The sequence below is a fragment of the Pelodiscus sinensis genome, chromosome 6 (assembly GCF_052426305.1).
Source record: "Pelodiscus sinensis isolate ZL-2025 chromosome 6, ASM5242630v1, whole genome shotgun sequence".
Classification (NCBI taxonomy): domain Eukaryota; kingdom Metazoa; phylum Chordata; order Testudines; family Trionychidae; genus Pelodiscus; species Pelodiscus sinensis.
Window position 1 is genome coordinate 69,131,360 of NC_143057.1, and position 144,179 is coordinate 69,275,538.

General features: G+C 42.1%; 1 protein-coding gene across 3 annotated transcripts; it reads left to right on the plus strand.

The window, feature by feature from the left end:
• The first annotated feature begins 4,390 nt into the window (after positions 1–4,390).
• Positions 4,391–106,211, plus strand: ST8SIA4 (ST8 alpha-N-acetyl-neuraminide alpha-2,8-sialyltransferase 4). Of its 3 annotated transcripts, none has more exons than XM_089779307.1 (5): positions 4,391–4,901; positions 12,589–12,720; positions 30,048–30,305; positions 57,460–57,753; positions 63,701–64,101. In XM_089779307.1, exons 1-5 carry the CDS (start codon positions 4,789–4,791, stop codon positions 63,780–63,782), a joined length of 879 nt encoding a protein of 292 aa, XP_089635433.1. In that variant the 5' UTR covers positions 4,391–4,788; the 3' UTR covers positions 63,783–64,101. The 3 variants fall into 3 exon arrangements, with proteins under 3 accessions (XP_089635433.1, XP_006128847.1, XP_089635432.1); XM_006128785.5 differs by lacking the exon at positions 63,701–64,101 and adding an exon at positions 101,530–106,210 and having other exon boundaries at positions 4,409–4,901; XM_089779306.1 differs by lacking the exons at positions 4,391–4,901; positions 63,701–64,101 and adding exons at positions 4,910–5,182; positions 101,530–106,211.
• Positions 106,212–144,179: the final 37,968 nt, after the last annotated feature.

Below are 144,179 nucleotides of genomic sequence, written 5' to 3' on the forward strand. Positions count from 1 at the left end.
TTATTGGAGCATAAGCTTTCGTGAGCAAAGACCTACTTTGTCAGATGTATCTGACATGCATCTGACGAAGTGGGTCTTTGCTCACGAAAGCTTATGATCCAATAAATTGTTAGTGTATAAGGTGCCACAGAACTTCTCGTTTATAACAGGCAAGTGTGTTAAAAAGAGCATGGGAAAGAAAGCATGTGGGCAGGAATGGCAGGAGAGAAGGTAAGGGAGAGCCTGGCAAAAGGAGTTCTGTGATGCAAGATCCTTTACCTCCTACTCCTCCACCACACACATGTTGTAAGGTCTCAGAGTGGTCTGTGTTCATGGGAGGGGCAGGGATCAGGCTATCCAATTGCCCAGGGGCCCCCAGCTGCTGCCAGCAACACATCGGTTCTAAAGTAGGCTTCTTGCCTGCCCTTGCTCTGCACTGCCCCTGGAAGTGGTTGGCACCATCTCTGTGGCTGCAGGAGTCAGGGGGTGTTTTGCCTTCACCCTGAGGCTACGTCTACACTGGCGTGATCTTGCGCAAAGACTTTAGCACAAGAGTTCTTACATTAAAGTAGTTGTGCAAGACAGCGTCTACACTGGCATGTGCTTTTGCACAAGAGATATGATTTTGCGCAAGAGCATCCTTGCCAGTGTAGATGCTCTCTTGCGCAAGAAAGCTCTGAAGGACATTTTAACCATAGGGATTTCTTGCGCAAGAAATTCATGTTGCCCGTCTACACTGGCCTCTTGTGCAAGAACCGTTGCGCAAAAGGGCTTATTCCTGAGCTGGAGCATCAAAGTTCTGGCGCAAGAAGCCCTGATTTCATACATTAGAATGTCAGTTTACTTGCGCAAGAACACACAGCCAGTGTAGACAGGCAACAAGTTTTTGCGCAAGAGCGGCCTCTTTTGCTCAAGATCGCACCAGTGCAGACACAGCCTGGCTACATCTACATTGGCCCCTTTTCCGAAGGGGCATGGTAATTTTTGAAATCGCAATAGGGAAATGCGCGGGGGATTTAAATATCCCCCGCGGCATTTAAATAAAAATGTCCACCGCTTTTTTCCGGCTTTTAGAAAAGCCGGAAAAAAGCGGTGGACATTTTTATTTAAATACCGCGGGGGATATTTAAATCCCCCGCGCATTTCCCTATTGCGATTTCAAAAATTACCATGCCCCTTCCGGAAAAGGGGCCAATGTAGACGAGCCCTCTGAGTGTTTATTCTGAAGCTCCCATTGGCTATGAACTGCAGCCAATGGGAGCTGTGGGAGTAGTACCTTCTGGCAACAGTGTATGAAGATCCCCTTGCCTCCATGCCTAGCAGCTGCTGCCAGAGAGGTTTGTGTGGGTAGCTTTCAGGAGCTGCCCAAGGTAAACACTGCCCTCTCCTGCACCTAAGTCCCACCTTAACCCAGAGCCCACACTACGCAAATCTCAGGAAAGCCATGTCTACACAGGTGTGAGTTGTGCATGAGTACGGGCCCACTGACTTGCCCTGGGGCCTGGAATTGCTGTGGACTGGCAGAACAATTTACTAATGGTTGTAGTGGATTCTATCACTGACAACTTTTAAAGCAACATTTAATGTTCTAAAACACATGTTCTAGGAATTACTTTGGGATAATGATCACAGTGTTCCCTTCTGGCCTGAGAATCTATAAACATTTTATGTTAAGTCTGTAAACTTTTTGGGGCAGGAACCATGTGTTTTTCCATGTTTTGCACAACACGAAACCCACTATTACTGTGTAATATTAGACTGTATATAACCATCATTGAATAGAAGATCAGAGCACTTAAATTCAAAACCTGAGTAAATTCATGAAAAGATTAATATATTGTACATTTCTTGATAACAATGAAATCAACCTTGTTATGGGTGAGAGAGTGAGGAATGTATGAGATATAAGTGTGAAGGTCACTGGACCAAATGTTCTAGGAAGAAGCCGAGAACAGACGTAAAGAAGCCAAAGATTGCTGTATATTCCCACTGAGATGAAAGCGGTGGACAAATAGATGGCTCTGAAAGAAGGCAAGCATTTATCAATTGGACAAAATATTTGTGATAGAAACCAGCTTAGGATGGCAGAACAAAGAAGATAAGGAGCAAGAGGAACAAATGGAAATAAACATCCGTCAGAAAAACAGCATGATGATGCAAAACCCTGCTGATCTTGATGGAGAGAACTATTATAAAAGGAGAACTATTTTGCCTTAAGAACGGGGACGTTCTGCCATGTCTGGAGCATTGATCCAGATTGATAGACCCCAGCTCCTCCACCCATGATGAATCCACAGACCATGGACTGGTAAATATAACATTGATTCGGGGGGGGAAGGGGCTCTCTATGTAAGCATATGCTAACTTCACCATCGTATTCTCAATAAATGTGGCATATTGCCTATTCCCCCCATAAAGATCCCATGTGCTTCTTATAAGCATAACAAAGTCACTGAGCTCTGGGTTGAAGAAGAACAAATTGTAACACTTTAAAAGGTGTGATCTAGGGAATTACAGATCAGCAAGCCTTATATCTGTACTTGGTCAATTGGACACGCTAAATAAATTGGTTGAAGTATTTAAAAAGCCCTGCGAGATCCATACATGATAGGGTCTAATATGGTTTCTACAAAGGAAAAATTTCACTAATCTCTTAAATCTTTGAATGTGTCAGAATAATGGCTAAAGAACTGCTTGATGTAGCTTAGATTTTAAAAGGCTTTTTTCAAGATTCTTCACAAAAGAAGCTAACTAGTCAGAGCCTGTGTCTCATCTGTCAAGTATAGGACTATATAGCCAATTTCAATCACAGCTAGAAGTTAAAAGTGGGATGCCTCAGTATTCTTCTCTAGATCTGGAAAAGGGGGTGACTATGAATGTTACAATTTACAGATGACTAAAATGAATGTGTCAACCTAGAAACAATTCTGAGGAACTTTGAAGAAATCTAAACAATGATTAGTGGGAAATGTGCCAAATGAAGAACATTGTTGATTAAAGCAAATAAATGCAGTTCACTTTATAGGCTTGTAAAAAGGACCTCATGGCTCAGTCCAATCCCATGAATGTAAATTTATCAAGTTCTATCTTAAACCTAGTTGTTTGCCATCATAATTCCCAGAGGGAGACTGTTTGCAGAACTTCATTCTTTTGAGGGTTAGAAACTTTAAGTTCCACCCTAAATATATTCATAGCCAGTTTATACCTGTTTGTACTTGTGCCAATATTAAGCTAAGAGCCAGCTATTCTGCTTGCCTAGTGTGGATCCATTCTCCTGACCCCTGACCCTCATTCACCAATCATACAGTTGACATGTTAACTTTACTGAAGGTGAGAGTGTAGAAGGGCTCTAGAAGTGTAGATACGTGCCCAAATAAACCAGGGTTTGATTGACTTTTCATTGTCAGGCTTTACGGTTTTCTCCAGCCCCTGTTTTTTTTGTTTTGTCTCTCTCTCTCTGCCTCCTCAGTTTTAATGTGCATTAAAGGACCATTATCAATTTAATACAAATTGTCTCTAGCAGTCTGATAGTAATTGCCTGTTGAATGCTAATCCAATTGATTAGTATAAGCCCACATTTCTAAAATTGTGGGTCCCGACCCCCCCATGGGGTTGCAAGCCACTTAGGGGGTCATGCTATCACAAACTTTGAGAACCCCTGGTACAAGCAATAAAATTGCACGGAGTGGGTTAGGATTTGACTATGCCCAGCTAACATTGCAGCAGCTGCTGTGCAGCAAATCCCAGTTCTGCAAAGACTTATACACAATTCATTTTATTCATGCCAGTAGTCGTACTGATTTTGATGGGACTATGCATATGCATAAATCTTTGCAGGATCAGGGCCTAAGCATGGTAAGTGAAATGAGTTTTTCCCCCAATAAGCCAACTCCAGCATGCCAAAGTACAAACTCCAACAATTTGTGCTATAGTCCTTTTAAAAAGTCAGCCCCATCTTTAAAAGGCGTGTGTTTTCCTACTATCCATTGCTGTAGGATAGCTGTCACTGAAAAGCCCTCCACTTTTTCCTCCTCCCCCCTCCGAAAAGCAATTCTTCAAGCCAGCCCATCTAGTGGCTGGCTCGTGACGAATGGTGCATTTGGAAAAATATTACACAGGGCATGGTTTTGCAACGCTTTCCAGCTGTAATGCCCCCGCCCCTCCGCTGCTTTTACTGGTATCTAAGAAATTGCTAGTATGACACGGGATTTGTGCAGCGTGGTAACTTTACTAGGGCTTGCACAATGCGCAGCTGCAGTCAGAAACGGGAAAGGGGGAGAGTCTGTCCTAAGGAGTCTTCTCCCGGGCTCGAAGCCCGCGTGGCGCGAGACAGTGACTCCAGAGCAGCTCGCGGCTCCGGGAAAGCCTTTTAAAGTTGGAGCTGCAGCCGTCCCGCCCCCCGCGGCCACTTATTGGCCGCGCTGTGCTCATCATTTTCCCCGCTAGCGAGAGGGAGGGACTAGCGACGGCGCGGAGTCTGGCGCTGGCTGCTGCCGCTTGGTTTCTACACGGGGAAGAAACGTGAGGGTGGCTGCTGAGGCAGAGGGAGTCGCGGCGCGTCTATGCGCACACGGAGTCCGGGCAGCGCCAGGGGAGAGGAGGAGGACTTAGTCCCCCAACGGAGGAGCAGCAATTGCAGCAGCAGCAGCAGCAGCCGCCGCCGCCACCGCCTGTGATTTCTGCCCATACTAGCGGCAGCTCTTTTTTCTTCACCCCCACCCCAATTTGCGTAGAGTCTTTGTGTCTTGTGTGTGTGTTTTGCACACTCCTGCCAAACAAAGGGGGGTGGGGGGGAGGCTGGGAGAAGACATGCGTTCCGTCAGGAAGAGGTGGACTATCTGCACGATAAGTATCCTCCTGATCTTTTATAAGACAAAAGAAATAGCGAGGACTGAGGAGCACCAGGAAGCGCAACTCACGGGGTAAATGCAAAGCCTTGACTTGTAAGGATTGGACAAAGGGAAAGCCGCGTGTGACATTTAAATGACTCAGATTCTTTCTTGCTTCTCTCTGTCTCTCTCTCTCTTTCTGGGCAGATCTCTTCCCTCCCCCCATTTCCTTGTTTTTACAATGCTAGCATCAGTTCCAACTTTGCGTGTATACGCGTGGTGATTGCTTCAGTGTTCAGCGGGCAAGGGCAACAGACACGGCAGAATTGTCTCGCAATGAAGAGTTGGGAGATGTAGAGAAGCAAACGTGTAATGTGAGGCTTATTCAATACAGCACGCCCCGCGAATGGTTGCTTTTGGGTGTGCTGAAAGAGGCTGAAAGCAGACCACTTGTAAATAGGGAAGGGTGTTGTGTAGTTCTGAAACTAGCGGCATATCAGATTTGTGGTTTGTTTGTGATATAGACAATAACACCGGGAAAGGGCTTTTTACTGCGGGCTTGGGACACCTGTGTGGTAGTTATATTGGCCATAATAACACAATCAAGGTTTTTTCGTTTCCTGGCTTGATATTTCTTCCCAACGTGAATGTTCGATAACAAGGAGCTGTCTCTTTCTGTCTTTGTTGCTTTGAAGTTTGTATAGGAGATTGTTTTAACTTTGGTGATGGTTGTTACTGCCTGTACTCGGATCCCCAGGAAGCAGCAAGCAGATTATAAAATCCCCTTCATTCTTCAAACGTTTCCTCTTGGAAACCTTTTCTTGCACGGGCCAGCCGCCTGTTTCTTTTGTCTTAACCATAGATGGAGAGAAGAAAGACTAAAAGCTGCTTGCTGTCTTCCTCCTCGCTTAATTTTTTTCTCTTTAGTCATTCACTTCTTATGTTAATCTGGAAACTAACGTGAAGAAGCTGGTTTCTTAGCCAAGTCTTTGTTTCCGTCCCCTAGAGATGACTGTAGAATTTTTATTCTTTCATCTCCTCTTAAAGAAAGCCAAGTACTGCAGAAATGCGATAACACAGGGGAATTTTGTAATATTTGTATTTTTGCCACCAGCGTAAAAATCGATTTTTTTGGGGGGAGGGGAAGCATTCACAGCAGGTTTTTATTCATTAATGTTTGCAAACGCTCAGAGCTCATTGGATTAGAGGCACGAGATAAATGCAAAGCAGCGTAACTTATTGTCAGGGTTCATTGAGAATGGGCGTGTGAGGAAGAACAGGGGATCCCCGGTTAATCATTTACAGGAAGGAGAGATGGGTACACCTTTGTCCCCTTCCACGTGCACCCACCAAGGTGTGAGTGCGATGGGGTTGAGAAGCTGTACTTAGATGGGGGCATGGCCCTTTCTCTGTCGGTGAATTTGTATTCATGCGTGCAATATGATTCGCTCTCCATGTGCGGCTGGCGTGCCTGGGAAGGCGGTGTGTGCATGTGCGCACCCCGAAGCATGGAGAGCCGGCCACAGGCTGGTGTCTGTGCATCCTTCTGCCTTTCACTGCCAGCCTGACAATGCCTCGGAGAGGCTTGGTCCGGCTGCTGACGCACGCAGCTGGGCTGGTGTGCGAAGGATGCAAGCGCATCTCTCCACCTCCCTCCTTTCTATGCTAGTGGGAGGCGAGTGCGAAGCCCCTTCCCCACCCTCCCCGCTAGCATCCCGTCTCCAAGTTCCTTGACAGGCAGCTATGCTGGAATGAAGCCAGGGCAGCGCTGCTCCTTCATCCCAACAAGGGTCTCTGGCAAGCAGCTGTGCTGCTGGAGGGAGGGGCGGACGCGGCGCGGCTGGAGCGCCTGCTCCCCGGATGCTTGGTTGCCGAGACCGAGACAAGCAGCTGTGCGCAGCTGGCGGAAAGGTTGTAGCCGAGAGGCTGGAGCATCTGCAGCAGCTCCGGATAGGCACTGTGGTTGCCTCGTAGCATGTCCGGGTAACTCGCTTTGCGAGCGTTTGTCTGCAAGTCAACAGGAAAAGAGCTGCCTCGCCTCAGAAAGAGCCTTTGTTTGAGCGGACAGGTTGCCCCAATCCCCGAAAGAAGCACCTAACAGTTCATATAGCAGGGCTCCTCCTCCCTCGTTAACTCCGCTAATTACAGAGCTGCGGTGGGGCCGGGCAGATTGTTCCACTTCTGCCAGGCTGCAGCAAGCTTGTTTGTGCCTTCTACCCTGCCTTTTTCCAGCCCAGAGTTAAGCTTGAGAGCCCCCTTGTATTTTACATGGTTAATCATGTATTTTTTTTGTATCACCCTTAATAAAGGAGAACGCACCTGGGCTATGACTTTCTGTCCTGCTAAAATCTCTGAGTTAAGTAGTTTCTTTACAAATGTATGTATTCTAGAGAGTCAATTCATTCTCCACTCCTTTTCCCATTTACAGGGTGCCCACGATTCCTCCCCTTTGGGGCTATGGCACAGCTGTTGGGTCTTGGAATTCCTTCCTTATCTAACTTTTCTAGTGTGTGCAGTACAGGCAGTCCCCGGGTTACATACAAGATAGGGACTGTAGGTTTGTTCTTAAGTTGAATCTGTATGTAAGTCGGAACTGGCGTCCAGATTCAGCCGCTGCTGAAACTGATCAGCGGCTGATTCCAGGAAGCCGCTTTGCTCTGCGTTGCTCCCCGTCCCCCGGTCTGCAGACGCGTCTGGGCTGTCAGCTGCCCGTGTGCTCCGCGGCTTTGCTCTGCTTTGCTCCCCGTCCCTCTGGTCTGCAGACGCATCTGGGCTGTCCGCTGCCCGCGTGTTCCGCCGCTTTGCTTCCTCTCCCTGGTCTCCAGCAGACCAGGGAGAGGGAGGACCCCGTTCGTAAGTGCGGACCGACATAAGTCGGATCCGCGTAACTCGGGGACTGCCTGTATATAATGCTAATATTTTAGTTGCATGCCCAAAAAGATGTTTTAAAACTTGTTAGCTTTTCTGTCTACAGTTAAACATGTATCCTAATATATGTGCTTCTGGGGGTATGTATAACATAAATTTTAAATATTTTTAAAAGTAGTCCCTAATTGTTGTTGTTGTTGTTGTTATGATACATAAACAGTCTCTCTCAATCAATTTTTAATGTCTAGAAAAGTTCAGTTTAAGCTTCCAGGCTTGTCTCTGAAGGTGGTTTGCAGGTTTCCTTTGATTAAGGCCTCAGAAGTGTGGTGTGGAGTGACCGTTTTGTGAGAAGCATTTGCCTGTGGCTCATATGGTGTCTTTGTGTTTTATCGTTTCAGTGTGGGAGTTCATTTGAGAATGTAGCGATAGCTATTGGAGCATGTGATGTTTGTGTTCCTTAGCCAGGGCATCTTATGGTAGAAAGATATATAACCCATGGAACTTGAAAGGTGTGGTGTTGAGCATCAAGCAGTGGAAATGTGTCTTCAGGTTTTGCATCTGTTGTTCTGGCAGGGTCAGGTGCTGCTTTGGTGTATCCTGGTTTGTGTGAAGCTTGCTTCTGGTGAGTTTGAGGCATTGCTTGAAGGCCAGAAAAGATAGGTCAGGAAATCCAGCTGGGCCATATTCTACCCAACATTGCTCAGTTAATGGATATTTGTATGTGAACAGAATATAATGCATCTTCAAAGTCAGGAGATTCAGCATCAAGGTTGACGCTTTCAGTTCTAAATAGCCCTTGATCCTTAGGTGCACTTCCCACTAATATCAGTTGTAGTTCCAAATAAATATGGAGAGTAGATTGTAGCCCAAATTTATTGTTACACTTGTCAGACTATTTACACAAAGAAGAACTAGATGGTCGTGGCACATGCTTAGCTTTATATAAATGTAGCTTTTTTTGTTGGTGGTGGCGGCGTATCTACTGATATATTAAATCAGATGTAAAGAAGGGATAAGGAGAGCACTATAGTGAGCGAAACTCTGCTCCAAATGCAATAGAATATTTGAGACTTCCAGCTCCTGAAAACATGGTTTTTGAAGATGTTTTATTGTATCATGTCTGTAGTTCATGTATCTGTAGACTCAAATCATCTTGTAGACTCAAATCAACTACATTCATGGTGGTCTACAGGAACACCAGGCCCCAGGTGCGGGGCCTCAGTGGTCCCAGAAGGGCCAGGGCCTTGACCGGAAAGGAACAGAGATGTGGTAGCCAGCCCATAGTGCCACCCAGTTATAATGATGCGAGCCTTCAGAGATGGAAGGCTTTGGAGCATGCTGCACAGCACTCCAGTGGTGATTCTAAAAGGCCTAAGCCTCCTGGATGCTGCTGCTACTGTGACAGCAACTCAGAACCCCGGATCCTTTACTGTCTCTGGGTCCTGGGGCAATTGCCCCCTTTGCCCACTTCCCCACTCCCCTCATCAGCAGGCCTGACCACGTTTCAAATGGTAGAGTACTTTTTAGATACAAGTAATGTAATTGCTCATTTGGTCTTGCATGCCACTGTGTAAAAGTGCTTAATGGGTTACTTTTATCTCTGATAAACCAGAGTCCTCTCCAATATACCGTTGTATGGTATGCTTCACTTGATTTATTTTAATTTTCCTTTAGATGCATGTATAGTATCCTGTTGTAGGGCAAATATATGCAGTAAATATGTTCACTGTTTTTGTACAGAATTACTGCCTGCGGAATTGCCACAGAATGGTTAAATGAATTCTGATCGAGATCATTCCCATAGAATGTATTTAGATAACTTTCGTTGACACTAGTGGGAATATCGCACATGAGCATTTAGACTTTTTCCAACATCCTCTTACCCTCTTAAAGGATAACTTGCATAAAGGTCTGAGATCTTTAAAATTATACAGTTGATTTTCAGAAAGTGGTATCTTGCCTCGAATTAGTACTACATCAGAGCCGCAGCATGATAGAAATGGACCACAGGGTTGCTAGTAGTGCTGTCTTTCGGATGAGCTGTGAAACCGTGTTCGACCACTTTATGCAGGCCAACTAAAATTCTGCTGCAGTTTAAATGGGATTGGATTAATCATTTTAGACTGTACTACTTATTTACTGCCAAATATAATCTTTTGTAACGTCTAGGAGCTCCCATCATCAATCAGGATCTCATTTTTGGGGGTTCTGCCCAATCACAACAAAAACAGATTCTGACCCAAAGAACTTGGTGTGTAACAGCTGGTGCATTCCATTTACTTTCTTTGAGGTTGTCAAGGCTGTTCCTCACTCCAGCACTCTGAATGCAGAAGGTGGGGGCCCACCAGAGAGCTTCAATATCTTGTCTCTATAGGCACTGGTTACAAAAACTTCCCCCCAGAATCCTAATACACATATTTTGGGGAATTTGCTGCCATCATCAAGTGCTTTTTGATCCCTTAAAAACCAAGGGTGAACACGAAACCAGCCCCAGGGTACCCCAAGCTCTTTTGCCTCAAAAAAGCTTGAAAAAGAAAAGAGAAAAACAAACTGCAGTCTCTGGTCTCTGACCCCTCAGTCAGAGGCATGCGGATACACAGACAGACCTTCCAGGACACAAGAATCAAACACCTTAAGAAGTTATTTTTATTACAAAACAAAAGATAAACTTGATAAAGCATGCTTGGTTGCTAGATGTTACAGAGCAACTGAGGAAAACAAATTCAAAACCGAGGAAAAAAACCTCTGGTTCAATACTTAGATGGTAGTAAATGGGGAGAAGAGGCATAGATTCACACCAAGCCGTTCAAACCAAACCACAAAATAAAGAAAAATTACCCTGAACACAACCGAACCCACATTTCCCTGGTACTCATTTCCAGGGCTCGCCAAGCAGTGGTGAGCCCCACTCGCCAGCTGCGCGGTTCTGCACTCTGCGCATGCACAGATCGCTCTGCGCCAGCTCTTCCGGATTGTAACCTACTTGCCACAGGCGAGAAGATTACATTATTTGTCAAGCCCTGCTCATTTCTAATTTTCTCTTTGTTCAGTCCACTCCTGCGCTGAAATCCGTGTGTGTGTGGGGAAGGAGGAGGCATGGTAGTTCTGCCTGGGTTTAAATCATTCTATGTGTCTCAACTCCGGGTTTAATTCTCCTACACAAAGAAAGCAGGCAGGCAACCTATATCCAATTCAAATTTCAACTCTCTATCTTGACTAGTTGTCCTGGCCCCCTTGCCGACACCTTTGCTAGGTACGGGAAGTTAACCCCTTCGTCACCGGGTGCTGGTCAGCACACCTCCTGCTCATGATAAGAGGTCTATTAATGAAAAGCTCTATACAAGAGCCAAGTTTTTGGTCTGTCTGTCTTAGGTTGCTTACTTTGTAGTTAAAGAGAGTGATACATCCAGTTGGTCAAATAATTTGACATACTATTGGATGAAAGGCATTCTAACTGTAATGATATTATCCAATGTCGGGTAAAGCAACTCTTTTGAGCTCAGGGTCCATTTGTATGTCTTTATGGCCTGTCATGGTCAGTAAATAGCTTTAGCACAACAAATCTGACTTACTAAGTATTTCTTACTCACAATATATAGTATACACTTTAATACTTAATACACTAACTGTGTACACCATGTGTACGATAGCAGCTGCTCCTGTCTGTGGGGCTGGCTGTGTTTGGCATCCTGCTCTGGGTGTTGTGACTTCTGGGGTTTCAATGCTGCTCATGTTTGTCCTGCCTTCCTGATTGAAGGGGTGGAGGACATTTGGAAAGGGGCACATTTCTGCAAGTGGGATTGTGAACTGGCACATGGAGTTGCAGTGCCAATCAAATTTGCAATTGAGTTGACCCCTTGCCATAATGATGGAAGAGCAGTTTGGCCAAATGTAAGTGGGGGCCATGATCCTGTGCACCAGGATTTGACAGAACCTTGATGCATTCTGCTGACCCACAGATTAAGAAACTCTGGATTAAAGAGCCTAAAGTTTGAACTCGGGGAGTCACATTTTGCCTTTTTTATCTCTGCTGGAGTTAATGAGATTGAATGGTACTCTTGATATTTTTATTTGTAACTTTTTAGGTGTCCTATTAGATTTGTGGTTCTTTGGCCATTATGATAATTATTATTGCCTGATTTTAATTACAATCGCTCCATACATATTCCACCCCTTGCCCCAGTACACACAGTTTTTCCACCTAAAATATGTCCAGGTCTGACTCAGTTTAGTATGTAACCTCTGACAAGTTCATTCTTGGACTCTTATGGTTGTGTAAAGCATATGCGTGTGCAGAAGTTCCTAAAAATCAAGCTTAAGTTACTGTGGACATATTCTCCCTTTGCTCCATGTGTGAACTTGTAGAGAAATTCCATGAGCAGATCAAGGAAGAATATGCCTGAGTAACCTGAAATGCCACATGTGGGAGCCTTGTAGTATTAAGTCATGATAACTGAGAAATTGAGTGTGTGTATGTGGAGAGGGGAATTGACAGAGTTCAGAGCTTAATAATGGGAGTACATGATGTTTCAGGAATGTAGGTTTTGGCCCAAATCTGTGCTGTTTGGGCCCATAGTCACAATTAAAAGCTTATATTATATTTTGTTTTCTCTGCATTCAAGGTATATGATTATAAAATAACTTAAGCAGTTCAACTACCTTGCCTTTATGTATCTTTCTGATTAAGCATTTCTGTGTATCTAAAATACCATTTTCTTGTTATGGTCGTCTTGGAATTGTTTTATTGAACATGTAAAATGAGTGGGGATATGGGGAGAAATTCTTTCTGCTTTTCCTCATGTATATAAATAAAACACCACTTTTTTGTGATTTGTTATGTAGAAAAAGCATCCCAGCAGTTTCAACCTTACCTTAATGGTGTCTTTTTTTTTTTCTCTCTATTGCATTTCAGAGATGGTGAGATGAGTTTGAGTAGATCAATGCTCAATAGCTCTGATAAAATAATTCAGAAGGGTGGCTCTTCAATCTTTCAACATTCTGTAGAAGGCTGGAAAATCAATTCTTCCTTGGTCTTGCAGATAAGGTGAGTGCCTTGAATAACAGTTAATTTTGTATTACCATAGCCTATAACTCTGTTTAGCAATCTTATCTAGAACTCTTGATTTACAGTTTAAAGGTGGTTGCTGCTTAACAAAATACTGTACTAATTCTATTTAATATTGCATGCTGAATGACCTGAAACCCTGAAAAGAAGAAATACTTCCATCCAAATGAGTAAGGTGTGTTTTGAAAAACTGATTTCCTTTATGTGAGGGAATAAAATAGAAGTGGTATTGGCACTCTGCAGTTTTCTTTTGTTCCAGTGAGTTACCTGAGGCCATACTGTACCTGATGCTAGGATGGTCACACCACCCAGTAAGAGGTAGCCAAAACCTCTCACTCTACGGCTATGTCTACACTACAGAGGTGTTTTGTTTTTCTTTCAGAAAAACGGCCATTTTTCTGAAAAAACTTCATTTACATCCACGCTGCAATCATGTTCTTTTAGGGGGGGAAAAAATTGAAAGAACAGAGGGTCTCCTCCGACATGGGTTAGCCTCTATGAGGAAGAAGCCTTTTTTCTGAAAGGCATGTGTGGACGGGGAAGAGGGAGTTCTTTCAAAAGAAGAGGGAAGAGGTAAAAGCATAGGTGCCCTGGTGGCTACTCTGTCTATAGTAATCACAGCTTAAAATTCAAGATAGCGTCCATTTAGTGTGGATGCTATCTTTCAAAAAAGCAGATTGCTTTTTCGATGCACTTTGGCAGTGTGGACGCTCTCTTTTAGAAGAAGTTTTTTTAGAAGATCTCTTTCTGCAGGAAAGAAGCCTGCAGATCTAGATGTAGCATAGGTTATACTCTGACTTCCTTGACTTCGTACCCAAGCAAGGGGGCTAAAGGAAGGGAAAGAGGGTTGTGGTATGGGTCTGGTACTTCCTGTGTCAAGCAAGCAGGGGTCAGAAAGGGTAGGGAACACATGAAGCCTTGGCTAACAGAACTAAGCCAGTAGGGATTGTGGAATATGCTATAGCCAATGAAGGACTATGGCAAATTGCCTCTTTCTGTGGTGTTGGGGCAGCAGGGCAGTCTAGGTAGTGGCTCATGTTTGGGACAAATTGAATTTTTTTTTCAATTTGTTCTTTAAAACCTATACATGGTTTTTATATAGCCATTTTTAAGGGGCAAGTTCTTACATCCTTAATCAGGTAAAACTATTTATGCAAGAGATTATTGCCTGACTAAAAATTTACGAAGGACTGTTGAAGTACTGCTGCATTTTTATGTCTTGAGTACTAAAGCAAAGAGACGATATTAATAGCACAATGATAATTAGTACATACAAAGTTATGGTAAAAGGAATTTGTGGGATACTTACGCCCTTTGACATTTGGAAAAGCTTATACTCAGAGTGACCTCCCTGCCTCGCTATTATAACAATTACCTAACTGTGATTGTGATGACTTTGATGTCAGGGATTTCCTTGCTTTTTAAGGAAATGGTAATTTTAAATCAAGCATATGATTCATAGATTGGACTACATCAGGACTAGGCAAAATATGGCCCGTGGGCTGGATTTGGCCCGCCAAGCCACCAGATCCTCCCCGCAGAGGCAGCGGGGAACCCCAAGCAGGCTCCCTAGCTTGCTCTGCAGCCCTGTGTGCCGTGCAGAAAACTGGCTGAAGGGCTCCGTTGCTGTTTTGAAACGGGAGGGAAAGGGGGAAGTTTTAGGAGCTGCCCCGCCCCCAGCACATTCCCATTGGCTGGTTTCTGGCAGAAATTAGCCAATGCGAGCTGCTTGTTAGAATAACAGGCAACTAAGAAGAATCATGCCTCCTCCCCTGGGCTCAGTTATTCATGAAGCACATGGCCAGGCAAGCAGGCAGGCTGGCTGGGAAACATTTTAAGCTCTGCAGGCAGGCTAGTTTGGCAGCTGACAAGTAAGTCTCTTGGCCACAGCCTGCTTCTGGCTCCCCAGCCCTTTCCTGCCCCAACTCTTCTCCCCCCTATCCCCACTCAACATACCCAAACCCTGTGTCCCGCTCTTACACCCATACCCCCTCCCAGATTTGGCAACCCAATCTCCTGCCCCAGATCACAATCCTCTCCTGCCCTGAGAGACATCCCAAATGCCTGCACTCCAGTCCCCTCCCCTAGGTCACAACTTCCTGCTTCATCCCAACTCCCTCCCAGACTCAAGTTTCCCTCCTGCACCCCTGTCCCTTACCCCAAGCTCCCTTCTGCATCCAACCTCCATTCCAGACCCCACATCTCCATTAATATAATGGAAGAGCGCGGCCCTCGACCACTTTCCAAAGTCGTGGAGTGGCTCCCCATAAAAAATTATTGCCCACCCCTGGACTATATAATATATTAATTATATTGATTACTGAAACATTGCAAGTTACTGAAGCATTGCACTCTGATATGTTCTTGTTCAAAGATCAGGCCCAGTATTAAAATTACTGTTGAGTTGGAAATCCAAGTGTGTAGTTACAATATTCATGTTTCAGAAAATATTTGTAATATTGTGACTTTGTTGCCTGCCTCCTCTCCCCCTACCCCCCCGCCCGCTCCCATACATGTGCTGGGATACATATTTTGTTATGCTGACTTACTATGTCTAATACGTTTTCAATAGGGATTTTTCTCCTTATTTGTTTTTTTTTCTTCTCTGTTAATGTTTTGTTGCCCGTCTCCTTTAGGTTAGCAAATGAATGCTCTTAATTTACTATAGTATACATCAGTTCATTGCCATAACGCTCTTGTAGTCAAACATCTGTAGATGTGTTCCCATCCTAAAATATCAAAATCTGGTGTTAGCTCATGTTCCTTGGCTGGCTGGTATGGTTACGGATAAACTTCCCCCTTAAACACTTTCTATTCAGAGGGCTCATCTAGACTACGCTAGAGTGTCAAAAGAGGATATGCAAATTCTGCAGGAAAGCTCTGCTTTCGAAAGTAAAAGTAGTTTAGCTGCTGCTTTACATGGCTTTTGGACAAAGGAGGGGGGGCTGAAAAAGCTGCGTCTAAACTACTTTCCACATCTAAGAGGAAGAAGATATCCTCTTTCGACACTCTAGCGTAGTCTAGATGAGCCCAGAGTTTCCCAAAACTTAGGCATAACACATTAGGCCTTTATCTACAGTGAAGTTCATAGGACTTCACAATCCTTATGCTGATTACTGAAGCTAATGTCTTAAAATATATAGGCTAATGAATGCTAAAGCTATGGGCTACAGTGCTCAGGAAAAGAATTCTAAAAAAAGAAAACACCTTCTCATGGTCACATTCTTTTTTCAATTACACCAGTAGAAATTGGCAGTATGTTTAATTCAGTTTTATATTGAAGTAGCTCTGTGTGTGTTTCTCTGTTTAATCCAGATTTTACCACCTTTGCTAGTGCTGGATTGTGTCTTAATGTGTGAGTAGTCTGACTGAACTCTGTGAGGGTAATTGGTAGTGTGAAGTATTGTTCACAAACAGGGTTCCCTGTCTGGTGTGTGTCTGTGCAGGTGTGCACCAAGAATTTCACTCCCTCCCACCCCATCAACAGAGCCAAGCATCTGCGACCCCAGCCACCATGCAGCCTGACTTCTAATACTAAATGAATGAATACTAAAAATAGCACCATGGCCCGGCTCCAGCCCTGGCACATGGGGCAGCCACCTGCCATGTGGCCCAGCCCCTGGAAGCAGGTGAGGTCAGGGATGCAGCACTAAATATAGCACTGCAGCCCTGGCTCCAGCAGCTGCATGCCATGCTGCCCTACCCAACAGGTGCAGGTGTCAGGAAGGAAGAAGGTAAGGTATGGGGTAGAGGGATGATTAAGGGGAAGGTAGGAGTGAGGAGAGGAAGGGGATTGTGCTGAGGGGAAAGGAGGCGATCCAGGCAGGAGAAGAAAGAGGAAGGCACCAAGGGGTAGGGTGGAGGAGCGACAAAAGCTAGGGGCCATGAGGAGACAATGATGGGAAAGGGCAGGAGGGGTGAGGGTGAATGTGAAGGTGTCAGTGGGGATGAGGTGACAGAACCGGGTGGTGGTGGGAGAGGAGAGTGGAGGGGCATGGCGCAAGAGGAAGGAAGAAGAGAGGGGAGAAGAGGGGTTGTGAAAGGAGGGGTGGACATGAAGAAGGTGGAACTTGGAGCAAGTCATGTGAGGGTGCAGAGGGGCATGAGGAGAACTGAAGCAGAGGGTGGTGAGGGGGGTGGGTACCAGGGAGAAAGGGGGCATGGTGGGGGGGGCAGCAGGCACCAGGGGAGCAGATGGGTTGAGGGGAGGGTGGGAGACATGGCAGAAGAGGGGGAAAAGGGAGAGGTTTATAACTTGGGTGCCACAGTGCCACACATCCGAACAAGTGCACATGACCTCAATATTGGTACACAAGACAAAACTCATTGCACTTATGGATGGTAAATCTTAGAGGGAACACTGTTCAAAATCTGGCTCTTAAGCTATTTTTTGCTTTTATTAGTACTCTGGAGCCCATATGACTCATGCATACTTATTAGTTAATAGCTAAACTATTTAAATTTATACCTAGTGTAAATCAATGTAATTCCTATATCAGATGTGACTGAGAACAATTTGGAACGGGGACTGTGAATGAGCTCAAAAGAACACTTTGTGACTTTCAAATTCTAGGTTGTAGGGCCAGTAATTTAACAAAATCATTGTTTTATTTGTAAATACACTCAGTTTGTTATGGAAGTAATTGAGAACACAATTATGAAACTGAGTAGTAGCCCTTTTTAGTCTCTTTCCACAGTGTAACCATTGAAAGCAAATCTGAGGTTGTGCAAGGCAAACCATAAGTATGACCCTCAGCACTGTATTTGTCTGAACAGGGCTGGCCTTACCATGAGGCGAACTGAGGCAGCCGCCTCAGGTGCCAGAAGGTGTTGGGGGGGGGGGGGGTACCACTAGGACCCAGAGTGTAGAAAATTGTCAGCTGCTGGTACATATGTATCCTCTCTGCTCTAGATGCACAAAGATGAAGTGCAATGAGAGGAGTAGAATAGGAAGAAGGCAGAATTGAGACCTTTCAAAGTTTTGGCCCAAGTGAGGGGGCATGGAGGTGTCATTTGAGCTCCTCGCCTCAGGTTCCAAAATGTTGTGGGCCGGCCCTGTGGCTGAAGTTTTAGAAGGAAGTGCAACATATCATATGGTTGACAAATTATATTTCCTCCAGTTTCAAGAAAGCACATTTAGCATTATAGTAAGGAAGCGTGTCAAACACACTCCAAAACTTGTTTCTAGTATCATGCATATTAGCTGTAAACTATCAACAAATTTCAGAAAAGAGTGTAAAGCTTTTCAGCTTAACATTGTAGAAACAATTGAGAAATGCAGATCTAGCTGAAACAAAAATAAACATATCATTAGGAGAACTTTTTAAAATATTTTGGGTGCCTTCACTATGGAGCTAAATTGTGCTCCTGAAATTGATACTGCCATGGACTTTAACAGATTTGGTGAAAATGTGCTAAATAGATGGGAGAGCACTCCCCCATTGGTTTCTGTACTTCACTTCCCTAAAGAGTAAGTCAGTCAGCGGGAGAGCATTTCCCATTGATGCAACATGGTGTATATGCTGTAAGTGGATCTTGCTAGATCAGCTTCAGTTGCTCACATAACCGAAGTAGCGTAGCATAGCTTTGATTTACTGCAGATCAAATCTTTGTTGGAGTAAGTGTTTGAAGTTACACAATGATTTGTTTAAATGATGTAGGCTATGGTGTCATCTCAGCAACACATGCTATTAAAAGTAAATACTCCATTACACCAGTGTAAAGATACTTAGTCTTCAGCAGCTATGGCAAGTCATTACCACTCAAAAAGTGAAGACCCAATGAGCATGGATGTCATGGAAATAGCGCATCCAACAGATGCTTTTATCTCAACATGCCTCAAGGCTGAATCTTGCCCTGGGCCTTAGTGCAAGGGGGATTAGGGATGTAGACAGATGCATCTCTTTTTCAGGAATTCTTACAGCCAAGGTACATGCTGGTCAACAATTGTATGAAGGTCGGGAACAACTTCTACAGAGCTGACCATGCCTCTTGGAAACACTGTCCATTGCTATATCTGGCCCCCTTTCTGATACTCTGTTTCTTAGTGTTTAGAATCTATTCTTCTGCTTCTATGACAGACTCTCTGCCACTCGTTTCCCCCTGCCGCCCACCACCGTGTAATAATAAATAAGCTCTTTTTACACCATTGGAGTCATAGGGACTAATTTCAGAATGTCTCCAGCAATCCCTTAGAGTGTTCTGACTGCTAAAGTAATTGTTTAGTTTTTCCAAGTATGTTAAATGTGCTATGTAGATCATGAAGATGATTCATACTCCTATTACAACTGTTAATATGAATAAAGTGTTTTTGCTTGTGGTGTGAGAGATGCCATAGCAAATACAGAGAAAGGCACAATAAAAAAATCTAGCACCTACTGAATAATGCAATAAAGATGTCAGTTCTTTTGCAATGGAGAAATAATTTGTGAAGCCTTTAATATATAGTGTATAGACCTTTTATATAAGCCATAGTTGGCAGTCACTGCTGTGTTACATCAGCCTGACACCCACAATAAAAAGTTTTTAAAATGTGAAAAAATCTTAATAGTAAGTTTTGCTTTCTGCAAAGACAGCATGTTTCATGATGTTGCTGGGCCTAACCATTAGGAAGCTGAAAGCCTAAGTCCATTGTATACCATTTTTTGAGCTCTCTCCATTAACATTTTTACTTGCTCCAGTAAATAGCAGCTTTCCACAATCCACAGAAGTCCTAACTTTTTTTTACTGTCACTCACAAATTAAAAAACACAAACAGAGGGGGCCCTTTAATTGAAGGAGGGGGACATAATTAGTAACTGGAGATATCAGCAAATCTGCTGCCTTTCCAGTTGTATCTGCCCTGGTGGGAGAGTGATTTTCAGATTGATTGTATTCTTTGCCAGCTGACAAGTTGATTTGATAACAGATAGACGCTCCTGTGCCTATGGGGAGGAGACTGCTTGGCTCTCTCAGTATTAGGGTTGCCGGACAGTCTGGTATTTGAGCTTTCTGTCCAGGAAACAAATTGAGAAAATACCGGACATATAAATGTCTGGTATTTTCTAATTGTTTTTATTATTATGAGTATCAGTACGTAGTTGCATACTGCCTAGCTGGTAGACACACTCACACTGTGTGAGCGTGTCTACCAGCTAGGCAGTACGCAACTACACGGTAGAGAGGAGAGGGGGGCGGGGCTGGGGTGGGATGGAATCCCTGGGGCCGGACTCGCCTGTGTGCCCTGCTGGGACTGTGCATGGGACGTGTAGCACCCTGGGATCTGCGTGAGCCACTACCTGCTGGCCAGTTCCCTAGTCCAGCCCCACTCTCCCCACCCCCTCCCAACCAGCCCTGCTTTCTGCTGGCCGGTTACCCCTCCCCCCTCCAATCTCCCCCAGCCAGCCCCGCTCCTCCTGTCCTCCACTGGGCCAGCCCCGCTCCTCTCCCGGCTCGTCCCGCCCCCCTGAGATCAAGTGTGTCTGGTATTTTTTTTAAACCATCTGGTAACCCTATTCAGTATCTGCCTGGCTGTCTGTCAGTTGGAAGAGACTACATTTGCTCATAGAAACTGACACCCTATTGATGTCATTTCCTTGAGTTCTTGCTTCAGTAGATGATAGTGGGGGGGCGGGGGGGGGGGGGAAGAGGGAAGGAGGGTGTTGAATGAGAGACTGCTGTCAGAATAGAGAGGGTGTAGTTGAGTTGATGAAGAGCTTATTTGTCCAGCGAAGACTCAAGCACATCTAAAAGGTTTTGGTTCAGATATTCAAAGTCCCACACAGTGAGTGACCACCTTCCTTCACCTCTTTTAAATGCCAATACTGTGGAATCCTTTGAGGGAAAGCAGAGAGAAAATTACCCCAGTATTAAGTGTGTGGTGTCAGGGAGCAAAGGACGATTTCTGCTAAGTAAGATCAGTCGGTGCCTACAAGATGCCCCACCAGGGCTTCGATATAGGTGTTTTGTATGTGATTCTGTAATCAGTACTCATAACTAAATTTAGTGCACTCTTTTATTCATTTGTCTGTGAAATCCATCAATTAGTGTAAGCTCCTCAGACTTGGGATCTATTGTTTGTGCGTTCTGTGGTGTGCCTAGCACACAGATGGGTGCAGTAAAAAAAAAAAATGTGTTGAATATACTGATATGTGGCAAACCAACAAATGACATGTCAAATGTACTGAATGATTCTCTAGCATCTTTCTAAAGGAGCAGTTAGTAATGTGTGAAACTTATGTGCTTTTATAGATTTAGGCGTCTTGTTTATTCTGTACAAAAATACACACAGGTACCAAAACTGAACTAGAACAGCCCAAAGAAGACTTCAAGTGAAAAGACAGCCGGGGTTTGTTATTTTTGTATTATATGTAGAGAAATTAGTGTTTGCTACTGTCAATGATCCATATGATATTTAAAAATCAGAGAGACTGCTTACAAAGATATTTAAAAACACATGCAGATATTCTTAATGGTGACTGTTTGCTAATCAGTTTTCCTTTGAGACCTCAAACATGCCATTTTTTATAGACTGCAAAAAGCTCATTGCAGTTACTAAATGTGTACATTTTTAAATGTACACGTATTTAAAGCAATTGTTAAAACTGCGTATTTAAAGTCAGTTAAGTCCCTTCTTAGTGATCACTAGGCATAGTGAGAGCCTGGAAAAATATTAAAAATTGGCTAACTGAACTAAACTGCACATTTTTTTTCTCTCTCCTTTGGAATTGTTAAAAATTAAATAGCCTGGGAGACAGATGCAGTTCTAGCCAATTGGAGGCTTTAAGCAGAGAAACTTCTCAACATAAACTTAAAAAAAAAGCAAATAGGGGGCTGCTTAGGGCCTTAAGCAAATGTTTTATCTGTTTGTCTAGAGTCAGTGTTGCTAGGCAATATCCAAACTTTTAGCTAACTAGGCATTTGGATAAACGGAAGTGTTATTAACTAAGCTAGGACTACATGTGAGGTACTGTGTGTTTTGGATAAATAGTATTTGCAAATAACTGGAATTATATAATACTTTCAGTTCAGATGCATAGTTGAAGGCAAGTTGAATTGTTCCCTTTGAAACAATATTTTTGATTCTCCCTTGTAATGTAATATAATATTAATATAAAACAGTCTGTGCAGTCACATAGGACCACAGCCTGCTTTTAGAGACATGTGTGCAAGACTTGTTTAGGAGTGAGAATTGTGAGCATGTGGAGGGGGAAAAGTGTTCATCTAACTCTATTCAGCCAGATAAAGGAAGGTAACTTAAGAACACCCTTTTTGGGGAGAAAGCATCATTTAATTAACAACAAATGTGTTCTAACTAAATCTTTCATAACTAATTTTGAAATTAAGAACCTCCTTCTGCATTCTGGATGGTGTATGCTTAATATTTAGTAAGAGCTAGGCTAATGTTTTGCAAGGTCCAGACCTCTCAGTGTAGTTCAAATACCTTAACTTTGTAGTGTTTCTGGGATTGGTCTGGCTTCCTTTGATATTTATGGTGCTCTTTTGCAATCTCTTCTTATGAGTCGTTTCTACTAGAGATAACTAGAAGAATACCCCATATTTTTTCAGAAAACTAGAAGTTGCAGTTCTAGCTGTCTTGGGGTTGTGAGTCATCTTGGGCACATCTGTACTTACCATACTAGTGATGCTCTGGAAGTCGATCTTCTAACATTCAAGTTAGTGGGTCTTGTATAAACCCATAAATCAAATGCTGAGTCCAGCCCTCACCGGCATCCAGTACACCCCCTTCTGTGAGGAATAAGGGAAGCTGACAGGAGCATTGGCTCCTGTCGGCCTCTTGCTGTGTGGATGCCGCTACTACTTTGCTTAAGGTAAGCTGACTCCAGATACACATTATGCATAGGTGAAATTGCGTACCTTAAGCTGACCTGCCTGGTCTAGTATAGGCCTTGTATAGGCCCTTGGGAGGTAAGCAAAAGTGTGTGGTCCCTGTGATTTTAATCAAGAAAATCAGCCAATATTTAGTGGACTACAAATCAATGCAGAGCCTACAGGTTCAAACACTTTACCCACCCAACTCTTCTTCTGCCTGCACAATTCTCAGGCATAGGCTGGAGAAGCCACCATTGTTTATGGTACTATGGCACAGTACAAATACTGTAATTTATCACTAGAAAGCTCAATATGTATATTAAGAAAAAATGCCAGCTTATCTAAAAGGAGATCATAGAATATCTATCAGAAAGAAATAAATCTCATTGCTAATAACTACTTATGGGGTGTTAATCTGCAGTTATGCCTAAAGTTTTGATGATCTGAACTTCCAATTTCAGTTTCTAAGAGAATTTTCCTATAAATGAGCATGTCAGTAAAAGAGATGTCTTGTGAACTTGTCCTCTAAACAAAACCACAGTTTTGGTGAATTACATTTTATTCAGATTATTCCCATACATATGTATTCCATTAATTTTTAATGGGAGTGGAATCAGGACCTTCATGCATTTAAAAGTAATTTGATAACTAGTGAGTTTAGGCCGGGTGGGCAATAATTTTTGCCCAGGGGCCACTTCAAAAATTTTTGAAGTAGCCCTGGGCCACCCTGGAAGGGATGGGACCTAAACAGGAAGGGGTGGGGCTCCCCCACTCTCAGGCCAGTCAGGGGCGGGGGAGCACCCTAAGTCTTCTCCCGCCCTGCGAGAAGCACGTGGCACTCTGAAGTGCTGTGGGCTACTTGCAGGGCTGGGACAGGGTGAAGGAAGCTTCATGCAGCTTCCCCCATCCTGAGGCCCGCAGGGCGGAGAAAGCTTTGGGCGCTCCCCTGCCTCCAGGCCCTAACTACACATTCATTAATTACACATTCAAATTAATAAGTACATGTCAAGTTCAAGATATGGCTCTTTCTAGCTAATCTTTTCCAAGTTAATAGAGATAGAAAGTTACAGTAGACTTCTGATAATCCGGAACCTATGGGACCTAGGTGATGCCGGATTATCAAATATGCCGGACTATCAGGAGGTACTATAAGATGGTTATATACTGTATATAAAGTGTTCTTAACGCTTTTTATTGTACATACTGTATACAGTATACTGTAATGTTTTAGTTTTTTAAGCCTTTTTTACCCTTTTTGCTCAGTTCAGCTGCTGCCGCTATTATCTTGTGACTCATTTTTTGCTGAAGCTCACTCACTAGGCTCTTGCCATTTTGATGCCGGACTGTCGGAGTGCTGGACTATTGGAGTTTTACTATGTCTCTTTAGTTTGTATACAGTACCTATGCACAGGGAAATCCTGTTGCAAGCAAATATAGCTGTGCATTTGTTAACACAAATAGGAAGGGGCCACCTTATTAACTGAAAGGGGGTTTCATAGGTATTGAAAGTGAATACTGCTGTTACCCTTTTTCCCCCATGATTCGTATTTCACTTACTTTCACCTAATCACTGAGGGTTTCTATTGTGGCCATCATCGTTCTAGCTGTAGTCACTATTTCCTTTAAAAAGCCCCAGCTCTGAAAGCTGTATTCACATGTAACAAATTTTTTTACCAGGCTTTTAACACTATCTGTACAAATGTTTCTTTTATTCTTTTTCACAGTCTACTCATTTATATCTCTGTTGCAGGAGCCCCCCAAGACTGGGTGCATCAAACCCACCTGGCTCGTAAATCCTATTAAATGTACAGGCTGGAGAAAAGAGTGTCTTTCTACCTCCCCCTAGCTCTTCCTCTCCACCTCTCTCCCCTCCAAAAAAACCACCCTGGCCTTTCCATTTAACAAATGTTTAAGGCATTGAAGGTTTTAATATCTCCCACTTGGCTTCATTATTCTCGGTCCTTCATGCATGCCACATCATCAGATGTACGTGCTTTGATACTATTTCATACAGATATAAGCCCTAAAATAGAATCTAAAAGTTTTTCTCTCAGTTTCAGTTAGATTTAAGATAGAGATAACATTAGAAATTTTTTTACCATGTTTCACTTCCCCTTAAAGATAAGGAAAATTCCATCATTGGAAATATTTTATAACCAGTTTCGTTGTGAGACATTTTCATCTATCTCGAGGCAGTATACAGGGTAGCTGACTGGTCTACATGATGTTGCTATATTTTTGTCCCTTCACCCCAGAGAATATTCTCTCATTTCTTTTTCCCAGTAGGTACTTCTTAATAGCTTGTTCAGTAGTTAGAACAGTAGGATGATTTTCCTGGTAAATATTGATTCTGTTCTAAGGATTAGCCATGCAGTGTCCTTAAACTACATAAAAATAGCATTTTCTTAAGTTAAAAAAGTGCTTGTTGTGCATTAAGAGTATTCTCTGGTGACTTTAATGACAAAAATATGTCTCCTAGAACTTTTTTCTCCTGTTAGAGTTGTAGAACCAATGAGATAAAACATCTTTTGAGAGAAAGCACCATTTAATTGCTAACAAATATGCTTTAATTAAATGTGTGTCTATAACCAATTTTGAAATTAAGAACCCTCTTCTACCTTCCAGATGGTGTATGCATAAGGAGCAGTCTCCAGTCACTCTTTAGGAAGAGTTAGGTTAATGTTTTTGCCTGGTCAGAGTAGTTCTAACACCACTTCCACGTTCTGGCCAATTAAATATCTACTTAACTTTAGACCTTTAGTTAAGTAAGTAATTCCTTGAATAGAGATGGACTTAAACATGTGCTTAAATTCTTTGCTGATTTGGGATTTGTAGCTGGTAATATTTGTATAATTGGACTCTGACAGAATGGACCAAATTCTTTCCCGTCTTCTGCATTACCAAGATAACTATTGAGGCCCAGTCCAAATGTACAGTTACACTAGTTAAATTACAGATGTGATTTTTAAACTGCTGAAGCTAAATTACTGCAGCTGTTGGCGTGGATACTCTTATATTGGTTTAAACCTGGCTGTTGGGCTTGTAGAGCTACAAATGAAACTGATATAAATCAGATTTAAATATTTGAGTGTCCACAGAAAGATACTCTTGATTTGAGTTAATGATGGCTTATTTTGGTTCATCTAAAGCTATTTCTAATTTACTTAAGATAAACCAAAATAAGCAAATATTAAGCCAAAATTAGTGCTTATATTAGGGTCTGCACCAGTATAACCGAGCTTACAATCATAGAAAACTAGATGGCGCTTGGACTTGATGACCTCTCAAGGTCCCTTCTAGATCAGCCCTGATAGAGGTCTATCCAACCTGCTCTTGAATATCTCCAGTGATAAAGATTCCCCCACCTCCCTAGGCAACTTATTCCAGTGTTTAATCACCCTGACGGGAAGTTTTTCCTCATGTCTAACCTAAACCTCCCTAAACCTGCAATTTAAGCCCATTGCTTCTTGTCCTATCCTCAGAGGCCAAGGAGAACAATTTTCCCCCCTCCTGCTTGTAACACCCTTTTAGTCACCATCTTTCTTGAAATGTGGTGCCCAGAACTGGGTACAGTACTCCAACTGAGGCCTAATCAGGGCAGAGTAGAATGGAAGAATCACTTCTCGTGTCTTGCATCTATTATTGCATCCCAAAATATTTTTTTTCAATAGTTTCAGTGTTGACTCATATTTAGCTTGCAGTCCTCTATGACCCTAGATCCCTTTCTGCAATACTTCTTCCTACACAGTTGCTTCGCATTCTGTATGTGTGAAACTGATTGTTCCTTCCTAAGTGGAGTACTTTATTAAACTTCATCCTAATTACGTCAGACCACTTCTCCAGTTTGTCCAGATCTCTTTGAATTATGACCTTATCCTCCAAAGGACTTGCAACACCTCCCAGCTTGGCATCATCTGCAAACTTAAGTGTGCCATCATCTAAAACTTCGATGAAGATCTTGAAGAGAACCAATCCCAAAACAGACCCCTCTGGAACCCCACTTATTATGCCCTTCCAGCATGACTGAGAACCATTAATAACTACTCTCTGAGAACAGTTATCCAGCCAGTTATGCACCCACCTTATAGTAACCTCATCTAGGTTGCATTTTCCTAGTTTGTTAATAAGAAGGTCATGCAAGACAGAATCAAATTCTTCACTAAAATCTAGGTATACCATTTACACCTCCTCCCCCTTATCCATAAGACTTGTTATCCTATCAAAGAAAGATATCAGATTGATCTGACATAATGTGTTCTTTACAAATCCATGCTGGATGTTACCTATTACCTTTATTATCCTTCCATATGTTTGCAAATGAATTTCTTAATTATTTGCTCCATTATCTTCCTTGGTACAGAAGTTAAACTGACTGGTCTGTAGTTTTCTGGATTCTTATTTTCCTTTTTATAGATAGGCACTATATTTGGCTTTTTTCAGTCTTCTGGAATCTCTTAATGAACTTGTTTCATTAAACCACTGCAAGTTTGTAGGTGAGGCTTAAATTGAATTTAAACTGATTTAAGTTAGTGCTGCAACTTGTGTGTAGACAAATACTAAAAGAATTATACATGTGCAAGCACACTGAATACTTATACCAAGTTGGTTCTTACAACTGAAGGACATGGTGATTAGAGGAATTCTTCAAACCTTTCAAAAGTACAGTTCCAATGTGATAATGAATCTCATTTAAAAAAGTCACTGGGGAAATCCACACTATCTCCTGCTAATTTTCATGTCATAAGTGCTTGGTTTACAAGTTTAAAAATGGGTTTTGTCTAACTGCCATCCATGATGACTTGATCAAGTCAGGGAGAACCATGCTGATTCATTCATTGATTTTTTTTATTATTATTATTTTTTAAAACACAAGGGCTACATTGAAATTCTTGTAAATATTTTTTTAGCTTACAGGTTGCTAATAGCATGATATGATGCAGTTCGTTTTGGAATCTGTGCATTAACTCATATGCCAAATAGTTCTCAAAAATGCTACTCAAAACCAGTTACCATGCATATACTCTGTCCAACTTTTAAACCTTGAATCTTTGGTCACTTAGATAAGTAATTGCTTATCACATTTAACTTTTTAATTAAGAGATTTCTAATGGAGTCTTAGCATATCTTTATAGCACCTGAAATGCCAGACTCTGATACTGTGGGATTGAAAATCATAGAGCTAGAAGAGACCTCAGAAGGTCATCAAGTCCAGCCCCCTGTTCTAGGCAGGACCAATCCCAACTAAATCAACCCAGCCAGGGCTTTGTCAAGCCGAGACTTAAACACCTCTAGGGATGGAGACTCCACTACTTCCCTAGTTAACCCATTCCAGTGCTTCACCACCCTCCTAGTGAAATAGTTTTTCCTAATATCCAACCTGGACCTCTCCCGCCACAACTTGAGACCATTGCTCCTTGTTCTGCCATCTGTCACCACTGAACAGCCTTTCTCCATCCTCTTTGGAACCTCCCTTCAGGAAGTTGAAGGCTGCTATCAAATCCCCCCTCACTCTTTGCTTCTGCAGACTAAACAGACCCAAATCCCTCAGCTTCTCCTCATAAGTCATATGCTCCAGCCCCCTAATCATTTTGGTTGCCCTCCGCTGGACCCTCTCCAATGTGTCCACATTCTTTTTGTTGGGGGGGGCGGGGCCCAGAACTGGACATAATACTTCAGATGTGGCCTCACCAAAGCCGAATAAAGGGGAATAATGACATCTCTGGGTCTGCTGGCAATGCTCCTCTTAATGCAGCCTAATATGCCATTAGCCTTCTTGGCTACAAGGGCACACTGTTGACTCATATCCAGCTTCTCATCCACTGTAACCCCCAGGTCCTTTTCTGCAGAACTACTACTTAACTGGTTGGTCCCCAGCTTGTAACTATGCTTGGGATTCTTCCGTCCCAAGTGCAGGACTCTACACTTGTCCTTGTTGAACCTCATCAGATTTCTTGTGGCCCAATCCTCCAATTTGTCTAAGTCACTCTGGACCCTATCTCTGCCCTCCAGCGTATCTACCTCTCCCCCTAGCTTAGTGTCATCCGCAAACTTGCTGAGGGTGCAATCCATCCCCTCATCCAGGTCATTAATAAAGATATTGAACAAAACCTTGGGGCACTCTGCTAGAAACTGATCACCATCCTGACATCGAACTGTTGATCACTACCCTCTGGGCCCAGCCTTCTAGCCATCTTTCTATCCATCTTACCGTCCATTTATCCAATCCACATTCCCTTAACTTGCTGGCAAGAATATTGTGGGAGACCATATCAAAAGCCTTGCTAAAGTCAAGGTATATAACATCCACTGACTTTCCCATGTCCACCTAGCCAGTTACCTCATCACAGAAGCTAATCAGATTGGTCAGTCATGACTTGCCCTTTGTGAATCCATGCTGACTATTCCTAATCACTTTCCTCTCTTCCAAGTGTCTCAAAATGGATTCCTTAAGGATCCCTTCCATGATTTTTCCAGGAACAGAGGTAAGACTGACCGGCCTATAGTTCCCTGGATCGTCCTTCTTCCCTTTTTTGAAGATGGGCACTACATTTGCCTTTTTCAAATCATCCAGGACCTCTCCCGATCGCCACGACTTTTCAAAGATAATAGCCAAAGGCTCCTCAATGACATTTGTCAACTCCCTCAGCACCCTCCGATGCATTAAGTCCGGACCCATGGATTTGTGTACGTTTAGCTTTTCTAAATAGCTCCTAACCTGTTCTTTACCCACCATGGGCTGTCCATCTTCATCCCATCTTGTGTCACTTAGCGCAGAAGTCCAGGAGCTGACCTTGTCCGTGAATACAGAGGCAAAGAAAGCATTGAGTACTTCAGCTTTCCCCACATTTGTCACTAGGTTAACTAATTCATCTAGTAGGGGCTCTACACCTTCTCTGATCACCTTCTTCTTGTTAACATGCCTGTAGAAACCTTTCTTGTTATCCTTCACATTTTTAGCCAGTCGCAATTCCATTTGCGCTTTCGCCTTCCTGATAACCCCCCGGCATTCTCGAGCTATACATTTAAACTCCTCCCTGGTCATTTGTCCAAGTTTCCACTTTTTGTAAGCTTCCTTTTTGTGCTTAAGTTCACCAAGGATTTCCACTGTAAGTCAATCTGGTCTCCTACCATGTTTGCCTCTCTTGCTATGCGTCGGGATGGTTTCTTTCTGTGCCTTCAATAAGGCTTCTTTAAAATACTGCCAGCTGTCCTGGACTCCTTTCCCCTTAATGTTAGAATCCCAGAGGATTCTGCCCATCAGATCTGAGGGAGTCAAAATCTGCTTTTTTGAAGTCCATGGTGTGTATTTTACTACTCTCTTTTCTTCCTTTGGTCAGGATCCTGAAATCTACCATCTCATCATCACTGCTTCCCAGGTTGTCACCCACCTCCGCTTTCCCCTCTGAAACCTCACACTGTTCTATGTTATGTTTTTTAACCCTATTTTTAAAAGATGGCCTAACTGTGGAATGAATGTTGTTTGTGTTTCAAAATAGGAAGAATATTCTTCGATTTTTGGATGCTGAAAGAGATGTCTCAGTCGTTAAAAGCAGCTTCAAGCCAGGAGATGTAATTCACTATGTGCTAGACAGACGTCGCACCCTGAACATTTCTCAGGATTTGCATAGCCTCCTTCCTGAAGTTTCACCAATGAAGAACCGACGGTTTAAAACTTGTGCAGTTGTGGGCAATTCTGGCATCCTCCTGGACAGTGAATGTGGAAAGGAGATTGACAGCCATGACTTTGTAATAAGGTGAGCTTTTATCTGCAACTGGGGATTATATCCTGCTGTCTGTCTGTCTCTTGGGGTGGGAGGGAGGGATGGGAAAGAGACAGAAATGCTTTAATCTGAGATCAGTTTCAGGTCTTATTTGGAATTACTGAGTAATTGATCTGAAATGATAGGCATCACACAATGAAAATAAATGTCTATACATTTTTGGTATAGAAAAAACAAGCTTACTTGTATATTGAAAGTGAGAGGTCTCCAAACTTGGAGGTAGAAGAGAGATTAATATTTTCTGTGTGCGTGTGTGTGCGCGCACGCGTTCGGTTTTATTCCAGATAAAATCATTACTCTGATAGTTGGTTCTGTGACAAAAATATTTTTTCCCAAAATCTTTTTCTGACTCTTGTCTGGTGTATATATGGCCTAGCAATAAATTACTTTATATATAGTAGGTGGGGCAGAATTTCATTGTCATGCATTGGAATTTAGCTGGATGGCTTCTGATAAGGACACATCTATCTTGCTACACACTGCACTGAAAAATGTTCCCAGAGCATGTACAAAATTTCATATAATCCATATGTGTGTAAACACTCAAACCATACTCAGTTTCCACAAAAATTTGTCTTAGGACTTCAAAGATCAGTGGCAAATTAAGAGCACTATTTGGCAAATCATCATTATATGACCATACATTAATTTACACAAAAAAGATAAATATGCTTTTTAGGCAAAATCTCTGATATGGGACAAGGAGGGTGAAATGGTGATGATAGTGAATTACTATATATGTAGTTATTTCACATCATTGCTCCTATTCTTGGTTTTCCTTTTCTGATACAAAGCTGGCGGTCAGAAAAAACTTGAAAGGATGGGGTCTGCAAAAGGAAAAAATATATAGTTCTTTTGATAATGTTGAGAATGGGATTTTCAAAAGCTTTCAGTGGAATTTGGACATCTAACTCCTTTAGGCAGCTTTGAAATGCATGCTTTAAAAAAAATCCCATCACCTTTTTCCTAATACAGTAGTAATGATTGCAGGAATGATTCATTAGTATTTTCTTCAAAGGCATAATTTTAGGCTTGAATAGAGAAACACATCAAGTTTTTTCAACAAGACTTAAGAAAACCTCATTAATATATTGGTCAACCTGAAATGCATTTCCTCATCATGTACTTCATCAGTTGTATTCATCTATAAAAAAAGCAATTTTGCAAAGATGCCAATAAGACTGAAAGTAAATCCTTTGAACTCTAGTGTGGAAAAATGCTATATGCCACTCTAGAGTTGACACACATCAGTTGTTTCTGTACCTTGCTACCTGAAGGGGCTGACTGACTTTCGACAGTGACTCTGCAGAAAGCTGGGAGGACATAAGCAAGAAAAGTATCAAGAGTTGGAAGTTATAGTATGATGTCTGTCTGCACACTCTGCCTTTCACTCTGTTCGTTTTGTCCTACAACACATGACCAAGACACTGTACGTACAGATATAAGAGCTGTGTTTTTATTTTGGAATTATTTTGGAGTTATTTTAGTCACTGGCCAGACCCTGACCTTTCCCTTTCATGTTTCTCTTGGCAGAGTCAAAGGCTATGTCTAGACTGCAGCGTTATACAGGCAGTCCCCGGGTTACGTACAAGATAGGGACTGTAGGTTTGTTCTTAAGTTGAATTTGTATGTAAGTCGGAACTGGTACATATTGTAGGGGAAACTCTAGCCAAACATTTCTCCAGAGCTCAGTTTTATTCTCCCACACCTCACTTCCCTCAGTCCTTTATTCTCAAGCTGAGGTGTCTGCTGAGAAAAGCCGCTCCGCGTCTCCCTGGTCTGCTGGGGGGGGGCGCTAGCTTCGCGTCTCCCTGGTCTGCTGGAGGGAAGCAGCTAGTGCGGGGTTGCCTCACCCTGTTTGTAAGTAGGGATCCGATGTAAGTCGGATCCATGTAACCCGGGGACTGCCTGTATTGGAAAAAGATACTCCAATTAAGAACTGCAATTTGCGTATCTTTTTCCACTCTTCTTTCTCCCCCCTCTCCATACCTCCCCAGAAGAGGCTTTTCCAAAACTTGGCCCATCATCAGGGGGCGAAATTTCAGAAAAACATCCTCTTTCGGAACATCCCTTACTCTGCATACAATGAGGAATATACAGGGATACCGAAAACATGTTTGCTTTTTCAGAAATTGTTGAGAGTAGCGGATGCATTCCTTGGATGCAGCAGAGCTTTTCTGGGATACTTCTGGTATCCCACAAAAGCTCTGCAGTGTAGACATAGCCAAAGTGTTCCCAATACAAGTTAGAACCACTACTTGTAGTGGAGAGACTTCATTATAAACTGTCCATTGCCTAACTGCATTTAACCGATAGCTTTTTTGTTGTTGTTATACCCTTTTCAGGTTTAATGTGTTTGACTTGACAGGCTGCATAATGGGACAGATGTCCTTCAGAAAATCTGGTATCCTTTGTGAAAACAACTTATGATTGTCCCTCAAAAAGCCCTGGATTCGGCAAAGTACCTAAGCACATATTTAACTTCAACAGGGATTAAGCACATGATTAAAGTTAAAAACTTATCACTAAGACCTCTTCTGCCCATCGTCAAATCACGTAGCTAGTAGTAAAACTAGAGGATGAGAACTAATATGAATTTTGAACTAACAAAGAATTTGAGACTGATGGAATAAAGATACACTTTTGCAAACACAATCTACAGATATTTAGCCTGTGAATAAAAGGAAAATGCTCCCTGATGTTTAATATTGAACTTTATCAAAGCTTGCAATTCCATCATTTAGATTGGCAGCACATATATCACTTCAATGCAATACCACCATATCAGAGGAACAAGCATAATAATTAGTATATCCACTAATCCAGAATATGGTCAGGTTATTCAGGAGTACTTACTCTTTATTCACAAGAAGGATGGATGTGTACATGAGACTTTGGAGCATGTGTGGTACAGATATTTTATTCACAACTCAGACTTGAACACGCTTCAGAAGTGGCCAGAACGTGTATGGCTAAAGTATGTTGCAAGGCTTTTCACTGCTTAAAGTATATAGTAAGGAAGTCCTTTAGGAATTATAGGAGAAGAGTGAACATATCTTTTTGTTGGAAAAAGGAGAGACGGGAACCTAATAAGAGTACGCAGCACTTCAAGCTGGATAACCTTATTGCTGTAAGGGCTCAGGAATAAACTCCATCATGACTTTGCTGATTTCTTTGCTTTTGGTTGGTGTCTCTAAAAATAAACGTTTTCTATTTGTTTCTCACATTTAGCTTATTTTGAAAAGAGCAGTTGTATAATGTACATGCTATATTGGCTCTGCTCTTGAGGATACAAACTAACAAAGAAAGCTTCTGTAGGTTCTAACGTTTTTGTGTAGTATGAGCAGTATGAACAAATAATCTTAGGTATACCATTTTGTTGAATATATAATTGTCAGTTTTGGTAATGTTTTGAATCTTAAGAGATTGGAAGTAAATAAGAAAAAGCATGTGTATGATTTATTAAAAGTATATCTTTATCACACTACCCATAATATCAGTGTTATTGTTCGTTGGTTGGTGAAAATGAGGCCAAATTCTGAGGGTAGTGAGGGTACTTCAGATATTCTGTAATATTTGGATTATGATACAGTAAATCCAGCAATCTAGCATTAGAATATGATAGAATATGATGGAATTGGATACTACATTTAAAGGTGACCTGAAAATATTACTTTAATGCAATACAGGCATTATCAAGGGTAGAAGAGAGCCTTCCATATGTAGCTTATTTTCATTGTATAGTGTCTCATTTCCATGGTCATTAATAACTCCTCTCCCCTCCCCTCTGACATCATTGTGCTGTGTGCTGCTCATGTCAGACCTGGCACTGGAAGCTAGCTAAAGGAGAAAATAACTAGTTTTGTGTTTAGAATGTTTTTGTTAAGCCAGACTTTTAAAAATAGATACCTGTCTGTTCCAGTGTGTGCCTCTCTATTAGGTAACGGTGCTAGTAAATTATACAATTGCAATAATCTGATTACCACTAACTGCTCTAAAAGTGCATATGCAAACATGCATTTGTTTGCAAATGCTACTGTATGCTTTGTAAGTGTAACTATCTGTTTCTACCCTACATATTGCACATCTTAAGCAGTGATTTTTCTCAAAAATAGCAACTCTGCACACACAGAACTAGACTCCCTTCACTTGGCAGTATAAATCAGGAGTAACTACTTGAAAGTCAAGGGGCTAGATATTTTCCTGGTGTAAAGTGGCTTGATTCTGTGGAATTCAGCAAAACTACAACAGATTAAGCATCAGAAGGTCTGACCCAGTTGATTTAACTTGGTGAGAGAAGAGAATTGGGCCTGTGTTCTCTTGAAATGGTAATGATTGCAAATTATTTCCTCTCGAGTCTATCCTTGTCACCTTTTAAAACTAAGTGTATAGAAGTAAATTAACAGTGATCCCTGCATCTACGGTAGTGATGTGATAAATCACAGCATGTACCATTTCTGTATGATACCTTGAAAAGGTTCCTTAACTCTAAAAACACCTGTCACTCTATGAAAAGGATTCAATGCTGTAAAAAATAAGATAGCCTGTGAGCTATCAGTGTACTGCTGAAAAATGGCCTGGCTCTACTTGCTGCTGTTTTTCTGTTCTCTAGCTGTTGAATCAGACAGATACAAGATGGTGCTCCTGTGTAAGATTAAAACATGTCAGGCTTATTCCTCCACTGAGGAAAGTTCTAAACAACATTTCTAGTGCTGTTGCTGTCAGGATTTAAAACAAAAAAGTGTGCAGTATGAATCAGTACATCTCTGCAACTGTAAGGACTTTTCTCTTTGGTTTCCTTTTTCTGTGTGCGCATAGTTTTATCATGCTTTTCCATTAGAGATAAATTGCAAGTACTTAGGACATAGCCATAGGGACTACATGTTCTGAATGCCTTCAAATAACGAGGGTAAAATAGGCATTCAGAACACAAATGAATTTAACCTTAACTATTTATGTGTTTAATGTATCTCAGTCATGGAGTACCAGCTCTCACTGAATGAGGTTTTTCAAGCATGAATTAGGCTAGTGATGTCACACCCACTAAAGAGTGTAGAGTTAACCTTAGTAGGGCAATGAAGTGGCAATTATTTTTTGTTGTGTCGTGGTTAAGATCTTTCTTTAAAAAATGAAATTGTACGCTCTTTGGCATATATTACACAACTATTATAATGTTTCCACGTATGAAAAATGAGAGCTACTTAAGTACCTGCCAAGAAATGAGTTCAGGATTCTTTTGTGTTCCTATAACTGCTCATGATTTCATGAGCACACAAGAGAATTCAGTTTATATTTAGGTTCAGAATTTTAAGAATGCTGAGTAGTTAAGGAAAACACCTTAGTTTTTTCGCCACAGGACTTTAGAGTTCTGATGTCCACTGCAAAAGCTTTGAGTGTGGTTGCAGATATTTTGCATTGCTACAACAAACTAAGGAGCAGATTCTGCCAGTTTTACTGAGGCTACGTGTAATTACATCTCTGTCGACAGAGGGATGTAAATGAGGCACTTCAAAAGTGCATATGAAGCGGGGATTTAAATATCCCATGCTTCATTTGCATAATTGCATCATGGTACTCTTTCAAACAAGCGCCATTTCAAAAGTAAAACCGCAGTCTATACACGGTTCTTTCAAAAACGGCAGGCTTTTTCGAAAGATCCCGTAAACCTCAAAAAATCTCTTGCCCAGACTGCAGGCTCTGGAGTGGGTCTGGGTATGAGGGAATTGGGGTGCAGGAGGAGGCGTCAGGGCTGGGGCCAAAGGATTGAGTGGAGGGTTTGGGTGGGAGGCATAATCTGTCAGTTCCTAGTCAGCAGTGCAGGAAGGCTTCTAAGGCAGAGTTCCTGCCTATCCTGGCACCACGGACCACATTGCATCTGCTGCGCATAGTCTGTGGTGTCGAAAGGCAGGAAGTCTGCCTTAGTGCTCCCACTGGTCACCCTAGAGCAAGGCGACCCAGTGCCTGACATTTCGGCTGTGTCTAGACTGGCCAGCTTTTCCGGAAAAACTTGCCAGCTGTCTACACTGGCTGCTTGAATTTCCGCAAAAGCACTGACTTCCTACTGTAAGAAATCAGTGCTTTTTTTAGAAATACTATGCTGCTCCCGTTTGGGCAAAAGGACCTTTTGTGCAGAACTTTTGCGCAAAAGGGCCAGTGTAGACAGCTGAGATTTGTGTTGTGCAAAAAAGCCCCGATTGCCATTTTTGAGATCGGGGCTTTTTTGCACAAAAGCGCATCTAGATTGGCCACAGACACTTTTCCACAAAAAGTGCTTTTGCGGAAAAGTGTCCGTGCCAAGCTAGACGCTCTTTTTTGAAAATGCTTTTAACAGAAAACTTTTCCGTTAAAAGCATTTCCAGAAAATCATGCCAGTCTAGACGTAGCCTTCATGACCCAGTATTGGGTTGTGACCTGTACTTTGAGAACCACTGGGCTCATTGGAGCATTTCAGCTTATCCCTGAGTAAAGGGCAGAATCTGCTGCTCTGTTCAGAGAGCATCTCTTTGATTGTAGTTTGCCTGCTTCCCTCTTGTTTGGAGGGGAAAGTAAGTTCTTGTGAAGTAATTGTCTGGAATAATGGCAACTACTGCATGTATATTAGCAAACTGTTATTGTGCATATAATAGGGATGGAAGGGAGTAGTCAACTACCCATAAGCCTATGCTTATCAGCAGTCGAGTCAACTACTCACATTTCCCCTACTTGCCCTGTTCCTTCTATATCCGAAGTGCTGGGGGGGGGGGGGGGGGAAAGCAGGTTTAAAAGCTGTTCACTCCCAGGACCATTTCTGTGATGCTGCCCATCTTTCACCCCATCGCTGCTGCATCTATCTGAGGGAGAGGGGAGCAGGGGTTGCTACTGGATGGGCAGGCAGCCTGACTCAGTCCCGATTGGTGCCAAACCCAGCTATGGCTCTGCAATTTATAAGGTAGTAGGAGCAGGCTGCCTGCCCCCCTCCCCCCCCCCCCCCCCCCCCCCCGGCTGCTACTACATTTTAAATGCAGAACCACCACAGGCTCATCATTTAAAATGTAGTAGGAGGAATCTGCCCAGCTCCTACTGACTTTTAAATTGCATAGTCACAGTGAGGTTTGGTCCCAAACCCAGCATGAGCCAGGCTGCCTATCGACTAATTGAGTAGCTGATAGAATTTTTATTGACTACTTGATTGTTTAAATACCCCCCTCTTAGCACTGCCGGCACAAACCAACCAAATGTTAATTTTAATAGCAGATCTTCCATGGAGATGTAGACTGGTCAGAGAAAAAGTCTTTGTTCATTATATTCCGTAATCTTGACTCCCTTATACTCAGAATTGTTCACATACTAAACATGTAATCATCTTGGGTTTGTAATTCACATTTTGAATTATATTTTACCAGAATTTATTTATGTATATATGATTGCAGTCCTTACTTGTACAACTGGTTCCATTTGCTTTATATAGAAAAATCATGCATCACTTGCAGTGAGAGACTTAAAAAAAAAAAAAAAAAAAAAAAAAAAAAAACCTTGCCCCAAGGTCTGTTCAAGTGAGTAAGGGTTTGTAGGATCACTTTGCATGAAACTACTCTCTCTCTTAGAGATGTAGAGACATACAGTTTATGTACATATTTCAAGTATTTCTAGTCTACAGGCTAGATAGACGTGTCTTGAATTCAACTGCAAAATGAGTCCCTACTTTCTTGAGGATCATTATTTCCTATATTCAGTGATTCACAAAGTGTCAGTCTGAAATTAGCGCCATTCAGACCCAAAAGGTTTGGTAGGTGGGAGCATATTTTACTCATTCCAGAATAGCAGAATCTTAAAGAAATTTTGCCTGTCGTTTATTGCAGAACATAATTAGATCTCCTTCCAGTTTGTCCAGGATCTGCAAGTGATTAATACTTAATCTTGTACACTTTATGCCTGGTCACACTTCTCCAAATAGCCTCATTGGAGTAGTGATGTGTCACCAATTCACCCCCATTTAATAGTAATTTAATTTCAGTGCCGCCCCCTCCCCCCGCCTGCAAATGATCCACATCAGATTCCTCTGTTTTTATGTTGGTTCATGTGAATACAAATCCAGTAGTTTTGAGTAGAATACTGTTAGTCATGGCTCCCTAGAGGCCTGCTATAATGAAGCCTACAAGTAAAAGCTGCCACTTTGTCAGTGTGCTTGAAGTCCTTTTTGCTCATGTCTCTGTTTTAGTGATGTGATTTGTTTTACTTTATTTTTATTTATTTATTTATTTATAGGGGACAGATGGCAGGGAAGGTTGCACTTTTTTATCTTAAGAGATTTGATGGTTTTTTTATTAATTTTGAATAGACCAGTTAGTTCCACCAATTAATAAAACCCTAAAATATACAGACAAATAACTGACTTGTTCACATACAACTACCTCTCTAAGACAGATTTTATTAGTCTGCACATGCAAAGATGGGGAGTCTGATGGCACCTTAACAGATTTATTAGGGCAGAAGCTTTCATAGCTAAAACCCACTTCATCAGATGAACAAGAGTAGAAATCAGAGACAGGTGTATATATATCTGTTAAGGTGGTATAGGATTCCTTGTTGTTTTTTAAAATCAGACCATGTGGTTCAAGGTACTGTTGACTATGAATCCTTTAACCAGTAGAGTCACCATCTTGAGACAGATCTGAGTAGATCATGACTAAAGCGCCCCACTCTTGCAAGTTGATCTGAGTGGACAGAGCACTGAGCCCATTGATTCAAGTGTTTGCACAAATCCAGCTTGTAGGATCAGGGTCACTGTATATTGTAAGATGAGTTGGTCTCAGACAATTTCATAACATGTTTGTCAAGTTAAAAAACAAGCAAAGATGTGAACTACAAGAAGCAATGGTCTATACCTTCAGTGCTTTTCTGGTTGTGATATAAAGTGTGTGTACACCTATTTAAGTCATTAAAATGATCACTGAGTACCAGTGATTTGAAATAAATAAGTCGTTCATGTTTCTGTCAGTTGAGAAAGTGGAGGGAGGATGGGAAGGGGGAGGCACGTTCAGCCTTTTTGGTTGAGATGGAGTCTAAATGTCTGGTTATGTATGATGTTTTTTGGGGGGCAGCAATTTGAGTGAGGGGGAAGGAATTCGGCTTTGTTTTAACCTCTTTTGAATATAGGTTATTGAACTTGTCTGAATATGATTACCATGTATGACAATCCCCAAACATACCATTCCACATACATAAGCCTTAATCGCATGCTGGTGTAAATTAAAACTGTTCCTAGCTGCTCAGAGCAATGACAGCCCAACCTAGGCTGCAATGCTGCCCAGAATCCACATAGTGCTCCTGTGGGCCCACTACTGGTTTGTTTCTAGCCGTGTTACCAGCATGCCTTCTGTGCAGGACTAAGGGGGGAGAGCATTATGTACTAGCCCTATGTTGTGTCTGTGCCAGGAGAATGCAGCTCCTGTGTAGAAGTTGTATGCCTCAGATGGAATCTGTCTTTTGTCAGAGAAATTCTTTAAATGTAGAGATAAGAGAGATACCTTAATAAAGTTACCTATTGTACATTTCTATACCTTCCTAATAGGATTTCCAGATGGTTTCAACAAAAATACCAGACATACTTGACACTACATCACAATCTACATTTCATCTTGCAGTAAAACTCCATTAGTCCGGCATCCAATGCTCCGGGACTCCTGATGGTCCGGCACCATCAGGAACCCGGAAGTGCTGGGGCAGCCGGACAGGCTTCCCCCGTTCAGCTGCTGCTGAAACTGACCAGCAGCTGAATCGGGAACCCAGGGGCAGAGCAGCTGGGGTGCTGCCGGGTTGGTCTTGTAGCGCTGCCCCTCAGGGCCACGGGACCAACCCAGCAGCACCCCAGCTGCTCTTGGGGACGCCTGGGGCAGAGCAGCTGGAGTGCTGCCGGGTTGGTCCCACAGCGCCGCTCCTTGGCGCTACTGGACCAACCCGGCAGCACCCCAGCTGCTCTGCCCCAGGTATCCCCAAGTCAGCCGCTGCTGATACTGATCAGCGACTGATTCCAGAAAGCCAGAGGCAGAGCTGCTCTGCCCCGGGCTTCCTGGATTCAGCCCTAGTCAGGTTCAGCAGCGGCTGAATCAGGACGCCTGCGGCAGAGCAGCTGGAGTGCTGCCGGGTTGGTCCCACAGCGCCGCTTCTTGGCGCTACTGGACCAACCCGTCAGCACCCCAGCTGCTCTGCCCCAGGTATCCCCAAGTCAGCCGCTGCTGATACTGATCAGCGACTGATTCCAGAAAGCCAGAGGCAGAGCTGCTCTGCCCCGGGCTTCCTGGATTCAGCCCTAGTCAGGTTCAGCAGCGGCTGAATCAGGACGCCTGGGGCAGAGCAGCTGGAAGGCTGCTGGGTTGGTCCCCGCAGCGCTGAGGTTTGGCGCTACTGGACCAACCCGGCAGCACCCCAGCTGCTCTGCCCCACGTGTCCCCAAGTCAGCCACTTCTGATACTGACCAGCGGCTGACTCCAGGAAGCCCGAGGCAGAGCTGCTCTGCCTCGGGCTTCCTGGAGTCAGCCGCTGGTCAATTTCAGCAGTGGCTGAATCTGGAACAGCTGGGGTGCTGCTGAGTTGGTCCCGCAGCCCCATGGGGCAGCACTACAGGACCTACCCGGCAGCACTCCAGCTGTTCTGCCCCCAGATTCCCCGATTCAGCCGCTGGTCAGTTTTAGCAGCGGCTAAATCGGTGAAGCTGGGGGCAGAGCAGCTCCAATGGTCCGGCTGCCCGGATCACTTCCGGGTTCCTGATGGTGCCAGACCATCAGATGCCGGACCATCGGAGTTTTACTGTAATTGGAACTTGAGAAAAAAAACCATAGTTGTTTATTAAGAAGGTTTGCTCTTAACTTGATAGGAACAGGAGGTAAGAAAGGGATAGAAAATTTCTTTTCATTGCTAAAGCATGCAGATACAACAATGAATCAACAGGCAGAGAAGCTGACAATTTTATAAACTCTTCAGAGCAGACTGCACGTTAAGGTATTGTATGATAGACAATTTCAATAAAATTTAAAACTCTTTGCTGCTTCTTCTGCAAATGCTTCAGTCCATTGTCCTCTTTCTGCAAATTTTTCTGTTGTGGAGTAAAAGCGCTTTGAGTACAGTATGTGAACAGTGAGTGAGAAGAGTAGTGTCTTGAATAATATTGCTCACTTCACTTAGTGTTTACCTATGCATCTGCCCCAGATTTCTCTATTCTCCTTTCAATGTCTTAGCAAAAATTTGGCTGTAGACCTCTGTGGCACAAGATTTAGGATGACACTTTCCTCTTACTTTGTGTTTGGATAAAAATATCTTGGCTTGTGGTCTGGCAACATCTGTGGTCCAGTGTGTTTTTTAGTTAGCCAAATGTCCACTTATCATGAATGCAGCCAAGTTTCCTGCAGTCCATAAAGTTTGTTTACAGCCACTAGTCCTTGTTCTCAGTGTTCTATACTGTTATTTAGCTCTAATTTACCCTAAATGTCTTCTAAGAGCCCAGAAGGTGTTGGTAATGCTGCTAGACAATACTGACCTCGTGTGATTTGGCAAATTCTTTGGTTTGACACTATTCAGGTCTCCAGGTTGCTGGACTAGAGAGGTTCAACCTGCAAATTTAGAGTACAGGCAGTCCCCGGGTTACGTACAAGATAGGGACTGTAGGTTTGTTCTTAAGTTGAATTTGTATGTAAGTCGGAACTGGTACATATTGTAGGGGAAACTCTAGCCAAACATTTCTCCAGAGCTCAGTTTTATTCTCCCACACCTCACTTCCCTCAGTCCTTTATTCTCAAGCTGAGGTGTCTGCTGAGAAAAGCCGCTCCACGTCTCCCTGGTCTGCTGGGGATAGGTGAGGGGGGGTGCTAGCTTCGCGTCTCCCTGGTCTGCTGGGGGGAAGCAGCTAGTGTGGAGTTGCCTCACCCCGTTTGTAAGTAGGGATCCGATGTAAGTCGGATCCATGTAACCCGGGGACTGCCTGTATCACAAATATTGATGGCAGTCTGAAGGCAACCTTCAGCTTTGGCTGATGCTTTCTCATTATCCATTCTGGTGCTCTTGTTCCTTTTCTTACATGCATGACAAATTCTTCTTTACCAACTGATCTTCTTTCTTGTATTAAGTTCCCAATTACTTCCATCAGATAAAAGTTGTATAAAAACAGGTTACATCTTCAGCTGATGCTGTTCTTCATTTAATACCCCTGAGAAGTGTGGTGGGCAGAAGTGACTTACCTACAGCTACTCTGTTTCCAGTCTTTGGGATGGCCTGAAGCCCCTTGTGTGAGTTAGACCAGCTCTGAGATTATTCTTACTTTGTTGCAGCTGGAATGTTCCCTTTGGGGTTTCTGATGCAGTGCAGGATTTCTCCAGGTAGGCCTTTTCCATGTCTTGGCATGTCCAATGTGCCACAGGCCAGCTTTAAGAACTTTTAATTACCAGTGGGAATAATCAGTTCAATGAGCCCCTAACATTGCCATTTACTTTAGTTGATGTTGTCAAGTGCTAAGCAGATTTGAAAATCAGGGCAACTGTTTAAAGATTTAGAAACCTAATTTAAGGTGCACAGTTCCATGAATTTTGGCATGAATGTGCAATTTGAAGGAAGATCAGAGTCTAAACCAGTAGACCAATAATGATGGGTGACTACAGCTTCCCACATACTCTCTTCTCAGTCAGTGCAGCTCCAGCATAAATATTTTCCTCCTTCGCGCTTTCCCTTTGAATATACAAACTGCTGCTTCTTGTGATTCACAACCATGAAGTACCTTTTTCTTAATGAGTGAAAGAGTTCTGCTTAACCATCCCAGAATTGTAAGTAATCATATTTGACCCTTTTCTGCCACTGAGTGATACAATTACTCTAAAATTACCTATGTCAAAACTATAAAAAAAAAGTTGAGATGACATCTAAAGTAATCCTCTAAATGTAAACTAAACATATGCAAGAAGATGGAGTTACAAAATGGGGTGGGAACTATACCGTACAACTTACTGGCTTTCTTCAATAATCTCATTCTTGATATTTTTTTTCATATGTTATTTAGCAGCATTTCAATTATGAGTGTATTTCTTTATAAGCATGTCAGAAGAACGTGACTGGAAACTACCTACTCAAAGTTATAGATAGCGGTGCAGGAAGGTCTGCTGCTAAAGAAGTATATAATGACATTGCTTTTTCTAAGTATTAAATACCATTTAGATTTTCCCTGTCAGTTCACTCTACTGCCTCAAATGAGATGAACCTATCTCACTGTCATTATGTTAGTACAGGAACAAGGAACTTAGTGGTTATAAGTATAAATTCCTTCTTTGTAAACAATGTAAAAATAAGGGTACTAGAAATGAGGAAACTTGCTGGCAGCTGGCCTTCAAGAAGACACTTTTTTTGTAAACAAAATCAGTTTTGAAATTTGAATTCTTGTCACGACTTGTAGTGGAAGAATAATTAACAAATGATACCACCAATATAATAGACCAAAAGAGCAGATGTGGCCTTGGTACACCAGTGGCGCATAGGAGTCGCAGGTGTTAGAGGCCTTGGGAAAACATCACCCAGCACAGGCACAGCATATGAATACAGTAAGAAGTTCTATACTGGTTACTGTGCATGCCAAGCTGATGGGAGATGGACTTGGGAGAGGCTGTGTGGAAAGCAAGACCATCTCTGTCAGGGATTCTTGTCTGTCCAGACTTTGACATAGCCTAGAAGTAGCTATTAAGAGGCTGTCTTAAATTGGAGCACTTAGTGCTCCAATTTATGGCAGGAACCACACTGGCTCCCAGACCATCCTAGAATCTTGAGCTCCTTTTCAAATCACTGCCAATGCTGAAACTCTTCCGTTCTTTTACAAAGAAATAAGAGTTCCCTTTTAAAACTAAGGCCTGAGGGAAAGCCAACTTGTGTGGAGAGCATAGTTTGGGGTAGAGCTATCCCTTAGGGAAAAATCTACTAGAAAAGGAGTCTTTGTAAGGAGGTGAGGATGGATGTTGATAAAGTCCAGCTGGGAACTGAAGAGAAACAGTTAATGGAGGAGTCCCATTTGCACATCACAGCTAAAAAGTGATATGTTAAGTGTTTGTATACAAATGCTAGAAATGAACTAGGATTCCTGTGATGATGATAATGCAATTGGCATTATCAAAAATTGGTGGAATGATAAGCAATGGGGCATGGTAATATCAAGATACAAAATATATAGGAATGACAAAATAGGTCATGGTTGTGGGAGAGTGGCACTGTGAAAAAAGCAGAACCAAATATAATAAAAATCTGAAATGAATCAGACTGTACTATAGAAACTCTGTAGGAAAAAAATGCCATGCTTGAATAATTAGAATATAGTGTTTGGACTATACTATTGATCACGTGGCCAGGATGGTAATTGTGAAATGCTCAGGGAGATTAGAGAGGCTATAATGTAATGGAAGCCTTAGTTAAAACTCTCTATTATTATTTATTGATTTATTTCTTATCTCCACACTGATGGGATAGAGAAAATGTCTAGACATTATAAATGACTGCTGCTTTGACCAGATAGTCCTGAAACCCACAAAGGGAGACTTGCAGGATCTCGTCCAAGAGGTGAATATAGATGAATCATTTGGTTATATTTATGGTAATTATGATTACATTTAACATCCTTGTGAAGGGCTAAATATCAGAAGCCCACCACAGTAGGGTTTAACTTCATAAAGAAGAGCAAAAATGAGGAATGAACACTAAAAGGCAAAGTCTCAAAAGTGAAACGCTTGCAAGCTGCATGCCATAGCAGAGCAGAGCTCAAATTAAACAGTATATTCCTCCTAATAATAATAATTAATACATACATACTTAAATAATAAACCACCAGTCAGTTTTTCTGAAGGGTAGCCCCAGAAGAAGTTACATATCCCACAAAATCAGATTCTATTATTTCTGTGATACTCATAGCCTTAGTCACGGGTCCCTCACATGGATCAGGGACCATTAAAAAGACCGAAAACAAGAGAGAAGATTAAATGGCCAGTTTTCAGAATGGAGAGAGGTTTCCCCCAGTAACGAGTATGGGTGCCAGAGATAGTTTGCAAACATGTTGACTATCTGGAAAAAGGTCTAAACAGTGAGATGGCAAACTTTGCTGATAACACAGTGCTTTGGACTTAATCTTGGATACTAGACTGAAGAGTTACAAAGGGATCTCACAAAACTGGGTGGCTGGGCAACAAAATGGCTAATGAAATTATTGCACATTATTGGAAAACATCATCCCAACTATGCATACAAAATTATGGGATCTAAATTAGCTGTTTCCGCTCAAGAAAGGGATCTTGGAGCCATTGTGGATAGTTCTCTAAAATGTCTGCTTAATGTGCTGTGTCAATCGAAAAAGCTAACCATATTAGGACCCATTTTGGAAAACGATGGATAAAATCATCATGCCACTATATAAATCCAACTGCATGATATTCTGGTCATTCAATCTCAAAAATAGATTTTGGAATGGTGCAGCAAAGGATGAAATGATCAAGGGTGTGAAACACTTCCATGTGAAGTGACATTAAAAAAGGATGGGACATTTCAGCTTGGAAAAGAGACAATTAAGGTGTAGAGATAACTGAGGTCTATAAAATCATGAATGGTACGTAAAAGGTGAATAAGGAATTAATATTTATTCCTTCACATAACCAGGTGTCACCCAACAAAATTAATAGGCAGCACATTTAAAACAAACTTCAAATGTACACCTGGATCTGGGTTCCAGTTTTGGTCCATTTTAGAGAGGAGGATAGGTATCTGAACTATCAAAGTTTGCAGGCTCTGAGGTGGAAGACTTTGTATTCTTTAGGTCCGTCTATAAATTTTTCAGTGACGTGTATACATATAATTCTTCTCTGAGTGCTTGTTAAATGTGCATTCTAATCAGGTGTGTTTGCAGTCTCTGCAAGACTTTTTTTCCTATAGCACCTATCCATAGTGTCAGCTTGGGTGTCCCCCTTGGTTGCACCCTCAAGGTGCCCAATATAGAGACCTGCCAACCTTCCCCTTCCTAAGTTTCTTATCACCAGTGATGACAGCTGGAATTTCCCTGTGCTTTTGTTCAAGAAGTACAACAGCGGCCCCAGAAATACATTAATCTTAATGTATTTTGGCTTCCAGAGTACACCTGTAGTTAAAACCATATGGTGGGCCTATTATCCTTTGATCCACAAGGAATGATTTGCTGAAAGAGGAAACATTGCACAGAAGCTCTCTGTACAAGTTCTGTTTGATTCCAGCAACGGTTGCCAAATATTTCTGCTTCAACCAACAAGTCTGTAGTCTACTTAAAATGTGTATGGCCAAATCCTGTGCTCCTTACTCAGATTTTACTTGCTGTTTTTAATTGGAATTTGAGCAATGATTGATGGATTTAGCCCATAAATACTTGTGTTTGGATATGTACATTTGGGTCATATAGCCCATTCCACTTCATCACTGTGGAATAAAATACGTATATGGCTGTTGATTCTGTGAACATCATTGCAATACTTTCCTCACAAGGTTACTCAGTTCTCTGACTTCACTGTACAACTGGTTTAATTGGGTCTAAACCCAGCATAATGAGCCTGTCATGGATCATTTATCTATAAAGTTGATCCTCCAATGATGTAAGGGTTCCTATTTCACTCCTCCCTCTTGATATCCATGTAATGAGCAATACACTGTAATGGCCAAAGGAGGAATATATGCAATGCTGATCTTTGGCTGCATTTTTAACTCTGGCCACTAGAGCTTAAGGTTACTAAGGGTATGTCTAAACTAGCCACCCTAGTTTGAACTAGGGTGGCTAATGTAGTCATTCGAACTTGCAAATGAAGCCTGGGATTTAAATATCCCGGGCTTCATTTGCATGTTCCCGGGTGCCGCCAGTTTTAAATGCCCGGTAGTTCAAACTACCCGCCCATGGCTACATGCGGCACGGGCTAGGTAGTTTGAACGAAAGCTCCTAATTCGAATTACCGTTACTCCTCCTGCAATGAGGAGTAACAGTAGTTCGAATTAGGAGCTTTCATTTAAACTACCTAGCCCGTGCCGCGTGTAGCCGCGGGCGGGTAGTTCAAACTACCGGGCATTTAAAACTGGCGGCGCCCGGGAACATGCAAATGAAGCCCAGGATATTTAAATCCCAGGCTTCATTTGCATGTTCGAATCACTACTTTAGCTACCCTTGTCCGAACTAGGGTGGCTAGTGTAGACCTATCCTAAGGGTGCATCTAAACAGCAGGGCTTAACTCAAAATAAGCTATGCAAACTGAGCTACGTCAATTGTGTAGCTTATTTCAAAGTAGCTTATTTCGAAATTGAAAGTGTCTGCGCAGTGCTTATTTTGAAATAGACAACTCTTCCTCTGACTTCCCTTACCCCTCGTACAATGAGGGTTACAGGAGTCGGAGTAAGACATCCTTCAGCTTCGACATTGCATTCATACAGCAGGCAGTTATTTTGACAGACTAAGTTATTTTGAAATAATGTTTCTGAGGGGGACTGTTTCTGGACCGTGCTGCAGGAGGCTTAGGTTTAATGACTTTTATGGGCACGTAGATCTGCATCACAGGATGTGGCTCATTATATGGGTTACGCTGCATGTCATTTGGGATTTTGGTTCTTTGGTTTCTTTTGTGGTGACAATACCACACTGCAGGCTATGTTCAATTTATTTACAAAAGTCATGTAACCCCAAGTCTATATGTGGAGTATTGTTTCCTACCAAGGAAACAGCCATTTTCTATTTTAGAATATTTTTGTCTCCCCACATAAATCAACTCATAATTCATCTATTAAATCTTGTTCTCTTAATTTGTTACTCTATTTTTTTTTATAGGTTACTGAATATACTTGTCCATTGTGCTAGTTCAGGCAAATCTGATTACTGTACTGTCTACTTCCTTTTCAGGAAGGAAAGGTCTCAACCTTTCTACACTACAGTTCTAGGGATGTAATAGTGTAGTTGATTAACCGATAAGGAAAAGCTTATAATAGAATTATAGAGCTGGAGGAGACCTCAGGAGGTAATCAAGTCCAGCCACCTGCCCAAGGCAGGATCAATCCCAACTAAATCAACCCAGCCACGGCTTTGTCAAGCCGAGACTTAAAAACCTCTAGGGATGGAGATTCCATCACCTCCCTAGGTAATCCATTCCAGTGCTTCACCACTCTCCTAGGGAAACAGTTTTTCCTAATATCCAACCTAGACCTTCCCCACTGTAACTTGAGACCATTGTTCCTTGTTCTGCCATCTGTCACCACTGAGAACAGCCTTTCTCCATCCTCTTTGGAACCTCCCTTCAGGAAGTTGAAGGCTGCTATCAAATCCCCCCCTCACTTTTCTCTTCTGTATACTAATCAAACCCAAATCCTTCAGTCTCTCCTCATAGGTCATGTGCTCCATCCCCCTAATAATTTTGGTTGCCTTCTGCTGGAGCCTCTCCAATGTGCCCACATATTTTCTAAAGGTGGGGGGGAAGAACAGGGGCAGAACTGGACACAATACTCCAAATGTGACTTCACCAGAGCCGAATATAGGTTGATGCTACAGACTACACGCATTTCCCTCCCCTTTCCAACCAGTACTTCTTAAAGCAGGCTAGCCAGCAGCCCGGCTCAGTTTTGGCTCACGCTGGGTGCGGGACCTACCCCTGCTGTGGTTCTGCATTTAAAGTGTATTAGGAGCTGGGCAGGCAGGCAGCCCAGCTCCGTTCTTGTTTGTGCTGGGTCTGGGAGCTCAGTCCCACCTCCATACAGACTGGGGCTGCTGTTACCCCACGCTACTGCCTCTTTATCAGAGGCAGAAGTACAGGGCAACAAGCAGCTGGTCCACAAGAGAAGCTGGTTTTTAAACTGACTCCCCTCGCAAATTAGTTCCCGTCTGACACCCAGCGCTGCTGGCCCTGCCCCCAGGGACTATAGAATAGTGGACTAACTGATAAGAATTCATGAGGTTACTCAACTATTCAATTAACCGATATTTAACATCCTATACTGGACTCCTTTTAGGAGTCTGATTTCAGCTCCCAACAATGGAGCCTAAGCTTTGGCTTGATCCCATGTAATAGGGTAGGGAAGAAGCTACTGCAGCAAAAAGTTGGCTTAGATATGAAGGAACTCTCAAGGTGCCTGGCTGTTGATTTCCCGCAATTGAGGGGAATGACTTTATTCAAAACATAATCAGTAAACATATATTGATTATATAGTTTTGCTACAGCCTTGAGTTTTTTATTATGACTGGCATAACTGAGGAGTGACTGTGAGCTGCCCAGGCCATGACAACAGCATCATATGCAGAAGTTAGGTGTCTACCTTTATATCTGAGGTTGAGAATGTTAGCAAGGAAATGAGGTGAAGTTAATGTGACCCATTTGCCTCATTATTTGAAGTGCTACTAGACTATTTGTATTTTATTTCGGAAGAGTTTATTTCAAAATTAATGTGCAGTATAGATATAGCCTAAGTATGCTTATAGGGTGCTTATAGGAGTAAGCCCAATTGACCTCACTGGCACTTTGTTTTCGCAAAAAAAAAAAAAAAAAAAAAGTATAGAATGAGTTTCTCTTGGGAAAGCTGAGTTGTGCTAAAGTAAATCAGTTAATCGACTTATGGCGTCTTTCTAGTCCATTCCATTGTTCCTTTGTATGCTGTCTCCATCCTTTCCTATATATTGTCTCTCTGTCTTAAGATAATATCTTAATTAAGTTTGTGGTGAATAGCCCAGTCCACCACCAAATAAACATATACTGTAATGTTAGTCTGCTGAGAAACAGAAATTGAAAACCCAGAATTTTCATAAAGCAAGAACTGAAGATTAGGTTGGATGGACTAGAGCCATGAATTCATTTTTATGAGACTGTAAGTGGAGGCATGGAGGAATGTTTGTAATGAGATTTAATTGTAACTGTTTTTAAATCAGAAATTTAGTATTTTGCTAATGATTTTTAAAAACTGAATCAAACTGGATTTTTAATTTTTTAAAAATTGATTTTTTTTAATTAATCTTTTTTGTCAGTGGAGGAATGCACCCAGACTATAGCACTGTGTCTATCCAGTCGTTAACAGAGACATCTGATGGGTACAAATGATGAATTAATCAATATGTCCCTGGAGTCTTTTTGGGGACCAAACCCAGTTTTCTTTCGGTAATTGTACTATTCTGCCCTCCTTTTAATTCAAAAACCTTTTAATTCAGAAACCTTCTCTTGAACAATGTCCCATCCCAGTTACTGACTTAAATATGACATCCCATGAGTCATTTCCCACAAAGGTGATCCAAAATCCTACTGTAAATCCCTCCTACAAATATGCCCTATCTGTCCTATAGGAGAACCCATAACCCATCCAGCCTTACTGGAATTGTTACCTGGTCCTATTGCACCCAGCTTATCTCCCTCCACAGCTTGTGCTCTGTGTCTCAGATCCTGTTCTCACATTGACACTTGAGCCATCCCTTTTCCTGCGTCCTATCTGTGATCTTTCCTCGTCGCTTTGGCAACAATGGACTGAATGGGTCTCAAATCCTGCCTCTCAATGTGCCTGAGCTTACAGGTGCCACGAAAACAATCACCATCATTAAAGCCTAGCAAATATTATGTGACTCGAACTTCCCGAGCTTAAGAACATATGATTGGCCATACTGGTGTAACCGCCACTGGGCAGCTTTGAGCTTAGTGTTGGAGTCTCTACCACTTGAGCTAAAAGCCAGGTGGCTCTCAGCTTAGGCAGTAGAGTTCCCTTGTTCTTGTCTCTCTCTGTAAGTGGTCTAACTGTCACTGAATGGGACAGTGAACCACACTATAGCTGTGTCTTCATTGGCACCCCTTTCAAGGAATAAAGTAGGAATAAGGGATCTTCCGGAAAAGGGCTTATTTTCCGCAAGATCCCGTCTAGACTGGTGCTTTTCTCCGTCAAAACCCCGAGCCGGAAAAAGCGGCAGCCATGTTCATGCAAATGCAGCGGGAGATATTTAAATCCCCCGCGGCATTTGCAATTCTGACTGGTCTCATTAGCATCCCTTTTCCGGAAAGGGGTGCCAATGTAGACACAGTCCATGTGTATGGGTTACACTGAGTCAGACAAAGGTTCATCTAGACCGGTATCCTGTCTTCCGACAGTGGCAATGCCAGGTGCCCTAGAGGGAATGAACGGAACATGCGATTAAGTGATCCATCCCCTGTCACCCATTCCCAGCTTATGACAAACAGTGTAAGGACACCATTCCTGGCCATCCTGGCTAACAGTCATGGAGGAACCTATCCTCCATGAACTTGTCTAGTTCTTTTTTGAACCCTGTTAAAGTCCTGGCCTTCACAATGTCCTCTGGCAAGGAGTTCCACAGGTTGACTGGGCGCTGTGTGAAGAAATACTTCCTTTTGTTTGTTTTAAACCTGCTACCTATTAAAATAGGCCAGAATGTCCTGTGGCCAGTGTGGGGTATTAATCCACCATCTTGGTATTATTAGCACCATGCTCTAACCAGATGAGCTTGCAGTGGTATGAACAAGGCACTGTCTGAATTCCTGGACCTCTCAGTGTCATCCAGTCCAGCCACAGCATGCGATGAGGTATGTCTCACTTAGTGGTGTTGCTGCCCTTAACCAAAACTGCTCATCTTAATTAAATCATGACATGCCCTCAAGCATATTATGGATCTAATCAACAGGTACACATACTTGAACAAGGCAGGTCTTCTCTCTGGGTAAGCCTGTCTTGTAACATTTGCTTAGATAAGGAAGATAGTGTCCCAAACTTCCTATGTTCTCAGCACCCTGGGATCCTTGGGCAGTTCTTTGTTTTGTTTGTTTTGCCCATGTTTACTGTTTGTCAACACCTCCATGTGCAACAAAGACTTATATGTTCTCATATTCTTCTCTCAAGATTTTATCTTTAGTTGTACTGAGTAAGTGAACTCCCACTGAGTAATCCACTCTGGCAAAACCTTCTTGGCTCTATGGATACTGTCCTCCATACAGTCCTCTGCTCGCTCACAGGCCTCTACTGTGCCCCACAGAGTTATATTTGCTAATGGCCAGTGAGTCAAAATGTGCCCAGGAGCTTTATTCTAGGCTGGGCCTGCCACCCAAACTTCATCCCATGCTGGGTCCAAGCTGTCACTCTGTCCAAACCCCTCACTCCTAGATGCCTGAAGTTGCTGCAGTAACTGCAAATTAACTTGCCCAAAACAAATGTGTAATATTATTAGTGTCCCCAGCGGGGCTGCAACACTGGGTCTTCTGCCCTGGCTTCTGGGACACCCGCTTCCTAAGTCTGAAGTATTTACTACTCTGCTAAGCTCACTCCTTCTCTCTTCCTCCCCACCTCAGAAGTAAATTCTCAAAGGGACAGGTTGAGTCCAGATCCCTCCCCTCGCTGAAGCCTCTGCACCCACCACCCATTGCCAACCATGCTCCTAACCCTGTCTAATGCAGATCATGCTCACCTTGTGTTTGGGAGTGGGGGATAACATCCTGTTTCTGGCTGACCTCCCACACTTTGGAAGCCCTACATTGGGGGAGGGCGGAGGGGTTGAGTCACCCTGCAAAGCTGATCACTGTTCCCCTTTCACAGCTGCCTCTTAACTCATTCTCTCCCCTCCCTCACCATAAAACACTGCTGCCTCTCCTCCGCAAGCACAGCCAATCTTTGACCCACTTTAAGTGTGGCGCAATTGTTGGAAGGAAACAATATTGAGCTGGATGGGAAGGAAATAGCCCACTGTAGTATTTATTCTCCCTTGCTCAATCTGGCTGAGTGGTTGCTGGGACACTTATACAATAGCATTTTTATTAACAAAAGAAATTAAAGTTTAATTTGAAGATTGTAATTTAATGGCCAGTTCTGGAAAATACTGTAATGAACCTACTGTCTTCTTATAGGGTATCAACCTTCTGCCCTCACTGTCCTGTAGTGAAAGAACCTAGCGAATAGAATGTATTGTGTTATGCAATTTAACATTGACCAGTAGAAAGCGCCATGCAAACATGTCAGATGCTCTAGGTAAACTTAATCCTGCATCACTGGAGGGAGGTTGGGGATACACAGGATGACCTGTGGAGTGCCCATCCAGCACTATATGTCTATAGTTCTATAATCCATCCAGTGCAGGAGAGGGAAAGAGTTCCTGAGGTAGGGTGACCAGCTATCCTGACTTCTTCAGAGATACTCCTGGCTTTGTTTTATATAGGCGCCTATTATTCCCTATATATCCCTACACGATATTTTGCCCTACCCTGAGAGCAGAGGGAAACAAGCTCAGAAAGGCAACAGAGGTTGTGTGTGAGCAGGAGCAGCAAGCCAGAGTCATTAGCTGAGGACTTTGAGGTGAAGGTTGTCTAGCAGGCAGGCAGAGCTGAGCAAGGAAGCAACATCCTGTCTGTTGCTGTTGGGAGCTACAGAAGCAGTAGAAGCAAGATACAGGATGATGGCCTGAAAGTATTTGATATGGGGCTACATATGGTTGGGAGGGTTATATTGTGACAAGGTACCAACAAGACATAATTACCATATAAAGAAATTGTGCCTAGATTATTTCTCTCCCTTTATTTTCTGGCAGCCCTAGTGAAGTAATATTCAATTCTGTCCTCAGAATGCATTTTAATAGGTACTCATTAGGGCTAAAACTTATTGATCCCATTGCTTGGAGCACTTTCATTGCTCGTCTCTCAGCTCATGTTACCCAGAGCATGGTCCCAGGTCGATAAAGGAATCTGGTATACCACAGCAATGTCCTGCAAAGCGTTAGCTGTAATGCATTATGGTTAAATAGACAATAAGTGAAGTAAGAGGCATATCTTTTTGGTGAATTGAACTGACAGCGTGATCAAAATGAATTAGTTAGGCAAAAAGCTGTGGTAGTTTGAAATATGGTTAAAATTGATATGTGAATAAAATGTGGCATATTCTAATTCAGATATCATTTCTTCTTTTTCCTATGCTATTCATCTAAGGTCCCCATTCAGGAAAGCAATAAAGTATATTTTCCCATGCATCTGCATTATGGAGTTCATTAAACCTGTGCTTTTCTTTGAGTACGTGTTTAAGACTGTTGGCTTTAATAAGACTTGAAACAATACTCAAAATTAAACACATGCTTACTGCTCTCCTGAATCAGAACACTGGCTTGCGAAATAGATATTAGAAAATAATTGAGATCAACTAAGAAAATAGTCTGCTTATTTAAGTACGGTAACGGCAAGCATGATATATTATAAAGGTAGGACACTGGGGACTCAAAAATGGGTTTGAAAGCAGATTCAGGATGTTATCTATGTGTACTCAGACCTGTGTGCAAGTGCCACTAGATGGCTTTATAAGGTTCATGCATGTATATTAGGGATGTAAAATCCCGTTAATTGCTGAACCTGTTAAACAGTGTTTATCTGGTTAACTGATTAAAGAGGGGGTGAGCTGGCCCCTCCTCCACAGATAGACTGCTCCAGCCCATATGCTTCCTGTCCTGTGCAGGGCTGGGAGCAGGCTGTTTCACATGACGGATGCCCCATTCACATCCCTAATGAAATATCTGAGAACATGAAGTCCTAAATGGAAACTACAGCTGAAAGCTTTAGAATTTGAGCCTTCCAGAAAGAATAATGACCCGATTGTGGATTCTTGGGAGTAGAAAAGTGGAAATGCACAATGTAGCTAATGTATGGTCCAGAAAGGTATAATGAAATGTATAATGTGTGAAGTCTAATACCAGATAAAAATGCATTTAGGCCTGGGTAGTTGTCATTCCGAAAATGCAGTGCTGAATTCCATGAAAAATCCCAGTTGCACAAAGAAAGAACATTTTGCTGATAATGTAACAACTAAGACTCTAAAATGCCAATAATTTTTTTAAAAAACCAAAACATAATCTATGTGAGTGCTGAATATCTCTATGGAAATCATTCACAACCAATTTTACAGAAAGGTATCTATTTTAAGTATGCTACTATGAAACCTTTAGTGAAGCAGATTCAGATATCTCATTGTAGAGTGCGCGCTCTCTCTCTCTCTCCCTCCCTCTCTCTTTCTTTGTAATCTCTGCTCATCTTTGTAATATGTGCATGTCTCCTAAGTATTTAAAAAATAGATACTGAAAGGCATCTTAATATCAGATTTCCATGAATTCTATGGAAATGTAAGTTGAAAAGTTGGCAGTTGTGGCAGTTTGGTATCAAAAATATAGTTGATCGCTCTTGTGAACATAGTCTTAGATGGTTCACTTAGAATGGCAAAAACAATTCTATATACTGCTTTGTGAAGAATGAGTTATTTTTAATGTCCGGTTTTTTGCAAAATTTTGCATTGCTTGTAGACTGGGCTATAAGCGATTAAGTTATTGAGGAAGCATTAAATACTGTTACAGAACAGAAGATAAGACGCTTTTTTAAAAAATCTGTTAAATAGGTGGGAAGTGAGCAGTCTGATAATACTATTATAAAGCAATCAGCAGCTCCCAGGTTAATATTGTTCATTCTCCTAACACAATTCTGTATTGACGTAACAGCTAGTGTTACATTGCTATTCTACCAAAATAATAATAGTGTAGGCACTGTGCTAGCAGTATTGAGGCACACCCAAATAACTAGAATTTCACAGGGCATTGTCAGACTTTTACTATCACAAGTTTTTCAAACTGAGTACCTAAAGTTATTCTCTTAAATTCATAATTATGTGCATAAAATAACGAACTAGGTTTTCAGAGGACCAAGCATCAACACTCAAGATACACAGCATGTCTAACAATAAAACTACTCATTTAGATTGTTCTATCCATATAGTGAGGCACCAAAGTTTGAAAAATGTGATTTAAGAGTTTTAATAACAGTCCAAGGACACATCAGTTACAAAGGAGTGGATTTGGGCTTCCTTATTACCTTCCCTAATCCAGGTTTCAAAAATCTCCAGGTGTTTCTTATTATAAAACATGTACTCTTTTATATACACTGTCCCAAGAAAGTACACCATTATAAACATAATCTTTTGTATAAGCATATGTGTATTATTTATTATTGGCCCACAAAAGCATATTTCTCACGAATTAGTGATAATTCACAAGATATTAGCCCTTATAATTACTTTTCAGGTTTATGAGGAAATTACATTTAGGCACCATATTCTGACTAAAGAAAACTTTTGGAATTGAAGATAGATGATACTATTCAAACAGTGTTGTAGTTGCCAGATCAGAAGAGGTTTGTCTTAAAGACATATAGGCAAATTTGTGTCAGTGCAATTTTGTATAGTTTTCTTTCAGACCATATCCTTCACATCACTGTGATTCTAGCAGTTGTATGGACAGATAATAGAATTTACAATAAAATCTTGTGTCTTGTGAAATGAACTAACCTCTATTAAAATAACTATTATTTATATTCCGGTAGTGCCAAGGGTCACATTCAGAATTAGTGATTGTGTTTACACTTGGCATAGAGTAGTGACTTCATTTGAGTTGCACCACAGACATGAAGTAGATCCATATATTTTTCCACTTCACTTCCTACTTCCACTGATAACTGCAGCAGGTCAAAAAGCAGGATATAATTTTTGCAAAAAGTTACTCTTTTTTGGTCAGAATTTTTTAAATCTTTCAAGTTTCAAGTCTTTTCCAAATTTGGATAGTCACAATTTTTCAACTAGCTGTACTAACAACTAAATGAATCCAAGCCAGTTTCATTTTTCTGACCGTTATTTGTGATTGTTATGAAATGCTATACTGTACAAAAATAAATTGATCTTATTTGATTGACAAGATTACTTTTAAGAGCTTGAGCTTTCTCCAAGGAATTTTATCAAGACCAATTATACAAATGTACATGAGTGAAAACAATAGCTGAAAGAGACGTTATCGTTAAGCGTTTGTCTACATATTAACACATTCTGTTTCGAATACTAATTATATTAATTTTACATGTACTGTATAGTATCTTCTTCACTGAGTTGGTTACACTTAATAGTTTTATTTAGAATATGCGGGGAATGTCCAAGTTGTATACGGCAATAAGTAATATCCTGCAGATTACCATTAGTATTTTTTTGTTCACCTAGTTTGAAACAGTCTTACATGTTCATTTTCAGCTTTTCCTTCATGCATATCTTTGTCTAAGTTAATGGTTCATATTTATTTTCATTTGTCCATTAATTTCTTCCTCTTCAGGTGCAATCTAGCCCCTGTGGTGGAGTTTGCTGCAGATGTGGGAACTAAATCTGATTTTATTACCATGAATCCATCAGTTGTACAAAGAGCATTTGGAGGCTTTCGGAATGAGAGTGACAGAGAAAAATTTGTGCATAGACTATCCATGCTGAATGACAGTGTCCTTTGGATTCCTGCTTTCATGGTCAAAGGTGGAGAGAAGCATGTGGAGTGGGTTAATGCATTAATCCTTAAGAATAAATTGAAAGTGCGAACCGCCTATCCATCACTGAGACTTATTCATGCTGTCAGAGGGTAAGTGTCTGTAAAAGACTAGTCTGTCCTTGCCACAATGGAACTTTGTAATCAAAATTTCCAATAGGTAGAAAAAAGCACTAGTAAACCTATAAACAGGTTTATGGTATTTTTATTTTCATAATGGTTTGGGTTTGTTGATAAAGCTAAATGTGTTTGGTAATGTGCTCTGCTCATTGAGTCTGTTGAAAGATGAGCATAGGGTGTTTTAGCTTAGCAAAATTTTCTCTTCCACCTTCATGAACCCTTTTGAGGAATACATTCCTCGTAAGGAGATATTACTGAAAAAGGAGGTGAATTCAAACCATGGGTGGATAGAGGACAGTAAAAATGCTTCATAATCTCTATTGGGCCAGGCTGTGGAGGACAAAAAGGATTGGTATTTCCTCAAGTACCGTTAGATTCCAAGGTGTAACAAAGGAGTTTGTCTCTCAGATCTAAAAAATTATCCTTTCAGAATGTTCTCTGTTTTGTTCTCTGATTTGTTCTGAATCGAGAGCCACTTGGGTCATCCAAAACAGACAGCTGATCAGAATAACTGAAAGCTTAAAAGCAGTTGTTAAAAGCTATGCATGTGTCCAGTGGAGCTAGGAGATTTTTTTTTCCAACCAGCTAAAACTGTGTGTGCTTTTTGGATGTGGACTCTGTAATTGTCATTCATGTCTGTTCTTTGAAGATTAGATTAGCATGAGATACACATGGGATATATCTTAAAATCACAAACTGAAGTTGGTGCAATATTTCAACTCCTTTATTAAGTGCAGTGTCTTACTGCGTATATATTTAATCCATGCTTCATAAACTTCACCAGTGACTTGTGGGTTTTCAGGTGCTCTTTAGGCATTTGTTTTGAATATACAGCCCTCAACAGCTCAGAACCAGCCTGTGCCAGACCACATAGCTGAGATCAACTGAGATGTTTGAGCTGAAGTCTCAATAGTAAGCCCAAGAAGGAGCTACTGTGGCATATTGCTTTCCATGAAAAAAGCTTTACAGTTTGCTCACCTTACAGTCCAAAACAGGTTAACTTTGACTACCTTCAGATGGCAAACCTGGCCTTTATTTTTATTACAGGCATTTGTGAATACAAGGGCAGTTGTTAAAGGAGGCTTATTTGGGTTTGGATTGCCTGGTTTCCTGTTGGTGGGTTGTTTTGAATTACACTGCTACATATAATTATAATTGGACACTGATTTTGTTGAATTTTCACATTGGTTATATGATACTTGCAATATATGGATAGGTGACCTTTAATATACATCAGAATGAAGTGTACATCAGAATGAAGAAATAAAGAACAAAGGTCCTCTTATTGATTAATAATTGGTTAAAAGACTGGAAACAAAGAGTAGGAATTAATGGTCAGTTTTCAGAATGGAGAGCGGTAACTAGAGGTGTCCCCCAAGGATCTGTGCCAGGACCAATTCTATTTAACCTATTTATAAGTGGTCTGGAGAAAGGGGTAAGCAGTGAGGTGGCAAAATTTGCAAATGATACTAAACCTCTCAAGATAGTTAAGACCAAAGCAGACTGTGAAGAGCTTCAAAAGAATCTCACAAAACTAGATGATTAAGCAACAAAATGGCAAATTAATGTTAATGTTGATAAATGCAAAGTAATTCACATTGGGAAAAATAATCCCAACTATACCTACAAAATGATGGGGACTAATTTAGTTATAACCACTCAAGAGAGATCTTGGAGTCATTGTGGATAGTTTTCTGAAAACATCCACTCAATGTACAGCAGCAGTCAAAAAAATACACAGAATGTTAGGAATCATTAAAAAACCATAATACACCCACATTTGTAATACTCCATACAGATGTGATCACCTCATCTCAAAAAAGACATATTGGCATTGGAAAAGGTTCAGAAAACGGCACACAAAATGATTAGAAGGTTTGGAATATGTGCTATATGAAGAGAGATTAAAAAGACTGGGACATTGCATCTTAGAAAAGAGGAGACTTAGGAGAAACATAATAGAGATCTATAAAATCATGACAAGTATGGAGAAAGTGAATTTATTTGTTCCCATGATATAATAACTAGGCGTCACCAAAAGAAATTAATAGGAAGTATGTTTAAAACAAACAAAAGGAAGTTTTTCTTCACTCAGTGCACAATCAAGCTGTGGAACTCCTTGCCAGATGATGTTGTAAAGACCAAGACTTTAATAGGGTTCAAAAATGAACTGTAGAAATTCGTGGAGATTAGGTCCATCAATACTTGTTAGCGAGAATGGGTAGGAATGGTATCCCTAGTCTGTCGGTGCTGGAAATAGATGACAGGAGAGGAATCACTTGATGATTACTTGTTCAGTTCACTCCTTCTGGGACATCTGGCATCGTCCACTGTCAGAATACAGGATACTGGGCTAGATGGACCTTTTGGTCTGACCCATTATGGTTGTTTTTATCTTCTTAAATTAATCATTTAAAGTAAGTCCAATTTCAGTTACCAAACAACTGCTGTCAAGTCCATCTATAGTATTAATAGCTTACATTTTCAAAACCAGTGATTAAAGGTCCTTACATTTTGGATGGTCAACTTGAAGCAACTTGAAGGATTTTAATGTTTAGAAAGCACTGTGCACTTACTCTCTGACAATCAGGTCCCTTTATTGCATCTTAAATTGGGAAACTATAACTGAGTCACCCAAAATAGCTAGTTAGCTTTGAAAATTTAGGCCAGGTAGCATTCAGGTATATTTTGATTAAATTTAGAGTAGATATTCTTCTAGATTTCTTAGTAGACAGTGTCTGATGGGGTGAAGCATAGGGATTCCCCGTGGGTTGTCACCTGGTATTCTGATCAAGCCACTGCCTGCCTCCTGGGGCTCCCCTTCATCCTGTCCTTCTGGGCCAGAGGCTCTGGTCTTCCGCAACCAAAGCACAGAGTTGCGGTTACTGTCTTCCTGCAGTGCAACAGAGACACTGAACCAGCTTTGGGAGGACTCAGCTATCAGTAGGGATATCAACATGTAGACAATGATGCGATTAACCAATGAGTCTGGGCTCATCAGTTAATCCTGTTGTCTACATACATTCTCCCTCTTTCTCCCCTACCCCCTACCTTTTGCTGCCTCTGTATCAGAGGTAATAAGGCATAGGGGAGGCGGGAGCTTGCTCCGTGGACCCGCCTGCCCTCCCTTGCTGCCTCCCAGGGAGTCCTTGCCATCCTGCACTTGCTGTTTCCTGTCAGAGGCAGCAGTGTGGGGGAGAGGGAGGCATGGGAGACTGCTGCAAAGCAGCCTCTGTACACTGTGGGCCTGAGCTCTCCACGGACTGGGGTTGCTGCTGCCCTATGCTACTGCCTCTGGATGCTGGCCCTGCAATCAAATAATTGTGTAACTGCTAAAATTTGATGCGGTCACATGACTATTCAATTATATGCTATCCAACATCCCTAGCTATAAGGCCACTGATGGCACCCAGAAACACAACCCCCAAAAGAGGACAAAACCCCAAATCTTCCTTACTCTGTATAAAAGTTTTACAGAGAAAGCTTATAAGTTCATTTTCTTTATTAGTGAAAGAGAGAGAGGCACAATGGTTACTCCTCTCCACCTTTCCCCAAGTAACAATTATTTACACAGGTCTTGATAATAAACACTTCTGTTTATTAAGTGATTGCAAGTGAAAACAGACAGATCAAAATAAGTTACTAAGCCAAAATAAATGCAACACATCAGCTAATCCTAATAAAACTTGTTACATGCAAATTCTTATCCTTGTTTTTAATCTCAGGCGAAAGTTGATATTTTTTCTTACTTGGGCCCAGCAGCTTTGCCTTCATCCTTTCACTACAGTTCACTCCATATGAGTCCTTTTAGGGTGGGGAAACAATTTCAAAAGCTAAGTCAAGACAAACACCTGATTGCATTCTATTCCTAAAACAGACTTCCCCCAGACTGGGAACCCTTTGTTCAGTCTCCACAGCTTCATGGAAAAGTACCAGATTCAAGATGGATTCTAGCAGGGATGTTAAATTGCATTTTAATCAACTAAAAGAGTAGATGATGGAATTTCCATTGACTACTCAATGAGTCAATAAGGGCCGCAGTGTGATTACCTCCTGGCCCTGGGAGCCAACCCTGCTATGGCTCTGCTTTTTAAATGTATTAAGAGCCAATCGGCTCTTGATACATTTAAAAGGCAAAGGCATAGTGGGGGGACCAGGCATGAGCTGCTACATCTCTGCCTCCGGCCCTCCACTACACCTCTACCTCCCCTGTATCCCACAGAGGCTGCTGGGGGGAACTGGCTTTTAAGCGAGCTCCTCTCCCCCTCCCCCCGCACCAGCTCCTGCTCCTCCCCTTGCTGCCTCTCTCTGTTAGAGGCAGCAAAGGTAGGTGGGGGAGGAGGGCGACTAGTAGAGTCACTACTCGACTAACCCAATAAGCATATGCTTATCGGGTAGTCGCCTAGTCGCTTACATCCCTAGATTCTAGTGCAAGGTGGCATGGTCACATGTCTTTCTAGGACCAACTGCAGTTTGAGCTTACAGGAAAATAAAACCACAGCTCAATGGTTTGAGCACTGAGCTATTAAGTTCCTAAAGTATCACTAATGGCCCTCATTAGCACATTTAAAATTAAAAACATATTCACACTTCATATTTTTAATTTCATGTACAAGAATGATACATGCGTAAAAATAGTATGTACAGGTTCAGCAGAATGTAACTTTTGTTACATGACCTGTTTTGCATAATGCATCTTTTAATTATGCATATTCATAAGCCAATTTTCCTAAAGTATGAGTAGTCCATTACAAGATTTTTCTGGCTTTTAAAAAAACTACAAGGGTGAATCTCTCTAGTCTGGCACTCTCTGGTCTGGCAACATCTGTAGTCCAGCATGATTTTAAGGAGCCAGATATCGACTTATTGTAGGTGTGTATATCCAAGTTTCCCACAGTACCATAAAGTTTGTTTACAACCTCCAGTCCTGGCTCTCCGTGTTCTGTGCAGTTAGTTAGCTCTAATTTACCCCTAAATATCTTCTCAGGGCCCAGTAAGCAGTGGAACTGTTGATAATGCTGCTAGAAAATATTGGCATCCTGTGGTTTGGCAAATTCTCTGGTTTGGCACCTGTCCAGTTCTGAAGATGCTGGACAAGAGAGAGTCAACCTGTATGTGCATTTGAGGTTGGACTGGAATCTGGGCTAAGATACTTTTTGAGAGGGGAAGGTCTCAGAGCCTGGGTTTCAGCCCTACCCTAGACTATCCATACTGCCATTGAATAGCTGTTGTCCTGTGTAACTTTATATCTAATTTAGTGTCAAGCTCTGTGATGACTTACCTGAAATTTTGATGAAAAATTTGCAGCTCTAGCAAGACTTGTGGTGTAAAATAGGCTGGATGACCTTATGATTCTTGCTTCCAGCTTCACATGTTCAGCAAGGGTTAAAGAAATGTCATGCTTCAGTGTGTAAGTTAATGGCTGCAGGGTTCAGTAAGGAATCACCCCTGCTCTTTGCCTATGAACAGCTTTGCCAAGTCATCCAGGGCATTTTTTCCCCTTCATTTTTCTCTGACCATCAGGCATGAGCAATTTCGAGACAGAATATTAGACTTGATAGATTACTGAGGTGATCTAATATGACCACATTATATCTTCATGTATATTAGAGTATATAGCGACCAGGCAGTTTTTCAATGATCATACATGGCTCTAAACTAGTGCTCACCAACCAGTAGATTGGGATCTACTGGTAGATCTTAGAGCCTCTGACAGGGGATCCTGACTGGTTTGGCCAAGACGGTATCAAGTGCCGGCATGTCAGCTTCCCTTCCCCCCACTGCTGCTCATCTCCTGCCCTTTGCTTTGGAGCTGCCCCTCCCCCTGAAGAGACTCCTGCTTGCTAGGCAGGGCAGGAGAGGGAGAGGAGGGGCGCTGATGTTAAGGTGCCTCCTCTAACTTGGTATCTTTTCTCCACAGAGCAGAGAGGGGGCACAACAGGACTTGGGAGGGAGTTTGCTGGCTGCTTTTAGGGAGTGGTTCAGGGCCAGGGCAGGGCTGAACCTGCCTTAGCCCCACTGCCCCACAACCCAGGAGCCACTTGAGGTAAGCGGTAGCCAGCTGGAGCCTGCATTCCGAACTCCTACCCCAGTCATGACCCCCCCACCTGCACCCCAAGCACCCCTGTATCCAAACATGGTCCCAGAGTCTGCACCTAGAAACCCCTTCTACATCCCAACGGCCTGTCCCAAGAGCAGATCGGAGCCCCTCACACACTCCAGAGCCCTTAATTCAAGACCAGAGCCTTCACTCAACCCTCTGCCCCTGATGAAAGTGAGTGAGGGTGAGCAAGAGAGGGAGGATAGCGTGAGCAGGGGCGGGGCCTCAGAGAAGGGGGAGGGAAGGAGGCGGGGCAAGGGCATTTATATTTGAGGTAGATCTTGGATTGCACTTAAATTCAAAAAGTGATCTCGTGCTTAAAAAGGTTGGAGATCCCTGCTCTAAACCTTTTTCTTCTTACTCCTTTAACTATGTTGTCTTAGTAGGATTACTTTTAGCTGGCGCTGTCCACTCTTACTCAGAATGTACTCTCCACATTGAGAGAATGTAAAGAAAACTGTTTTTTGGTCACTGTGGGCTATTTGGTTCATAAAAAGGTAACGTGCTGTTTGAAAAAGAAATTGCTTTTTGCAGATTTCATGCTCTATTAAAATTCTCTGAATGATAGGTATTGTTCAGAAATCTCATGATGATTTTAAAGCTTTGTATGCACATATTATGTAAATACTAGGTCCAGTATGATAACTGCATTTTTACTCCGTTGCCTATCTTCAATGACCTTTTACATTCACATTCTCACTTGATCATCCTTGGGAAGAACTGCTTAAGTAGCTTTATGCTGTAATCAATTTCCTGTTTGTAAATGCAAAGAAATTTCTCTAGTGTTGTATTGTTTGGTCAGGTATCAGTTTATATCACTACTTACAATTTGGGGCACTAAGAAGTATTTATTTGAACAACTGCATGACTTTCTCCTGGATTATTTCTAATAGCTTTTACTGAACTTTTTCTGTAATTGTGCCTGCATTATTGACAAAATAATTGAGGTAATCAATATCCCATGGTGTTTAAGATTAACAGCAGGAAGTAAAACCTCCAAATTAAAGGTTTAATTGATTAAAATGATTTACTCTTTCTAGCCACTGTCAGGAAGGTTAATTATAGGGTAATTCTAGTAAGCAAACCACACAGCTTTTAAAAATAATTGAATTGAACAAAAAAAAATCAAATGATGAAACCAGGGTTTATTTATGGACCTGAGACTTCATGCTGAGCTGTGTGTTTGTTTGTTTTTATTTTTTAATGATACATTCCTATTCAGATACCTTATGGTATAAATGCAGTGTGTCCATATGTTTAGAGTAACTTATTCAGTCATGTATCAGAGGGGTAGCCGTGTTAGTCTGGATCTGCAAAAGCAACAAGGAGTCCTGTGGCACCTTATAGACTAACAGATGTATTGGACCATAAGCTTTTGTGGGCAAAGACCCACTTTGTCAGATGCATGTAGTAGAAATTTCCAGAGGCAGGTATAAATATGCAGGCTAGAAAAAGTCTAGAGATAACTAGGTCAATTAAGTCAGGGAGGATGAGGCCCACTTCTAGCAGCTGATGTGGAGGTGTGAACACCAAGAAAGGAGAAACTGCTTTTGTACTTGGCTAGCCATTCACAGTCTTTATTTAATCCTAAACTGAAGGTGTCAAATTTGCAGATGAATTGTAGCTCAGCAGTTTCTCTTTGAAGTCTGGTCTTGAAGGTTTTTTTTTTTTTGCTGCAGGATAACTATCTTTAAATCTGCTACTGTGTGTCCAGGGAGACTGAAGTGTTCTCCTACAGGTTTTTGTATATTGCCATTCCTAGTATCTGATTTGTGCCCTTTTATTCTTTTGCGTAGGGACTGTCCAGTTTGGCCGATGTATATAGCAGAGAGGCATTGCTGCCACATGATGGCATATATTATATTGGTAGATGTGCAGGTGAATGAACCAGTGATGGTGTGGCTGATCTGGTTAGGTCCTGTGATGGTGTCGCTGGTGTAGATATGAGGGCAGAATTGGCACCAAGGTTTGTTGCATGGATTGGTTCCTGACTTAGAGTTACTGTGGTGAGGTGTATAGTTGCTGGTGAGAATTTGCTTCAGGTTGGCGGGTTGTTTGTCAGCAAGGACTAGCCTGACTTCCAAGCTCTGTGAAAGTGAGGGATCATTGTCGAGGATGGGTTATAGATCACTGATGATGCATTGGAAAGGTTTTAGCTGAAGACTGTAGATGATGGCCAGGGGCGTTCTGTTGGTTTCTTTCTTGAGCTTGTCTTGTAGTAGGAGGCTTCTGGGTATATGTCTGACTCTGTTAATCTGTTTCCTCACTTCCTTGTGTGGGTATCGTAGTTTCAAGAACACTTGGTGAAGATCTCGTAGGTGTTGGTCTCTATGATACCCGCACAAGGAAGTGAGTGAAGGCTGCCTGTGGCTTTCTGGCTCATGTTTTGAGACCACAGGGTCAGGGGCCCCAGTGGCCACTGCTAGCTCTGGGTTTGCAGGCTTGGAGCTGGCACAGGAACCATGACCAGGGTCTACCCCTTTAATGGCTCCGGAGCTGGGGGTTAGGGGAATAAGTTTTCCTGATTGTGCCCAGAGTGGCCACCAGGGTTCCCTGGAAAGGGCTGGAGGCCCCCTATTTCGAATTAAGTGTCTACACAGCACTTAATTTGAAATAGCTATTTTGAATTTGGCGTTACTCCTCGTAGAATGAGGTTTACCAAATTTGAATTAAGTGCTCTGCTATTTCGAATTAATTTCATGTATACACTATTAAAGTTAATTCGAAATAACGGCTGTTATTTTGAATTAACTTTGCAGTGTAGACATACCCTCACTCTATAAGGTGCCACAGGACTCCTTGTTGCTTTTATTAAGTCACAACTTGCATAGAAGCCACATTAAACAGCAGACAAAGAGAGGAACAGACCTCCCCAAGTGTCCAAAACAATCATAGAATCATAGAATACTAGGACTGAAAGGGACCTCGAGAGGTCATCGAGTCCAGTCCCCTGCCCTCATGGCATGACCAAATACTGTCTAGACCATCCCTGATAGACATTTATCTAACCTACTCTTAAATATCTCCAGAGATGGAGATTCCACAACCTTCCTGGGCAATTTATGCCAGTGTTTGACTACCCTGACAGTTAGGAACAATGTCCTTATGTGCATCTTAACTTGTATGTAATGCACAATCCTGACTTTGTTTTAGTTACAACAGTTCAGTTCCTTGAACGGTTAGCCATTCATATCACTGGAAGTTTTTCACACCTCCATAGTTTTTTGCATAGGGGAAATCACATAACTATTCTTTGGTTTTTCCCTACATTAAGATTTTCGTCTTATCCCTGCTTGTGAAAGACCGTAATGAACTTGTTTCTGTACTCCCTGCTGAGGAAAAATTCCTAATTAAGACTTTTCGAGCCCAAGTAAATAATACAGGGTTGTGCTTATTTATGGTGAGTCTTTTCTTTCATAAGTTGCAGAGACTTTTTCTTTTATAAGTTGAGACTAATAGCTTCTATTTTGAGGCAAATGATATTTTATACACTATCTCCTTCACAATGGATAGTTCAGAAAAATAATACTTTGTGAATCTCAAACATGCATTAGTCAAATGGTCCTTCCATAGCTAAACAGTTAATGGGATAGATAAATATTGCACTTTGTGATTTCGTCTTCTGACATTCTTTCTCTATTTTTACTGGGGGGAAATTGTGTGTGTGTGTGTGTGTGTGTATATATATAATATATAAAAATTGGAAAATAAAAAATTAGAGGGACACAGTTAGTCTACGGATCATATATTACGTATGTTTTAAAACACTAACTTCCCTATCCTGTCTTTCCAAATATCTCCTAATGAAAGATTAAAAAAAAATCTGTGCTGCTTTTTCCATTTTTGTTACTTCAGCCTGCTAATGAAAAAAGACCAGTCAGTGTAATTTTTTGATCCATTAATACACAATTTTACATTTGAGTTTTTATGTTGTAAGCCTGTTGCAATATTTCAGATGTAAACATTTAACTTTCCTGTTGGGTTTTACTACAAAGTTTGACTGAAATGTGACTTGCCAGAATTTTTTTAATGCAGTAATGGCTTGATTATGTGACGTGATGAGCTGCAATTCACATTGAAAGTTGTGACTTCCTAGCTTCTCACAACCCACGTGTTTCTGACTCTGAATTTACTTAACCAATTTTATACCTGTGTGAATCAGCTGATTTTAGTAAAGTTACTTCTGGCTTATGCTATTGTAAACAATGTTCAGTGCACTATAGGCATACTACACTGGAAGAATAAAATGGAAAATACCATTTTCCAATGATAAAGCAATACTAATGTAGACTGTATTATTATATTTCCCTTCAAGCTTCATTTAGAATGGCAATAGAATTGCCTTTGCAGACAGTTGTAACATAGTATATCAGATAGAATTGATTTTGGGAATTAACACATCAAGCCAAATTTGGTGGTTCTTACTCTGAGGCTCATGCTGTCTTTGCTGACATAAGCAGAAGGGAGGTAAGTTGCTCTGTCATGGGTGAAATTGAGAATGGGAGCTTTGTAGGATGAGAAGGTAGAGCTGGATGTCTTTTTAATCCTCCGTTTTAACAGTAAGAGGAACCAAGTACAGGTTGAACCTCCCTAAACCAAAGATCCCCGATGGATGGGATTCTGTCAGCAGTGGGACTGGTAGCTTAGTTGGCCCAATGGCTGGGGGGCTGGTAGCTGGGAGGGAACCTTGGGGTATGGGAGCTAATGGCCAGCAGGGAAGCCTGGCAGCCAGGGGATCTTAGAGGCCAGCAGCAGAAAGACTGGCATTGACCTCCCCTGGTCCAGCAAACTCCCTATTTCCCTACTTTTTTCCCTTCCGCGTCTTACTGATTCTCCTGTGGTCAGACATCAGCAGTTGTTCCCATCCTAAAATATCAAAAGCTGATGTTGGCTCATGTTACTGTGATTGGCTGGTGTCATGGCTAAACTTTCCTTTTAAACATTCTATTCCTAATTCCCCAAAACTTAGGGTGACCATTAGGCTATTTAGCTGTCCTAAAGTTGATGGGCCTCAAGCTGTACTAAAGTTGATGGACATAAATTGACTGATGTCTTACAGGATACAGGCCTGTTGGTTCCTTAAGAACTGCTAAATAAAATAAAAGAAATGCTAACACTAGCTCTGAGCTACATATCCAAAACCCATGGAGGATGACATTGGGGAGAAAGTGCAGATGGGGATGGTGGGAGGTTTTTGCCCTTAAAAATAGTTTGCAAAGGATTGAAAAATAATTGCATTTCTGCCATCTACTGCTTCTGTGTGATATGTAAGAAAATCATATAGAAGATGTGTGTTATAGCTTGTGTTATCATGGGGTTTTAAAGTAGATTTTTTTACCTTCGATATTTCAGGAGTATTAGGTCTGATTTTGCCTGGTTTTATAGGAAGTCTTGGAAGGTGTGTATTGTCAGCACCAGGCCTTACTTGAACTTGTAAAGTGACAGGATGGACATTTTGAATATTTAATCCAAGATTTTTTTCTCTATTTATTAAAATAAATTAAGAGTTTAGAAATTCTGATGTAATATTTTCCAGAGAACTCTGCTTACTGGAGAACTAGTGAAATTATATAAACTGAATGATGAATGTCAACTGAGAGAAAAAAGGATTTCTTAACAGACTAAACTCTTAATAGCCTAATGGTCATCCAAAATTTGGGGGAATTAAGAAGAAAATGTAATCGAAATTTTACATCCCTACCACAGCGTAAAACAAAACAAAGCAGGCTTGTATCTTTTTCTGGTTGTTTGTTTCTTTTCACCACCATCTGTAATAAAGACCCAAAAATGTTTTTGGTGGTGGCAGTGTATGTACTTCTTTTGAAAACTCGGATAAGTACACTACCAAAGTAGTATATACACTACCACCACTAAAAACATTTTTGGGTCTTTATTACAGATGGTGGTGAAAAGAAACAAACACAACCAGAAAAAGATACAAGTCTGCTTTGTTTTATTTTTATGCTGTGGTAGGGATATGTAAAATTTCGATTAACTGGATAATCAAATAGCCAACGCAATTTGTATTGACTATTGGATTAGTCGATAAGGGAGCCTCTGCCTTTCAAGTTGCTACACTTCAGAGGTGAAAGTACTGTAGAGAACAGGGGGCCAGTGGAGGACTCAAGCAGTCCCCCACTGGATCTGTGCTCCCCACACTGTTTCAAAGCGGCAGTGCCGCAGTGAACCCGGGATCAGCTGGGGACTTTGACCCCATGCTCCTTGTAACTCTGCTGCTTTGAAATGCCATGGGGAGCCTGGTGTCAGGCTCCATGCGACGTTTCAAAGCAGCAGTGCTGCACGGAGCCTCAGGGCAGTGGGGAAGTCCCCAGCTAACCCCAGGCGGCACATTGCATTTCAAAGTGGCAGATCCCAGGTTGCTCAGTGTTTCAAAGCAACAGATTGTGGGCTTCCCATAGCGCTGTCGTTTTGAAGCACCCCTTTTTCTTCTCCCCCCCCCCCTTAGCCTCCTCTTGCTGCCTCTTTCTGATAGAGGCAGCAATGGACAGGGGAGTGACTAATCAACTAGCATGTTGATTAGTTGTTCACATCCCTAGCTATGGGTCACTTTTACACTACATTCTTGGGTAACACTGTTTGATTTAAATGAGTTGAATCCAGCTCTTAAAAGAAACTAAAGCATTAAATGTATGTCTGTATAGTTATTCATGAGGTTTTAGATGATGTCACCACAGGAATCAGACTGGTACCTTTTACCTCACCCTGAATCATTGGATTGTTTTTTTTCTTTATATAGAACTTTTTAAATGGCCCAGTCATACTGCCAGTAAATTAGTGGGAATTCTGCTCTTGGCTACAATGAGAATTGGAGAGAGCCCTAACATTTTAAGCTAAAACAAACTGACTCTTTAAGATTTTTAAGAATGGTGGTTTGGGGACCTGTTTTTCATATAACATATATTCATTTGAAATAATAAGAGGAGACTATTTAAAGACAGGTATGTGCTTGATGCCTAGAAACAGTTAATTGGTCTTTTAAAAGTGTTTTTTTAAACGCCCCTTCTCTGTAAGACTGCTGCTTCCATTTTTACTCTTTCTTTTTCTGATGGAAATCATTCGAGAAAATATACATTAACTCATATGAGCGCAGTGGATAGAGCATTTCTTTCTCTCTCAAGTCCATTCTTTTGAATGGACATAGGAGTCTTATGTAGTTTGCACCCATCAAAACATATTTTTAATACATCCATGACAATGTGGAGGCACAGAAGTTACCACTCACACTTTTTTTACTTTTTAAATTTGGTTGTTGTTTGCATGCTAGAGATACTGGGGAAATTCCAATCTGCATGCTGGGGAAATTCCAATCTAAACTAGTAATCATTTTCCCCTGTATTGTTAAACACTATCTGTAGAGAGAATCTAAGATTAATTTCCACTTCTAACAGACATTTTCAACAGTGCTTTTCAGTAGCATGAGTTTGTGTGTCTGTTTCAGTCTAAATGTGTGCACCCGTTGCCAGAAACATTTGAGAAGAGGAAGTTGTGGGTTTATCGGAGTTGTGACAAAATGAAACTGGTACATTCTATACTTTTATCAAAATGCGTGACTTGAAGTGAAACTTAGAGCGCCACTGGGACTTAAAGATGTAAATGTGTGGTCTGAAATTGGTAGGACTTTTTTATCAGAACAGTGTCCGTGTCCTCATTACATTCCTACAACATAAACCTACTTCTCCAAGCTTTTGAAACTTCTTGGAAGGAGGATTTATACTCACAGGTTCATGGTGCTCAGGCACAAAAACCCTTCTCATAAGACATGGTCTCAGTGGCTGGCTGTTTCTGTCATAGCAGAAATGTCAGTCACAAAAATCTGTGAAAGAGAAACCTCCCAGGAGGATTTAGACAAGATCCTTGTAAGGATTTTCAGTTTTGTAATGAATCTGTGAGCTTCAAGTAGCATGATGCGCTGCTGAATGCTGGCCACAGAGCTTCAATGACAGCACGCTGCCCATTCAGCACCCACTGAAGTCAATGAGAGTATTTCCAGTGAAATCAGAGAGCATTGAATGGGGTCTTCACAAAGGAAGACAGTCATTGGTTAAACTTAATTTTCCCTAAATCTCTGGGTTAATCTCATAGCCTGAACCAAGCCGGAGGAAGGCAACGGATAGAAATCAGGACCTGGATGACTTGTCCAAGGTCACACAGGGAAATCTGTGACAAAGCCAGGAGTTGAACCTCCTGAGTGCCTTAGCCATGAAACCTCTTTAAACGGTTATGGGTATTCTGGCAAAATATTTTCCTGCTGATACAGTTCAGAAAAGGCAGATAAAAAAGGAATACATTAATTTACGAAAGTTGGGCTTTTTCTGCTATGTGGCTTTTTTTTTTATTTCCAATTTTTATAAACTTCGGCATGAAATGTCTGGGAACTGTGCCAGTATGTACACACACACTTTATTTCTGTAACATCGATGACTTGAAGTTGAGTAGTTTGAATTCAAACTAAGGATCTATCTCTAAATTAGTATTAATTATATATGTATGTTGGTAAATATACATATAATTATTGGCAGTATACAATGACTTGCAGCTCATTTATTCCACTAGACATTTTAGTATTTGCTTGTAGGGTATAAGCAACAAAATGAATAATATTTGCATTTTTACAAATATTTAAATAGATCTGCTTGATTTCACTTTTAAGACTGACTTTCATGCAATGCATTGGAACTGGTTGGCTTACTGGAAATTAGTAATGACACTTTCATTGAGTTGATTTATAATAGTCATCATAATGGGCATCCCTCCACTTCGGACTCTTTCCTTCTATATTAAATCCCATCAAACTTGCAATAACAAAATAAAACAAATAATATAATAAACCACACACACATACAAACCTAAATTTTCTTGACAAAAATTAGCAGTCATAAAATAAGGCTCCTCCAGCATTTTCTATTTCAGTTTCCCAGATGGCCAGGAGAAAAGATGGACTGATACAGAAAGCTGTCAAACATGGATTTTGTCAAACCAAGGAGAAGAGTTAGTCATAGAATCCTCACGGGGAACATGCTACCAGCCGTCCCATGCTGTGTTACACAGATTCTTTTGTGCTTAAATGGTTGCTCATGGAATTAATAACAGTTTCTAGGTTCTTTCACCTATATGTCGCAGGTTTGTCTCTGACCACGTCTAGAGGTGATTGACCATCATTGTCATCTGGAGACTACATGGTCTTTATGAAACAAATTGGCAGTTTTGGCCTAGTTGCTGTTCACTATTGGTGTGAATTAGCATGTTTTTAGTAGAGAGGCAAGACACTGAATGAACATGGAAACTGGGAAGTGACTCTGGACTGTGGCATTTTGGCATGGCAGTATATGGAATTTTTTGGTGCCTATAGGTGTGCTGTGAGTTCTATGGCTAAACAGAGGACTTCATTTTACTAGGTTGTCAGTCTGGCATCATCTCCCAGCATTAAATTGCACTAGGTTTTGGTTCAGCAAATCACACCTTTTCAGGAGAGCCACCTAAGCACGTGCTTAACATTAAGCATTTGTTTACATCCCATTAACTTCTGTTCTTTGCTGAATCTGAATCCTAGATTTTAACTTGCATTCTTTGGTTATTTAAGTATTTTATTTGTATATGTGTCCATCGTGGCTCTTCTTATTGACTAATAAAAATATACTGACAACTGGGATGTATAAATGCAAAATCCATAGCTTTATATCTGATTGATATGTCCTGATTTATTATACTTGTCAAATCTAGTTGTAATGGATATTTTATATATGATGATCTCTCTTAAAAAAAAAAAAAATAGTGGTCATGTTTCCAGCTGTATGATTGTACTTATTCTAATGAACAGCACCAAATAATAATAAGCATGTGTTTTACCATATGTATCTGGAACAGACACCGAGCTGCTTTGATTTCTGAAAGTTTGGCTGCAAGGTGAGAACAATTTTAAAACACTCGTGAGTGCTTGTTGTGGGGCTGATAAACCCCATCACCTTTTGGGGCAGGGCAAAGACATATCACAGCCCAGCATCCAAGTCTAAATGTCTTACATCTCGGGGCTGTGTGGTGCAGTGTCTGCATCTTTTATCAAATCATTCTAACGGCCCCATGGGGTTAGGGTACTGGGGCCTAATGACCAGAGTCATTGTATTCAGTCATCTGGGCCACCATCTCAAGGTGCGCAGTGGTCACGGTAGTGGAATCCAGTTCTTCCCTTTCCACCTGGGCTGTGTCTAGACTACAGGGTTTTTTCGAAAAAAAGTAGCCTTTTTTCAGAAAAACTTCACCTGCGTCTAGACAACAGCCGTGTTCTTTTGTAATTAAATCAAAAGAATGCGGCTTTTCTTTTGATGGCGGTACTCCTCATTTCATGAGGAAGAACGCCTTTTTCGATGGAGATCCGTCAAAAATAAGTGAGTGTGGACGCAGGGAGCCCCTTTTTTCGAAAATAAGGGCCTCCAGGAAGAAGCCCTGGTGGACAATCTGGGGCATGCTTGCATGTCTCCGGTTCCTGTCTGCAGCCATCTTTTAAAGGGACAGTCACCCTCACAGCCGGTTGTGGCAATAAAGCAGCCAGAGCACACGGCTGTTCCAGTGCAGCCATGTCCCAGCCCCAAGACCCTCCTGGCCCTTCCAGACAACCTTCTGGGGACCCAACCAGGGGCTCCAAACGCTGGGCACCGTCATGGTCTGGGCCAGAGCTCAAGACACTTCTCGAGCTCTGGTCAGAGGAGGAGGCCTTACAAGCCCTGAACACCAGGAGGCAAAATGCAGACATTTTTGGTCGCATGGCAGAGGCCCTGGCCAAGAGAGGGCACCACCCCCGCACCCAGGACCAGGTGCGCTCTAAAGTGAAGGAGCTGCGCCGAGGCTATGTGAAGGCCAGGGAGGAGAGCTCCCGTTCTGGGGCAGCCCCCCGCTCCTGCCCCTATTATTCGGAGCTGGCCCAGATCCTTGGTGGTAGGGTAGCACGCACACCACTGCGTCTCGTCCACTCTGGCTTGGGGGACCCTGTGGTGGAAGCGCCAGATCAGGACCCAGAGCAGTCCAGGGAGTCTGGAGACAGGGAGATGGTGCCGGAGGAGGAGGACAGCGAGGAGACGGTGACCCTCACTCTGGAGCCAGTCACCCAGACCTCAGAGGCCTCCCAGGTATCATCTGATGCTGGAGACGAAACAGCAGGTGAGTGCAGTGAAGTCGTGTAACACACAGGGTGGGGGACGTGGGTGCACAGTGGGTGATGCACAAGGGAAACCTGTAATGTTCACCATGGACATCATGCAGCTGGCTGTACATGTGCTAACATGTTCAATGGTAGAGTGTGACACATGGGGGTGTGCCATGTCTGGAGCACGCCCAGGTGGGTTGTCAGTGCGAGGTCCCATTGGCACTTCAAGACCCCAGTGATGCTCAGGCTGATGCACAGGTCACACAAGATGTTACCTTCAGGATGTCTGAGTCCCCTGTCTGAAAGAGAGGGCATGCCCTTTTGGACAGCTGTTGCACACATGACTGATTGTTTCTTCCTCTTTTCCTCCACAGCTAGACTAGCCCCACCTCCATCCCGGGGACATGGGAGCTGCAGACACAGGCGTGTCTATGCAGGCATCCCGAGGCAGCAAGTGGCGGCCGTGCAGGAGCTCAACACCATCCTGCGAGAGAGGGCAGAGGCAGAGGTGGAGGCTCGGTGGCATGATTGGCTGATGGAGGAGCTTGTCCAGCAGCGCATGTCCCTGTGTGCCACTCTCAGGGAGGTCTGTAGCTTGCCTGCTCCTGTGCCTGGTCCTGCTCCTCCAGCACCCCATGACCCCGCCTCACCAAACCCCCCTTCCACAGCACCATCCCTTCCCCCCCTTGTACCTCCCTTTCCCCCAGCCCCCCCAGTCCAGCCCCTCTCTCCCCCGGGCCCTCCTCTCTTCCAGACCTCCCAGACCCAAGTGCACCTACCCTCTGTTGTCCAGCCAACAGACAGTCGCCCCACCCGATCCCAAGGCCATGGTGGACCCCGAACACGAGGCACCAGCAGGAGACTGTGAGCAGCAAGCACCATGCAACCTGATCCCCTTCTCCCCCTCCGGGTTTCAAGTCCCCTTCCCTCCTCCAGGTTTCAAGCACCCCCATTACCCCAGTTAAATACCAAACATTGTGTTTAAGGAAATGATTATTGTACATAGTGTGTCATGAAAGTAAACTTTCTCCATCAAAAATAAACAAAAGCTTTTTTTATGTTTGCAACAGTTATACATTCTTTCAGTTATTGATATTTATAACAATAAAACAGAAGTTATTCTTTTCAGACAAACCCTGGTGTTTATTATTTCTACAAACAGGGTCAGGATAAGTGTTGAGGAAAGAAGCTTGTATTGAGTCAGGGCCAAGCTCCCAGACAGGAGAGTCAGTGACCTCCAATAGAGAATCCCCCATGTCTAGCCGTGTAAGCAAGTTCCGGAATCTCCCTTTTAAACATCCGAACACACATTCCACCTGGTTGCGAGCCCGGCTAAGATGACCATTAAACTGCTCCTTGCTCGCATCCAGGTGGCCGGTATAGGGCTTCATCAGCTATGGCATCAGGGGGTAGGTGGTATCAGTCACTGTGCACACCGGTATGTGCACGTTCTCAACCACAAAATCACGATGTGGGAAAAATGTTCCTGCCTGAAGCCTCCGGTAGAGGTACGAGTTCCTGAAGATGCGGGCATCATGTGCCCTCCCTGACCATCCAACACAAATGTCAGTAAACTGGCCACGATGGTCGACCAGGGCCTGAAGGACAATTGAAAAGTATCCCATTCTGTTAATGAATTGGGCTGCTCAATGGGGCAGTGCACGGATTGGAATGTGTGTCCCTTCGAGCGCTTCTCCACAATTCGGGAAGCAAATCCAGCCACGATGCCGTCCATGTCTGCTAGACGGACGAGCCTGTTCAGCAGCTCAGAATTGATGACCCTCACCACCTGCAGAAAGAGACAGATGACAAAATTTTAGAAGGGGTGCCTTATCTCTTAGGAGGAGAACCCATCACCCACCTTCCCCCTCAAACACCCCGGGAATCCCCTCCTCAGAACTCTCCTCCCTCCCCCCTCCCCAGCAGCTCAGGGTGAGTGGAGAAGCTCCCTCCCACTCCCTCTCCACCTTGCCCTTTCCTGACAGTCTCCCTCCCGCCCCCAAACTGACTGTCCCCCAACAATGACTTAACTCCATCAGGATGGACCCAACAGTAGACCTGCCCACTCCAAATTGGTGTCCCACGGAGCGGTAGCTGTCGGGGGTGGCCAGCTTCCAGAGGGCAATAGCGACCCTCTTTTCCAGGGGGATAGCGGGCCACAAGTGGGTGTCCTGCTCTTGGAGAGCCGGGACGAGCCAGGTACACAGCTCCTGGAAAGTGGCCTTCCGCATTCGGAAGTTGCAGAGCCACTCCTGGTCATCCCAGAGTTCCATAACGAGTCGGTCCCACCAGTCAGAGCTGGTATCGAGCCTCCAAAAATGCCTGTCCACAAAGAAGTTTGGAGGCAAGGGCAGTGGGGCTGCATGACAGGTGAACCCTTCGTACCTCTGGTCTGGGTCCAGATGGGGAAGTAGCCTCATGACTGTGTCATGAAGATGCAGCAAAACTTGCAGTATGATTGCGGGGGGCCATCACCTGCCCAGGGGCAGCTCTGGCTCCATGCCAAAAAAAGGGGTCTAAATCAGAAAAACCTCCAAACAAAAAACCTGCTGGGGTGTCCCAGGAAGCTGGGCACTCCAAACAAGCACTGCAATACCTTGCTTACCTCCTAGAGGGACAGCAAAGGCAGCTGTAGGAGCAGAGCAACGAGTGTTCAGGGGCGTCCCTTTAACCATGCGTCTCTGCAAAGGGCAAGCAGCAGCACCCGGAAGGAAATGCTGCCCCCATACCCTGGCAGAAGTGGTTCTGGGTGGCTTTTTCTTTCAAAAGAGTGTCCAGCAGTCAGGACGCTCTTTTCTGAAAAAGCGGATCGATTTTCCGATCTGCATATTGTAGTCTAGACGCTCTTTTTTGAAAGATGCTTTTTTGAAAGTTTCTTTCAAAAAAGCGTCTTTTGAAAGAGCTGCGCAGTCTAGACATACTCCAGGTTCCAACTTAGGTCCGGTCAGTGTCAGATTTATCTGCCACCAGCTCAGTGGGGATCTGATCACAACATGCTGAGGCTTTAGCCAGTTCTAACACCATTTTCCCACTAAATTTCCCTGGGTTCCTAACTGAGTCTATGAAGTCCTTAGCATCAGTGATCTGGCAGCCTCTGCATCTGCTGCCATATCCCCTGTCTATATGTCTAAATCTGGTCCTGTTCAGCTGGCTTCTAAGCCTTGGCACGCAAGGAGTCCACTTGCTGCAGATAGCAATGCAGCTCCTCCTCCAGTAGCAAGAGTGGCAAGGTATGAATCAGGTCATTTATTTTATTTTAAACTTTGTGATGTGTATTTTTGAACTTTGGCATCAGATCTAAACAATAAAGGCTTCTAGACAGATCCTTAATGTACTGAGCATCATACGAAATAGTTCATGTTAATGTTGACACTATGTCCAAAAGGGAGAAGTATTGGGATTTCTTTGGACATTAACGTAAGAGCAATTATCTATATTAGCAGGAAAGACTAGAGCTAATGGAGGAAAGTAGAATCAGTGCAAGTTGTTAACTTTAATTATACCACTCAAATGGTATGCTTTTGCAATTTAAAAAGAACAAAACACAGATAAAAGGTAATTTGTGATAATGCTTGCACAAAATAGTAAGATTGCCAAGTGTGGGTTGTTTTTTTTTTTAAATGCATGTTTTAAAAATTACAACTGAAGTATACTGTTTATTGCAAAGCACTTAGGAATTGTCAGCTAATCAGACTGCTGCACTAGAAGAATATTCCTAACACTATAATTTTGCAGTTTGATTACATCATGCTGTTTTCCCAACTATTCTTTCTGCAGGGTTATCATCTCTCATCAGACAAAAGGTGTTTCTTTATTTTTCACTAGGAGAATACAGCTCTTCATTCTAGATGGCTTTTCCAGAGTAAGCGGTGTATGGTTATATAATCTTGTCCATTCAACCCAGATATTGTCTTGTTGCAGATACCATCTGATATCCTTGTTCCATTCTATATTACACATCTCTCACCTGTAAACAGAGATCCCCTGGAAAAGGGAGTACTAGGGTCCTTGTGGTTGTGATTAACTTTAAGATTTTACACTTGCTGAAAGTTGAGAGCCAATGCTTTTCTCAACCAGGACCTGTATGAGCTGCAGCATAATTTGTGTGGCCTTCATTTAAAGACCCCCCCCCCCCTTCTTGGCAGCAAATATACAGTGTCTCTCTAACAAAATCAGTCTTTCAATAGACTAGGGTGAATTTGTCAGAGACACATTCATATGATAGCACTGATGGACAAACTAAAACACATGGGTCAGACTCTTGACCTGGCTGAATCTCTTTTGGAAGCTCATTCCCCTGTTGTAAAACTGCCTTATAGGCAGTAGAGAATTCTTCCTCATAGAGGGGTAGAGACTGTGTCAAGGAGAGATAGGAAGGTGGGACTCTGCCTGCTTCTTGTGTGTGGCAGCATTCCCTGAACACTGTTGCAACCCATTCAATTAAGAACACCCCTTAGTCTGCTGTCAGTTATGCTAGGTGGTGTTTCCTGTTTACGAAATTTGGTGTACATTGTGAATTACTGGGCTATGTCTGCACGCCAACTAGAGGTATAACATGCAGCTTGTGTAGTCATATCTTTTGAGTTTTCTAAAAATAATATGGAGAAGGAACCATGTGAGCTTCAGTACAAGCTGACTATGTACCCAGAACAGTGGGATGGGCTTTAGCCTTTCGTGCAATAAATGTCTGCTTGTCTTTTATGAATACATTTCTATTGTTGTGTTGTTAGAAATAGCTAATATTACTATACAGTACTCTTAAAACTATCCTTTGTCTACTACTTCCTTTTTTACTCATTCACTCTTGTTTGCACTTTCTTTCCAGGTGCATGTGTGTGTGTTTGTACACAGCATAACTGTCATTTTTGACAAAATGAAGACTCGTATCTGAATAGAGAATTGTACTTGGCTGATAATTTCAAATATTGCTGTGAATAACTAACTTCAATACATTAGTTTTTGGATATGTTATCTGTTTATCTGTATCTAGATCCCTCTAATTCTTTGCTTTTGGACTGTTATCTTCAATAGACTAGAGACTCTTTATTTTATATTTAGTTAGTTTTTTGTCTTATTTTTAAGTTTTAGGTTCTTTTTAATCAGGAATACCAACTGAATAATGAAGGCAAAGTGTGAAATAATTTTAACTTGAAAATAAAATACTGCAATGGACTTTTAGTTTGTGGTTCCTATAGGATTACTAATTTGAATATTCTTGTCAAATATAAAAGTAGCAAATATTCTATTGTTTACAGTGCCTATCAGATTAGCTACTATAGTCAGGCAATAATAATATGACTAATTCCTCTGTTCACATTACTTTTGTTTCCAAGTCATGGCTATTATACTCCTCATCTTTTCACAAGTATGTTTTGATATCTGTTTCATTATCGCTTTGTTCGCTCTTTTCCTCAGTCTTATGCTCTTTTAATTCTGGTATAACTATGCTTACAGAAGGGAAATGAAATATTTAAAATATGGTAAAAAACTAGAGATACTGTCTGACACTCATGTGAGTTGTTCTAATGATTCCAATGAGATTACCTAGCATGAAAAATGACTATTCAATAGGTTTTTGGGACCAGACTCAGGTTTTTTTCTCCTAATTTTAATCATAACTCTGCTGTTGCTGCCAAAGAGATTGGCTTTATGCTTGTGCTGACAGCATGCTTAACTGCTCTGACCTTGTGCTGAATTGGCGCTTCAGCAGACTATGGGGAGTAGTGGTTCACTCCCCTTTAACCTCTGTAGATTTTTATTAACGGCTGATTTAGCTCACCAATGAAAATTAGTATAGAGCTTTTGATAGTTTCCTGTGTATGTTTAATCACATCAAAAGGAACTGTACAATCCAGCACCATTTAAAGTCTGTGAGCTGAGGAAAAAAGAGCCTTGAACAGCAGAAATTTGTCCTAATTGAAGTGCATTGACAGAGCTATGTTTGCACTGTAGTATAGCTTCTTGTTCACCTTTCATGAGCATCAGCATTAACCCACATCTCCAGGAAGTATTGCTACCTTCTACTTGTAATTTACAGGAGACTGCTGTTACGCTTTATTAGTTACATAGTGCCATAAAAGTATATGATGCATGAAGTACAGTTGCAGAGTTTCCACATATCTTTTCTTCATATGTTGAACTTGACATTTTTGCCAGTTGATCAAGTTGCTTCAGATTTTGATCTCTTTCACTAATTGTACCTGTATTACAAGCAGAAAGATTGGGATAAGCATTAATTTGATGTGACTTGAGGTTTAATGCTTGTAAGCCAGACTAAAGAGAGCTCCTAGCTTCCCCATATCCCCGTCTGTGTGCACACGTACATTTTCATCTCTCCTTTTTGACTATTTGGCTCTTTTACTTTGTAACGCTTTTTCTCTGCCTTAAAGAAGTCAAAATATTTGGTTCCTGATTTTTGTTAATGAAAACATTTTACTCAAGTGTTATCATAGCCTGTGATCCTGCAAACTCACACTTGCTTAACTTTAGCCTATCTGGTGTCCCTAACCTCTGTTTTCCAGAAACTGGGCATGGATGGCAGGAGATGGATCATTTGATGATTACCTATTCTGTTCATTCTCTCTAGGACACCTGGCATTGGCTAATGCCAGAAAGTAATGGACATTTGATCTGATCCAATGTGGCCTTTCTTAAAATTGCTACCACTGGATTACTAACATGAGCAAAGTTAAGCATGTGTGTAAATGTTTACAGTATCATGGCAAATATTGGTAGACTGAGAACACTCATTTTGAGTCAAAATTAATGCATGTTTCATTCAATATGTGTAGGTACAATTCATAATAAAAAATAAATGCAACTAATGCTTATGCTTTACAAGAGCAAACTTGCATGGTCTCAATAAGGTGTTTAAAAAAACCCGTTCAGAATTGTGTATGTGTGAGCATCAGAGAAGAAGAGAATTAAGAGTAAAAAAAAAAGAATGAAGTTGGAGATCCTTTTGTAATGTTGCAGTAACAACTTATTGCTTTTAGGACCACGAACAGGGATTTGACTTCTTTGGAACAGTTGTCAGAAGCCAAATCTTGAAGCAACACCCAAAGCAATTAAATACAGTTTTTGAGATGCATAGATACAGAAATTTGTCAGGAAGATATTTAAAAAAACACTCCAAGGTTTATATGTATTTCTGTATACCCCTTGAGCATTAGCAAGCAATTTAGTAGGATTGTGAGATTCTCAGTGTTGCCCAAGTCCTTTTTTTGATTATTGGCCTTAGTTGCTTCCTAGCTGTTCTGTAATTTAGGAAATAGCCTCCTTTAAGCTGTAATGAGCATTTCAACCCTAACTATTTATCTCGTTGTTCTGGTGACATAAAATTGCTGCATTAATAATATGAGTTCCTGAATTGGTTAATTATTCAGACCTTTAAGGAAATGCAGGTGTGTAGAGGCTGATTATGTTTGTAAACTGAGGCCCTGTCTTTTTGGTGACAGAATCCAGAGAGCATTCATGCCATTTTTATAAACAACTGGATGCAGTCCTGGGTGGGGACCCCATGTCCACACCGAAGGAAGTATGGATACTTCCCATGCTCCATGTCTAGTTGCTGAGAGTCTTTACGAACTTCGGGACTTGAGGACAATTCCTGCCTGTCACAATGGTTGCCACTGGATTCACCCTAACCCCTTTTGTCTACTTCCACCTCCATCAATAACTTCTGTCTCCGGCGCTGCAGTGGGAATGTGTGTGCCGTCGTTTGGAAAGCCCATGTTAGCAAAGCCAGCCACTGTGTCATCCGAATTTCCCAGAGTCACAGTCCTACACAGCAAAATGCAATTTACTGACCTGCACGCTTACTGGTCAGTAGCAGTTGGGAGTCACCAGCTTCCACAAAGCCATGGCAACACTCTTCTCTACTGAGAGACCAGCTCTCATTCAGCTGTCCTTGCACCGCAGTTTAGGGACTGGCTTAGAACACCGCTCCAGGAAGGTTGCTTTACACATTTGAAAGCTCTGTAGCCATGGCTCTTCATCCCACATCTGCATGACAGTGTGATCCCATCACTTAGTGCTAGTTTCTCTAGTTCAAAAGTGATGGTCTGTGGTGCACAGCTGATCTGTGACAGCCCAATGCAATGGAAATTCATTGGTGGCCCTCTCACCATGGTTGTCCATATATGAGTCTTCATCCTCTGTTACTCATTGCATAAGGAGCTCTGCTGCAATACATGATGTACTAAGCACATTGAACACAATGTGGGAGAGAACTGTGGGATCCATGATTTCTCACCGTAAATGCTGGAGTTTTCAGCAGGGACTGTCATTCAAGTGGGGTGAAAGTAAGCCGAAAGACCAGAGTGGACTGGGAAGCAAAGAGATGGTTGATGGGATGTTTTTCACATTCCCAAAATTCATGGTACTATGTTGTGCATTCCCACAGTGCTTAGTGACACCAGGCACTGTGGGATGCTTGCACACATTGCTTTGCTCTATCTGTCTACAGGGTGCTAACAATGTGGCCATGAAACATCAATAATAGGAGGCTGGAAGCCTGCTTTCACCCGATTTCACTTTTGGCATCTTTTGGCATGTCAATAGCACTTTGGTCAGTAAACCTTCCCAGACTAAGAAAAAGGTATTTAAAAATAATCAGGTATGTAAAATGAATCTCCAATTTCACCTTGAAAGTAAAAGATCTATAATCAGAATAAATGTCCACTATGAAAACTGAAATTACAACACAAAACCAGAAATTAGTTTTGATTAACATTTTACATCCCATCTAATGGCTCATTGAAAGTGAGAGGTGCGATGAACAATCTAAAGATCTGAGAGCAATGAATGTCAACATATTAAAATTTTGCATTTTGATTAAAAGCAAGAAAACTAGCAAAACATAATCCTGTTATAAGAAATTCTGTTGAGCCATGGCACAATAGTATAATCTTGCTGCAATAAGTGAAGAATTTGTACGAGTCCTGTACAGTTTCAAAGGGGAAATCATCCACCTCTGTTCTTTAAAATTGTGCACACCATTATTAGAATGCCTTCCAAAGGTATAAAATCCCACTAGAAGAGTGATTTCATTTCCCTTCCTCCTTTGTCCTGACGCTATTTTTAAAAAGTTATTTACTTTCTCTCTATCTGTCTCCAGCCTCTTTCTCTCACCCCCTTTTTGCCTTCACTGCTTTTTTCTTTCTTTTTCTTTTTTGCTGTTTTTTGCAGCTTAAAGAATGATAATTGGAAGAGAATTTAAACCTTTGTTCTGAGGACAGAGATTTGTGGTCCTTCGTTGCTGGTAATGAGTTTCATTTCAAAGTCTTGGCCTTGTTTCCAAATTACACTTTACATCTACTCTCATGAACTTCATCATTAAGCTGCTTCATAGGAATGTGAAGGAAATCTTTTCCTTGGAAATCATGTGACGTACACTGGGCTAATTTCGTGGAGGGCCTTGCAGATCACCACAGAGATACTGAATGCTTTCTTTAATTAACAAATTGAGCCTACTCGTGAACCCATTGCCATCAATAGTCAAACTCCATTTTGAGCAGAAGACCGATCCTTGATGGACTGACTGCATTTATTGTACAGCTTCTTAAAAATATCCTCTCGTTTCCATTTTAAGTTTTATTTACTATGACATAGGGCAAGATTTGCACAAATTTTGGATAAGATTAACATTTTCTTTCTAAAATAATAAATGGTAATGTAGCACTCTGTTGAATGTAGCATATGTAAAGGGGAAGAAAACCAAGCTCTGTTGCTATAGCTGCATAGTTACAGAGGAACAGACAACATACATTATTTATTTAATTGTTCTTGAACTACACATGCTATACCACAGGGTTTTTTAAAAAACCAATCTATTCAAGAGTACATATCTTAATAGTCATATAACTACCCACCATAGCTCGCAATCCTTCTAACATTTTTTTCAGGAGAAAACAATTTGTTCAGCTTCTTATCTCATTTTGTTTAATTTAAACTGCCCTAACCAACTGGTTAGGTGGTTTTCTGATTCGTTACTGCAGCTCTTAAGCTTAGTAACAGGAGAGATACTAACAGGAGAGTTTAGAGAGGGAGTTCTCCAGGTAAAGAAGGAGTAAAAACGGGACCCTTGTGGTAAGTGGCTATCTGGAGTGTGTGTTTGTGTGTGGGGGAGTTATTTGCAGTGTGCTGAGCTTGTGTTTGTGTGTGTGTTTGGTTTGTTTGTTTGAAGGAGCTTCTAAAAGGTTTGAAATCTAGAAGCCTCTGTTAATTGGCAGAGCCTCTGTCAGGGGGAGGGGCTACCAGAGCCATATAAGCCTTTGACTCAGCGACCAGGGAGAGTGCAAACAGGAGAGTTTGGAGAGGGAGTTTAGAGGGGGAGGTTAGAGGGCGCTAGTGACTTCTGACGTTCTTTAAAACATAACTCTTAGAATAATCTATACTCCAGAGGTTTAAAAAGAATTCCAGTTTATACTTAAACTTATTCATTAGAAAAATGGAGACAGAAGCCCAGCAGCAGAGTGGGGGCTATCCTGTTTATTGTGTCGAGTGTAACATGTATGATTACCTGCCCTGTGGGCGGGTGGTGTATGTGTGCACCCGTTGCAAGGAGCTCCTGACCCTCAGAGACCGAGTTTGGGCTTTGGAGGCCAGGGTGGCTGAACTGGAGGAGCTAAGGGAGGTAGAGAGTTATGCTGATGAGACTTTCTGGGACACTGTAGTACAGTCCCACCTCCAGGCTGAGAGCCCCAGTGCTCTTAAGGAGGATTAAAGTCTCAAGGGAACAGAGCATTCAATGGGAGCAGAGGGAAACCATCCCGTAGTTGGGACCCTCCTCCCAGAGGATGTTGCGGTATCCTCTTGCACTGAGGATACCTCTGAGGGGGAGGGAATGCCAGTTAGGAAGAGGCAGGTGTTAGTAGTGGGTGATTCGATCGTTAGAAACATAGATAGTTGGGTTTGTGATGACCGGGAGAACCGTATGGTCACTTGCCTGCTTGGTGCGAAGGTTGCGGATCTTTCGAGGCATCTAGATAGACTTATGTGTATTGCTGGGGAGGAGCCGGTGGTCGTGGCACATGTAGGTACCAATGACATAGGGAAGGGTAGGAGAGATGTCCTAGAGGCCAAATTTAGGGTGCTAGGAAAGAGACTGAAATACAGGACCTCTATGGTGGCATTCTCGGAAATGCTTCCAGTTCCACGCGCAGAGCTAGGTAGCAGGCGGAGCTTCAGAGTCTCAATGCGTGGATGAGACGATCGTGTAGGGCAGAGGGGTTCAGATTTATTAAGAACTGGGGACACTTTTGGGAGAGGGGGAGCCTATTCAGGGAGGATGGGCTCCACCTAAACCAGGGTGGAACCAGACTGCTGGCACGAAACATTAAAAAGGCCGTAGAGCAGTTTTTAAACTAAGAGATGGGGGAAAGCCGGTTGGTGCGGAGATGCACGTACATTGGAGGGAGACTTCTCTTAGAGGAGAATCCATTGATAGAGATTCTCTAAGCTGTAGTCAGAAAGAGAGGAGGGGAGAGGGCGAACCATGGGCCAGGGCAGACAAACAACCGCATACAAAGGAATCCAATGCATCAGAGAAGGGCAGACAAATAAGCAGTGGCAAATTTTTAAAGTGCTCGTACACAAATGCTAGGAGTCTAACTAGGATATGATAGAGGTATATAAAATCATGAGTGGTGTGGAGAGGGCCGATAAAGAAATGTTATTTATTAGTTCCCTAAATAGAAGAACTAGAGGACACCAAATGAAATTCATGGGGAGCAGGTTTAAAACTAATAAAAGAAAGTTCTTCTTCACACAGCTTGTAGTCAACCTGTGGAACTCCTTGCCAGAGGAGGCTGTGAAGGCTAGGACTATAATAGAGTTTAAAGAGAAGCTAGATAATTTCATGGAGGTTAGGTCCATAAAAGGCTATTAGCGAGGGGATAAAATGGTGTCCTTGCCTTCTGTTTGTCAGAGGCTGGAGAGGGATGGCAGGAAACAAATCGCTTGATCATTGTCTTCGGTCCACCCTCTCTGGGGCACCTCATGCTGGCCACTGTTGGTAGACAGGATACTGGGCTAGATGGACCTTTGGTCTGACCCATTACGGCCATTCTTATGTTCTTAGTAGATTGTGGTTTAGTTTTAAATGTTTTCTTCTGGTGTGAGGCATACTATTAATCACATTAGTAGTTGCATGTAAGTAAATAGAAGAACACTCATGAGTGAAGATTGCTTGCATGAGCAGATTGAGTCTGTATTCACGGACTCTTTTGGAGATACGCTGTTGACTTCCATTCAAGTCCCAAACTACATTGTTTTTTACAATGCATGCTGAGTGTATTTAGGTCTCTTCTGAGTTAAATAACCCTAAGTTGTAATAGTTTTAAGCAATGATGTTGATAATATTTAGGAGACATTCTAAGCATATTGGTTTTTTACCCTGAAGAAGTGGCTTTTGCCTATGAAAGCTCATGATATATATATTTGTTAGTCTCTAAGATGCCATAGGATGACTTGTTTTTAAAGTTACATACTAACATACTGTGCCTTTTAGGTAATTCTAAATAACATTAGTAGAAAAGTTAGCTTGGATTTCTGATGATAGAAGTATGGTTCCTACACCAAAGGCAGGACATGACAATCACATTACTTTTAGGAGAGGCATTATGTCCTTCTTTTGACATGTTTATAAATTTGGATGCTGAGTCAGTACTATTTCCACAGAAGCATATGGAATAGATTTCTTATTAGTAAGGGAAGCAGAGGCTTCTTGGAATAGTATGTCTAAGTTCATGTTGAGTTCACTTCAAATTGGGGTGAAATGTAATATAGGATGGTATTTTGCCATTACATTTATAGTGTGGCCCCGTGTGTGTGTTCTTCTAAAAGAGTTCAGCACGCCTTTTTTTTTTTTTTCCTTGAGGTCATCTAAAACTTGTTCAGCAGTGAGGTCCAAGTTGAACTAGTTACTGTATCATGGGTTATTTTGTCCATGTGGGATTTTGTGTTCTGGTGTTCTAACAATATTTTTTTAGGAAAAACTTAAACAACAAATAGTCTAGTAGAAGCTTAGACTAACACAATATGTAGATGGTATCATGAGCTTTCGTGGTCGCAGTGGTCATCTGAAGTGGGTTGTGCCCACAAAAGCTCATGATACCATATACGTGTTGTGTTAGTCTTTAAGGTGTTACTAGACTATCGTTTTTTTTTTTAAGTTTTTCCTGTTATAGGCTAACTCGGCTACCCCTCTGAATATTTTTTTTAATAATTCATACCCAATTTGCACTTCAGCAGTCAATGTGGGATATCAGTCTATTCTACCTTTGTTTTATCCAGCGATAAATGTGTGTGTATGCTTATATTCTGATATTTGTTTGCTTACTTTTAATTCATATAAAACTAGCCATTTGGAAATTTCACACATTTTTTATGAATTATTGGTGCACTTACTTATTAGTGGGCTTTTTCATGTGTGGTTTTACTGTCTACCAGAATGAATATATGAATATGAATATATATATACACACACACACACACACATCTAATAAATTCTTATGTGGGAGCAAGACATTGAATAAATGAAAATGTTAGGCTTATAAGATTTAAACTAAATAACTTGCCCTTGATGTTTCCGATAGTGTACAGGTTTAGTTCCTCTAGACATTCCAGAATACAGAGCTAAATTTAGTTCTCCTTTAAACCCATACATTTTTCAGGTCTAAATAAGTACAGAATTTGCCCCCAGAAGATTCAGAATTATCTTTAAAAGAATAAAATGTTTTTAGCTGTTTGTCTTTATCTGTCCAAGTTAAATCAATGAGCCAGCTTCAGCTGAATAAACAAATTACAGGTAGAGATTAGTGCAGGGGTCATTAAAGCTCATGTTTGCAGTTTCCTAATCTTCATGTTGTACTGTATAGGGCCATGTCGAAGTCTGCTTGAACATATGCCAGGTTATACTGTAAAAGCAAGATAAAGTCAGAACACAAGTCAGAACACAACCAAGAATTAGTGTGGTTCAGCTGCACAGTAATTGTTCCCTCTTCTCTTTTACCATGTTTAATTTTTCAAACTACATTGATTGCAGAGGAGGGTTGTAAGATATAAGTGTTCATACATCACATCTGTATTACTAGAGTGGCATCCTTGTACTAATGTGGGCTTCTGTAGATGTTGGCTAAACTTGCTCTCCGCCCAGATTACACCCACGGAGTGCTGTGAAGTAGCTACACCATAGCAGAGAATGTAGCCCATTATTTTTAAGACTGTGCAAACTGAGCTTTAAAATATTGTTAGATGTTTTGTCACAATCTCTCAAACTAACATTTGAAATATTTAAAGATCTCTATAGTAGTGATTAAGACAAATACTGTTTTCTTAGCACTTTCATGATTATTCATAGCAAGATATAATATCTCCTGTAACTTGATTGCCTTTACAGCTTGAATCACTGTTCTTCCTTCATCCTTCAGAAGAACAAAAACATCACAATCAAAAGGCTGGGCTAATGGTCTTTTCATTCACCAGCTCGTTTATAAACAGGAACCTAAATGTCCCTGAATATATTTAGCAGAAACCACCAACTGAGGTCAAGGTTAGAGGAAACGGGATGGTAGCATTGAGCTACTGAGCTCGTTATTATAGAGAAACTGACAGTTTAAGAAAGAGAGATGCAATTGCTCGAAATGCATTCTTGCTTTTTATAAACAGTTTTGTCTTAGATGCTAACTGCTTGAGAATGTTATACTGTAAATTCAGTAAATTAGATTATAGGTAAGCACTTAGCAGTGCTTCCTGGCTTACTCTCATTTTACAAAATGTTCTGGCAACAGTTTAACCTCTCACGGGTCCAGGTAAGATGGAGGATTCAAATGAAGAAGAGAACAAGAGCTAGATCTGTAGAGAGTCATAGGTTGGGACTTCTGATCCTCTGGAAAAAAAAATAGTATGTAGTAATATTGTAATGCTGGTTTTAAAATTCGAACCAAATGAAAGCAGCACAGGCATCCTTAATTCTAGCATTTCCCAATTTTTGAGTGCTTGACTTTTCAACTTTGTTCTTGTAATACAGGCAGTCCCCGGGTTACGTGGATCTGACTTACGTCGGATCCCTACTTACGAACGGGATGAGGGAACTAGCTGCGCTCCCCTCCCCCCCCCCCAGCAGACCGCCGAGATGCGCTGCGGCGGTCCCGCCTCCCACGTCCTCCGCAGCGAGAAAACCTGCTCCGCGTCTCCCTGGTCTTCTGGGGGGGGGGGGGGAGCGCAACTAGTGCGCTCCCCCCCCCCCCCCAGCAGACCAGGCTTTTCTCGCTGACGCCTGGGGTAGAGCAGCTGGGGGGCTGCCGGGTTGGTCCCACAGCGCCGAGGTGCGGCGCTACTGGACCAACCCAGCAGAGCACCCCAGCTGCTCTGCCCCAGGCGTGTCCAATTCAGCCGCTGCTGGTCAGTTTCAACAGCAGCTGAATCTGGACGCTAGTTCCGACTTAGGGTATGTCTACACTACAGCACTAATTCGAACTAACTTAATTCGAATTAGTTAATTCGAACTAAGCTAATTCGAACTAGTGCATCTAGACCTAAAAACTAGTTCGAATTAGCAAAATGCTAATTTGAACTAGAATGTCCACATTGAGTGGACCCTGAACTGAGGTTAAGGATGGCCGGAAGCAGTGCCGGCAGGGCATCAGATTAGGACTTAGAGCATGGAGCTGCTGTCTCAGGCTAGCCGAGGGCTGTGCTTAAAGGGACCCAACCCCCACCCCAGACAGACAGTTCTCAGGGGTTCCCCACTAGCAAAGCAGTCCTGGCTTGGAGTGCCCTGAGTGCCCACACTCGACACATCACAGCACTCGGCCATCAGCCCGGCTGCACTTGCTGCAGGCTGCCATCTGGGGGAGGGGGGGGGGGGGCTGCAGGAGAGCTTCCACCCTGAGGAACCCGCAGAGCCACCCCAGTCCTCCCCATCGGGGGCTTGTGCCCCATTCCTCCCTCACCTCCTTCCACTTACCCCTCCCTAGCCCCCCTTCCTGATGTACAAAATAAAGGACACCTGTGTTCAAAAATAGAAACTGTCTTTATTGAACTTTATTGACTGGGAAAAGGAGGTGGGAGAGGGGAGGGCAACTAAAATGATCAGGGGTTTGGAACAGGTCCTATATGAAGAGAGGCTAAAGAGACTGGGACTTTTCAGCTTAGAAAAGAGGAGACAGAAGGGGGAATATGATAGAGGTCTATAAAAGCATGAGTGGTGTGCAGAGGGTGCATAAAGAAAAGTTCTTCATTAGTTCCCATAATAAAAGGACTAGAGGACACCAAATGAAATGAATAGGTAGCAGGCTTCAAACTAACAACAGAAAGTTCTTCTTCACAAAGCAAATAGTCAACCTGTGGAACTCCTTGCTGCAGGAGGCTGCGAAGGCTAGAACTAGAACAGAGTTTAAAGAGAAGTGAGATCAAGTCATGGAGGTTGGGTCCATGGAGTGCTATTAGCCAGGGGGTAGAAATGGTGTCCCTGGCCTCTGTTTGTGGAAAGCTGGAGATGGATGGCACGAGACAAATGCCTTAGTCATTGTCTTCGGTCCATCCCCTCCAGGGTACCTAGTGTTGGCCGCTGTCGGCAGACAGGCCACTGGGCTAGATGGAGCTTTGGTCTGACCCAGTACGGCCATTCTAAGCTCAGTGCTCAGGGTCGGGGGTCTCAGTGGACCACCTTGATTTTCATGCCAACCTGCTTCTGGGTGGCCAGGCTGGCAGCTCTCCTGCCCTAGACGGTCACGTTCCTGTGCCTAGTGCAGAGGTCGTGGATGAGGTCCACGATGTCTGCACTAGACCAGGCGGGCGCCCGTCTCTTGCGGACCCAGGCAGGCTCCTGGGAGCCGGCAGCCTGGTCCCGGGAAGAGGCAGAGGGCTGGGTGGCAGCGGGTGGCTGGCTCGAGCCGTGCCAGATGCAGGGTCTGCTGGCTGGGTGCTGGCAAGCTTGCACCTGGCATGGGCACCGTAGCCAGCCCGTGCCCCTTTAAGGGCTCTGGGGCCGGGGGGCAGGGGGGGGACAGAAGAGTTTTCCTGGTGGTGCCCAGAGTGGCCACCAGGGCAAGCTGGGGAGGGATAGCCTCCCACTAGTTCGAATTAAGTGGCTACACAGCCCTTAATTCGAACTACTTAATTCGAACTAGGCGTTAGTCCTCGTGGAATGAGGTTTACCTAGTTCGAATTAAGCGCTCCGCTAGTTCGGATTAAGTTTGAACTAGCGGTTCGCGTGTGTAGCGCCTGTCAAAGTTAATTCGAACTAACGTCTGTTAGTTCGAATTAACTTTGTAGTGTAGACATACCCTTTCATACAAATTTAACTTAAGAACAAACCTACAGTCCCTATCTTGTAGGTAACCCGGGGACTGCCTGTATAGGATTTTTGTAAATGTGACTATGGCCAGAAAGTTGACCTAAGATGTGCAACTCCAGCTGCCTGAATAGCATAGCTGGAGTCAGCATGCCTTAGGCCAAGTTTCCATAGCATCCCTACTCTGGGAGGCCAGTGGAAGAAATTCTCCCATCAACTTCCCTTTCTCCTCGTGACCCCGTGGAGTACCAGAATCATCTGGTAGAACCACAAGTAATTGATTTATCGGGTCCTTACTAGACCCATTAAATTGAGTCCTAGAGAGTGATCTCCACAGCATCAATCTCCTTAGTGGAGACAAATTCTCCATATGTATACTCATTAAACAATAGGGAACAAAGTCTTTCTTTGTAGTTACATATATGTTGTGATGTTTTTCACAGTTACTATTATTATAGCCTATAACAGCACAGGCTTTCAGAATGCTAGAGGACATATGTCAAGAAAGTTAATGTACCATAGTCTGATAGCCAGGAGTCAGGGCAGAGGCTGGGGGGAGGTGGGGATCAGAGTATGGAGGTGCAGGGGGCTCAGGGCAGGGATTGGAAGGTGCTGGAGTGAGAGTGGGAGGGACTTGGGCCACATGGTTTGATGTTTTTTGGGGCCCAGAGCAAGGACTTTAGGGTGCAGAAATCAGGGCAAGGTTTTCTGACTGGGGGGAGTGGAGTCAGGGCAGGGGCCGGGCGCCCAGGGCAGTGGGTTCGGTGTAGCAGTGAGGTCATGGCTGGTGGAACTCAGGACAGAGGGTTCGGTGTCTGGGGGAGGGATCAAGATGGAGGTGAGGGTACAGAACTGAGGGCAGGGATTTGGGTATCCTGGGTCTGAGGGGCAAGTTGTCACGGGGCATGTTGTTTCCTGGGGAGGAGCTACATTGTTTGTGGCAGGGGGATCATGCACCTGGTCTGGTGGCTTGCCATGTAGAAAGCCCTGTCTCCAGCTGGTCACTCTCTTGCTGGTGTGGTTGCCCCAAGGCACTTCGCAATATAGCTATCCCTCCTTTGAGCCCCCTCCCTTTCCATATTATGGAAAACAATCCCATTCCAGGTATTTCTCATTTTCCTGACACAACCAAACCCTGATCTTGCTTTAAGTTAGGGTAAGAGGAAGCTGTATACTAAATTTAGTGATCTTAAATGATAAAAGTTAGGAGGATTTCTTAAACAAATGGACTCGTGGATGTACAGACTCAGACTGACGTAGAAACTCTCTAAAATATATATATATATATATATATATACTGGTGCTCACCACCATTCTGCAGTTGGCATTTTATTTAATTTTTAACATCATCTCAGATTTTCATCTATTTAGGTTCTCATGCAAGAATACGCAATGACTAATATAGTTCAACTTTTGCTAGCTCAGCATTTTTCATCTTACTGGGGTGAAAAAACTGTGCTGAAGGGATTTTTTCAAACTGTTGTCACACTTGAAAAATGCAAAATGATTAAGACATGAGACCATTGGACATATCTAACCTTACATCACCTTTTCACCATGATAGGAATTCTCAAAGTCAGTTGTCCCTGAAGACTTTATTCTAAGTATTTCTGCCAAATTTGTTGCCACTCACTCCACTCCTAAAATATTATACCTGGGACTTATGCATCAAAAGTTCAATAGAAATTATGCATTAATAAGGTGTTATAATATGCCTTAATACTAAACACTGAAAATGTAAACCTGTTTTGTTTACATTAATATTTTGTTGTATTCTTTTACATACATAACTAATGTACCTCACAAGGCTTTTTTACATCTTAATAATACAGAATGCAAGTCTTTAATGACCAAGTAAGTTCTCTGTGTAGATTACACTCTGTATACTAATCTCTGTTTAATGGAACTAACCAAACAGTACTGTGTTTTGCTAATGACTTCTGTTTTAAGATGATTAATCAGGATATTTAAGTAAGTAAATTGATACTTCACACATCCATTGTAAACAGATATGCAAGAGCTTGCTATGGTTTTTTGAGATGTAGGAGAGAATTTGGATGGAAGTAGGTGACTTTTTTTTTCACAGCTTGTTGCAGAGAATGGGAAAATTCAAAGAGAGCAGTATCATGACATCAGGCCTATGCCTGCTGCATGCTTCCTCATGCTCCAAGACTCTATATTTGATATGAATGACTTTCTCCAAGAAGTACTCTGATGTCGCTCAATGGGAATAGCTGAAGTACAGTAAACTTCCGATAATCAGGCACCTTTAGGACCCAGGGGGTGCTGGATTATCAGATATGCCGGACTATCGGAAGGGGGGGCTATGAGGAGTCTGGGGTGGGTTGGGGTGGGGGGATGCCACCCTAGACCCCTCATAGGCCCCCCTTCCGATAGTCCGGCTCTGCCCCAGGCGTCCCTGATTCAGCCACTGCTGAAACTGATCTACAGCGGCTAAATCGGGGACGCCTGGGGCAGAGCAGCTGGAGTGCTGCCAGGTTGGTCCCACAGCACCGCTCCTTGGCGCTACTGAACCAACCCAGCAGCACCCCAGCTGCTCTGCCCCAGGTGTCCCCAGGTATAGATACTGATCAGCGGCTGACTCCAGGAAGCCCGAGGCAGAGCTGCTCTGCCCCGGGCTTCCTGGAGTCTGCCGCTGGTCAATTTCAGCAGCGGCTGAATCGGGGACAGCTGGGGTGCTGCCCAGTTGGTCCCGCAGCCCCTCGGGGCAGCGCTATGGGACCTACCCGGCAGCACTCCAGCTGCTCTCCCCCCGGCTTCCCCGATTCAGCCGCTGGTCAGTTTTAGCAGCGGCTGAATCGGGGAAGCTGGGGGCAGAGCAGCTCCAATGGTCTGGCTGCCCGGAGCACTTCCGGGTTCCTGATGGTGTCGGACCATCAGGAGTGCCAGACCATCAGATGCCGGACCATCGGAGTTTTACTGTACTCAGTTAACAAGAGAATTCACAGTCTTTATAATTCAATGTTACATGATTTAGTAACTACTGTGGTGATAGAAAGGCAGGATATCTCTGTTTTTTCAACAGCCAGGACATAAGCTTATATCCATTGTACTAGAGCATGTCAGTGTCTGCTTTGTTTTCTGTCACTGATGCACCGAGTTTTCCTTTGCACTTCTTTTTGTTGGAGATCATCAGAAAACCACAGAAACCTGTGGGAATGTTGCAGAAGTAGCAAATTTTTGAGTGTCAGGCTGTCAATCATTGTGGTTAATGATGACAGTAACGCTGACCAGTCACAATGACCTAATTGGTCTTCTGTTTTATGGCCTTTTGATGAGTTGAAATAATATGCAAGGATGTTTTTTAGAATTTGACTGAATCCAGGAACAACTTATTAGGACTGTCTTACCTTGCTAGGAGACTAGGGAGGATTCTGATCTTAGGCTGAAGGAGAGTACAGGCAGTCCCCGGGTTACGTACAAGATAGGGACTGTAGGTTTGTTCTTAAGTTGAATTTGTATGTAAGTCGGAACTGGTACATATTGTAGGGGAAACTCTAGCCAAACATTTCTCCAGAGCTCAGTTTTATTCTCCCACACCTCACTTCCCTCAGTCCTTTATTCTCAAGCTGAGGTGTCTGCTGAGGAAAGCCATTCTGCGTCTCCCTAGTCTGCTGGGTGGGGCACCAGCTTCGCGTCTCCCTGGTCTGCTGGGTGGGGCACCAGCTTCGCGTCTCCCTGGTCTGCTGGGTGGGGCACCAGCTTCGCGTCTCCCTGGTCTGCTAGGGGGAAAAGCAGCTAGTGCGGGGTTGCCTCACCCCGTTTGTAAGTAGGGATCCGATGTAAGTCGGAGCCATGTAACCCGGGGACTGCCTGTATAGTCTATTTCTTGTTTGCTCTATATCAAGAGCCAGTTTGAAAATCAGGTTTAGGATGAGGCTCACTTTGAATGATGTCCAGTGAGAACCTGTGACTAACTAAAGATGCCTGCTGCGTTTTCCAGATCCTGAGTAGAACTGTGTGTTCCTTTGCCTTGAATTATTAACCCTACAGAGAATCAATAAATTTCAATCCATACTCCTAAAAATAAATAGACTGTCCTTATATCTTAGTTTTGACTGAATGTGTACACAGTCAGGAAGGGAAAGGTGCAAAGAGCCTATTGATTAAACAATTACTTGCAACCTTAAGGAATTTCTAAAAATTCTGCCATAACTGATTTTGTAATGGGACAGCTATTCAACTCATTAGCAATTTTAGTCATAAAATGCAGCAGTAAATCACAGAGGCAAGGTAGACCTAAAGGTCTATTTTAAAATCAATTCAAACAGTGATTGAGATCTTGGATTTGCAGAGGTGAGATGTGTTCATTAATGATTAATTATAAATCTGTTTTCTAAAGAAGACTTTAAAGCTTCAAACTGCTTAAATGCCTCTAACTTTATTTTTGTCACAACTTGTGTCTTTTGGATCTGTATTAAAATTGATTTCAAGCTGTAAAATTTAGCTACACATTTAAACCATCCCCATACGTTGAGTGTGCAGTTCAGTTTGGGCCCATCTCTAATTTGTATAAGTGGACGAAGTATTCAGTTTTTCTCAGCATGAGCTGGATAAGAGTTTTGACAAGTAGAAGGAAAGTTTCTTTGCAGGTATTTAATTCCCACTGTAAACTCAACTAATTATAGACTTTGGCATATAGAGAGGGCTTTTTCTTCATCCTAGCTGTAACAGAATATATCTGTCTCTTAGAAATAACATGTAACATTCCTGTACCGAAAATATGCAGCTGTCTTTGTCGCTGATGTATTTCTTGAAGGCTTGACTGTGCTATTCTTACATGAGTTAAATTCACCCAGGGTATGAGACAGCCCTGGAAGGTTCCCAACAAAAATATGGAAGCATATGTTTGGGCTTCTGAGGGAAAGGCAGCTCCATAGTAAGTGAGCAGCTTGACTATGCAACCTCCTACATGTGGTGAGACGGCCACACTAGTTCTGCATAGCCTAGCAACAGCTGTTTCTGGTGACACTAGATCCCTGAGTTTCGGATTCAGCATATGTTTAACAGGTATTTCTGCATCTGTAATTCTTGAACTTGCTCTAGCTCAGTCTCAAGTTGCTTTCAGTTCAGGGAACCTATCATTTGACAGAATAAAACCACAATACAAATCTTACCAGTTTGCAAATACTGAGTCCGTTCCTTTGTTGAAAGCAGACAGTAGAGGGAACATCTCTGAGGTATCATCCTGCCTAAAAATACAGGTTAATTAAAACATACAGAATAACACATAGAACAAGATACTAAGCAGTTATCATAACCACATCCCATAATACTGTATTAGCTTTCTTAACTTGTTTTCATTAATCTGTCTTTAAAGAGATTCCTGAGCAGCTGTGTTTTAAGTGGCCATGTCTCAGCCTGGACCTGCTTACAGGTGACAGAAAATGTCAGCTTTTTAGAACTGAGTGCAACAGGAGAGAGGGGCTATGGCTACACTGACATTTTTTTTCAGAAGAAGATATGCAAATCGTGCTTGCATTTGTATATCTTCTTCCAATTCTTTTTGCGGAAGAGGTTTTGCTGCTATTTGGCAAGACCCTGTAAACCTCGTTCGCAAGACTCTATAAACCTCGATTTACGAGGAATAAGGGGTCTTGCGAAAGAGGGCTTTTTTGTGATATTTGGCCCCGTCTACACGGGGCCAAATAGTGGCAAAACCTCTTCCACAAAAAGAATTGGAACATATGCAAATGCGAGCACGATTTTCATATCTTCTTCCCCCAAAAAATGGTAGTGTAGCCAGAGACAGAGATCTTTTTCCTTTGAAACAGTCTGAGCCACAGTCTCTTCAGAGACTCAAACTATAAGATACTGGAACTGAAAAGACCACGTTTAACAGAACAGATATTCTTAGGATTCTGGATCTTCTGATTATCTTAAGACACTTTCGATATTAAGAGCTAAATTTTGCTACTGTTAAACATGCCGCCAATAAACGCATGTATTTGCATATGGTTCCAATGTTGCTCAAAATGAATACAATTTGTGTGTGTCTTAAAAAAAATCCCAGCCACACAACTATAACTGTGCCCTCCAAACCAGCCTGTCTCAAATTCAGCCACTGAGGGCTTTTCATATCCTCACAAAAACATCAGTGATGGGGGAAGGGCAAAGTATCAGCCTCTCCTCCCTTCCCATTGCTCCTGGATGCCTTGTACTGCCTATGGAGATAGGTCCACAGCAGCAGACTCCAACCCCAGGCATCAGCTGCACAGCCCCGGGATCTAACCATGAAGCAGTGTGTACTGAACCACAGCTCTAGCCATGGAGACTTATTGCCCACATCACCCATAGCCCTTGCCGCCTCTTACTCTGGCCTCCCCAGCTAGGGCTTAATCTTTCCTAGGGGTTGTTGAAGTATCACTTTTTTACAGCAGACCTACTAGCGGGCTGAGAAAAGTGATACTGGTATGTTTGTTGGTATCTCTTTTCCCAGCCAACTAGTAAGTCTGCTGTGAAAAGTGATAAAATGATATTTGTATGTTTGTTGTTTTCATAACACTATTTTTGTTACTGAGCTTTACAAAATAAAACCTTATATATTACAGTGTTTTGGACATGTATGTGCATATTTATTTGGTTTTCCTAAAGTTAATGAAGTATTTTAGGGGAAAAAGTCAGTACAGTCACTAGCAAGAGTTGGTAGCCCCACTCTGAGGCCACCAAAATTATTGCTCCAAACAGTAATAATACTTAACACTTAGGTTAGGTCTAATTTGATGCAAACAGTGGCAGACAGAGAAAGTCAGAAAAAGAAATGCAATTTGCAGTACACAAATTACGTATCTTTCCGCTGTTCTGTCGAAAGAGTCTTTTCTGAAATTTGGCACATATATATGGCGCCAAATTTTGGAAAAAAGTCCTCTTTGACACCTCTCCTCTTCCTCGTCAAATGAGGTTTACAGGGATGGTGAAAGAGCATGTATACTTTTTTGAAAAATTTTCCAAAAAAGCAGACGCATTCCTTGGACTTGGCATAGGAGTAGGTGTAGGACTTGGACTTGGAGTAGGTGACAGGCAATTTTTTTCAGCACTTGCTGGCCTTATCAGCTTGTTAGCATTTGGAACTCAAACTTGTGTACCTGACCTCTCTTTAACCTGGTCTTAATATACAAATTAATGTAACTCAGAAGAAAGTAAGCTGAACTAATGAGTTATTGTAGCTCTGTCTTAATGTTATATAGATTGGATCCATTGGCCCTAAAAAAAAAAAAGTTTCCTTTTTCATAATCTAGAAGTTCTGATTTAAACCTGTGAAATTCTGACACATCCATTTCTTAAAAACAGACTTTGACAAACTTGAATCAAACCAAGAAAACAAAACTCTTATCAAAACATAGTTCAGCTCAGTGCCTCTTTCCGACATACGGTTCCTTAGGTTTATTCAAAACACACCAGAAACAGATGCAATTGGTCTTCCAGTGTATTGTTATCAGTCAAGATTTCGTTTTGGCGCACACAAGCCTAAATTTAGCGGATTCTTTCTCTCTCTCTCTCTGCCACTGTTTGCATCGACTTTTGCAGTTGAGAGACTCTAAAATCATTGCCAGTATATGCTTAAAAAAAAACCCTGAGAAACCTGTGATTAATGACATCCAGAACTAAGCCTGCCAACATGTACTTTTGTCATTGTGTGTGAAAGGGCTGTATGCTGAAACCCAAAGAAGCAGCACAACCACGGTTCTGCACAAAGTTTTAGATTGGCAAAATAGATATATCACTTTTTGGTAACGCCTTAATTTCGTGCACAGATTTGTCTATCAAGTCAGCAAAAGCCTGTTCAGACTTACGGGGTTTGTTACTAAATGTCAAGATATCAAATAAATGGAATTAATAGAAAAGTAGCATTCCTTGTGACAGGGAAGAGGACTAGTCTGAAATTTGTAGTAAAGATGAAAACAAGTAGAGATGATTATTTTAATTAAAATGTTCTTTATTTTTCAATAAAAACATCTGTTTTAGAAAACTTAAATTTTACCTTCATTTTGTTAAGGGAATCCAAAGATATTAAATAGGCTACTTATTTATTTATTTATTAACCCAGATCATTCTATGTACAAATGATCAGATAATGTCTATGGATCCAGTTTTGCCCATGCAGTTACCTGATAATTAAAAGAGCTATGTGCATATTTTTGACTAATGGTCTAAAAAAAGGCCCAAAATTTGGTCTAAAAAATTTGGAATTAAGCTATTTAACAGTCAAAAGTAAACTATTTTGCCTTTTTTGCATGGATACTTCTGCCTGTCTTACTGTTTAACTATAGCAAGTCTTGATTGCTAAGTGCTAACCTTGAATTAGTGCTTCCTAAACTTTTCCATGCCATGGTTGATGTCACAACAGAAAAACAAACAAACCAACCTTGAGATAGTGTTCCCTTGGAAAAATAAAGAAAGGGTATAGCTATTATTCTCTAGATCTGTCAACAGTGCACCTGACAGTGGCAGTTCCCATCACAGAAGTAAACTGCAATTCTAAGTCCTTGATGTCTAATGTCTATGAAATAATGTAAACACAGTGTCTTTTCAAGCTAGATAAATCTTTAATTATTTTGGCATTCCAAAACTCAAATGGTTACTTGAGTTTCTTATGGAATTTCTAGCTGCTGGTGTACAGGAGCTTCAGGGGGTAGCCAAGTTAGTCTGTTACAGGAAAAAAAACAACAGATGGTCTAGTAGCACTTTATAGACGAACAAAACATGTAGATGGTATCATGAGCTTTCGTGGGCACAGTCCACAAAAGCTCATTATACCATCTACATGTTTTGTTCGTCTATAAAGTGCTACCAGACCTTTTTGTTTGGTTGTTCAGTACAGGGCCAATACCATATATTGGTCAAAGCTTAAACCTCCTCCTCCAAAAAGAAAGATAACCCCTTTAAAAACTTTTGAACTCCTTACTCACACAAGTGAACAGTTACCTACACAGGTCATACCGCTGAAAATTAATGGAACTACTTTTGTGAGTAAGTGCTCACCCTTTTGCCCTAAAGGAGAAGAAACCAGATAATCTGTATATGTCCATTGAAAAGATAAATGAAGATCCTAAAAATCATGTGTGAAAGGAAAAGAATGTATTTAATGAAGATAGTGCATTTCACAAGTTTAGATTACATGGAGTTGTATGTATGTTTCATGACTTTGTCTTTTTCTTGTTTCCTTTTTAGTTACTGGCTGACAAACAAGGTCCACATCAAACGACCCAGCACTGGTCTCCTCATGTACACGCTCACCACCAGATTTTGTGATGAAATTCACCTGTATGGCTTCTGGCCATTCCCAAAGGATTTATATGGAAAACCAGTCAAATATCATTACTATGATGATCTAAAGTATCGGTACTTTTCAAACACCAGCCCCCACAGGATGCCATTAGAGTTTAAAACTTTACATGTGTTACATAACCGAGGAGCACTGAAATTAACAACAGGGAAATGTGTAAAGCAATAAAGCACATGTAAAGTACAATATAAAGTATGGAATAGTCACGTCATCATAAAGATGCTGTGAAAGGCAGTGGGATCCAACAGAGGATATGTTTCAATAACCACTAAGCCATTGCGAAAAGGAAACTTACCTGAAGTCCATTACCAGCTGATGATATACCTGTAAAGTGCTATAAAACTAAGATATCTTGACTGCAAGGGTTCAAGTAAGTGCCACTTTCACTAAGAACAAAGCTTGAATGTATAATCAGTAGTGTTTACAAGAGCCAAGGAAGCATTCATTGTCAATTAAAGAAGCAAATCGTCCATTTTATGCTGACTTACCACCGCAAAGTTGAGCAACTTATAAAAGAGATACTCAGCAGATGGAATCTGTCTTAGGGGAAACTGCCCTTGGCAACAGAAATCATGGTTGAATTAGTGGAGAAAGTGATGTCCATAAGATTAGATAGATCAAGTAAATGCCTTCTGTCAGGGGACTGTATCTGACCTTGTATTATAAACTCATTGTTTTTCTTGGTGTTTTTTCTGATTGCTGGGTAGTTGGTTTTTTTTATTTTTCATTGGGGTATTGGAATCCTTAAAGGATTTTATGAGGACAATGGAAACAATTATAAACAAAATCTTCAAAGAGTTGTATTTGAAGAAATAAGTTCTTATAGAGGAAGAATCAAATACTTAAAAATATTTGTTGTATTCTGCTGTTGCACAACTCTAAACCTCCAGATTGATTTTTTTTTTTTAGCTGCAAGCTGTCAGCATCAACTAAACAGAACTACTGTGAGATTGGTAATTTTGAGCCATTCTTAAGGAAAAGTTTCTGTTACATACCACCTGGGGAGGATGTACGTAATAAGAAGGTGCCCTTACATTTGGTACCAAAGATTACACTGTTTATTTTGAATACAAATACCTTTGTTTTTTTCTTCGTGGAAAAGATGTACATTTAGTACTGTGTTGCTCTGCTGCTGAAGGAAAAGTGGATTTAGGTATTTTTGTTTATTGGAATTTATCTTGCCTACTTTGTTTTAATGAAGAGCTTCAACAAATTCCCTGACTTTGCCTGCAGTGATTTGTTCTTTAGAAATATCCAAATTTGTTTTATTCCATGCACTTGAACACTTAAACATACGGGTGTGATTTGTATTTCCAAAATGTAAAATGTATAATTTAATTTTAAAATACTGTAAAAAATATAGCATAATCAATGGGAAACTTTAATTCTTTGGAATTAAAAGATGGCAAAGAATTAATGTAGGAAAAATTTTGAAATTGACATTTTGCAATATGCTGTATCCCTGCCATATTAGAATGGATAAAAGCTGAATGGAGAATAAAGCATAAATTGAACAAAGTTGTTTTTAAATCTAAATTGCTCATAGTATTGAACAATATTGTATTAGTCCAAATGCTGATAAGTAACTGAAGAAAATAGCACATTGCTATTTTATTCCTATATCAGTTCTTTTCTTCCAAACCTCATTCATTCATTTTGAGAACAATTCTTCTTGTCCTGAACTTTCCAAGAAAGAGATTTAGAAGTGGCAGAAAGAGTATAGAGAAGGCATATCTTCACTGTTCATATCAGATTTGGGTAATTACTGACTAAGTGCATTGGAGTAATCTGCAAAATCAAAATATTTTTGTTTTAGATTGTGTATGTCAGCAAATTTAACACCAAACACATGAGCAAGGATGCATATATTTAAAAAGGGAAAGAGACAGTTTAAAAAACTTTACTCATCTATGGGCAGAAGAATGACTGGCCAAGTGAAGTTGCCCCAATTCCCACTGCTGTCTTGGACGTGCCAGTTCTAGTGGAAAGAGCTCTGTATCATAATTTCACTTGAATTTCCTCTTATTCAAAGGGGGAGGAAGGTCTGACGCCGGATTATGTCTCCACTCAGGTGTCTAGTTCTAGAACCAGGGCTTAAAATTCTAGGAGTGTATCTTTGCCCTATTGGCCAAGTCCACTTTCTCCCTCCCTCCCTGCATCTTTTTCCTAATTTTGTGGGCCCAAGACTCGTTGGGGAAAGTCCATGATCATGCTGATCCAATAGCTAGATTCCCTTCATAGTAATAAGTGCTGTGACCTACTCTGATCAACAGACTGAGGTTTGAAACATAGTTGGACATCTCATAGACACAGTCAGCATGTCTTCTTCCCTCCCCCCCTCCCTCCACCAAGCTGTCCAGCGCAACACTTGTTTGCTTTGTGCTGGGATCCAAGATTTGGCCTTACGTGATCATGGATTAATAATTTTTTTTTATTCCACTTAGAGCTATTTAAATTGGGTTTGAAAAACTGCAAATTGTGTAAAGTAAACATTAAAGGTTTGCACTGTAAAACAAATATGGCTTATATCCTTTTAATTGTAAATACACATGGTGGCCATCTTGTTTCACCCATTGTTTTTTATAGAATGATTGACTGTAAATTGAGAGATTCAATGATATTCATTTCCTAGAAGCTCAGAGTAGTGCCTTTTTAGTCTATTCACACATCTTTGTTACTACACACTTCGTGGTCTATGAATTTGGTGTGTCAGTTGAGATGGCAGTCAAAAAAGGGTTTCAGGATGGACCCAAACTACTTCCTCCCACCCCACCCCACCTGCCTCTCAGGGAACTTTTTAATACTCCTAATATGAGTTCAGTCAAGATCAGGAAAGCTCAGCATAGATGGAAACGCTTAACTTCCATTGTACCAAAAAAAAAAAAGGCAATTTCTTATTCAAGTAGACTTCAGAGAAACAATGAGACTGAGAAACAGAATGATCAATGAGGGAGTTGAGATTTAAAATTCATCAGATGAAGGTTGGGGCAAGAACACTGAAATAGGAATGCATATTTAAAGATATATATGGGCCTATTTTGCCCATAGTGTTCACATCTAATTCTGTTGATGAAATTGACACCAGTGCAAAAATCACAAAACAAACCCTGTAGCTCAGTGTATGGAGGGAGATTACCAACCACCTTCCCCATGGACCCATATCTCCTTTTTTAAGAAGGTCAGTATCTGTTAATATTCTCCATATCAGTAGATCCACTGATGCCAGCCCATCCCCGTTTTGCCATGCCCTGCTTCTAAACACTTCTTCAAACGGTTACAGAGCTGGTCTCCAAAATGTAGAGAGGCCTTCCATTCAAGCTCCCCAAATCTTCCCTCCTTTAGTTGTGAAATCATACTGTTTCCACTATGTGACCCTCTTTCCTGTCCAGGTCCATGAAGGATTGGCCTTGTAGAACATATGTGGAGATTTAAATAGGGCATAGGGACTATGTAGCAGAGTGGATTTCACTATGAGGTTCTTCAACTTTAATATGCATCTCAAATCTGTGAAGAATCTTTGGATTAGTTCCTTTGTTTTGCCCAATGCTTGTCACTGGCTTTTGTTAACTAGATAAAATAAAATGGACAAGTAGTCCACCTGCAACAATGATACCTGATTTGGTGAGGCTATGAAACTAAGCATCAGATTAAGCTGATTATGAATGAGGAATGGTCTCAAATGACTGATTTCTTCCTACACAAGATTTAGCAATCACCAGTAATAATTGTTGCAAATATGTTTTTAAAGGAATCAGAATTGAAAGAAAATTCTAGAAACAGTCTGTTATATTGCCAGACACTTGAGGATACAGTAAGGCAAAGTAAGAGGAATTTGTTTTCATTCAGACATATTTGTTGTAAATTATGTATAAACTAGCATTTTCACATTTTCTTTGTCAGGGACCCTCTCTCCTTTGGTTTAATGGAGAATAATACCTAATATATTTGCTTGTTATGTTTGCAGCTTTGGACCAGTTCTCCCTCTCCCAGCCCCAAAATTAACATCTATTGACTGAATGTTTCAAAACTTGAATTGGTTTGTGCAATTTGATCTGTTTTACAAATTGAACCGCAATTAATACATCACACCCTGAAATAAACTTCTTAAAAATCAGCACTCTCTTGAGGATAATGACTTGTTTGAATTGACTACAATTTGCAGATAAATACCTATCTCTTCAAAACTTTTTTTTTCTTTGAGTCTGATCCTGTGAAGTGCTGAGTACTCCTTATTCTTATTGAGTACACTGGGCATTGCAAGTGCTCAGAACAAACAGGCCCCTAGCCTCTTGCTGGATCGAAGCTTTAAATTGCACATTAATTTTTATTGTTTTTTAAGATGTTACTTTGTGTATCAAAAAGCACAATTGTTCTAAATGTATATAATAAAGGAAGAGTTTATAGAGTACAGCATTTCTGCACAGTACTATTCCTACTGAGCATTCACAATAGCATTTGTGTAGTTTAAAGTATTAAGATGTATTCTGTCAGCCTTGTCCTATTTAATATTATTTTGTGTACAGCATTTGGGTATTACTGTTTTATTATTTGTATAAATGTAAAATAAATTAAACAATTTTTTTCATTTTTTCTGTTACTTACTTAGACTGTGTTCCTAAATACTACAATTAGCCTTGTGTTTATTTTCAGGTTTTTTAATTACACCTTAAGACTAATACCAGAATCCTTTAAAAATATATTATATGTCAAAATTTAAGTGTTAGAGAAATTAATCAAACAAGGCCAATTTAATAGTTACAGACACTTTAGAATATAGAGATGAAGAACTCTATAGAGTTACGTAGAAAGGCTATAGAATTATGTAGAAATTAACAGAGTTCTACTGAAGTTACTGTATAAAACCATGGAGTTAATAGCAAATATTATGATGGGTTATTCACTTGTAATTTGTACGATATAATCAACTAGGGAATGTATATCCCTGCCATGGAATTGTATGAATTAGGGTTTTTTTTAATTATCAAAAGCATTGTTCCATGATAAATTTGATAGGTTGGTTACATAATGGTAGATTCAACTTGCACACATTGCTGAAGCCTGAGCATGTTTGGAAAAAGCCATAAAAGTCAATATTTTGCCCAGAAGCCAGTCCATAGTCCTATAATAATGAGTTTATTTGAATAATGGTCAGTTTTTATCCCGGGAGTGGTTACCTTCCACTTCAAAATGTATGCATACCAGATTATATATGTAACTTTTCTGCCAGGTGGAAACAGCACCCAGAGCCAGGTTTTTTGTGACGGTACTGCCCGGAACAGTGTACTGTCACCTGTTTTTCTAGCCCATAGAAAAGGCATGGGATTTTCCCTGCACGTACCAGCACCTGTTTTCCTGGGGCAGCTCAGCTCCTATCATAGAACCATAGAGCTGGAAGAGACCTCAGAAGGTCATCAAGTCCAGCCCCCTGCTGTAAGCAGGACCAATCCCAATTAAATCAACCCAGGCAGGGCTTTGTCAAGCCGAGACTTAAACACCTCTAGGGATGGAGACTCCACTACATCCCTAGGTAACCCATTCCAGTGCTTCACCACTCTCCTAGTGAAATAGTTTTTCCTAATATCCAACCTGGACCTCTCCCAACACAACTTGAGACCATTGCTCCTTGTTCTGCCATCTGTCACTACTGAGAACAGCCTTTCTCCAGCCTCTTTGGAACCTCCCTTCAGGAAGTTGAAGACTGTCAAATCCCCCCTCGCTCTTTACTTCTGCAGACTAAACAGACCCAACTCCCTCAGCCTCTCCTCGTAGGTCATATGTTCCAGCCCTCTAATCATTTTGGTTGCCCTCCACAGGACCTTCTCCTTTTTGTAGTGGGGGGCCCAGAACTGGACACAGTACTCCAGATGTAGCCTCGCAAGAGCTGAATAAAGGGGAATAATCACATCTCTGGATCTGCTGGCAATGCTCCTCTTAATGCAACCTAATATGCCATTAGCCTTGCTACAAGGGCACACTGTTGACTCATATCCAGCTTCCCATCCACTGTAACCCCCAGGTCCTTTTCTGCAGAACTACTACTTAGCTGGTTGGTCTCCAGCCTGAACAATGCTTGGGATTCTTCCGTCCCAAGCGCAGGACTCTGCACTTGTCCTGGTTGAACCTCATCAGATTTCTTGTGGCCCAATCCTCCAGTTTGTTTGTCACTCTGGACCCTGTCTCTGCCCTCAAGCGTATCTACCTCTTCCCCCTAGCTTAGTGTCATCTGCAAACTTGCTGAGGGTGCAATCCATCCCCTCGTCCAGGTCATTAATAAAGATATTGAACAAAAACGGTCCTAGAACTGAACCTTGGGTACTACACTAGAAACTGACCGCCATCCTGACATCGAGCCATTGATCACTACCCACTGGGCCCGGCCTTCTATCCATCTTACCATCTATCTATCCAATCCACATTCCCTTAACTTTCTGGCAAGAATATTGTGGGAGACCATATCAAAAGCCTTGCTAAAGTCAAGGTATATCCTATCAACTGACTTATCCCTGTTCACAGAGACAGTTACCTCATCACAGAAGCTAATCAGATTGGTCAGGCATGACTTGCCCTTTGTGAATCCATGCTGACTATTCCTGATCACTTTCCTCTCTTCCAAGTGCCTCAAAATGGATTCCTTAAGGATCCCTTCCATGATTTTTCCAGGAACCGAGGTAAGATTGATCGGCCTATAGTTCCCTGGATCATCCTTCTTCCCTTTTTTGAAGATGGGCACTACATTTGCCTTTTTCCAATCATCTGGGATCACTCCTGATCTCCACGACTTTTCAAAGATAATGGCCAAAGGCAAATGACATTTGCCAACTCCCTCAGTACCCTCATTAAGTCTAGACCCATGGATGGATTTGTGAACATTTAGCTTTTCTAAATAGTTCCTAACCTGTTCTTTACCCATCAAGGGCTGTCCATCTTCATCCCATCTTGCATCACTTAGCACATTAGTCTGGGAGCCAACTTTGTCCATGAATACAGAGGCAAAGAAAGCATTGAGTACTTCAGCTTTCCCCACATCTGTCACTAGGTTACGTCCTTCATCTAGTAGGGGCCCCACACCCTCTCTGATCACCTTCTTGTTAACATGCCTGTAGAAACCTTTCTTGTTATCCTTCACATCCTTAGCCAGTTGCAATTCCAGTTGTGCTTTCGCCTTCCTGATAACCCCCCGGTGTTCTTGAGCTATACCTTTATACCCCTCGCTGGTCATTTGTCCAAGTTTCCACTTTTTGTAAGCTTCCTTTTTGTGAGTAAGTTCGCCAAGGATTTCCTCTGTAAGCCAATCCGGTCTCCTACCATGTTTGCCTCTCTTGCTATGCATCAGGATGGTTTCTTTCTGTGCCTTCAATAAGGCTTCTTTAAAATACTGCCAGCTGTCCTGGACTCCTTTCCCCTTCATGTTAGCATCCCAGGGGATTCTGCCCATCAGGTCTCAAGGGAGTCAAAATCTGCTTTTCTGAAGTCCAAGGTGTGTATTTTACTACTCTCTTTTCTTCCTTTGATCAGGATCCTGAAATCCACCATCTCATGATCACTGCTTCTGAGGTTGTCACCCATTTCTACTTCCCCTATTAGTTCCTTCCTGTTTGTGAGCAGAAGGTCTAGCTGCGCACAGCCGCTGGTCGGATCCTTCATCACTTGTACCAAGAAGTTATCACCAACATTCTCCAAAAACTTCCTGGATTGTCTGTGTGCTGCCATATTTGTCTCTCAACAGATGTAAAGTCCCCCACAAGAACCAGGGCCTGCAATCTGGAAGCTTCTCTCAGTTTTCCGAAGAAAGCCTCACCTTACTTCATCTACCTGATTCGGTGTCCTGTAGTAGACACCAACCACAACATCACTGTTGTTGTTTGCACCTCTAAACTTAACCCATAGACTCTCAACAGGTTTTTTTCCCTCTGTACACTGGAGTTCTGAACAATCATAGTGCTCTCTTACATATAGTGCAACTCCTCCTCCTCCTTTTCTCCCCTGCCTGTTCTTCCTGAACATTCTATACCCTTCCATGACAGCGTTCCAGTCATGCGAGTCATCCCACCAAGTCTCTGTTATCCCAATTTAATCATACTTCTTGGACTGGGCCAGGGCCTCCAGTTCTTCCTGTTTGTTGCCCAGGCTTTTTGCATTAGTGTACAAACAGCTCAGAAGTTGATTACCCTATCTTCTCCATTCAAATCGGGTCATCCTTTCTTGCTCGTTCCTCTTTGCATTTCTTCCCGGTATCCAACTTTCCCACTCCCCTTAGGGTTTTGGTCACCATCCCCCAACGAACCTAGTTTAAAGCCCTCCTCACTAGGTTTGCAAGCCTACCCCCGAAGATGCTCCTTTTTCTCTTCGTTAGGTGGATCCCATCTCTTCCAAACAATCCTTGTGCCCGGAACAGAGTCCTATGGTCAAAGAAACCAAAGCCCTCTCTGCGACACCACCTGCGCAACCACTCATTTACTTCCTCAATTCAACAATCCCTTCCCAGTCCTTTCCCTTCAACAGGGAGGATGGACGAGAACACCACTTGCGCTCCAAATTCTTTGATCCTTCTTCCCAGTGCTACATGATCTGCAGTAACCCGCTCAAGGTCATTCTTGTCCGTATCGTTAGTTCCCACGTGGAGAAGCAGGAAGGGGTAGCGAGCCGAAGATTTGATCAGATTTATAAGCCTCTCAGTCACATCCTGAATTTGAGCTCCCGTAAACAGCTCCTGATGAAAGCCTGCTTGGGACATGTGGCATTTTTGTTTTTCAGCTTCCAGTGCAGCGCTGAAGCTCTTAAAGGAGTGCCACAACTGCATTTCGGCCTGCAGCACATTTTTTTTCTTCTTGAAGGAAAAGAATCTGGACACCATATGTGAAGCAAGCAGGAGAGTTTATTATACACACAGACTGTGTCCAGACTGGCAAGTTTTTCCACAAAATCATCTGCTTTTGTGAAAAAACTTGCCAGCTGTCTACACTGGTCGCTTGAATTTCCGGAAAAGCACTGACGATCTCACATAAGATCGTCAGTGATTTTCCAGAAATACTATGTTGCTCCCGTTTGGGCAAAAGTCTTTTTCCGAAAGACTTTTGCGCAAAAAGGCCAGTGTAAACAGCACAGTAGTGTTTTCCGCAAAAAAGCCCTGATCGCGAAAATGGCGATCGGGGCTTTTTTGCAGAAAAGTGCGTCTAGATTGGCCACGGATGCTTTTCCGCAAAAAGTGCTTTTGCGGAAAAGCATCCTGCCAATCTAGACGTGCTTTTCCGAAAATGCTTTAATGGAAAACTTTTCTGTTAAAAGCATTTTTGGAAAATCATGCCAGTGCAGATGTAGCCGTAGCACTGGCGGATCGTCACGTTGCTTGTTAGGGCTCAGTGAACACTGCCAGACCATAGATTACAATTAATTATATAATATGCTTAATGGGCAGATCAAAATGATGGGTGCATAAGTTCCTGGACCCCTGGACCCGTGCGAATTGTGAGGCAAAATAAGAGCAATAATATAGTTACATAAGCAAAATGCAGGACAATGTAGCACTTTAAAGACTAACAAGATGGTTTATTAGATGATGAGCTTTCGTGGGCCAGACCCACTTCCTCAGATCAAATAGTGGAAGAAAATAGTCACAACCATATATACCAAAGGATACAATTAAAAAAATGAACACATATGAAAAGGACAAATCACATTTCAGAACAGGAGGGGGATGCGGGGGGGGGGAGGGGAAGGAAGGAAGGTAAGTGTCTGTGAATTGATGATATTAGAGGTGGGGAGAGTGGGATGTTTGTGAGTTAAGGGATTAAAGCAGAGACATTAGGAGTACTTGACCATGGCACACTTGTTTCTAGCACCATTGAATGTGTCTTGTCCTGTCTCCCATTCTGGGCTAGGTGTGGGGGGGTAACCATCATATACTGTGTTTGTGTGCCAGTCCCAGACTCCAAATTTAGAATAGGGGTTCTTAACAGAATATTATAGCCTGCCTCGAAAATGTTTATCCTACATTCTCAACAAGCACTGCTCCTTTCCCAAATAGATTGGGCAGTGCCCTTTCCTCCAAGTAAGCCAAAAGTCCCTTTCCCATTTCTGACTTCTCTACATCCCACTCACAGTTGCTTGCCCAAAAGTTCAGAGTTGTATCTGCAGAGTTTAACCCCCACCCAGAATGGGAAGTTGAGACATCTTACGTTCTCCCTTGGCCATTTGCCAGGCCGCCTGCTCACCAACCTCACCATACCCCTTCACCAGCCATTCTTCTGGCTGCTCATTGTTCCTCTCCCCTGCTGGACGCTCATCGCACTTTTCCAAAGTTGCGTGCCTCTGCTACCACTCATTGCTCCTCTCTGCTGTGACCTCTGCACATCACTTACTTAGTGATTTTCAGCTCCTTTTGCATATTGAACAGAAACACTGCCACATCTCGAGTAATTTCAGTTCCCAGTGATTTTTAGCTCTTAGCTAAAAGGGGTTCATAGACATAAACCATGAGTAAAAAACCTCCTCCTCTCCAGGGCTATGTCTAGACTGCAAGCCTCTTTCAAAAGAGGCTCTTTCGAAAGATACTTTCGAAAGAGCCTCTTTCGAAAGAGAGCGTCTAGACTGCACGTTGAACTTTCGAAAAAGCGGCTTGCTTTTTCGAAAGAAAGCATCCAGTGAGTCTGGATGCTCTCTTTCAAAGAAGCCCTATTTACATTGAAGAACGCCTTCTTTCGAAAGAGGAACTTTCGAAGGAAGGTGTTCTTCCTCGTGAAATGAGGTTTACCGCCATCGAAAGAAAAGCTGCGTTCTTTCGATTTAATTTCGAAAGAACGCGGCTTGAGTCTGGACGCAGGTGAGGTTTTTTCGAAAAAAGGCTACTTTTTTCGAAAAAACCCCTGAGTCTGGACACAGCCCAGGGTGGGTTTTTTTTTTTTTTTTTTGTGAGGGTACTGCCCGGAGTGGCGTACTGTCATCTATTTTCCTAGCCTATAGAAAAGGAATGTTTTCTTAGCAGCCATGGAAGAAACACCACTCTTCTACAATTGGTTTCAGCTCCGATTGAGCTGTAATTAAAATAACAAAGAGATTCCTAATGAAGTCTATTTAAGATCTAGCCTTTGAACAGTGGGGAGGAACAGGTCAAACCAGTTTAGGGAGTACCTCCTGGGGAGGGTGTGCAGCCTCTTAATCAGAATATCTGTTCCCACATTTCTTATTCTCACAGAGCCTCTGATAATTGAGCTCCTGCTTAACTAGGTCCTTTCTGCTAAGCAAGAGCCCCCTTCCTTTGGAACAGATTAAGCATAGTCCTGCTTCCCTGTATTCTTTCAATGATTACTATGTTGTCAACAGCATTTCAATACCTCTGCTTTCAGTACTAACATTATTTCTGACCCAATACCAGCCAAGCTGATTACAGTGAACAAAATACTGCTCCATCTGTTGAATAGCTAAGCAAAGCAAAACTCTATTAACATAAATACACACAACATTTCTTCACCTCCCAGCTAGCTGTCAGGGATGAATTCCTTTAGACCTGGTTTACATATGCAATAGTACCATGATATATTCTTGCACCATAATGAAGAGATACTTATGCTGAGTATTTTGATCAGTGTTCTTCCATAGTCCTCAACAATGGCCTTACCATCCTCATTTTTTTCCTGCTCATTGTATTCCACATGTCTTTATTTTCTCATTCAAAAACCTATATATATGTATATTTAACAGGGTTTAATTGCTTCCTTAGAAGCCTAAGAAACCCTGATTAACAAGAATGTAAAAGGCTATTTCTAAAAGAATAATGCAAAAGGGAACATAATCTTCCCTTTGACTTTAATTGTCTTTTTATGGCACCAAGATACCGTGGAGATAGATAGCAAAGTGGTGGAGGCTGTGCAATGAGAGGGGAAAAAATTTCTAGGAACTAAAATTTGCCTAAGGAAAAGTGTAGTGAAGGACAAAAGGAATGACAAAGACACCCTTTTTGTTGACCCTACCGTTCTTTAGTCAGGATGATAGAGAGGGTACTGCCCGGGTAGAGAGAGTAGAGACCAGTCTTGTTCTCATTGAAGTCAATGCTATTTTCCCTAACAATAAATTGTAGCAAGTGGTCTTACAGGCCAAATTCTTCTCAGTTACACTAATCTAAAATAACTCTAATGGTATTGTCTCCACTGAGTCAAATCCACTGACTTATTCTATTGCAACTCAAACCAGAAAAGGGTACCATATGGTTACTAAAATGAAGAAAGTGCCTGTTTAATTAAAAGTCTGCCTCTTCATGTAGAACTCTTCATGTTCTAATATAGTGTGTGGTCTAAAGATTATTAAATCTGCTGCTCACCTTTCACAGGGTTATATCAGTAAGATTGCATTCGAAACAATGAGACTGCTCCTAAATTAAATGAATGTAAGTGAGTTTGGAATGAGAGATTATGTTGATCTTGAAAGAGGTGGGGGATCAAAATGTGATAGCTTTGTGTTTAGAGATTGTCAAGAACAAATTCAGCCCTAGTACAAATATGTTGATATTATTGCCTGTTGATTGCAATCTCTAAACACAAAGCTCAGATGTTTGGGGTTGTTTTTTTCTAATTGTTGTTTCAGTGATAAATGGGGTTTCCACAAAGTTGATGTTTTCCATAGGGTTTTGTTTGTTTATTTTACTTTCTCTTGCTCATCAGTTGGGGAAAATCTAAACAAAATATTGATTTTTTTTTTTAGGTTGGGTTTAGCCAAATCAGATAGATAAATTTCAATTCAAGGCAGTTTGACATCAAACTGTGTCCATCGGAGATGTCACAGTTGCCCATAGAAATTACAGTTTAGATGTCACATGTTCCTTTCTTACCCAAGGCCGGGGCCTCTTAGCCTGACTGTATTTGGTCATGGTGCATTAGGTCCATTGCTTTCCATCTCCCCGAACATGCCTTCATGCATCATGAGAATCCCATGACTGCAGAGTATCCTGGGAGATGTAGTTCAGCCAGAGAGCCCATTGGGGAGAACGGGGTCATGTGTAGCCAAAGCTACTGTTTCCAAGAGCTAGTACAGCACCTCTTGTGCAATGCCATTACACCTATTACTTGAGAGGAAGAACAGCAGTGCGCAAGAGGGTTTTTCTTGTGCAAGAAGGGGCAGTGTAGATGCCCCTTCTTGTGCAAGAGCTTCTTCTGGAAAAAAAGGTGACTCATTAGGTATGCAAATGAGGCTCGGCGATATTCCACGCTTAGCCTCATTTGCATATTACTTGCGCAAGACGCTGCGAGTGTAGACATAGCCACAGTCTACACTCATCAGAGCTGCAGGACACACATCAAAGAGTCACTAGCAGTTCACTGGTCTGAGTATCACTGGTTCTCAGTGTAGGGGGCAGCACTAGATGACCTACTGAGGGTTCTAGTCCTACATTTTTATGACTTTTTAATGTATGTCTATATTTACAATGTGAATTATGTGTAGAAACAGTGCTGACTAACAACATTATAAACCAGTGCTTTTAAAGCCATAAAGTGGATCAATATGAATTCCTAATTTGCACAAGTTACTTGCAAGCAGTATTTTTGCCTGCAAACTGCACTGTAAATCAAGCAAAGGTGTGATCAATGTGACTTCCAGTGGTGCTCGGCAATAACTTTTTCAAAACTGTAAATATGCTGTATCTTGTTTGTACTTGAACATAATACCTGATGCAGCTATTAGAGATGACACCGAGCCCTGCGATGCTGCTGCTAGTGGTGCACCTGAGTCCCATTTCTACTTCCTTTGAACAACTGAAGATAGCAAACTAGCTCTATACAGTTTGCACCTCTAAAGTCCAGTCTGGCATGACCATGGATGTTCCAGGACCAGAGTCCTGGTGCGCTGCAGGAAGGTGAGGGCTTGGGAGCTGCTGTGCAGCTCAATTAGGCTGGGGAAGGGGGGGGGGGGGTGGAAACTGGCATGCAGCTCAGTTTCACTGGGGGCATAGGTGAGAGCTGGCGTGTGGCTCAGCTGGGCTGCTGGGGGAGGAGAAGGGTGGGAGCCAGTGTGCGGCTCAGCTGGGCTGCAAGAGGGGGGCAGGGAGCTGGCACAGCAACTTATCTGTGTTACAGGGGAGCCAGGAAGCCTGGTGGGAGTGTGGAAAGGGGAACTAGCAGCAGGGGGCCTGAAATGACCTCTCCTGGTCCAGCAAAATCTCTCGTGTGTGCCCAGTCAGATCCCAATGGTCCTGTACCACAGAGGTCCAACCTGTATCAACCTGGATTAGAGAGTGACCCAAAACTTCACAGATAAACTTGTGTAATCATATGAATAATTATTTATTATGTAAATAGTGCCAAGATTGGTTTATGCTCTTTACACTTGTTCTACAGGCCCAGATAACAAATCCCCTGCCCCAAAGAGATTATAATCCAGAGGCAACATCATATCACAGCTGTGGGGGAGTGGGAATGGGGACTGAGAAGAGCAGTGTGATTGATAAGAGATGTTTGACACATGTTGCATGATTTTTGTGGGAAGTTATTTTGACAGCACTTCACTGAGGAAAGGCCTTTTGGAAGAAGTATTGAAACCTGTATGGTAGCAGCAGTGTAAATAAAAGGAGAATTTACGCCAGGAGATCTATTAGTACTAATGAGTAAGGCTACATTTTGGTCATGGGTATTTTTAATAAAAGTCATGGAAAGATCACAGACAATAAACAATATTCATGTCCCCTGACTTGTGCTATGTCTGTCCATGACTTGTGCTATATATCCCTAATTAAAACTTGGGGGTTGAGAGGCCCAGGCAGCATCCTGGGTGCTCAAGAGGGTGGGCAGTGGCATGCAACCCGGGACCCCAACTGGGGTTGGGTGAAGGACAATGTGGCTCCCTCAGAAGTGACATGTCTCTCCCTCAGAGTGTAGTGCCACATACTGACCCCACCCCAATGGCCAACTCTACAGCTTCCACTTGCTGGGAACCATAGCCAATGGGAGCTGCCAGGGCAGTGCCTCTGAACTAGGAGCTTGGGAGCAGTGACATGTCCCTCCCTCGAGAGCCCCTCCCCCCAAAGTAAATGCCCGATAGAGACCTCACCCCCACCCATGCTCCAGCCCTGAGCCCACTTTCACACCCAAACTCCAGCTATTTCTGGGGGGTGCAGTAGCTCAAGACTGCCCCAGCAGTGGCTGGCCCAGGAGTGCCTGAGCCATTTGCATCAGTTGCTCTAAAAGTCCCAGAGGTCCCAGAATGTCATGGAAACTGTGACTTTCATGACCTCTGAACCAAACTTGCAGTCTTAAAACTGAAGCATTGGCCAAATACTCACCACATGAAATGTCACTCATTCAGCACAGAACATTAAATTAGAAGGTCCTTGTATCCATCTAGGGAGTTGATTTCAGTGGGGTCATTCCACTTTTACACTGGTTTAACTTAGATTGAATTAAGTTTCCAATTTACAAATGCCATATGTTAGAGCAACTTATAACCACTACAACTTATAACCACTACCTGGCTCCAGTCACAGCACTACAATAATGACCTTTTTAAAACGTACTTTTGGCGGACAGGTAATATTTGCATATTTGTTATTTGCAAAATGAATATGCAAATTTTCAAATAAAATGTTGCTGGTCCATCAAAAGCCCTACCCCCAGTGCCAACCTCCTGTTTCCAGAGTCCCACTGCACCCAACCTCCCCAGATCCTCCCCATAGTGCCAACCCTCAGTCCCCACTATTAGCCTCATCCCCAGAGACCTCTCAGGCGCCCAACACTCACCCAACAGCCGGGCACTACTAGCCCCACTGGCACCAACTCATTTGAGTCAGGGAGTCTGGATCCCCGCACACAACTTGGCCTGGCACTGCCAGCTGCAGTGCCCTGGCACGTTGGGAAGTGGCCAGACACGTGGTGCAGGTGGAAGCCTCCAGCAGAGATCCCGTGGGGGAAACCAGGCCTTGCCGGAGGAAGGACGGAAAATGCGGACACCCAGCGCAGCTCCCTGAGACCTCTAACCTGATCCTCAGTAATATCAATAAAGGCCAGGATGTTCATGACCATGATGGATCTACTCCCTGGTCGCTTCCTGCAAAGGAAAGGACATGGAGCAGCCGACTGCAACACAGTCCTGCTGACCTTGCCACGTGGCTGCCGCTAGAGCTGAAACTGGGGCCGGGGTGAGGCTGTCCTGGTAGAAATAGTCTCTTCGCGGCCTGGCTCCAGTCACAGCACACAGGGCAACCTGCAGCTTCACTCACTGTGCGAGGATAATTTTTAGTGCACATGCAGGTGCACACATTATAGGGAACTAAGCTCTCCAGCGGGGAGGAGAGGGGGGCTCCTTAGGAGTCAGAGGCATGGCATGGCATGGCATGGCCTGGCAGAGTGCCACAGCCTAGCAGGCAGGGGGTTGCAGCCCACCATCTGCGAACCTGTGGTTGGGAACTGCTGCTGTGGTGGTTCATGTCCACACTGCCCTCCTTCTGTCAATGGTGCATATCCTCACCAGGAGCACTCCCATTGACCTAAGAGAGACAGAGTATGGAGCTAACAGCCCTAGATCTCAGCTTCACACTCAGCCGCCACTGGGAGGTCATGCAGATGTCCCAGATAGCAGGTAGGCTAGGACCAGGGATTTCTGGGGATGGGACAGGTGCAGCCTGACTAGAAGTGAAAAGGTCCTCACAATCCCCATAGTGATAGCAGTGGATGTAAGTAACTGCATTATTTGTACAGACACTGCATCATCTAACTATATCAATATAAGATCTATGCCTCTCTGCACAGTAAACCAGACCTAAGAACAGAAAGAGTCACTCAAAGGGACATAGTAAGAGGCCACTCTAAAGCCATAGCTTATCCTTCTAGAAAAAAAAATGTAGAGCATCGGTGAAGGGTTGTTAAGAAAAGTCTGTTCGTGGTTGTAGATTTTAGCCATGTAATCATTAGGGCAGTTTTTAGAAAGTGGCTGTTTCATAAGGAGAAGCACTTTGAACAAGAGCCATCTGGTGTGAGTGACTCAATGGAGTAGTAGCACATTGAAGCCATTCACATTGTTGAATAAACTGGATGCTTATGCTCCTGGACGTATGATTTTTTTTAACAATAGGGAGTTTAGGAACGTAAGAACAGCTATACTGTGTCAGATCAAAGGTCCATCTAGCCCAGTATCCTGTCTTCCAATAGAGGCCAATGTCAGATGCCTCAGAGGGAATGAACAGAACAGGTAATCCTCTCCTATCATCCATTTACAGTCCCTGATAAATAGTGGCTAGGGACACCATTCCTGTTCATTCTGGCTAATAAGTATTGATGGACCTAAACTTCATGAATTTATCTAGTTCTTTTTTAAACCCTGTTAAAGTCCAGACCTTCACAACATCCTCTGGCAAGGAGTTCCACAGGTTGACTGTGTGCTGCAGGAAGAAAAACTTCCTTTTGTTTGTTTTAAACTTGCTACCTATTAATTTCATTTGGGCTGTGTCTAGACTGCAGGGTTTTTTCGAAAAAAGTAGCCTTTTTTCAAAAAAACATCACCTGCCTCTAGACTACAGCCTTGTTCTTTCGAAATTAAATCGAAAGAACGTGGCTTTTCTTTCAACGGCGGTACTCCTCATTTTACAATGAAGAACACCTTTTTTTGAAAGTGCTCTTTCAAAAAAAGGCGTTCTTGAATGCAAACAGGGCTTTTTCGAAAGAAGAGATTGCAGTCTAGATGCTCTTTTTCGAAAGAAGCTGTTTCAAAAGTATCTTTGGAAAAAGCCTCTTGCGAAAGAGGCTTGCAGTCTAGACATAGCCTTGGTGACTCCTAGTTCTTATGTCATGAGTTTAGAAGAAAAATTCACATGACCTGTTAAATTAAAAATGTAGTTTAAAAAATTAAGAATTAGAGGAGTAAATGCCAAGTATTCTTGAATTTGGGTACCTAAATAAGTCACCTAAAGACAGTTGTAAGTTTCCAGTTAAAAGTGGTCTGATTTTCAGGGGTGCTGTACACCTTCTTCCATTGACTTGAGATGGAGTTGTGGGTATTCAGCCCCTTTAAACGACATGTTATTTAAATTAATAAAGAAGACAGTTTTATAAACACTTTACCTTTTGGTTCATAGTCCATTTCACTTTCTGGCTGGAGGGCATTAGCACCAGTTCAGGTTTCTGATAATACAAAGGAACACTGAAGTGGAAAAAAAAATGGAAAAAGCCCTCTTTGAAATAACAGCTCTTAATAAAACATAGCAATATGTCCATTCACACAGTAAAAGGGTTTGTCAATCACCCCCCTTCTAGTCTATTCTAATAAAGAAACCCACATTTTGGGCTTAAACAGTGGTTGCACATTGGAGCCAGTGCTTTATTGCAGCTTGGCACTTCCACCTTATCACCAGAAAGGACTTTTATTGGGTTCTATTCCCACAGCCAGCTACGACTCTGCAGTCAGAGCTGGATGGGCACATTGTTATTTTTCAAACAATGGACTATTGATACTGAGCGGATCCAACTGCGGAGAGGGAGTGTGGTGTGGCTGAGTTACAGGTTTTCTCTTTTTTGCATGAGATCCCAGTAAAGGGAAGAAACCCCAAAGATGAGCTTCCCTTTGTGAGTGTGGGAAACTATGGTGCGTTCTCTATGGAAAACAGGCTGACATATAAGTAACTAGGAGACTTACGCAGCATTGCCTGGGTCCTTCAGGGCAGAAGTGAGGGTTAGGGGGTGACAAAGGGCCCGGAAGGGAGGGGGGAATCCCCCCAGACAGTCAGGGGCCTGTTTTCTCTTCCCCCTCCACAGGCCCCTGCATGTTGTCAGGGGCCTGTTCTCTTCCTCCCCGGTCCCCCAGCCCAGGAGGGGCCTGTTCTCTCTCCCTAGATTCCCCCCAGCACTGCAGCAAAGTGCAGGGAAGGGTTCCCTATAAGCTGCGTGTCAGGGCAGCCACCCACCTGCTTAATATGCCCCTCCCATAGGTTTAAGGCTGCTGCGCAGAGAGCTTCCTGACCAGGGAGGGGCACCTCCTAAGCAGCAGAAGCTCCCTGCTCCAGATAATGAGTGTGCAGAGCCAGAAGGAGATATAAGGAGGGAGGGGGTCAAAGAGGAGGAAATTTGGGGGTGCAATCTCCCAGCTGAGTATCTAGGAGAGGAGAGGTTTGATTATAGAGGTCTGATTACAGCAGCTGTGTTTGTCTGCAGCTTCCTGTGAAGAAACCCAGCACTCTCCTCCTCTAGCTTCCTGGGTGGGGGAGCAGACTGCATGGGGAAGGAAGAGGAAACAGGGGGTGGGGGAGTGCTGCTGTTGATGAGATGGGGAGTTTGTTTGTAGTGTGTTCTCCTGCCCTGATTTCCAGCTGGGCTGCAGCTGCTGGTGCCTGCAACTCTGACGGGTAGGATTCTACCCCAGACCTCGGCTGGGTTGAGGGGAGTAGACTGCACAGGGGTAGGCAGGGAAAAGAGGGAGTAGGTAGGTGCCCGTGTCTGTGCAGTGAGGTGGGGACAGAGGGGAGTTTGTTTGGGGCGTCTTAACTTGCTGCCAACTGGGCTGACTTCTCCCAACGAACTGTGTTCAACATACCATTTATTCCTACCCTTTTCTTCCTGTCTTTTGACCAGTTAACAATCCATGAAGGCTCCAGCTCTGGTCCCGTGCTGCACCCAGCCAGGCTACCAACTCTGATGTCCCACACAGTTGGCTCTCCTGCCCTTAGGCTACTGGGCTCTCTGCTCAGGAGAATCCGTGGTCCTGCCAGACACAGATGTTGCGGGACCAGAGAGCCTGTATTTTGAAGGTATAACCTATAGTAGGCAAAAAAGTTGGGCTGTAGAAGGAGTTGGCAATAGAAAAGGGAAAGATATTGGTTTTGTAGTTTTGTGAGGCAGGCTGACAACTTTGGGTAGGAAAGCCCCTGTTATAGAGACAAAGGGTTAGAGGGAAGTGTTTGTGTGTAGATTGGAAAGGGTTTATTTTTTAATAATGCTTTCTGCAGCTAGGGATGGAGAGGGGTATTTTTGGGTACTCAGCTGTAGAAGCTGCATTTTCTTTTTGGTCACTTTCAAGTGAAAGATTGGCTTTAATATTGTTCTGGGAGAGGTGTGCCTGTAGGGACAGGATCTCAAGGTCTCAAGGGGTGTGTCTAGACTGGCCACTTGAATTTGCGCAAGAGCACTGACTTTGTAATGTACAACATCAGTGCTTCTTGCGCAAATAGTTTCACGCTCCCACTCAGGAAAAAGCCCTCTTGTGCAAGAATACTTGTGCAAGAGGGCCAGTGTAGACAGGGAAGAATTGTTTTGCACAAAAAAGCCCTGATGGCTAAAATGGCGATTGCGGCTTTCTTGTGCAAAATCGCATCTAGACTGGCCACGGATGCTTCTGCGCAAAAGCACTTTTTGTGCAAAAGCATCCGTGCCAATCTAGATGCGCTTTTGTGGAAATACTTTTAATGGAAAAACTTTTCCGTTAAAAGTATTTCCGCAAAATCATGCCAGTCTAGATGTAGCCAAGGTCTTTGTGGTTTTGGGCAAGCAGAAGCAAGGCCATAAAAATGGAACAGTTGTAAAAAGATTCTGCAAACCAGAAATGTGATGGTTAGTCTCAGTCCTCCTAGTTTACCTGTTCTGAGGAGGTTGGGTCTTTGTGAGAGCAGGCTCCTGACCTTTATCTAATTATGTTTAGTATATGGAAATATACCATCTCATAGAGCTGGATAGGACCTTGAAAGGTCATCAAATCCAATCCCCACCCTCATAGCAGGATTAGGTACCATCCTTGACAGATTTGCCCCAGATCTCTAACTGACCCCCTCAAGGATTGAACACACAACCCTGGGTTTAGCAGGCTACTGCTCAAACTACTGAGCTGTCCAGGTTGATGTTAAATAAGGTATCAATTGTCCATGATTTAATTGCTCATTTTTTAGGCTATACCTAAAACCATATTGGATCACATTGCTAGAATGGTTTTTTTTTCTGTGCATGTTGCAAAAGGAATTCTGAGGAAGATTAAGGAGATGTTCCTGATGCTGGTTAAAGAGGATTGATTTGCTTCTGTAATACATTGACAGCCTAAACTAATTAATTAGTAGGATATCTGGAGACATTGTGTACATGTAGATTTATATAACAATATATGTGACTAGACTACTGGACAATTTCCCTTAATATATGAAACTACAGGTACTTATTAATTTGGAAAATACTTGATTTAATTGTTTAGATTTCCTGGTATCATGAAATAACACTAATTGTTCAAATAGAGCAGAAATTGAATATTATTAATTGAATGTTATTCTTAAAGGGAATGGGCTTTTAAGAAAAATGCTAAATGCATAGATGCCAAGTTTCTGTATTGTAACTTTGTTTAACTAATTGGAGGGAGGATTTATTTTATAGACAGAGACTGTCACTGTTAAAGCTGACAAGCTCTTTAGTCAATCTACTTTAAAAATTCCAGGGCTGGTTGTCATTTATATCAAGACTTCTTTACATCAATGACAGTATAAAGGGGCCTTAGCATGGAAATAAGATATATTTACATTTCTTTTGAGGGCATTTTGCAAAGCTAGAGAAGTGTAATATAACATCCGGGTAGAGGAGAAAAGAGCCTCCATTTAAAAATATATATTCTGTAGTTACTTAGTCTTATGGGTCATGAAATGGAGTTAAATCTGCTTTTGCTATACGAGCAACAGTAAATCTGGGGGCTGGCAGAAATGGTCTTTAACTATAAATTAAATACATTTGTATTAGAGGGTAAAAGCCTTTGGAGGTATTCTTTAAATGACAGTTTTAGAAAAGGTTTTCTAATAATCTTCAGTGTGGATTTTACTGGCCTCATTTCTAAAACAAGGGATAATGTGAACCCTCTACATCTAACACAGGGCATGAGCTTACTACCTGAGTACTGGTGGTGCATGCATGCCTCATCTCATTTGTCTGTCTTCCCTGTTCTCATAGGCCTGTTCCTAAAAAGAATGCTCATAGGAATGAAGCAGACACCCAGTTTGAGGGATGGAGCAAACAAAACAAAGCTGAGAGAATATTTTCTGTGTATGAGTAAAGTAATATGCTGTAGATGTAATTTTAGATTTACCAGCACAAAAAAGATCCCTTTCCACATTGATTTAATGTTCCCTGACAGACAGTATAGAAAACATCTCATACCATAGATTCAGTTTTCAGTAAATAAGGAATAGGGGGAATCTCCCAGTACGTGTGGTTTTAAGTGATGGCTATTGATGGATCTTTCTGTGAAAATTCTTGGCTTTAGGTGCTGTATGTAAAAATATTTTGTTCTTAAAATCCCTTTCTTTAAGGACATTTTTACTTAGCTACATTATTTGAGTTCCTACTTAACTGAGAAATTAGTGATGTCCTGAAGTGTTATTGGAAAACATGGAAATGCTGTGGTGTGATCTTCAGTATCATGGAGAGGGCAAAATTCTGGGCTCAGGGTAAGTCTGGAGTAACACCACTGGATTTCATAGGTTCTCCCAATTGATGTGGAGACCATAATTTGATGGCAATAAGCATCCTCTCCTGAGAGGCCCTCTACTTAGAGCTCCTCGCAGATATTCCTCTTCTACCCATGTCATCCCTTTGAGAGGGTGAGGGGAAAAGCCATAAAGCCTACCCCTAAGCCAGACAAATTCCCAGCTATCTATCGCTACAGCCACATTAGTAATTGTACATGTGTGTAGCTGTGACATAACCTTGTCCACTGCTAAACTTCAGAAGCACATGCCTGAAGGTGATCAGAGGTTAAGGTAGCACACCTGAAGGGGTACAGGTTGGACCTCCCTAGTCCAGCACCCTCGGTAACTGACTGGCCCAGATGAGGGATTTTGCTGGACCAAGGGAGGTCACTTTTGGCCCCTCTACTCCCAACCCCCTTCAGCTCTGGCCCGACTGCTGGCCTCGTGGCTGGCTCCCCACTCTCGCTGGTCCCTGCTGTCCTGTCAGCCCCCGCTGCACTACCGGGCAGCCCCACCACCTATGTGCATCGGACTCCTGCTACTACACTGAGCAACACTGCTCTCTCTGCTCATCCGGCTCCTGCTGGGCAGCCCCACTACCATGAAAGGGCCTCCCACTACCCTGCTGGGTTCCCAGGTGCCAGCTGTCCACTGGGACTCTGTGATGGTTTAGATGCTGCTTGTAATTATTAGAATTGGGAGCACTGGCTGTTGGGAGTCTGGAAGCACAGGAAACAGGAAGTGGGGGAGGGGAAGAGATGAGCCAGGGCTGTGTGAGAGCTACAGTGGGGTGCAGCAGCAGCTTTATGAAGTGGTTTCACCTTTGTTAAATAAAGGCCTGTTGAAGTTTGTTAGTACCTTGCTTGCATGATACAACAGACTCTCTCTGATGGACCATGGATGTTGCTGAACCAGAAAGTCCTGGTTCAGAGTTTCAACCTATACTAGCACCTATATGACTCAAGAGCATGTAATTGGTCTCAAGTTTAAATAGTTATTCCCACCCATTCCCACAATGCACTGAACAGGAACAGCTAACAGGAGAGTTTGGAGAGGGAGTTCTCCAGGTAAAAGAGGAGTAAAAACGGGCCCCTTATGGTAAGTGGCTGTCTGGAGTGTGTGTTTGTGTAGGGGGAAGTTATTTGCTGTGTGCTGAGCTTCTCTTTGGTTTGTTTGTTTGTTTGTTTGAAGGAGCTTCTAAAAGGCTTGAAATCTAAAAGCCTCTGTTAATTGGCTGAGCCTCAGTCAGGGGGAGGGGCTACCAGAGCTATATAAGCCTGTGACTCAGCGACCAGGAACAACTAACAGGAGAGTTTGGAAAGAGTATTCCAGGTAAAAGAGGAGAAAAACAGGCCCCTTATGGTAAGTGGCTGTCTGGAGTGTGTGTTTGTGTGGGGGGGAGTTATTTGCTGTGTGCTGAGCTTCTGTTTGGTTTGTTTGTTTCTTTATTTGAAGGAGCTTCTAAAAGGTTTGAAATCTAGAAGCCTCTGTTAATTGGCTGAGCCTCACTCAGGGGGAGGGGCTACCAGAGCTATATAAGCCTGTGACTCAGTGACCAGGAACAGCTAACAGGAGAGTTTGGAGAGGGAGTTTAGAGGGGGAGGTTAGAGGGCACTAGTGGCTTCTGACCTTCTTTAAAACATAACTCTTAGAATAATCTATACTCCAGAGGTTTAAAAATAATCCCAGTTTACAGTTAAACTTATTCATTAGAAAAATGGAGACAGAAGCCCAGCAGCAGTGGGGGCTATCCTGTTTATTGCGTCAAGTGTAACATGTATGATTACCTGCCCTGTGGGCGGGTGGCGTATGTGTGCACCCATTGCAAGGAGCTCCTGACCCTCAGAGACCAAGTTTGGGCTTTGGAGGCCAGGGTGACTGAACTGGAGGAGCTAAGGGAGGTAGAGAGCTATGCTGATGAGACTTTCCAGGACACTGTAGTACTGTCCCACCTCCAGACTGAGAGCCCCAGTGCTCTTAAGGAGGATGAAAGTCTCAAGTGAACAGAGCATTCAATGGGAGCAGAGGGAAACCATCCTGTAGTTGGGACCCTCCTCTCAGGGGATGTTGCGGTATCCTCTCGCACTGACGATACCTCTGAGAGGGAGAGAATGCCAGTTAGGAAGAGGCAGGTGTTAGTAGTGGGTGATTCAATTGTTAGAAACATAGATAGTTGGGTTTGTGATGACCAGGAGAACCGTATGGTCTTGCCTGCCGGGTGCGAAGGTTGTGGATCTCTCGAGGCATCTAGATAGACTTATGTGTAGTGCTGGGGTGGAGCCGGTGGTCGTGGTACATGTAGGTACCAATGACATAGGGAAGGGTAGGAAAGATGTCCTGGAGGCCAAATTTAGGCTGCTAGGAAAGAGACTGAAATACAAGACCCCTATGGTGGCATTCTCGGAAATGCTTCCAGTTCCACGCGCAGGGCCAGGTAGGCAGGCAGAGGTTCAGAGTCTCAATACGTGGATGAGATGATGATGTAGGCAAGAGGGGTTTAGATTTATTAGGAACTGGGGACACTTTGGAGAGGGGGAGCCTATTCAGGAAGGATGGGCTCCACCTAAACCAGGGTGGAACCAGACTGCTGGCACTAAACATTAAAAAGGCCGTAGACCAGTTTTTAAACTAAGAGATGGGGGAAAGCCGTTTGGTGTGGAGATACATGTAAATCGGAGGGAGACTTCTCTTAGAGGAGAATCCATTGATAGAGATTCTCTAAGCAGAAGTCAGAAAGAGAGGAGGGGAGAGAGCAAGCCATGGGCCAGAGCAGACAAACAACCGCATATAAAGGAATCAATGCATCAGGGAACGGCAGGCAAATAAACAGTGGCAAATTTTTAAAGTGTTTGTACACAAATGCTAGGAGTCTGACTAATAAGATGGGTGAACTAGAGTACCTCGTATTAAAGGAGGAGATTGACATAATAGGCATCACTGAAACCTGGTGGAATGAGGAAAATCTGTGGGACACAATCATACCGGGATATAAAATATATAGAAAGGATAGAGCCGGCCGGGTGGGTGGCGGAGTGGTACTGTATGTGAAAGATAATGTAAAATCAAATGAAATAAATATAAAGTGAATCAACATGTTCCATAGAATCGCTATGGATAGTAATTCCATGCTCCAATAATAAGAAATTAGCAGTAGGGATATATTACCGACCACCTGACCAGGACAGCGATACTGACATTGAAATGCTGAGGGAGATTAGAGAGGCTACCAAAATAGAGAACTCTATAATAATGGGGGATTTTGATTACCCCCATATTGACTGATACATGTCACCTCAGGAAGAGAAGATAAAAATTTCTCAATGGCTTAAATGACTGCTTTCTGGAGCAGCTGGTGAAGGAACCCACAAAGGGAGAGACAATTCTCGATTTAGTCCTGAGTGGAGTGCAGGATCAGGTCCAGAATATAACCGTTACAGGACCGCTTGGGAATAGTGACCATAATATAATAACATTCAACATTCCTGTGGTGGGAAGAACACCTCAGCAGTCCAGCACCTTGGCATTTAATTTCAAAGAGGAGAATTACACAAAAATGAAGAGGTTAGTTAAACAGAAATTGAAAGGCACAGTGATTAGAGCCAAATCCCTGAAAGCTGCATGGAAACTTTTTAAAGAAACTATAATAGAGGCCCAACTTAAATGTATGCTCCAAATTAAAAAACATAGCAAGAGACCTAAAAAAGTGTCACCGTGGATTAACCACCATGTAAAAGAAGCAGTGAGGGACAAAAAGGTATCTTTTAAGAAGTGGAAGTCCAATCCTAGTGAGATAAATAGAAAGGAACATAAACACTGTCAAATCAAGTGTAAAAATGTAATAAGAAAAGACTTTGAGGAACAGCTAGCCAAAAACTCAAAAAGAAATAACAAAATGTTTTTAAGTACATTAGAAGCAGGAAGCCTGCTAAAAAACCTGTGGGTCTGCTAGATGATCGAGATATAAAAGGAGCAATCAAGGACAATAAAGCCATTTCGGAGAAACTAAATGATTTCTTTGCTTCAGTCTTCACGGCTGAGGACGTTGGGGAGATTCCTGAATCTGCACCGTCCTTTGTGGGTGATGAATCTGAGGAACTGTCCCGGATTGAAGTGTCATTAGAGGAGGTTTTGGAACAAATAGCAAAACTTAATGTTAACAAATCTCCGGGACCGGATGGCATTCATCCAAGGGTTCTAAAAGAACTCAAATGGGAAATTGCTGAGCTATTATCTGTGGTTTGTAACCTATCCTTTAAATCGGCTTCCGTAGCTAATGACTGGAAGGTAGCCAACGTGACACCAATATTTAAAAAGGGCTCTAGAGGCGATCCTGGCAATTACAGACCGGTAAGTCTAACTTCAGTACAGGGCAAATTAGTCGAAACAATAGTAAAGAATAAAATTATGAAGCATGTAGAAGAACATAATTTGTTGGGCAAAAGTCAACATTGTTTCTGTAAAAGGAAATCCTGTTTTACTAATCTATTAGGGTATGTCTACACTACCCTCCTAGTTCGAACTAGTGGGGTAATGTAGGCATACCGCACTTGCAAATGAAGCCTGGGATTTGAATTTCCTGGGCTTCATTTGCATAAGCGGGGAGCCGCCATTTTTAAAACCCCGTTGGTTCGAACCCCGTGCAGCGCGGCTACACGGGACTCGAACTTGGTAGTTCGAACTAGGATTCCTATTCCGAACTACCGGTACACCTCGAGGTATGAGGTGTACCGGTAGTTCGGAATAGGAATCCTAGTTCGAACTACCTAGCTCGAGCCCCGTGTAGCCGCGCTGCACGGGGTTCGAACCAGCGGGGTTTTAAAAATGGCGGCTCCCTGCTTATGCAAATGAAGCCCGGGAAATTCAAATCCCGGGCTTCATTTGCAAGTGTGGTATGCCTACATTACCCCGCTAGTTCGAACTAGCGGGGTAGTGTAGACATACCCATAGAGTTCTTTGAAGGGGTTAACAAACATGCGGATTAGGGGGATCCAGTAGATATAGTATACTTGGATTTTCAGAAAGCCTTTGACAAGATCCCTCACCAAAGGTCTTGTGTAAATTACATGGCCATGGGATAAGATGGAAGGTCCTTTCTTGGATTGAGAACTGGTTAAAAGACAGGAAACAAAGGGTAGGAATAAATGGTAAATTTTCAGATTGGAGAGGGGTAACTAGTGGTGTCCCCCAAGGGTCAATTCTGGGACCAATCCTTTTCAACTTATTCATAAATGATCTGGAGAAAGGGGTAAGCAGTGAGGTAGTAAAGTTTGCGGATGATACCAAACTGTTTAGGATAGTCAAGACAGAAGCAGACTGTGAGGGACTCCAAGAAGATCTCACCAAACTGAGTGACTGGGTAACAAAATGGCATATGAAATTTAATGTGGATAAGTGTAAAGTAATGCACATCGGGGAAAATAACCCCAACTATACATACAGTATGATGGGGGCTAATTTGGCTACGACCAATCAGGAAAGAGATCTTGGAGTTATCGTGGACAGTTCTCTGAAAACTTCCATGCAGTGTGCAGCGGTGGTCAAAAAGGCAAATAGGATGCTAGGAATTATTAGGAAAGGGATAGAAAATAAGACCCAGAATATCTTACTGCCTCTATATAAAACTATGGTATGCCCACATCTTGAATACCGTGTACAGATGTGGTCTCCTCACTTCAAAAAAGATATTTTGGCCTTGGAAAGGATTCAGAAAAGGGCAACTAAAATGATTAGGGGTTTGGAACGGGTCCCATATGAGGAGAGGTTAAAGGGACTGGGACTTTTCAGTTTAGAAAAGAGGAGACGGGGGGATATGATAGAGGTATATAAAATCATGAGTGGTGTGGAGACGGCCGATAAAGAAAAGTTATTTATTAGTTCCCTAAATAGAAGAACTAGAGGACACCAAATGAAATTAATGGGGAGCAGGTTTAAAACTAATAAAAGAAAGTTCTTCTTCACACAGCGTGTAGTCAACCTGTGGAACTCCTTGCCAGAGGAGGCTGTGAAGGCTAGGACTATAATAGAGTTTAAAGAGAAGCTGGATAATTTCATGGAGGTTCGGTCCATAAAAGGCTATTCGCCAGGGGATAAAATGGTGTCTTTGGCCTCTGTTTGTCAGAGGCTGGAGAGAGATGGCAGGAGACAAATCGCTTGATCGTTGTCTTCGGTCCACCCTCTCTGGTGCACCTGGTGCTGGCCACTGTCGGCAGACAGGATACTGGGCTAGAAGGTCCTCTGGTCTGACCCAGTATGGCCATTCTTATGTTCTTATGTAACATTTTTCTGCCTGAGTCTTACCAGTCTCTCAACATCCCTGCCCCACTATTTTCATCAATAGTAGCAAGCTGCACTGACCCCCAACAGACCAATTTTCCAGAGTTCTTGCTTGATCGGTACAGGTGGTTGGGGATGTTTGACAGGGGGGCAGCTTTCCACCTCACACATGCCTCTGTGTGACAAGGAGAATTCCACAGGATGCCCAGGACCACTCGCTCCACTAGCATCCAAAATCCCTCATATAATAGCCCCTCCCACTGCAGGAGAGGAATGATGAATGTGCAGGTGTCCCTGAAACCCACCAAATGCCTGCTGCCCAAGTCCTGTACAGGCAACAGCACTATTTGTCCCTGTGAACAATTACTCCGTCATTCCTTCCTTATCAGGGAGATGGGTAGGACAAGGAGTGGGGCTAAAATATATTATTGGAGCACTCTTCACATGTTCAGCCCCAATATATTAGTCTTAAAAATGGATCTTCAACTATGTCTCCCCCAACTTATAATAACGGTTACAGCTGGGCTACGTCTACACTGGCCCCTTTTCCGGAAGGGGCATGTAAATTTCATGAGTCGTAGTAGGGAAATGCGCGGGGGATTTAAATATCCCCCGCGGCATTTAAATAAAAATGTCCGCCGCTTTTTTCCGGCTTTTAGAAAAGCCGGAAAAGAGCGTCTACACTGGCCCCGATCCTCCGGAAAAAGCGCCCTTTTCCGGAGGCTCTTATTCCTACTAAAAAGGGCGCTTTTTCCGGAGGATCGGGGCCAGTGTAGACGCTCTTTTCCGGCTTTTCTAAAAGCCGGAAAAAAGCGGCGGACATTTTTATTTAAATGCCGCGGGGGATATTTAAATCCCCCGCGCATTTCCCTACTACGACTCATGAAATTTACATGCCCCTTCCGGAAAAGGGGCCAGTGTAGACGTAGCCCTGTAGTTTGCTTGGCTTGTGTATGGCCCTCCTTCAGTTTGATAACTGTGAGGTGTTTGGAGGTTCAGGCCTGGACCCCTGATTCACAACATGTGACTTGAAGCAGTATAATTGCATAATGAAATCACACTGCAAACACTTTTCTGTCTGTCCCACACCCACAATCCCAAAGCTAACCAATAGCCAAGTTCCCCAGGACACCGAGGAAGGATGTAGAAAAGGCAGGTAGGGTTAGGATTTTACAGAAAGTAGTGCTACTTTTAAAAGCAGCAGAACTCAGCCCAGAAAATGGATATAGCAATATCTTTATGGCTTGATTCACATGCAGAAAAATGAAACAATTGAAGTAACCAGTTTTAGCTTTGGGATTAATGCTCCATAGCCTGTGAGTGCAACCAGCACCACTGACAAAAAACAAACAGGTTTTAAAAAAATACGACATGCAGGCCCCAAAGCAAGTGTTCAAGAGAATGTTAAGAGACTGAGTTCTCTTGCTAATGGAACAAGTGAACAGTTAAGACAAGCATTGCACAATGATCACATTGCAGCTCAGCTACTGTTCACTGCAGCACAAACCAACCTTAAGGTGATAACCTCAAGGAGGTGGAGTGCAGTTATAAAATACCTAATGTGTGAATTGCACAGGAAGGATTAGTTAGTTTTAATTGTATCCTTTGGTATATATGGTTATGACTATTTTCTTCCACTACTTGATCTGAGGAAGTGGGTCTGGTCCATGAAAGTTCATCACCTAATAAACCATCTTGTTAGTCTTTAAAGTGCTACATAGTCCTGTATTTAGTGAACTTTGAGTCCAGGAAAACAAAGCCCTCGCAAAGCTTTGTAGTCCCATAAGCATGTGCCAGGGGTCCATAATGTACTTTCCCAGCAGTTGGGATTGGTCCTGCCTTGGGCAGGGGGCTGGACTTGTTGACCTCCTGAGGTCTCTTCCAGCTCTATGATTCTATGATTCAGAGGGCTGGTTGCTGGCTCTTGGCACAGTCAGATGTCACCCTGCTGTGTGTACCTATGCCAACCCTGATTCCCCTCACCAGGACCAGTGTTACATGGGTGGGATGCCTGCATAGCATTTGTAACTCAGACATATCCTGTGCTCATGTAGAATGGGCCCGCTCCTCACAAATACTATGGAATGCTCAACCGGGGATGATTAGATGAGAGGCACTGGCCAGTTTGGCAGTCTGATGAATGCAATGTTGACAATGGATTATGTATTGTAGGGTATGTCTACACTACAAAGTTAGTTCGAACTAACGGACGTTAGTTCGAACTAACTTTAATAGGTGCTACACTAGCGCTCCGCTAGTTCGAATTTGAATCGAACTAGCGGAGCGCTTAGTTCGAACTAGGTAAACCTCATTTTACGAGGACTAACGCCTAGTTCGAACTAGCTAGTTCGAACTAAGGGCTGTGTAGCCCTTTAGTTCGAACTAGTGGGAGGCTAGCCCTCCCCAGGTTTCCCTGGTGGCCACTCTGGCCAACACCAGGGAAACTCTATGCCCCCCTCCCGGCCCCGGACCCCTTAAAGGGGCACGGGCTGGCTACGGTGCCCGTGCCAGGTGCAAGCCTGCCAGCACCCAGCTAGCAGACCCTGCACCTGGCACGGCACAGAGCCACTCACCCGATGCCCCCCAGCCCACCCCCTCTTGCCGGGACCAGGCTGGCGGCTCCCGGGAGCTTGCCCTGGACCGCAAGAGGCGGGCACCTTCCTGGGCTAGTGCGGACATCGTGGACCTCGTCCACGATCTCCGCACTAGGCACAGGAAAGTGGCCGGCTAGGGCAGGAGAGCTGCCAGCCTGGCCACCCAGGACCAGGTGTGCATGAAAATCAAGGGGGTCCACTGAGACCCCCGACCCTGAGCCCTGAGCTTACAATGGCCGTACTGGGTCAGACCAAAGGTCCATCTAGCCCAGTAGCCTGTCTGCCGACAGCGGCCAACCCTAGGGACCCTGGAGGGGATGGACCGAAGACAGTGACCAAGCCATTTGTCTCGTGCCATCCCTCTCCAGCCTTCCACAAACCTTGGGCAGGGACACCACTCCTACCCTCTGGCTAATAGGACTCCATGGACCCAACCTCCATCACTTGATCTCACTTCCCTTTAAACTCTGTTGTAGTTCTAGCCTTCACAGCCTCCTGCAGCAAGGAGTTCCACAGGTTAACTATTTGCTTTGTCAAGAAGAACAACTTTCTCTTACTAGTTTCAAGCCTGCTACCCATTCCTTTCCTTTGGTGTCCTCTAGTCCTTCTTTATGGGAACTCAGGAAGAACTTTTCTGAATGCACCCTCTCCACCCAACCCCTGCTTTTAGAGACCTCTATCCTGTCCCCCCTCCGTCTCCTCTTTTCTAAGCTGAACAGTCCCAGTCTCTGTAGCCTCTCTTCATCTGGGACCTGTTCCCAACCCCTGATCATGTTAGTTGCCCTCCCCTCTCCCAGCCTTTCTCTTCCCCTCTCCCACCTCCTTTTCCCAGTCTCCCCCAGTTTTTGTTCAATAAAGACAGAGTCAATGTTGGAAGAAACGTTATCTTTATTTTGTACATCAATAAGAAGGGGGCTAAGGAAGGGTAAGTGGAAGGAGGTGAGGGAGGAATGGGGTACGAGCCCCCGATGGGGAGGACTGGGCTGGCTCTGCGGGCTTCTGGGGGTGGAAGCTCTCCTGCAGCCCCCCAATTACTCCCTCTCCCCAGATGGCAGCCTGCGGCAAGTGCAGCCGGGCTGATGGCCGAGTGGTGTGATGTGCCCAGTGTGGGCACTAGGGCACTCCAAGCCAGAACTCTTTGCAAGCGGGGCACCCCTTAGAACTGTGTGTCCGGGGTGGGGGTCGGGACCCTTTAAGCGCAGCCCTCGGCTAGCCTGAGACAGCATCTCCATGCTCTAAGTCCTCCTTTTATGCCCTGCCGGCACTGCTTCCGGCCATCCTTAAGCCCTGTTCAGAGTCCACTCAATGTGGACTTGCTAGTTCGAACTAGCAAAACGCTAGTTCGAACTAGTTTTTAGTTCTAGACGCGTTAGTTCGAACTAGCTTAGTTCGAATTAACTAATTCGAACTAAGTTAGTTCGAACTAGCGCTGTAGTGTAGACGTACCCCCCGTGTGTAAAATTGCAAAAACAGAACTAACAGGTCTATGCAATCAAAAGTTCTGAGTAAAAAATGTGGTATCTTAAAATTCAATTACAGGTAGAAAATCAGTACTGTATCTGCAGATGATTTCAAACTCTTCCTTATGCTTAAGAAAAATTGAAGTTTGTTTCTTTACAGCACATAAATCAATTTTTATGTGGCATCAATCTTTATAAGAGGACAAAATAAATGCTTGAGACACTTGAAATCAGAAAAAGTGTTGCCATTTTTGATTGAATATTCACTTTAAGATGACTACTGATGCTAAAATGCAGACTGAAGATGGAAACAAAGGGGACTGAACGATATGCGTAGTAGCCCCCAGTGATCAGATGCAGTGATTCATAATTAGGAATGTGGTAACTATTTTGTCCGAATGGTAAGTTTCTAAATTGTACCTACTAAAAAAACCAGACAGACAAAACACAGCAGCACACCTGGTCATTATTTTGGAAAGGTCAATGAAAATTCCATTTCTGTGACAATGGATACAATTTACATATACACAAATAGAAGATAGGTAAGCATTCTTGCTTTGGGACTTCAGTAGGAGGAAATATCTTCTGTAAGCAGGTTTTTCCTTAGTTGTCCATTATGAACAATTCTTGCATCTTGCATGATGCTCACTTTTAGCAGTAGCAAGACTTATGATGTAATATGCCACGGCAATGCCTCCGTGCCTACCTGGGGAAAAAAAGGATAGGAGGGAAACATAGAGGAAGGTACAGGATGATTCTTATTTTAATTGAACCATTTACCTAATTTCAAGTACACATGGAAGCTAGATACATTAATATTATGTCACTACCACACCCCCCCACACCCCAAAAACAAGATTGCATGGCATAGCAATAGCAATAATTTCAATCATGTAAATCTATAAAGATGATCTCTTTCCTCCATAGATTAAGAAAATGTAGAACAAATTCATCAAAGGAGGAAAAAGCCACTGAAATGTTCATCACTGTGGGTATTTTCCAATATTGGTCAGGAATTCACTGATCAGATTTAGTTTTCATTTTTCAAGCTTCCTTTTAGTAAATGAAATAAGTTAGGGTATGTCTAGACTACATCCCTCTGTCATCAGAGGGATGTAAATTAGACATACCGACATTGCAAATGAAATGGGGATTTAAATCTCCTGAGCTTCAGTTGCATAAAAATGACCACTGCATTTTGTCGAGTCAGCAGTTTGACGGCACCAAGCGACTGTCAAGACGGGGATCGGGTGACAAAGAAAGCTTTTGTCTTCTGATCCCTTATGCCTTGTAAAACATACCCTTATTTACAAAAGGCATGCCTGATTTTTAAAAAATGTTATCCTGATCAATTCTGATGATAAATGCACATGTAGTATGAAATGATGGTCACTCTCAGCAAGTTCTTAGCTTTGTCAAATTAAGGAATTAGATTAGTGTAACCTTTTTTTTTTTCCTGAACCTTGTCCAAAAATGCATGATTGTCATGTTTTTTCTAAAGTTTAGTGCTAAAATAAATTCTCTTTTTTAGCTGGCTAGTTGATACCCATCCATCACTTATTAAGAGTGAAATAACTATATGTACTGTGAAGCCTGTATTTTCTTTTTTCTCAAATTTTATCGGGTCACAAATATATCAAAAGTTTTTAGGTCTAGATAAGAATTGAAAAGACTTTATTGTTCAAAACTTCAATGAGTAAGATTTTCAAACCTGACCAGTGATTTTTTTTTTTGGTTGCCTTGATTTTTCTTTATCTAATTGGAGACAAGAATACTTAAAACAAATCTGATTTTTAGAGAATAGTTGCTTGGGCTTATCAGCCAGCCAGGATCAATTTTTATAACAGTGAGAGGCTCTGAAGAGCATGAGCAACAATAGCACATAGAAAGAAGGCAAGAGATCATCAGATGTTCCACAGGAGAGAAATATAGCTGAGGGATAGTGCAGGAGGCTTCAGATTAAAGGGGTTATGTTAGGCCATAAAGACATTTGAGGGTCCCAGAGGGTTCCTTAGTATTTATGATACTTCCACACATCATTATCCTTAATAAAAGGAAATAACATCTGCCTGAGATGTGGGAGCTGTGGACCCAGGGAAGCTATTTTAGTTTCTTGCAATAGTGTGTTTTTCACACCTTATGCATAAATGCCCTCAAGTAGGGTAGTATTCTAACTGATGGGTAGCTGCTAATTGGCAATTGCATTACAGGCAGGATCGTGGTGCTGTTGGCAATAGTGACAGAGATGGGGAGGGCTTGGGAGGAAAAAAATTGCGTTTGGTTCTTCTTTAAGTTCTGAGTGAAGCACCCAGCTTAGATGTGAGTTGGATGGAGGGAGACAGATCTGTGGCTTATTAGTCTACAGAGAGGAACTGAAACAGTTTGAATGGCTATGGTTACTGGAAAAAGAAGTATAATGCATGAAGACTGAACCAATAAGGGAGCTCTATGGAAAGTGGAACAAGGAACACTAAAAAAAGACCATGAAACAGAGACCCAAGAAAGAGGAATAAACCCAAAAGAGGCTGTGTCACAAAACCTAAGTTGAATGAGATTTGGACAAGTTGATAACACCTTCCTTTAAAACAGCCAAGAAGCCATGGAGGATAGAATAGAGACCCTGAGATTTGGTCATCAAAAAGCAGCTGGTGAATGTAGTACCATAAGCATGGGGGAAATAAAAAAAAATAGGTTGGAGCAGATTAAGAATAGATCTTGAAAGAGAGAAATTGAAAACAAAAGTTATAGATGACGGTACAGAATGAGGGCTGGGGAGATAATAAAATTTTGTACTGTGGGAGGGAAGGTACCTGAGAGAATGTGTTAAGTAGAAAGCTGATGGAGTGAGTGAATTATAGACCCTTAAGCAGCATAAACTAGGCAGGATTGTTATAATACTCATCTTAGTTTCAGAAAAATTACCAAAAATGTATCGTAGAGCAAGTAATTTAATTTTTAATGTTCAATTTAAAAAAAATTAAAATCACACACAGTATCAATAGATCCATAATCTTGACTTTTATCACTATGTTTGCAAAATTTAATCAAGTATAAGATCAGTTATGCTACACAAGAAGCAGCAAAGGAGTGTATATTCACTTGAGAAATAGACATCTGGAAAATCTCTTCTGTTAGTCAAACGCCCCTTAAATTTTGTTATACATAAATTAAAATTCTATTTTCTGTCTTATTTGTAATATATAAGGAAATTGATTATTTGAGTGTCATGCACTGTAATTTCAGATGGCTTCTGTGCTCATTATTCCAGTTGGTAAGGCCATTATATTTTGTATTGTTAAAATGCCACTCACTTAGGAGTCTACAGAGGCAAAGACCTATTTCTTTCAACCAGCTTCAAAGTGTTATGCAGAAATAGAACCAGGCCTGACTTGAATCAAAGCCCTTTTTAGTCAATGTACATTTTTCTGTGGAATCATGTGTTAAATTGTGGTTGTGTTTTATGCTCCCTTTGCCATTTAGAGATCTGGAAATCCTTTCACAGATCAAACTTTGGAGTTCTTGTAGGGAGAACAATAATATTTCTTATCCACTAACATCCCACATTAAAAGCATCAGCTGTATGTAAAAGATTCTCAAGCTGGCATACATGGCCACAACTCCACTGGCTTCCATGGAACTGCTGCTATTTAGATCATCTGACAGGGTGTCTCATGTTGGACACCAATAATATAAAAAGCGTCTCTTGGTTTTTATTTTCCTTAATTAGATAAATTATCAGAACATAATAGATCTACTAATTCAGGCCTGAGATTAATTAATGCCCAGAATTGTTAATAAGATGGCTCAGCTCATTCCTATGGCCAGTTCTTATCACTGACAGACTTATGTGAATTTCGACCTACTTATTATACTGCAAAAAACCCCTTAGTTCCTACTAATAAATGTAATAAGTAGTACTGCACATTTCAGTTTATCTATTTACATTTAAACAATATTAAAATTGTCCATATGATGACCACTTAAACTCATTAATTTACTGGCTGCCTGAGTGAATTAGTTTCCTGTTTGAAAACTTAAAGAAACATGAAAGCATAATATCTCTTTATTAAACACATCAATCCCCAGTTTCAATATATCTTCATGTAGACAGCTTGGAATTCTGTCTTCAGACACACTTAAGGATCTTTTTAAAAGGTGTGAGGATCTGAGCCCCCTAAAAACATATTTAGCAGCCTAATTTCAAACCATTTCATTGGGAATTAGGCCCCTAAATATCTTTGAGGATCTGGGCTACAAACCTAAAATTGCAGATAGATGCCTAGCAGGATTTTCAAGAGCACCAAGGCATCTAACTTCCATAAGAAAGAAGAAACTAGGTACCTATTCACCTCTTTAGGCACCACAATATCTTGGAAAATCTGGCCATAAAAATTGAAAGTTCTTTAAATTTGTTGTAATAATTTGCTCATGGGGCAGTGCAGCTACACGGCATTCTTACTCAGGATTAGACTGCAAATGTATGTTCTGGCCATGTATAATAAAACATAATCACCAACCACTATATACATTCTATAGTCTGTTTTTAAAATGCATGCAATATATTTCACTTGAAATTTCTCATTCCTGGAAAAAAATATGACTTATAAAACTCCATCACGTCATTAAAATATTTTAAACTCCATTACAAGAGAGTTCATTTATTATTTAAAATAAAACTTAGGTTTAGGACCCTATAAAAATAATAGGGCAGCCTAGAGTGCATCTTAATTATTTCAAGAGCAAAAACTGCAAATCGGTTCTCATTTTCCATGTTCAGTTTTACATACATAAACAGTACACGCTGTATATCCCTCATTAAAAATACAGGTGCAAAAGTTAAGAAGAATGGGATTCCACTATTCCTGTGCAGAAGAAAGTAAACAATATACCAAAAAGAAAAATATATAACTGTCATGTATTACATATGTTTCAACATTTATAATTGGGAAACTTCTTGTCTTGAAGACATAAAAAGAAAAAGATAGTTACTGCTTCTCTTATCTCAAAAGAGATGTGTGGTTTACAGATGTTTTACATAGCCCTTAAAAACAGCCAGTCAGTAAACTAAACTAAAATTTTTAAGGCATTGCCTTATGTCACAGTGTAAAGTTATCATAATTGGACTGTATGTTTTTTGCACAAAATCTGTTCACCTATTCCACACACATCTTATTTTTAAATGAAACCTATCACTTTTGTTATATAAACAAAACATTTAATGAAAAGTACATTTCAATATACAGATGACAAGATTTTGGAAAGTTAGTGAACTTTACATATGTGTAAATATTTTGGGCCAGCCTCTCATTTGTGGCCAAGGAGTGCTCAGTGCACTTGAAGGGCAAAGGGGAGAAGGTGCTTTTCTAAGCCTTGAGCTGTTCTGTGCAGGGTCAAGACCAGGACAAGCTTTTGTCCCACTCTGTGCACTTTGGAAGCATCCTCCCCCAATGGGCAATTTTAGTTTAAATTAGGTGATTCAGCACCTCAGTTGGAAATAGTTAAATGACAGACAGGAAGAGAAGTAAATGGGAGAAGCTTGGACAGACTGACCAATCTCCTTTTCTCTCTCTCTCTCTCTCTCTCTCTCTCTTTTTTAAATATTGGAATAGATAAAGATTTGGAGAAGAGCCTTTTGCTGCGGGGAACTAACATAAATAAAGCAGTTAGGGCACGTCTACACAGCAGAGTTATTTCAGAATAACTGACATTATTCCGAAATAACATAGTGTGCATCTACACTACAATCCTGTATTTCAAAATAATGTTGAGCTGGAGGACTTCTTACTCCAACTCATGGTCACCCTCATTTTACGAGGAGTAAGGAAAATCGAAGGAAGAGTGCTCTTCCTTTGACTTCCTGCTGTGTAGACAGCACCAAAAACCAAATTAAGCGATTTTGACTCCAGCTACACAATTGACATAGCTGAAATTGCGTAGCTTAATTCGACTTTTGCCCTGCTATGTAGATGTATCTTCAGTGTTGAAGTAGCCACAGGTGTATGTGAACATGGTGCAGTAAGAATCCAGGGTGAGGGAATCATGTCCTCTGGCAGGCAGGCAGAACAGTACTACAATGGCAATCTTTAACCCTTTTCGATGTCTTTACTACTGGAGCAAGGTAAAATGGTCCCGAGAATGCTGGCTGCTTTGGAGAATGGAATGGTGCAAGTGTGGCATATTTGCCCTTCACCCTTATGAAGGTATTTCATAGAACCATATAAATGTGGGACTGGAAGGAACCTGGCTGTCTAGTCTAGCCTCTGAGCTGAGGCAAGGACCAAGGAAACCTAGACCTTATCTGATAGGTGCCTGTCAAACCTGTTCAGAAAAACCTCCAGGGACAATGATTCCACAACCTCCCTTGATAATCTCTTCCAGTGTTTCAAACTCATAACTTGAAAGGTTTTCCTAATAGTTAACCTAAACCTCCCTTGGTATTGATTAAGTCAATTATTTCTTAGCCTACCTTCAGTGGACATGGAGAACAACTGAGCATGAATATATTTAAAGACTTATGTCCCACCACAATCTTCCTAAGACAAAGTGTCTTTATAAAAAAAAACCACATTTCTACTCAGGTCAGGCTTTCTAAACATTATATATATTTGTTGCTTTTAACTCCCTCCAATTTGTCTATATCTTTTTAAAAGCATGGGGCTCAGAAATGGACACAGTACCACAGTTGCTTCTCATCAGTGCTGAGTTGACTGGAACAATTAGTGCCACTATCTTACATTCAACACGTCTGTTAATAAACCTCAGAATTGTATTAGCCTTTTTTGGAACTCCATCATATAGCTGACACTTTAACTGGCGATCTCCTATAATCACAGATCCTTTTTAGAAGTAGTACAACCTAGCCATCTATTCCCCATTTTCATATTTCAGGGAGTAGTAGAGGGAGGGAAGAATCAAATGTATAAGTGAAGTATTTTGTACTTATCTATTGATTTCCATTTTATTGATTTTAGACCAATTCTCCAATTTGTTTCTAATCCTGTTGTCCAGAGTACTTGCAATCCCTCCCAGTTTGCTGTCATCCACAAATTTTATAAGAATGTTCTTTATTCCATTATCTAAGTTATTAATGGAAACATTCAATAGTACAGGCCCCGTCCAGATGCATGCAGGACCCCATTAGATACATCCTCCTAGCTTGATAGCAAACTTTTGATAACTACTCCGAGTTTTTGCTCTTTCAGGCAGTTTTGCAGTACTTTATAGTTATTTCTTCTATACCATATTCCCCTAGTTTGTTTATCAGAATGTTATTTTGATATATTTTGTAAATATTTTAAGGTAAGAAAACTCTTTAGAAACAATCCACCACTCACGTTAATGAAAATTCTTTTTTATACCTGCAATTCTGAGGTTTCCTGTTCATATTCTGTAGTAATGGCAGCTTAACCATTTCTTCTAAAGGTGCATCAACACAGCACCCTAAACTCAAAATAAGATACACAATTTGTGCTATGCAAATTGCATATCTCATCTCAAATCTATTTCAAAATACCTTATTTTGAAATTTGGCACATCTACTCAGTGCAAAATTTCAAAATCACGTGCTATTTCAAGCCATCCCTTATCCCTCGTGCAACAAGGTTTACCAGGATGGTGAAATAGCATGACCATTATTTAAAAAAAAAATTCAAAATAATGGGTAGCTTGGGTAGACACGGGGTAGCTATTTCAGGCTACCTCCAGTATCCCAAAATAGCCGTACAGTGTAGACGTACCTTAAGAGACAAAGTAGTTGTGCTCCTGTGACTACTTTTTGGTTTTGATACAATAGGTTTGTCAAGTTGTTTTGGGAGAGTTTTAATTCCATTCTGATTCTCATTTTACTGGCCTGTTTTCACATTATTCCACATTGTCTGCTGCAAGGCTCCATCAGGAATGAATTTGTTCAGCACAGAATCCTTATTAGTATTCCAAAATGTCTTCTGTGATTAACCAAATCAAAACCTTTCAAAGGCAGCAGCTATATTCCAGATGAAATGCTGCAGCTGATGCCTTCCTAGCAAAACATTATCGTCTTTTTAATCGGTGGCTAGAACACATGATTTCATGTCTTGCACACAGTGCATAATTACACTGTCTCCTGCAAACTAAGTCTTGGGGTGCTGTGAACAAGCCACACTTTTATTTAGCACGTTGTTTCTCTGATTCGCTCCAATTACAATAAAACTGCTGATTCCTCTCAGCCCAGCTTAGTACTGAGTGATCCTGAAATGCAGTTTGACACATGGCTTTTGAGCTTAACAGAACACTGTGCCTAAAGTAACAGAGCCTGAACCAACTGGCTATGTGCAAATTCACACACAATGTAGAAAGTACCATTCTGACAGAGCTGATTCATAATGTAAGGTGCAGCAATGAGATTAAACTCCGTGTCTGTCTCACTTGGATCCACTGACTTGCTTACTGTTGAAAACTTACTTCCGGAAGCAATATGTCAACTTTCTGGTACTTCATTCCAAATCTAGTAGCTTTCTGTAGAACTTGACCTACTTTTTTTGACAGGAAGCATCAGGCACAGGGCTATGAATAAAGTTAGTTTTCTGTGACGATGAACAGAAAACCAGAAGCGAAAAGGGCAAAGTTATGGTTTGAAATGGCAAATAAATCAACATAATTTGAGTTCAAAGAAATACAGAAATCACAGCACTTTATGGTCTGTTTATTTGTTCATTTGAAAAGTGCTAAATAGCTATCAAATAATTGAATAAAATTAGACTAGATGGGATTTTACTCTTTGCATGCTTTTAAACATTGGGTTGTTTGGATTTTATAAAACATACTATACATTTCTATGTAATTTAGGATTATAAAGTAAAAACAGGAGCAGCTATTTCTTATGAAAAAAATCGTAAATCTTATTTTGTTATAGAAATGACTGTAGCAAATATTCAGCCTCAGTTATAGGAAAATAAAAATGAATCCATCCAACCTTCTTAAACGTATGGCATTCTGATTTCTTTTTTCGTGAACTACTGTTCATTCTTCTTCTTTACTCATCTGTGACCTATTCAGCTTTGCAACCAAATATCTTGCTTTTGCAGCTGGTTATCTCAGCTAAGACTGGGCTGTTCGGATAGCAGCTTATTTGGCTGTTCTGGGTATTTGTCTCTAGATTTGTGGTGATCTGGCTTTTGCTTCTTGATACTCAGTAAACTTAAAACATTTGAAAAGCAGTTCTTATAAGTTTGCTTTGCTGTGTTCTGAGCTCCCTGAACCCAATACATTGATTAAATCATACTTGTTAAGGAGAAACTTTTGAATTCACTATATAACTGTGATTGTGTACAATTTCTATTTTTAGAGGATTTTTACAAGTAGTTTTAAAAAAATCTGCTAAGCTAATGCATCAGTTGCTTGTGCTTTCCCACCTGTCAAAAACACAGTCTCTATTTTCACAATAGCAAGATAATTCAACTAAAAAAATAACTTTTGATTATGTGTTTACCTTAAATTGTGTTTACAAAAAGTAATCCGTTTAGAATTTGCACATCATTTGGTTGGAACTAGTGATTCCTTTCTGAGGACTAATTGCAGGGAAGACTATTTCTCAGTAATAGTGTGGGTTTTTTTAAAAAAAAGCCCTTCCAAATATGACAGCTCCCATAGTCTTTTTTCATATAATGAAAGCTGAAATTGCTTCTATTGTGTCACCAGGGTGTGCCATGAATTAAGAAAACATATTCTGTCAGAATAAATAGAAAAATTACTTTCCCACACACTTGCATTTTTCTTAACTGATGACCCAGGCAGAGAAGCCATAATTGGTTCTTGCTTTGCCTGACATATAG

Coding starts and splice junctions, on each gene's coding strand:
- ST8SIA4 (XM_006128785.5), top strand. CDS start 4,789: ATGCGTTCCGTCAGGAAGAGGTGGACTATCTGCACGATAAGTATCCTC. Junction 4,902..12,588: donor CAGGAAGCGCAACTCACGGG/GTAAATGCAAAG, acceptor ATTGCATTTCAG/AGATGGTGAGATGAGTTTGA. Junction 12,721..30,047: donor TCCTTGGTCTTGCAGATAAG/GTGAGTGCCTTG, acceptor GTTTCAAAATAG/GAAGAATATTCTTCGATTTT.